The 139,755-nt window shown below is 47.2% G+C and overlaps 7 protein-coding genes, 1 long non-coding RNA gene, 21 other non-coding genes and 5 pseudogenes across 37 annotated transcripts; 6 read left to right on the top strand and 28 right to left on the bottom strand.

The window, feature by feature from the left end:
* Window positions 1-15,564: 15,564 nt before the first annotated feature.
* LOC136528514 (putative anthocyanidin reductase) lies at window positions 15,565-19,537 on the top strand. Of its 2 annotated transcripts, XM_066521485.1 has the most exons (5): window positions 15,573-16,263; window positions 16,355-16,531; window positions 18,458-18,675; window positions 18,791-18,950; window positions 19,069-19,537. In XM_066521485.1, exons 1-5 carry the CDS (start codon window positions 16,098-16,100, stop codon window positions 19,440-19,442), a joined length of 1,095 nt encoding a protein of 364 aa, XP_066377582.1. In that variant the 5' UTR covers window positions 15,573-16,097; the 3' UTR covers window positions 19,443-19,537. The 2 variants fall into 2 exon arrangements, with proteins under 2 accessions (XP_066377583.1, XP_066377582.1); XM_066521486.1 differs by lacking the exon at window positions 16,355-16,531 and having other exon boundaries at window positions 15,565-16,263.
* A 27,248-nt stretch (window positions 19,538-46,785) lies between these two features.
* LOC136528729 (protein HEAT-STRESS-ASSOCIATED 32-like) lies at window positions 46,786-49,208 on the top strand (annotated as a pseudogene).
* A 10,507-nt stretch (window positions 49,209-59,715) lies between these two features.
* Window positions 59,716-59,866, bottom strand: LOC136530218 (small nucleolar RNA snoR2/U65). The gene has a single exon (XR_010777703.1). It is a non-coding gene; the product is annotated as a small nucleolar RNA snoR2/U65 (small nucleolar RNA).
* A 47-nt stretch (window positions 59,867-59,913) lies between these two features.
* On the bottom strand, window positions 59,914-60,098 carry LOC136530174 (small nucleolar RNA Z112). The gene has a single exon (XR_010777665.1). It is a non-coding gene; the product is annotated as a small nucleolar RNA Z112 (small nucleolar RNA).
* Window positions 60,099-60,528: 430 nt separating this feature from the next.
* Window positions 60,529-60,641, bottom strand: LOC136530188 (small nucleolar RNA Z107/R87; annotated as a pseudogene).
* Window positions 60,642-60,898: 257 nt separating this feature from the next.
* On the bottom strand, window positions 60,899-60,982 carry LOC136530125 (small nucleolar RNA R38). Its single transcript, XR_010777620.1, has one exon. It is a non-coding gene; the product is annotated as a small nucleolar RNA R38 (small nucleolar RNA).
* A 95-nt stretch (window positions 60,983-61,077) lies between these two features.
* Window positions 61,078-61,213, bottom strand: LOC136530210 (small nucleolar RNA snoR80). The gene has a single exon (XR_010777695.1). It is a non-coding gene; the product is annotated as a small nucleolar RNA snoR80 (small nucleolar RNA).
* A 71-nt stretch (window positions 61,214-61,284) lies between these two features.
* Window positions 61,285-61,376, bottom strand: LOC136530164 (small nucleolar RNA Z157/R69/R10). The gene has a single exon (XR_010777657.1). It is a non-coding gene; the product is annotated as a small nucleolar RNA Z157/R69/R10 (small nucleolar RNA).
* Window positions 61,377-61,447: 71 nt separating this feature from the next.
* On the bottom strand, window positions 61,448-61,542 carry LOC136530170 (small nucleolar RNA Z157/R69/R10). Its single transcript, XR_010777661.1, has one exon. It is a non-coding gene; the product is annotated as a small nucleolar RNA Z157/R69/R10 (small nucleolar RNA).
* A 788-nt stretch (window positions 61,543-62,330) lies between these two features.
* Window positions 62,331-62,432, bottom strand: LOC136530201 (small nucleolar RNA snoR97). The gene has a single exon (XR_010777687.1). It is a non-coding gene; the product is annotated as a small nucleolar RNA snoR97 (small nucleolar RNA).
* Window positions 62,433-62,536: 104 nt separating this feature from the next.
* On the bottom strand, window positions 62,537-62,638 carry LOC136530115 (small nucleolar RNA Z278; annotated as a pseudogene).
* Window positions 62,639-62,712: 74 nt separating this feature from the next.
* LOC136530074 (small nucleolar RNA Z223) lies at window positions 62,713-62,805 on the bottom strand. The gene has a single exon (XR_010777581.1). It is a non-coding gene; the product is annotated as a small nucleolar RNA Z223 (small nucleolar RNA).
* A 63-nt stretch (window positions 62,806-62,868) lies between these two features.
* On the bottom strand, window positions 62,869-62,954 carry LOC136530221 (small nucleolar RNA U36a). Its single transcript, XR_010777705.1, has one exon. It is a non-coding gene; the product is annotated as a small nucleolar RNA U36a (small nucleolar RNA).
* Window positions 62,955-63,019: 65 nt separating this feature from the next.
* On the bottom strand, window positions 63,020-63,163 carry LOC136530228 (small nucleolar RNA snoR134). The gene has a single exon (XR_010777712.1). It is a non-coding gene; the product is annotated as a small nucleolar RNA snoR134 (small nucleolar RNA).
* An 81-nt stretch (window positions 63,164-63,244) lies between these two features.
* Window positions 63,245-63,372, bottom strand: LOC136530212 (small nucleolar RNA snoR111). Its single transcript, XR_010777697.1, has one exon. It is a non-coding gene; the product is annotated as a small nucleolar RNA snoR111 (small nucleolar RNA).
* Window positions 63,373-63,671: 299 nt separating this feature from the next.
* On the top strand, window positions 63,672-70,302 carry LOC136526715 (zinc finger CCCH domain-containing protein 13-like). 7 transcript variants are annotated; one of them, XM_066519300.1, is made up of 12 exons: window positions 63,919-64,028; window positions 64,096-64,562; window positions 64,673-65,400; window positions 65,512-65,640; window positions 65,734-65,767; window positions 66,194-66,329; window positions 66,433-66,489; window positions 66,876-66,973; window positions 67,086-67,157; window positions 67,288-67,496; window positions 67,719-67,912; window positions 68,709-69,966. In XM_066519300.1, exons 3-12 carry the CDS (start codon window positions 65,385-65,387, stop codon window positions 69,072-69,074), a joined length of 1,311 nt encoding a protein of 436 aa, XP_066375397.1. In that variant the 5' UTR covers window positions 63,919-64,028; window positions 64,096-64,562; window positions 64,673-65,384; the 3' UTR covers window positions 69,075-69,966. The 7 variants fall into 7 exon arrangements, with proteins under 7 accessions (XP_066375399.1, XP_066375400.1, XP_066375396.1 ...); XM_066519299.1 differs by having other exon boundaries at window positions 63,892-64,028; window positions 64,372-65,400; XM_066519298.1 differs by having other exon boundaries at window positions 63,899-64,028; window positions 64,178-65,400.
* Window positions 70,303-72,391: 2,089 nt separating this feature from the next.
* Window positions 72,392-77,760, top strand: LOC136528116 (uncharacterized; annotated as a pseudogene).
* Window positions 77,761-99,278: 21,518 nt separating this feature from the next.
* LOC136528391 (uncharacterized) lies at window positions 99,279-102,779 on the bottom strand. The gene is made up of 2 exons (XR_010777059.1): window positions 102,656-102,779; window positions 99,279-99,583 (listed from the first exon to the last, which is right to left on the bottom strand). It is a non-coding gene; the product is annotated as an uncharacterized lncRNA (long non-coding RNA).
* LOC136530017 (small nucleolar RNA SNORD14) lies at window positions 100,354-100,472 on the bottom strand. Its single transcript, XR_010777527.1, has one exon. It is a non-coding gene; the product is annotated as a small nucleolar RNA SNORD14 (small nucleolar RNA).
* On the bottom strand, window positions 100,550-100,635 carry LOC136530217 (small nucleolar RNA U31b). Its single transcript, XR_010777702.1, has one exon. It is a non-coding gene; the product is annotated as a small nucleolar RNA U31b (small nucleolar RNA).
* LOC136530172 (small nucleolar RNA Z112) lies at window positions 100,752-100,935 on the bottom strand. The gene has a single exon (XR_010777663.1). It is a non-coding gene; the product is annotated as a small nucleolar RNA Z112 (small nucleolar RNA).
* On the bottom strand, window positions 101,079-101,162 carry LOC136530196 (small nucleolar RNA snoR77Y). The gene has a single exon (XR_010777682.1). It is a non-coding gene; the product is annotated as a small nucleolar RNA snoR77Y (small nucleolar RNA).
* LOC136530087 (small nucleolar RNA R30/Z108) lies at window positions 101,266-101,364 on the bottom strand. The gene has a single exon (XR_010777590.1). It is a non-coding gene; the product is annotated as a small nucleolar RNA R30/Z108 (small nucleolar RNA).
* Window positions 101,436-101,543, bottom strand: LOC136530193 (small nucleolar RNA Z107/R87). The gene has a single exon (XR_010777680.1). It is a non-coding gene; the product is annotated as a small nucleolar RNA Z107/R87 (small nucleolar RNA).
* LOC136530198 (small nucleolar RNA snoR20a) lies at window positions 101,652-101,735 on the bottom strand. Its single transcript, XR_010777684.1, has one exon. It is a non-coding gene; the product is annotated as a small nucleolar RNA snoR20a (small nucleolar RNA).
* Window positions 101,829-101,917, bottom strand: LOC136530123 (small nucleolar RNA R38). The gene has a single exon (XR_010777618.1). It is a non-coding gene; the product is annotated as a small nucleolar RNA R38 (small nucleolar RNA).
* Window positions 102,113-102,247, bottom strand: LOC136530209 (small nucleolar RNA snoR80). Its single transcript, XR_010777694.1, has one exon. It is a non-coding gene; the product is annotated as a small nucleolar RNA snoR80 (small nucleolar RNA).
* LOC136530167 (small nucleolar RNA Z157/R69/R10) lies at window positions 102,322-102,424 on the bottom strand (annotated as a pseudogene).
* Window positions 102,509-102,604, bottom strand: LOC136530161 (small nucleolar RNA Z157/R69/R10). The gene has a single exon (XR_010777655.1). It is a non-coding gene; the product is annotated as a small nucleolar RNA Z157/R69/R10 (small nucleolar RNA).
* Window positions 102,780-106,697, top strand: LOC136528389 (pentatricopeptide repeat-containing protein At1g03540-like). Of its 2 annotated transcripts, none has more exons than XM_066521346.1 (2): window positions 102,780-105,396; window positions 105,475-106,697. In XM_066521346.1, exon 1 carries the CDS (start codon window positions 103,009-103,011, stop codon window positions 104,869-104,871), a length of 1,863 nt encoding a protein of 620 aa, XP_066377443.1. In that variant the 5' UTR covers window positions 102,780-103,008; the 3' UTR covers window positions 104,872-105,396; window positions 105,475-106,697. The 2 variants fall into 2 exon arrangements, with proteins under 2 accessions (XP_066377443.1, XP_066377444.1); XM_066521347.1 differs by having other exon boundaries at window positions 102,780-105,983; window positions 106,126-106,697.
* A 404-nt stretch (window positions 106,698-107,101) lies between these two features.
* Window positions 107,102-110,030, bottom strand: LOC136527351 (uncharacterized vacuolar membrane protein YML018C-like). Its single transcript, XM_066520055.1, has 4 exons — window positions 109,542-110,030; window positions 108,498-109,057; window positions 107,962-108,382; window positions 107,102-107,778 (listed from the first exon to the last, which is right to left on the bottom strand). Exons 1-4 carry the CDS (start codon window positions 109,579-109,581, stop codon window positions 107,465-107,467), a joined length of 1,335 nt encoding a protein of 444 aa, XP_066376152.1. The 5' UTR covers window positions 109,582-110,030; the 3' UTR covers window positions 107,102-107,464.
* Window positions 110,031-112,182: 2,152 nt separating this feature from the next.
* Window positions 112,183-115,748, bottom strand: LOC136527434 (peroxidase 3-like). Its single transcript, XM_066520166.1, has 4 exons — window positions 115,200-115,748; window positions 114,885-115,076; window positions 114,623-114,785; window positions 112,183-112,917 (listed from the first exon to the last, which is right to left on the bottom strand). The coding sequence occupies exons 1-4, from the start codon at window positions 115,416-115,418 to the stop codon at window positions 112,493-112,495; spliced, it is 999 nt and encodes a 332-aa protein (XP_066376263.1). The 5' UTR covers window positions 115,419-115,748; the 3' UTR covers window positions 112,183-112,492.
* A 10,721-nt stretch (window positions 115,749-126,469) lies between these two features.
* Window positions 126,470-127,839, top strand: LOC136525187 (polyubiquitin-like). Its single transcript, XM_066518179.1, has one exon. It carries the CDS (start codon window positions 126,758-126,760, stop codon window positions 127,580-127,582), a length of 825 nt encoding a protein of 274 aa, XP_066374276.1. The 5' UTR covers window positions 126,470-126,757; the 3' UTR covers window positions 127,583-127,839.
* A 3,342-nt stretch (window positions 127,840-131,181) lies between these two features.
* On the bottom strand, window positions 131,182-134,019 carry LOC136529133 (polyubiquitin). The gene is made up of 2 exons (XM_066522198.1): window positions 133,888-134,019; window positions 131,182-132,571 (listed from the first exon to the last, which is right to left on the bottom strand). Exon 2 carries the CDS (start codon window positions 132,569-132,571, stop codon window positions 131,426-131,428), a length of 1,146 nt encoding a protein of 381 aa, XP_066378295.1. The 5' UTR covers window positions 133,888-134,019; the 3' UTR covers window positions 131,182-131,425.
* Window positions 134,020-139,755: the final 5,736 nt, after the last annotated feature.

The following is a 139,755-nucleotide window of genomic DNA, read 5'->3' as shown; positions in this document are numbered from 1 at the left end:
ATATTATAAATAACCAAGAGTTCCAGCCGTTTCGTCCGCCCAAGATTCTTGGGAGACGTGCGCACGCGCCGAAGACGGTTGTTTTCACAACCTCGAGATCTATGCCAATAAACGCGCCCCTTCGCTACCAGTGTACGTGCCTCTTCGTTGCTAGTGTGAGAGGGCCCACACTGACGCACCTCCTTACAGGTGCCAAGCGACTGTTTGCTTGAAAGGACAGGAAGGCAGTATAGCGTGCTATACCCGTCTGCTTTTTCTGACCAGACGTGTCAGATTGGACTTGACAGAGTAAGAAGATAAATAAATACACCAAATAATAGTTCAAGCGGCATTCGTTTCTTCGCTGCATGTCTCGTGCTCAGGGATGGTCCAGACCACTACCGTGCTCGGGGACTGCTCCGACCACAAACGTGCTCGGGGACTGCTCCAACCACTACCGTGCTCGGGGACTGCTCTGACCACTACCGTGCTCGGGGACTGCCCAGACCACTACCGTGCTCGGGAACTGCCCCGACCATTACCGTGCTCGGGGACTGCTCTGACCACTACCGTGCTCGAGGGCTGCTGCGACCACTACCGTGCTCGGGGACTGCCCCGACCGCTACCGTGCTCGGGAACTGTTACGAAGAATGCTCGGCGATTGCTCTCCTCGGCTACATGTGATTTGTACTCACATACAGTTGAGAGGCATTTATTTAGACCTTGCTACAAGGCTCATACCTCGCTTTCCAGCAAGCTCGGAGACTACATCGGTACGATGCACCTACCGGTGCATCTCGTATCGCCTGTATGACGATTGGGTTCTCAACTTAACTGGGAATTCTTTTTTAGACCCCAGCACCACGTGCCTGCGTCACCTACTACCAGGCTCAGGGACTAAGTGGGCACACTTCACCTTGCGGTGAATGTATTTATTTCATTGACCCCTATGCTTTGACTGATTGACAGGATTACTATCGTGCTCGGGAACTGTTCCGACCACTGCTCGGAGACCACTCTCCTCGGCTACATGTGATTTATACTCACATACAGTTGAGAGGCATTTATTTAGACCTTGCTACAAGGCTCATACCTCGCCTTCCAGCAAGCTCGGGGACTACATCGGTACGATGCACCTGCCGGTGCATCTCGTATCGCCTGTACGACGATTGGGTTCTCAACTTAACTGGGAATTCTTTTTTAGACCCTGGCACCACGTGCCTACGTCACCTACTACCAGGCTCGGGGACTAAGTGGGCACACTTCACCTTGTGGTGAATGTGTTTGTTTTTCGACCCCTACGCCTCTGATGATCAAAGACGCTACGCTTCAAGACGCACTTACATTTCTTTTCAGAAATACAAGTGGGCACACTTCCCAAGATGGAAATCTTTTTCTTTTTTCTTAAGAGCACCATACATTCTTCGGACAAACTACTTCTCCGGTGACAACGGTGGTTAGAGATGTCAAGAACTCAAGCCTCACTGTTCGGAGAAGGTTAAAATGGCGTGTCGCAGCATAATACATGGTGCTCGAGGGACTAGCTGTGGAGGTATTAACCCCTATACCCTTACGGCTAGGCTTGGGCCGGCCCAGATCAGAGGGTCCGGTCCACCAAAAGACGACGCGCGGCCCGGCCAACCTGTTCGGAGTCCCGCGCAAGGAGTCAAGACGGATTTGGCGATCAAGCAAGATCCTGGTCGGTTAGAATAGGAATTCCTTATCCGGCCACCTATGGCAATTGTAACTGGCTAGGATTAGTTTCCAGATCTGTAACCCTGCCCCCCAGACTATATAAGGCGGGCAGGGGACCCCTCTAAAAAACATCTCTCATTGACATACAGCAATACAATCAGACGCAGGACGTAGGTATTACGCCTTCTTGGCGGCCGAACCTAGATAAAACCTCGTGTTTGTCTTACGTCAACGTCTTGTTTGTGGCTTGCGCATCTGTCTGCCGACAATCTACTACCTTGGGCATACCCCTGGGTAGACTGCCGACCATATTTCGTCGACACAGGGAGTAACATCATTCTACTTATAGTTGTTGTTGTACTTGTAAGGGACCATGACGCCTAAGAGGGGGGTGAATTAGGCAACTTAAAAATCTACTTCTAACTATGCCCTCTATTTCCACCTAGTCAAAACCTACGCAAAAAAGTAATCTATCTAAATGTGCAACTAAAGTTTTGCTAGATGTGTTGCTATCTCTACCATAAAATAGTTATGCACTCTAGGTTCTAATCCTATCAACTAGCCTCTTAAACTAAGGTAGGAAAATAAGCATACAACCAAGGTACATAATATAAATGCGGAAGCCAAAGATGAGGTAGAGATGTAAACTCCCGTCGACGACTCCGATATTTTGACCGAGGTATCGAGAAGCGCTCAAGCTACCCCTAGTCCTCATTGGAGCCCCTCGCAAGAAATCCCTCGCAAGGGCCAAGCTTCTGGTCGGGTAACTCCGTGGATAGCCCCAGGCCTTCCCCACGCGTAAGTGGGTCTCCGGTGTGCCTCTCTCGGACCGCTCCCCGCCGTCTTCACTATCAAGCTTCCGGCCGAACCGCCGCGGGCCTTGTTCTTTTCGGTGCACGGTGGCGGCCACACTACAAACACGGTTGGTGAGGTCTCGTAAGACTTACAAGCCACGCCGAGTACAACAATGGTGCACGCATGCACCGAGAGATAAGAGATGTGCAAACATCACTAAACACTAGGCCTAAACCTAGAGCAAGCGCATATGAGCGTGGTCTAACTAACTTAAGCACTTCACAAATCGCCTATGCTAATCACCTTGTGATCTATTAAGCCCTGTACAAATGGAGAACCCTAAAATGGTGTATCAACACTCTAGCATCTTCCCATAGCTTCTCTACACTTCGTTTGGCCGGCCAAGGGGGTATTTATAAGCCCCAAACCAAAAGAGTTGTTGGTTCCTTAATGGGAATTTCTACGTCCAACCGAACCGTCACTGTTCATTGGGTCCGGAGGTACTGTTCACAGGGTTCGGTTCCCTTCCAACGGTCACTTGAGCCGACCGTTGCATGCGCGTGAGTAGCTGCCATGTGGGCCACCCAACCGGACCGTCGCTTGATGGTCCTGTTCACCCAATCGGACTTGGTCCTGTTGAATTAGCGCTCTCTGGAGCCTCTCTGGATACAACCGGACCGTCACTGTTGATGGTCCTGTTCACACAACCGGACTCGGTCCTATTGAATCAGTGCATTCTGGATGCAACCGGACCATCACTATTCACTAGGTCTGGACTGTCACTATTCATAGGGTTTGGTGCTCATATTGTGGGCATAAGTTTTAGCTCCGAACACCGATTTTATTTATCTTGGACTTTTTGGAAAGCTAATGAAAAGCTCTACAGCCTTTGAACAGGTGGAAATCAAGTTGGAGCAGATCATAGCAACCGGACTGGGAAAGCATGGTCCGGTTGATCACTATTCATAGGGTCCGCTTCATTTCCAACCCTTCCTTTCCTTCGTTTCTTCGCAACTTTTGCATCCATCTTGGTTTCTATCTTTGTGCTTGGACTTTGCTTGATTTTTTGGGTCTTCCATTGTGCTTCTAAGGTCTTTGCTTGAGGTGTTGATCTTCGGATCACCTCGTTGCCTTCGTCCAAGTCACGTTTGCAACCTATTGGACTACAAAAGAAACACTCGCAAATTCATTAATCCAATTTGATTGTGTTGATCATCAGACACCAAAATCCAAACGAAATAGGCCAAGGTCCATTTTCCTTACAGTACTGCCCATGAAGTTGGAAATGAAGGCATTTTAAGTCAGTTATTAGCCTCGGTTAACGAGAAAAATATAGAAGAACAACAGAGTAAACTAAAAGGCCCAATAGTATATATGATCTATGTCTAACCATAAACTATACGTGTGTGTATATGAACTTATCCCTTCTCTCTTTCAATCGCCAAACCCTACCTACCCTATACTCTACGATGGCTCCTCACCTCCCTCCTCCAATCCTACCGGTGGTGGCTCATGCCCTCCTTACTCCAATTATATTGGTACAGCTCCACAATTATGTTTTTTTTCTTATTATGGCTGCTATAGTTTCAAACGCATGCCTACACAGAATGTGCCAATGCTGAAGAACAAATGGATGGATGATAGACCCAAGTTCTCCTTCGCGGAAGTTCAAATGTCTGATGGTGAAGGCTCCACTGTGATGATTTTTTTGCAAAGACACAATGATGTTATCTTTTGGCTTTGCAGGTGAATACAATGATGTTATCTTTTGGATTCACAGATGAATAAGAGGAGGTTTGATTTTATTTGTGATCTTTGAGCTTACGGTGGTATCTCATAAAGCTTTGGGTGCGTATCGGCTCACTAAGAAGCTTCATTATGCCCATGATTTAGTTATTGTATACTAACGCTGTGATTTAGCCTTTCAGATATAAACATTAAACCATAATCCCTCTGTTCTAAAGCTATACACATTTCTAGTTTTGTAAGTCAAACTATACTAAGTTTAATCAAATTTTAGAGAACAGTATTAATATGAATACTATATCAAAGAAATAAAACATGAGAAATATATTCATTAATGAATCCAACGATGCTCAATTGATATTGTAAATGTCATTGTTCATTTTCTATAAATTTAGTCTAACTTAGTATAGTTCAGCTTGGAAAAAGGAAAAAAATACTTATATTTTAGGAAGGAAGGAGTGATAGTATTGATAGATGCGAAAAGGTTCCGAAGGAGTAATAGTATTGATAGATGCGAAAAGGTTCTGAAGTCGTATAAACTATACTAGTATACAATTGTGCAAGATGATCGTAATTCATGGTATACTCTCTCTTTAACATTGTTCATCCGGATATTCCTCATACTTAGCGCTTATTTGGCTACACTTCGATACACCCCAGTCCATGTGTATTAGGGTGGATTGAGGTGCCCAAATACATGCAGAATAGAGTGGCTTAGAGTGCAGTCAAACGAGACCTTGGTAGGAGCAAAATTGATGCCGTTGTTCTTCCTACATCGTAGAATTCACGTTGCGTCATTCCAGCGGGTGCAGCTGCTAGGCCCTGCTGACTCCACTTATGGATGGTGTACCACTATGTCAGATTCTCACATCAGGAATGGAGCATTTTTATTGTAGGGGCGGCTGATGATTGAGCTGTCCCTACCGTGGGCGTCCTCGGGCCCCAGCAGCCCAGCCGCCCCTGCAGTGCCCACTTGTCTTTTTTTAAATTTTAAAATTTTAAAGGTTCAAATTTAGTTAAATGACAAGATAACCAAAATAAAAGTTGTAGATCTTGATGAGTTGAACAATTTTTGTATTCATCACTTTTACATATGAAATCATTTAGGGTTTGAAAATTTGGTTTGAACTTGTCAAATTTTAAATTTCAAATTTTAAAATGTGTAAAACATTGTCACATCCAAGTTTGATCAAACTTAAATGCTGAAGCATAATTTTAGAAATTTTTAGGAAAAAATCATCACATTTGGAGTTAGTACGAGGAAGAACAACTAGTTACAAAGTTTACCCACATATTAAAAAGAGAAATCACACTGTTCTAGATGATCCTTACATGATCATAGTCATCAGTGTGATTTTTTTTTAATCTGTGGGTCAACTTTGTAACTAGTTTTTCTTCCTCATACTGACTCTAAATCTGATGATTTTTTTCCTAAAGTTTTCTAAAATCATTCACTATCAATTTATTTTGTTGGTTTTGTCAATATATACATATGAAAAGTTTGAGCAATTTAAATTTTGAATTTCAAAAAAATGCAACTTCAGACAAGATTTTGGTTCCCCAAATGATTTCAGTTGAAAAAGTAATAAATACCAAAGTTGAATAACTCATCAAGATCTACAACTTTTGTATTGGTCATTTCTTCATATGACAAAGTGGTAACGATATTATTCACAAATGTGACACATCTCTCATAAGATTTTATAAACTATATGAGACATGTGTAAGATTAGTGAACAATGTGTGCTAAGAATTTGCCAAATGAAGAAATGACCAAAATAAAAGTTGTAGATATTCATGAGTTGAACAATTTTGGTATTCATCGCTTTTTATGTTGAAATCAATTTGGGTCTCAAATTTTGGTTCGAACTTGTCGTTTTTCAAAATTTCCAATTTGAAAGGTTTAAATTTTGTCAAATGACAAGATAACTAAAATAAAAGTTGTAGATATTAATGAGTTGAACAACTTTGGTATTCATCACTTTTTATGTTGAAATCATTTTGGGTCTCAAATTTTGGTTCGAACTTATCATTTTTTTAAATTTTAAATTTGAAATGTTCAAATTTTATCAAATGACAAGATGACCAAAATAAAAGTTGTAGATCTTGATGAGTTGAACAACTTTTGTATTCATCACTTTTACATATGAAATCATTTAGGGTTTGAAAATTTGGTTTGAACTTGTCAAATTTCAAATTTCAAATTTTAAAATGTGTAAAACATTGTCACATCCAAGTTTGATCAAACTTAAATGCTGAAGCATGATTTTAGAAATTTGTAGGAAAAAAACCATCACATTTGGAGTTAGTATGGGGAAGAACAACTAGTTACAAAGTTTACCCACAGATTAAAAAGAGAAATCACCCTGTTCTAGATGATCCTCGTAGTGAACAGTGTGATTTCCTTTTTTTAATCTATGGGTCAACTTTGTACATAGTTTTTCTTCCTCATACTAACTCCAAATCTGATGTTTTTTTCCTAAAATTTTCTAAAATTATTCTCTATCAATTTATTTTGTTGGTTTTGTCAATATATACATATGAAAAGTTTGAGCAATTTAAATTTTGAATTTCAAAAAAATGCAACTTCAGACAAGATTTTGGTACCCCAAATGATTTCAGCTGAAAAAGTGATAAATATCAAAGTTGAATAACTCATCAAGATCTACAACTTTTGTATTTGTCATTTCTGCATATGACAAAGTGGTAATGACATTGTTCACAAATGTGGCACATCTCTCATAAGGTTTTATAAACTATATGAGATATGTGTAAGATTAGTGAACAATATGTGCTAAGAATTTGTCAAATGAAGAAATGACCAAAATAAAAGTTGCAGATATTCATGAGTTGAACAACTTTGGTATTCATCGCTTTTTATGTTGAAATCAATTTGGGTCTCAAATTTTGGTTCGAACTTGTCGTTTTTCAAAATTTTAAATTTGAAAGGTTCAAATTTTGTCAAATGACAAGATGACTAAAATAAAAGTTGTAGATATTAATGAGTTGAACAACTTTGGTATTCATCACTTTTTATGTTGAAATCATTTTGGGTCTCAAATTTTGGTTCGAACTTGTCATTTTTTAAAATTTCAAATTTGAAAGGTTCAAATTTTGTCAAATGACAAGATGACCAAAATAAAAGTTGTAGATCTCGATGATTTTTGAAACTTTGTAGCAGACGTTTTTTCCATTTGAATTCATTTACAGTTTACAAAATTAATTGCAATAGTAACTATGAACTTTACTAGAAATTAAAAATAAAAATAACACAAGACAGTAATGGGCCTAAACCTCAAAATGAACACGTTACTATGCTCAGCCCATAATTGCTGACCATCGATTCAAGATCCAACGGCCTTCGTTACGCCCATGGAATATAAAATGGAGTGAAACCCTAGCCCTCTCCCCCACAGCCCCGCACACCGCGCCCTCCCCACAGCTCCGCGCCCCTCGCCGCATCCCGCAGCCCCGCACAACGCCGCACCCTCTCCCCAATCCCCCGCACCGCGTCCTCCCCATAGCCCTTCGCCGCACCCCTCGTCGCAACCCGCAGCCCCGCACCGAGCCCTCTCCCCACATCCCCGCGATGCTCAGGCGTGGATCCGACGAGGGAGGCATGGATCCGGCTATCTGTTCCTCAAGGCATGTCAGCGCAGTCGTGAGGAGGCAGCTGCAGCGGCGGCGAGCGCGAGCCAGGGAGTCGGCGGCGGCGGAGGGCTCTTGACCGCTCCTCCTCTGCAGGCGGTACTTCGTTCTGTGGCCGCTGCTGCACCCATCCGGCAAAACTCGAGCTCACAGGTACATGTACTCGCACGCCCCTGCCTACTTCCTTTACCATTCCGTGTCTGCATTGCGTATACTATGGAAGATTTTCCAGTGTGTACTAGAATGCAGCATTGACTATTGTAGTACTAGAATGGGTAATTACAAAGCAGATATCAAAGGTTCATATATATCTTCGTGAGTTGGCAGTATATGTTAAGAGCCTGAGATTGGCACCTGAAATGATAGTCTAAGAGTAGAGAGTTGAGAGCTAAGTATTGTGCTGAGGTGTTGAATTTCCAGCAGGAAAACATTTGAGAAACAAATCTGAGCAGTAGTACTTGAGGAGGTTCCAAAACAAGATGATTTATCAATCATATCATATATATAGAAGACATTAATTTTGTATAAATTATATGATGAAAATATGGTTCTTTTGTTTTCTTCCCTTTTTAATTATGAATAGAGGCTCTGTTCATCTTTTTTTTCCTTGCAGCTTCCTGCGTTCTTATATCATTATCTCCGTAGACTATTGTAATAATTTGATTTACACCGAAAGGCATCAGTAGAGCGGCAAAGCAAACTTTCAGGAACTAAGTCAGAAGTTAATCTTATTTCTTAGGTTCAATCTAATATTTGGTAAACCAGTTCACTTGTTGCTTCAGTTCTAGCCACTATCTTATTAATATGGAATCAGGACATCATAGCTGTACTAAAATAAGATATGCTAGTGTATAATAAAATTTCAGATTTTGGAAAGCAAAGATTATGCTACCATAAATTTTTAGGAATAGAAATATAAAGATTCTGCAGACACGGAATAGACATAATATGGAATCAGGACATCATAGCCTTTGCACCATACTACGTTTTAGGTTTCGAAAAGTAAAGATTCTGCTACTATAGATTTTTAGGAATATGATTTTAAAATGCAAGATAACATATCTAGAAATTAGATCAGGCATTGCTCCATATTATGTTGGGCTTCAGATTTTGAAGGGCCTGAATGCCTGAGAGGTGATGACTGCTCAGTGATGATTTGTTCCTCTGGACTTCATGCAGAACAATTCTATAACTTGTTGACTACTCAGTGATTATTTATCTATACTTCATGCAGCCAGCATTATAATTTCTTTCTTTACAGATTTTTTTTCTATGCCTATTAGTACCTTCATATCAGTATGTTCTTTATCTCGCATTAGCATGATAATTTGAACCTATTTGGTTTCAAGTTAACTTTGACCATTGTGAAATTTAAATTACCTTAGCCGTGTTCTCAGCCTATTCTGTAACTAAATTAATTTTGTGGTCACGTAGAGATATAAGTTTGTCTCCGAGAAGGCTTGGCGGCACGGGGCTTGGAGCCCGGATTGATACAGGGCGCGGCGACCTCAGCGGCCAGGGAGCTCCTCCTCCTCCGGCAGCTACATCCACAGCGAGCCCCATCCCCGGCGTACATACTTTCGTGGGTACCCATGCTTTTAGGATCTCTCTGTGCACTCTGCAAGCAGAGACATCAGCTAGGCCCTTTTTATTCTACAGTGAACACTCTTTATATTAACTTGTGCTTTGTTTGTTCCTCTAGCCAGATATGTCATTTCGGTTAATGCATATGCTAGCACTTAAGAATTACTTAATTCATTCATGTTGTTTAGTGCCTGGATTCTGTTCATAAATGTTTTGCATAGCAGCATCTGCAACTGGCTTGTATGATGAATAGGAATTTTTGGCTATTAGTCTCTCTTGCACTAAGCTTTATAGAATGCTTGCATGTGTGTTGACAGTAGCACTAGATCAATAGCAGCATGTGTGTTGACACTAACAGATTTACCGTTGTTCTATTAGCTATTAATATAGTTTAAAACCTTAAATATAGATTAAAATCTTTAACCAGTAGCAGCAGTGCAGTTCTGCAGCACAACAGTTAAGCGCCTTTCATCTTGATGCAGTCAAATTAATGTCATCATTATTTCCAGAAAGCAGTTCATTTATGAACATAGGCTACTTATTTCCATTGATGCAGAAAGCAGTTCAGTTTGAGTAATTTATTTAGTCATAAATCTTGCTCTGTTCGGCAGCTATTATTGCTTGAAATATAATGTAATTTAGCAAAATCAGATTCTTAGCCTATTCTGCAACTTATTATGTTGAATGGCTAGGACTATGAACCAATATTGTCTTTTAATGTAATGGTTGAACACTTCCATGAAGTTGGAATATATTGGGATTGGAATAAGATACATATATCCATGTATTGGTATTTATTGTATTTGTGTTCTGGATTGACATTTGGACCATATGTGTGCATTTGGAATTTGAATTATTTATTTTTTTACTGAAAAATCCACTGCGGGGCGGTTCTTGATTGAACCGCCCTTACAAATACACACAGCAGGGACGGTTGGTGATACAACCGCCCTTTCAGGGACGACTGATATTACCAGCCACCCCTACAGAAGGCACTGTAGGGGCGGCTGAAAACAACAGCCGCCCCTACAGAGACACCCTCTGCAGGAACACCCTGGGAAGGGCGGCTGGCGCAGCCGCCCCTACAGTAACATTATGTAGTAGTGTACATCTCTCACAGTAAGCACATACTGCCATGGAGCCTAACTTCACTTATGGCTGGTCTTGTGCTGCCCTAATGCTGTCTTCACGGTGCGCTTGCTTAGACTAATGTCACGACCATTCGTTGGCTATCCATTACCCAAAGAAACAAGACAAGCTTTGGCTCATTGCCCTGACCACAACAAAATGGAAACATCAGATCACCTGTTCAGTTCACCTCATTCCAGACAAGGTGATCTGATGTTTAGCCAAGAAACTCAGCTGAAGTGAGGTAAACCGAACAGGAACCTTGGCATCTTGGCGCGGTCCAATGAATTCATTCAGGCGGTAGCAAGCCGAGAGATGCAAGGAAACCTTTTGTCGAGTATCTATATGTGCTTCTTTGTTGGTCGGATCCGAACAATAAACCTGTCCATTGCTATCTATATCTTCATTATTGTTCCTCTGTCCATTTACATTTCGTGAAAGAAATTACCAAAATCAATAGCAGTCTCTCTCGTCTGCTTTTGGCTGCCTACGTTGCATGAACCTGTCATAGCCATTGTTGTGGTTCAAAGCTCCATTCCTCCCGTGCCCTTTAGAGGAGACGGCTGTACCGGTTCAGTAGAGTAGCTGGCTTTCTTTGGACAACTGGTTAGTTCGTCATCATTCAAGACTTGGGATATTTATTCTCCATTAATTTAATTATAGATGTTATGATTCACGCAATCCTTAGCTTTGATTTGGAGTAATAAGGGTGGATTGTATTAAAGATAGCTGTGTACTATTTGGTTATGGTTTGTAGATATAACAAGCAGATTATTATTTGAGTTTATGTTTTCGGATTGATTGACGACTAAGTAGTACTTGCTCGTATTCAAGTTAGGCACAGGAGGCCCTGTTTGGTTCTATAGTCTATGGACTAAAAGTTCTAGTCCACTTAAGTCCATGAACTAAAAGTGGACTAAAGTGGTGTTTGGTTACTTAACTAAAATAGACTAAAGTGGAGAGAGAGAGGGCAATAAATGAGAGGCATGGGTGTCCCCAACACCTTTTAGTCTATTTTAGTCCAGTTTTGTGGACTAAATGACTAAAGGATTTTAGTCTACTTTTAGTCCAAGTGTTTGACTGTTTAGTCCAACTAAAGTGCAGATTTTAGTCCAAAATGCTTTAGTCCATGGGAATCAAACACCCCCCTTAACGAGGTTTACTTGGAAATCGTATAATTTATGTTAGGTATTGAATCATGTATGAAAAATAACTAAATCAAGGTTGAAATTAAAAAGGAAGTAGAAGTGCAGGGCCCGGCATTGATGGCACAAGGTGTTGAACGGCAGGCGCCATGACTACTTTCCTCCAACAAAATGACTGTATTACTCCTCCAGTCAGGGCTATAAATGGCCCAAGAAATTGCTACTCTCAAGGGTAAGTATGTCTTGAGAACCTTCTCAAGTGTATAAATAAAAACACCGGAAAGGGTGAACTCATTCTACTTACGTAGTAGTATATTTCTTCTCTTCAATCTCCACCACCAATGTAGTAGGATCTGGTAGTCACCGCCATCTATGTAACAATGTGTTGTTGGTTAGTTTGCCAATTTGAGAATGAGAGGTGTTGGGACAAGAAGAGCTACGGAGCATGGATGTGGTGCTTCCACCAAGGGGACTGGCTCTACTTAGGCCTAACGTAGAGCCACCGTTTGGTAGCATACTACTCTAATGGAGTTGTGTAGCCCCACTTAGTGTCTATTTGAATGGACTAGGACTAATAACTAGTCCTATTAGCTCCTATAAGTGAACTAGTGAACTAACAACTAGTTTATGACTAGTGGACTAACAATTAATCCACCAGTTTGATGCTTAAGAACTAAAAATTATTCAACTAGCTATTAGTTCTATGGATCCAAGCAGGGCCTTACAGAGTTACAACTCATATATGATGTCCTTCTCGTCTATATCTTCTGTGTACGCTAGCGAAGACTAATTAGCGATGTCGTTGGAGACACCACAAATGATCAATCACTGTACCCGCAAATGACCCATCACCAACGGGTAATGTCCAACAAGGCTTGGATAATCCATGGGTAACATACTAACATGGTAAGAGAGGGAGAGGGACTATGTAGACATCCGTGGACTCGTTGCCGCCTCTGCCTCTGTAGCCTGTGATACTGTTATCATACTGAGAGTCTAGAGGAACAAGGAACGCAAATGTGCCGTGTCGGGAGGCAAAACTCAAAACTATTTGGGTCGGAGTGGATCATTGTGCTGGCAATGAAGTAACTAGTGAGGCCCCAATCCCCAAGACAATAACGTGTGCGTGTGTTGCTCTATGAGCCGTATGTGTGCTCATTTTTGGGTGTCAGGAACTGTAGAAACTTTACTCTGAACTCATACACATTCCAGTTTGGAACCCCAAATTCAATGATCCAATCCTCTGTTCTACAATATTCTCCAATTCCTATGCCCTGATCGCTTGGCTGATAAGCTATGGCGAAAAGTATTATTGGCTGATTTATTATGAGAGAAAAATATTGTTCATTGGCTGAAAAAATACGGCTTATAAGCCAAGCGAACCGGGCGAGTCCCTGCTGTCCCAATTTTTTATAATTTGGCCATTTTTTATAGAAAATTTACGTTTGGCCCCCTGGGAGACGTAAACTCATCTTTGGACCTTGGGGGTCGGCGCCAAGACTCATGGCTTCAAGGTAACACGTCTTAGCGCCACAGATCTTGGCTCCGAGGTGCCTGGCCGTGCACAGCAGATCATCCTAGGTGGCGTTGACGTGGCCGGTACCTCGGCGCCAGAATGCGTGGCTCCGAGGTCGGTGACACAGATCTTGATGCTTGGAGTCCTCATACACCGATGGGTTACGGCTAATGAAATTCTACTCCCTCGACCCCGACATAAAAAATTGTGTTTAGAGATCTCTAGTTAGAATTTGCAGAATTTATCTTTTTTCCTTACATGTATATAGATGAAACCTCAGCTTAAATTATGTAAACTCTTGTTGCATCTATTAGGTTTCAACTCTTGATCTTATTAGTTATTGCAATATTTTTATCCAAGTGTTAAATTAAAAGGTTGGTCCTTATTATATCATTTATTCAAAATTTTATTTTTTTCAATTAAAAAATATTCTAAATCCTATGTTATCCTCTTAGTTACTTGAATAGTATAAAGAACATTTCAATCTGCATATTAAATTTGTTATTGGAAGAATTATATATGTAGTAGTATTGTTTTATAAAAACATGGAATGCTTAAATAAAAATTTCTAGTTTTGGGTATAACATAATATTTTAGTTAAAACATACACAAATATTTATAATAAAGCTTATAAAAAATATTTTGATAGATTACTAATATAATTTAAAGTGACTAGTTAATGCCATTGATATATGATTTGTTAAGAAAACATTCTTTCTTGATAAACTTTTAAAATAAATAATTATTCTATTGTATGCATGTTTACTTTTGGTTTACATGGTGGCACGTAGCATCATGCTTACTTTTTAATTTAACAATGGTACATGTGTATATTTAGAAATGTAAATAAATAGCGTAGTTTATAGTTATTGAGTTGAATTACTTTGTATAACCATTTAATACATAGATTTGAAGAATATTTTACTGTACTTTTTATAATTAACTAATGAATTTGCTTGTGTGTTGCTGCGGTCAAATATCTGTTTAGATGTCACCTGCAGTGCCGGGTGCCGCCACATGCTTTGTCTATCGTTTGTATATCGATCCAACCTCTCCATCTTTGCGCCATCTCCCTCACCATGTTGCCTCATTTGGCTCCACTCGTCGGATCTTATGTCCACGAAAAGGCAAGGAGAAGGAGAAAGCAAGTGAATTGACGCAAAAAAAAAAACACTTAAAGCACAAGGCACATGTATGCACTTAAATGCATTTTTAAATCAAACATAAGAATTTCGTGTTGTTCAAAATTGACTCAGCTGTGAAAAGTGATGGAACTTCTTACCCAAAACCTACACAAGCTGGTCAAATACTGGAAGCTCTAAAATCTAGTTTAATTATAAGAGACATTTTGATTTTTTTAATATATACCTTTTGCTATGCACTTTCTAAATGCATACAAAAAACTATGTATCTAGAAAATACGAAACGTCTTATAGTTTGAAAAGAATGAAGTACTCCCTCTTGGTCCCAAAATAAGTGTCTCTATAGCATTTGAAAAATTTGTCCCATCATAAGAGCACTTTTAGCTTATTATGGACCACCTAAATGCTACCACTATTTCTATTTACAAAATACAATCATTATATGTTGGTATATTTTTGATAGGCGTATATATTTAATTTTACACTAGCATTGATTCTCTCTCTAATTTTCTAGAAGTGCACTTGTTTTAGAACGGAGGATGTACTAATTTTGTACCGGAGGATGAGATCGCCAAGTAGATGTGTATAGGCGTCACTCTCCCGCCTAGCCAGTAGTAGCAGATAGCCTCCACCGTGTTCGTAGAATGCGTGCAGGCGGACCTGGAAGTGATCCGCCAGCTAAGCCAATGCAAGCCGCCGCCGGCTGCCGTAGGTAGAATCATATCGCTCGCGTGCACGTGCCGAGAAACAACAAAATTAAGTTTGTCCCGGGGACACGCCGGCCACGACCGTACGTGGAATCCAACCACGTACACGTAAGCACGTCTGAGAGAGAGAAAAGAAGTGGACGATCGAGTACGATACATACGTGTCTATGTGGAAGCGTGCTGGACGTCCACGTAGTACGAGCACACGAGGAGTGCTTGCTTTCTCACCGTCGGCGTCAGCCCGTACGTACGTACCTGCCGGGCGGCACTGTGTCGTGGCGTAGGCACCATGCCGATCGATAAAAGGGTCGGGAGACCACGAGGAAGCGGCCACGCCCATCCATCCTCTCTGGTGGTGCGGCGGTCGGCTTCGCTCGGCGCCCGCCTGGTGATTGCCTGCCGGTGCCGGCGAGGTTGGTGCGGCGCCGTGCTCGCTCGTGAGTGGGAAAGGCAATATCGTAAGAGGCGGATCCGGCCGCCTGCACGTGGATTGCACCCATACCCAGGTGAGCTCACGATAGAAAAAAGAGAGGGTGGCTATGGCGTATGGATACGTCGTCGTCTTCGATGTGTGCCAAGATAAACTCTGGCATCGTGTGTGCTTGGACTCAGCTTTGGTGCTCTGCGACAGACGTACCGGGCCGGGGACGATGAATGAATGGACTGATCATGTCTGATCTCATGACTTGTCGTCTCGTCTGCTTACTGCATACTCACTGCATATACTTTTTATATATATATGGGGATAGACACGTACGTAGGTACATGGTCCCTGTGACCACCACGTATAGTGCTGCTATTCGCGTCAATCGAAAATGGCAGCCTGCCTATCAGCTGTGTGCCCCAACATACACGTAAACTTTTGCACAGAGGACGACCAGCGCCTCCACTTCCTACTTGCTCCAGGCATCAGCTAGCAGCGCCATTATTGTTCACCGCGCGCGCGCAGATCAGCGCAGCGAACGTACGTACAGCCGTGTGCGTGACTCCGTGACAGGGGAGGACCGTACCGATGGGCAGCGTCGGCGGCTCGCCGGAGGAGGAGCAGCAGAAGGCAGAAAGTGGCCCTCCGCCGGCGGCGGTCTGCGTCACGGGGTCCACCGGCTACGTCGGCTCCTGGCTCGTCCGCACGCTGCTCCGGCGAGGCTACCGCGTCCACGCCACCGCCAGGGACACAGGTACGTACGAGGGCCAGGGATCTAGCTACCTGATGTAGTAGTGAGGGGTGTTGAGCTGCTAGCTGACCCACGGTGGTGTTGGTGGTGGCAGGCAAGGCCTGGCAGGTGCTCGGCGCCGTGGAGGAAGGGAGGGACCGGCTCAGGGTGTTCCGGGCGGACATGGGCGAGGAAGGGAGCTTCGACGCCGCCGTCACGGGATGCGTGGCGCTCTTCCACGTCGCGGCCTCCATGGAGCTCCACGTATCACCCGCCCATCACGACAACCTTGGTGAGCTAGTTGTTGTGAACTTGCCGTGATATATGATATAGATATATACATGTAAAGTTGTCGACAGCTAGCTCACTCTCCCTCCGTTCTGCGTGATCCACACAAATGCTTCGAGTCCTCATACACCGACGGGTTACGGCTAATGAAATTGTACTCCCTCGATCCGGACATAAAAAGTTGTGTTTAGACTTTAGAAAGATTTGATGGATAAAAATAAATCTTAAAAACTACAAACGTCAACAGATTTTTAAGTTGTGTAGTTTCAAAACATATAGCTATGTTTGTATATTAGTTTTTTTTATAAAATGCTTATGAAAACTCATAACTTTGAATGAAAGGTACTCTCTCAGTTCTAAATTGTAAGTTGTTTTGTCTTTCTTTGATACGCAGCTTTTATTACACGTCTATGTTTACATACTTAGTAAAAGCTACACTTCTAGAAAAAACAAAATAATTTATAATTTAAAACGGATGGAGTATATACTATTGAAAAATTAGTGTTCATGGGTACACATCGAAGACCATGCAGGTTAAATGTGTGATAACCATTTTTGAGTCTCCGAAGTAGTAAAGTAACAGGAGAGCACCACCGGTTGGTTGGAAAAGAGATCGCCAATAGCTATGTAGACTAGATGTAGTCCACCAATCCATGCCTTGTATGTGCTAGTGGTTTTAATAAAAGATACAAGTGTTAAAAGTGCAATCAATGAATTTTGCCTTATAATTTACAAGTAATCAAAATGGTTTATCAGTGTTATTTCTCGTTTATTCATATTTTGACACAATACTCCATACTTTATAATATTTATTTATCCATTTTGTGATATGAAATTAAGTTATCAACCAGCATGCATGTGAAGCATAGATGCCAAAAAACAAAGTGAACATGTATAAAATTTTTCATCTTGTGTGTTTCCTTCGTTTTCATTGAGTTCTGCTGGATGGATTCCAAAAGTTGACCGTGGGACTCCCTATTTTTACCCTGAATACGCTTTGGTATAAAACTGTAAAAGGGCAGAGAATTTGGGCAATGGAAAGCCCTGGGTCAATTGGGCCAACATTAATAATTCCTATGTGTGGATAGACCTACTAAGACGTGTTTTCTTTGCTGAAGCATTCCATCTTTGGTCAAGTATGCTACGCGAGATAAGGCCAAGTGATCCTGCCACTCCTCGTACGTCTTGTTCTCATGATAGACTTGCCAAATAACTTCCCTGCTTCATGCCAAAGTGCAGTAAGCATGGCTCGACGTACATTGAGTTTGGACAAGCGGCGGCCGTGGGTTGGATGGACCAACATCCTGTCTCTAGGCCGATCGATCCAGGTAGTCTGTGATCTCTGGGCCGGTCTTTAGATATCTTTGCACATTCCCACATTACAAAAAAAAAAGATCTCATCTTGTTTTAGCTTGCAATTGAATTGCCACCAAGAACCTCTTGGGAAAACTACAAAGGTTGGTGATGTTAAGCCATGTCACGATGTCCTTCCACATTCGTCTAGTGAAACGACAGTCTTAGAAAAAAACAGTTTAGTGAACCGACAATCGTAGAAATGGTGGATGTCCGTTGGCAAAAGACGACAATGGGGGCAATTCCCCGAGTTTGTCCAACCATGAGTCACCGAATGATGAGATATCCAGACTCTGTTTTGTAAAGCAAGTAAGTTGAAGAACTTGCACTTTGGCTGTGTCCACGTCTTCTAAACTGAGGGAGCATAAATTTGTTTTTGTGGAGTCTAGGTATATTATGAATTTCTTGCTAAATGAGTTGAACTGTCCAACTGATTTAGCAAGAAAATATATCACAAATTAACAGATTAATAGTCACTAGCTAATTCGAATGTCAATTAAAACAGGAAATGTACCACGTATAACGTTACTTTTTCTTAACACTTGTCGGATTGAATTAACCTGCCGTGATATTGCAGAGGAGCACGTGAGGTCAAGCGTGCTGGAGCCGGCGACGAGGGGAACCATCAACGTGCTGCGGTCCTGCGTCCGCGCGGGGACCGTGCGCCGGGTCGTCTTCACGTCCTCCGTCAGCACGTTGACGGCGGCGGACGCGGAGGGGCGGCGGAAGGCCGTCCTCGACGAGTCCTGCCTCAGATCCCTCGACGACGTCTGGCGCACCAAGCCCGTCGGCTGGGTGCGTGCACTAGCTTCTCGCTTCACGCAGTGATCTGCTTCGTCGACCTCTCAGCTCTCTCTGAGCTGATGAACCTTGAACTGATGAACCCTATGTTGCTTCTGACCTGTGGCAGATCTACATCCTGTCCAAGCGGCTGACAGAGGAGGCGGCGTTCAGGTTCGCGCAGGAGAACGGCGTCCACCTCGTGTCCCTCGTCCTGCCCACCATCGCCGGGCCGTTCCTGACGCCAAGCGTCCCTACGAGCATCCAGCTCCTGCTGTCACCCATCACAGGTACGGTAAGCCGACACAGGTCGTTCGATCCATCACAGTCACAGAATCACAGGTTGCGCTGTTCTTGACGCTCTGTCTGATCTTACCTGACGCCACGCCGGCGCGGCGCCGCCCGCAGGTGACCCGAAGCTCTACGCGGTGCTGGCCTCGGTGCACGCCAGGTTCGGGTGCGTGCCGCTGGCGCACGTCCAGGACGCGTGCGACGCGCACGTCTTCCTCATGGAGGCGCCGCACGCCGAGGGGCGGTACCTGTGCGCCGCGGGCGGGTACGCGGCGGCGCACCTCGCTCGGCTCCTCGCCTCGCGCTACCCTCCGTTCAGGCCTGGCGACAGGCTGAGCAGAGACTTCGACGACGCCTCGTGCTCGCCGGTGGTTTCGTCCAGGAGGCTGCAGGATCTCGGGTTCAGGTTCCGGCACGGCGTCGAGGACGTGGTGAAGGACAGTGTCGCGCAGTGCCTTGCCCATTGGTTTCTGGAGCATCCTGAGACCTGAATGGGACAGAGGCACAGAGCTCCTAGTTGGTTTCAGGCTTTCAACCGCGATATTGATGTAGACCGGACGTGGACGCACCGTTCCACACCTCGCTCTTCCACACTCGCTTTCCCCTGCACCCCCGCACACGCTCTCCCCCGCTCGCTCTCCGTGCCGTCCCCGGGACAGGGACTCTGCGCCCACACACGCGAGCTCGTAGCGCGCCCCGGCCGCCTGTGCTCCCACCCTCCCTTCTGTGCAACCTCCATGCCCACCCGTGCTCCCAGCGACCTCGCTCCTACCGGAGACGAGGACAACCGCGGCGGCTCACACAAGGTAAGGTCGGCCCTTCTCTGGATCTAAGCCCTCCCCCTCCTCCTTCTCTGGATCTGAGCGCTCCCCCTCGGATCTGAGCTCTCCTTCTACTCCTCCCCCTCCTCCTCCTCCACGGGATCTGAGGGACGCGGTGGCGGCTAGTGTTTCGGCAAGCTCTGTTGCAGTAGCATTGTTTTGTTGTTGCAACAAGTAATATTTCTTTGTTGCATTAGTCTTTTTTCTGATGTTGTATCTCACATTGTAGTAGGCTTGTTCTGATGTTGCAACAAGTAATGTTTCTTTGTTGCATTAGTCTTTTTTTCTGATGTTGCTTTTCTCGCATTGCGCTTTGTTCTGTTTGTTGCAGTAGCCTTTTTCTGATGTTGCAACCAGTAATATTTCTTTGTTGCATTAGTCTCTTTTTTCTGATCTTGCATCTTGAACCAGCAGCTTTGTTCTGTTTGTTGCAGTCACCTTGTTTTAATGTTGCATTAACTTGTTTTGATGTTGCAAACAAGTAATACTTTTAATGGGAGCGTGGTGAGGATGCGACGCACCTAGTGGGGCGTGGCTGGGGGATGGGTGGCGCGACGGGATGGCGGGGGGACAGGCGGCGCGGTGGGATGGCAGGATGGCGGCGCGCGCGAGCGTGGGACAGGCCGCTGTGACTGGCGAGTGACGCCCGGTTTGGATTGGTTCGCATTATTGTATCTGAATACGTGGATTGGTTGGGATCGAAACGAGTCGGACGGACCCGAGGCGCTAGGTGCTCCGTTGTTTGGTCGGGGATCGAAACGAGTCGATGTGCGTCCGGACACGCGCAGCTAGCCGGACGTCCAGACGCTAGGAGCGCCGTTTCAACAGTGATAGGATAGCACTGGAGAAGGCAGCCAGGCAGAGCCGGGATGGATGGTTGGGCTTGGGCTTAAGTATGGCATGTTACCTGGGCCTAACGGCCCTTATGATTTTGTGGGCTTGAGTTCATTGCGCTTTTCGATTTGTAGTAACTTCCCACACTTTTAAGCCGCTATTGAAATAGCTAAACTAATAGGAATATGTTTGTGCAATTGTGCGTAATAGATAACAAATTCTTAAGAACTCGTCTAGTTTGTCTCAAGTGCTCAATTTTGTAGTGAAATGTTCATCTGGGTTTATTCATTGAAAATTCCCCTGCATTTCAAGCTGGCAATAAAATAACGGGCGACATAAAAATATTTAAGGAGAACATGCTGCCTATAGGTCTAGTTCGTTTGTCTTATGATCCGTACTTTTTAGCTTGTTTTTTTAGTCGGAACAGTATTTTTCTCTCACAACAAATCAGTCGGAATAGTGTTTCGGTTTATTTTTCCAGCGAAGCGAACGGGGCCATAGTGTTCTTCAAGACTCCAACTTCTGGAATTTGTGTTACTAACTGGAAAGTACATACCATAATGTCACGAGACTAATATAATCTCCAGCAACTATTGTACTAAACAGTAACTTTAATTGACAATCAAAATAAAATATACTAGGATGGATCAAATCTTATAATGTCTCTATGATCATTATATATGACTATGGAGCACGGGAGAAGAGCACATACGTGGAGTATTTTTAAAAATTGGAAAATCCACATAAAACCGTTCGTATAACGTTAGGCTTTTGCCGTGTTTTTTTTACTTATTATCAGAACTTCCTATGTTTTAGACCATTAAAGAGAGAGTCAAAAATAAATATAACACATCTTTATTGTGTGCATCTAAAGCACGTGAATTTCATAGGGAACTATTCATTTAATGTCAAGGTTTTATCGTATTTTTTCAAACCATGGGAACTTCCCACATTTTAAACCGTTAGAAAAATATCTACAAAATAAAGAAAGTATGTATTTGTATTTGTTTGTGTAAATTGGTGGGAAACCATTCATTTAACGTTAGATTAGAGTTTTATCCGACTTTTTCAATGTATGGGAAACTCTCACATTTTAAACTATTGAAGAAACATCTGAGAAAATAAATAAAACATAATTTTTTGTTTGGGTGTATCGTAGAGCAACTCCAGTAGCCCTCAAAACAGGGCCCCTACTTTTTATTTGGGTGCTCTCCCTACTTTTGGGGGGCCCTATTTTCTAGACTGTACTCCAGCAGTGGCCCTCAAAATGGAGCCCACAAATTCATTTTTACTGACAATGACACGTGGGACCTGGTTGTCATAGACTAACTCGGCCAAAACAACTAGATTCGAGGGGAGCGCAGCGGGCAACAGGGAAGTGGCATGCGAGTCTATGCGCCGTCGCAGTTCGGTCACAGGGAGTAGAGGCCGCTCGCCGCGCCGCAACCCGGAGTGGAGGTTCAACGTCCTCACGACTAGATCCGGCACGGGGAAGTGGAGGCCGGTGAGAAGGGAAGGAAGCAGGGAGCAGCGGCGCCGGCCGATGAGAAGGGGAGGAGGCAGCGGTGCCGACTGGTGACAAGGGGAGGGAGGAGGGTAGCGCGCCGCTGAGAAGGGGAGGGGGCGCGCTCGTCGGAGCAGGGGAGGAGCCGTCGCTCGGTTGCCGAGAGAGGGCGACTGTGTGTTCCGTACAGGCGCGGGGAGAAAGAAAGGATGGGGGCCGGCGTGTTGGGCCAACCAGAATGGGGTCTGGAGGGAGGATTTTGGTGCCCCAACAAATTTGGGATCCTAGTAGGGGCCCTGCTGGAGTTGAATTTTTGACCTGAGCCCCCATATTTAGCTATTGAGGCTCAAGTAGGGGCCCTGCTGGAGTTGCTCTTAAAGCACAAGAATTTTGCGGGAAACAATTCATTTAATATTAACAGCGTGTTCGGCTGACCTGGTTTTGGATTGTTTCAGCTTATTCTCTCTCACAGAACACTATTGAATTAATCGAAATCGGCCGAACTACAGTGAAAATCTGTACCAGCCGAACACCCCCTAGTCTTTTGTGTTTTTCGATTTGTAGGAACTTCTCACGCTTTTAAGTTGATATTAAAATTGCTAAAAAAAGAGGAAAGAGAACATGTCTTTTTTGTTTGTATGTTAGGGTTCTTTTGTCGTTTTCGATTTGTAGGAGCTTCCCGTGCTTTTAAGCCGATCTTGAAATTGCTAAAAAGAGTAAAGAGAACTTGCCTTTTTTGTTTGTATGTTAGGGTTCTTTTGTGGGTTTCGATTTGTAGGAACTTCCCGCGCTTTTAAGCTGATATTGAAATTGCTAAAAAGAGCAAAGAGAACATGTCCTTTTTGTTTGTATGTTAGGGTTCTTTCCTGATTTTTTATTTGTCGAAGCTTCCCGCGCTTTTATGCCGATATTGAAATTGCAAGAAGAGCAAAGAGAACATGTCCTTTTTATTTGTATGTTACGGTTCTTTTGTGGTTTTCAATTTGTAGGAACTTCCTGTGCTTTTAAGCCAATATTGAAATTGCTAAAAAAGGGCAAGGACAATATGTTTTTTTGTTTGTATGTTAGGATTTTTTTTGTGGTTTTCTGTTTGTAGGAACTCCGCGCGCTTTTAAACCGCTATTGCAATAGCTTACAAAGAACAAAGAGAGCATGTCTCTTGTTTGTGCAAACCACGGACAAACATGATCTCCAACATCTAATGAACTAAACTGTAACTACTTTAATCCACAATCCTATCAAAATAAAATATACTAGGATGGTTCTAAAACTTTTGCTATGTCTCTATGATATGATCGCTATACCAAGCCGCAAGATCTAAGCTTTACATATGACCACGAAGCACGGGAGAAGAGCACTCGGGTTGAGCAGGTACAGCTCCTCGATGCTCGAATCGTCGCCGACCTGGCCGGCCACCGAGTCGAACCCCGGCTGCACGGCGACGTCCTGCCTCAGCTTCTCCAGCGGACGGTGGATCCTCCCCGCTCTTGGAACCGGTGGTGACCACCGAGTTCACGACCTTGGAGGAAGGCCCAAGGCCTTATATATTGTAGCTCCGGTGGACCTAGGACCTGATTGTTGGGGTTTAGTCCCACATCGTGTAGCGATGGTGGGGGAGCACAACATATAAGACGGGAGAACCCTCACTTATCAGGCTAGTCTTTTGGGTTGAGTAAGGCCCCAAGGTCTTATATGTTGTCAGCTCCGGTGGACCTGGGACCTGTGGGAGCGCAGGCTCGTTGTAATGAGCCGGGCCGGCTGTAAGCCAGCTCCAAGATCGTGAACTCGGTGGTCACCACCGGTTCCAACAATTGGTATCAGAGCCGGTACCCATGGTTAGAAAAGCTAAACCCGATAAAAAAATCTCGAGCGTCACATATGGCGGGGGCACCCCGATGTGTGACTAAGGGGGAGATTGTTGGGGTTTAGTTCCACATCGTGTAGCGATGGTGGGGGAGCACAACATATAAGGCGGGAGAACCCCCACCTATCAGGCTAGTCTTTTGGGTTGAGTAAGGCCCAAAGGCCTTATATGTTGTCAGCTCCGGTGGACCTGGGACCTGTGGGAGCGCAGGCTCGTGGTAACGAGTCAGGCCGGCTGCAAGCCAGCTCCAAGATCGAGAACTCGGTGGTCACCACCGGTTCCAACAATTGGTATCGGAGCCGGTACCCATGGTCAGGAAAGCTAAACCCGATAAAAAAATCTCGAACGTCACATATGGCGGGGGCACCCCGATGTGTGACTAAGGGGGAGATTGTTGGGATTTAGTCCCACATCGTGTAGCGATGGTGGGGGAGCACAACATATAAGGCGGAAGAAGCCCCCACCTATCAGGCTAGTCTTTTGGGTTGGGAAGGTCCAAGACCTTATATGTTGTAGCTTCGGTGGACCTGTGACCTGTGGGAGCTTAGGCTTGTGGTAACGAGCCGGGCCGGCTACAAGCCAGCTCTAAGGTCGTGAACTCGGTGGCCACCACCGGTTCCAACAATTGGTATCATGAGCCCATGGTCAGAAAAGCTAAACCCGATAAAAAATCTCGAGCGTCATATATGGCGGGGGCACCCCGATGTGTGACTAAGAGGAAGATTGTTGGGGTTTAGTCCCACATCGTGTAGCGATGGTGGGGGAGCACAACATATAAGGCGGGAGAACCCCCACCTATCAGGCTAGTCTTTTGGGTTGAGTAAGGCCCAAAGGCCTTATATGTTGTCAGCTCCGGTAGACCTGGGACCTGTGGGAGCGCAGGCTCGTGGTAACGAGCCGGGCCGGCTGTAAGCCAGCTCCAAGATCGTGAACTCGGTGGTCACCACCGGTTCCAACAATTGGTATCAAAGCCGGTACCCATGGTTAGAAAAGCTAAACCCGATAAAAAAATCTCGAGCGTCACATATGGCGGGGGCACCCCGATGTGTGACTAAGGGGGAGATTGTTGGGGTTTAGTCCCACATCGTGTAGCGATGGTAGAGGAGCACAACATATAAGGCGGGAGAACCCCCACCTATCAGACTAGTCTTTTGGGTTGAGAAGGCCCAAATGCCTTATATGTTGTCAGCTTCGGTAGACCTAGGACCTGTGGGAGCGCAGGCTCGTGGAACGAGCCGGGCCGGCTGAAGCCAGCTCCAAAGTCGTGAACTCGGTGGTCACCACCGGTTCCAACACCCGCGACCACCCTGCACACGAACAACGCGTGCTTCACGCCGCCGTCCGGCCCGCCCTCGCCAGTGCCAGCGCCGGCGGCGCCGGTCTCCTGCAGGCAATCCAGCGCGTGCTTGCTCGTGGACGTGGTGAACATGCCGACGCCGCCGTTCCTGGAGAAGCCGTGGCGGATGATGCGGCAGACGTTGCACAGGCTCGACGTGCACACGCTGTGGGAGCAGGAGACGGTGGTGCCGTGGAACTGGAGCAGCTCGTTGCCGTCGGCGACGCAGCGGGGGTGCTTGTTGTTGTTGGGAAGCCTCGCCGCCCTGCCCTTCACCTCCTCCATGTACTCCTTGAACCGGTCACCCGCCTCTCCATGCTGTGGACCTTGACGACTCGCTCGATGCGGTCCAGCGCGGCCTCGGGATTCGGCCACCCGACACTGTATATGAGCTCTACCACCTTGCTCGCCGTCTCGCCGTCCGCCACCTCGGTGACTGCACGCGAGAGAACCGGAGCCATCATCAGACATGAAATGCAGCACGATGACTCTGAATTTCTTCCTGATCAGAGAAGTATGGATGATGGTGGCGGTTACCGGCGTGGTAGACGAGGTGATGCGATTCCAGGGTGCTGTCGTTGGGGAAGAGGCCGCCGCAGCGGTTGCACCGGACGGCAACCTCGCCGCAGGATGCCCAGGCGGGAAGGAGCGACCCGGCGTCGCCGAAGGCGCCGGCGCCGAGGCGGAGCGGTGACTTCCTCTGGGAGAGACGTGCGCCGCCGGTGGCAGACCGCATCAGGAGCGGGCTGTGCGCGAACGGCGGCACCGCGCCGATATCCCAGGCGGCGAGCCCCGGGGCGGCGCCGACCTGGAGGTCGCGCCCGGACCCGGTGGCGAGCAGCACGTCGTGCGTCACCGCATTGAGCACGTCGCCGCTCTCCACCGACATCGGGCTGTCGCACTTGCTGCGCACGGCCGCCGGTGGCGCCTGGAACCTGGCGCTGTGGATCACGTCCCGCAGGTTGGAGATGGAGCGCGAGCACCCCGACCTCGGCAGCGACGACGACGGCTGCAGCAGGAACGACGGCTTCTTGTGGTTGAATTCCCTGGCGCTGCCGCCGCGCGAGTCGTCGTCGCGCCTGATCACGTCGCAGGAGCCCTGGGACTTGCAGCTCAGGGACCTCTTGAGCGCCGTCCACCACAGAATGGCCATCTCCTTCGATCGATCTCCTCCGCCTACAAGATCCGGGAACACCGTACCTTCACCTCGGTGGATGGCCGGATTGCTCCTGCTGCTGAGAGGCATCGCTATTTATCAGCCAAAACACATAGGATGCATTCAATGCGAGATTGCAATCAAATCTGAGCACAATAAATGGTCTCAAATGAATTTGCCAAAGATTCACCAAAGTTCATGAGACGAGATCGAACAGCCTGAGGAGGCCAACCATGGAAGGGAGTGGGCGTCGCAGTCGCTGCACCACCACCACCGGCACATGCAGCTGACATGAGTAAACAAGTGAGGAGGAGGGGAGCGCCGCCGCCGCTGGAATTTTCCCTCCGTGACGATCATGGAGCGTGCGCCCCTGCCACAGGGCCGCAGGCTGCAGCCAGCGTGCTCTCCCCAGGGACCAGAAGGCACAGAACTACAGAAGCGGCCGAACAGGTCGCCGCCAAACGGGCTGCGGAGTCCATACAATGCACAGAGCCACAGAGGTTAGTCGTCTTTGAACAGAAATTGAAGAAAAAAAACACTGGTCAGTCCAGCAACGGTTGCTCTATCTAGAAGTAAAAATAATAATAATAAAAAAGAGTGGACTGCGGCCTAAGAATTCAGAAATGTGAGTTACTGTATTAGCAAGAAGATGGACCTGGATCCAGTGCAGTTGCTATAGCGACCATAACTTTAGCAGTCCCACCATCCTGATCGTCCATAGCGAATCGTAGGGCAAAGCATGGATGGTTTCATCCTATCCATTTTACTAGTCTCGATGCCTACCTTCTCTGCTATTTTGGAGGGAAAATCAGAAGTTTGGCGTCATTTTTTTTGTTTGCTCGGAACGGAGCCGAGGCGATCGCGAGGGAGGCCAGAGAGGGGCCTCGCCATGGAACCTCCGGGGCCGCCTCCGCCATGGGTGCGCCCTGTCGGACCTGCCTTGCCTTCTCCTCCGTCTCTTGTCCCAGCGCCTGCCCCCGCGAAGCAGCCTTGTTCGCTTGGCTGATGGCTGAACGTTGGCTGATTTGCTGTGAGAGAAAAATACTGTACGTTGACTGAAAAAGTAGGGAAGCTAACAGAGCGCATGAAGGCGTCGTCGCGGCTGTTGGAGCTGTTGTCCTCCCGCGCTCTCATTCCGTCGGTCGTGGAGGCACCAAGGTGTCCGCGCCGGCGCCAAAGAAGACAGGCGCGATGAAGAAAGCCAGTGATGTTCAGCCTCCCCAAGCTCCTCTACGATCTGCAGCAGCACCGAGGACGCTGACGAGTGCTGAAGAAGCCATAGATGTCGTTGCAATGGATGACGTCCAGCAGCTGCTCAAGGAATCGCCTACAAGGTTTGTGCTCGTCTTGTAGTTAGCCTTGTTAGTTATTAGCTTCTGCATAGTTGAAGTTCTACTGCAAATGAGCAAATGTTGTTGGTCATGTTGTGAATGCATTATTTATAACTGCAGAGTTGCTGCAATTCCTTTTTAGATCCCACAAATTGGTATCACATTTAGCAGTTTCGATGAAGCTTGGGACTTTTGGGTTACATATGGTGGCCGGATTGGTTTTGATGTTCGAAAGTGTTACACAAACACAAGTACTCTTGATGGATTGGTAACATCGAGTAGGTTCGTTTGTTCAAACGAGGGTTCTCGGCTGAAAATAAAAAGTTTTGTGCCAGCAAGCGTAATCGAGCTCATACTAGAATAGGCTGTAGAGTTTGCATGGGCATTACTTTTGAAAGAGAAAATAGGACTTATAAGGTACATGACTTGTTTATTGAGCACAACCACATTCTCCAAACTGCTCATACTAGTCATTTGATGCCGTCACATAGAAACATTGGCTTCTATTGGGTGATACAAGTTTTTGTATATGAAATGGGAAAGAGAACCTTCTTATGTGCAAAAGGTTCGCCATTAATCATACTCTTTTTTGTGGATGCAAGGCTGCTGATGGTTGATGCAAGCTTTTGTATATGAAATTAGAAATAGAGAACCTTGGTGTATAGAAAAGGATCTCAGTTTAGCATGTCTTTTGTATATGCAAGCTTTGGTATTAAGCTCTCAAATTACAGCAAACACATGCAGCTTTGTTCTATTTAATTGGATTATAAGATGTATGTGTTCTCTTCTCTGCTCTTTATAATTTCTTCTAAAAGAAACAGAGTCTAACAGCATGACAGCCATGGGGAGGGAAGGAGAAGAAACTATGGCTTTGATCATAGCCATCCATGGCTTTTTGAATGGGTCAGATGCAGCTACTGCATATCTTGCAATAGCAGTTGTAACTGCACTGGATTCAGGTCCCAAGAAGTATTCTAAAAAAAAGATATCCTACGCTGTCGCTTTGTCAGTCAACGACCTAAGTGTATCCTACGATGGCCCCGTTCGCTTCGCTGAAAAAACAAGCAGAAATACTGTTCCGGCTGATTCGTGAGAGAAAACACTGTTCCAGCTGAAAAAACAAACTGAAAAAACGAATTATAAAATAAGCGAACAAGGCCGATACCGTTGAAGGACAGGAATGAGTGACGTGATGCTTCCGCTGTGCTCTCCAGTCTCCACCAAACCTGGTTTTTCTTTTTTCTTTTTTGATAAAAAACTATTGTGGCTCATGCTTCCTTATTGGCACTTGACTATAAAGATAACTTGTAATCTTTTATTGTTATTTAGATATTATATGTATAATTTTGTAATTGTTTGACTATAGAGAAAATCTAAATTATTTCTGGTTATATAAGATTGTTGCCTAAAAATTCATATACGTGAGATATGGCAACTCTTGTTATTATAGCTATATACACTTCTTGGTCATGTTCTGCCGCACTACTTCAGCAGTACTTGTCAGTAAGCGAACAGTGTTTTCCTCTCACAACAAATTCAGCATAAGCCAAATTTCAGCAAAACGAACAGGGCCAAGGCAAATTTGGGGTGAAAAAAAATGCAGTGACAACCAATAGCATGTTAGGTTTGCAATGAACACGAACCATACCAAAATTGGTAACCCTAACAAAAGTTAGTCCCTATCGTTTGTTCAGTAATGTCACAATGGAAGTCGGTTCATATGTTGTTCATTTTCAACATACGACATAATGGAAGGCGGTTTCTATTTTTTATCTACTTCTGATATATATTTCGCGACAAAAAGTTCGCTTTGGTTGTCGGTTCAATATGTCATAACAACAGTAACATCGTAACGGAAGTTGGTTCATATGTTGTTCATTTTCAACATATGTCGTAATGGACTGTTTCTATTTTTGTCTACTTCTGATATGTATTTCACGACAAAAGTTCGCTTTGGTTGTCAGTTTCAATATATGTCATGACAAAAGCAATTTTCTATGTTGTTTCTTTTCAACATTTGCAATGGAAGTCGGTTCCCGTTATTGTTTTCTGATATTTTTTCATAATGAAAACCGATTCCTATTTTACATATTTATAATATCTATCATAACGGGATTTGATGTAAGTTCTAACAGTTGCCTATTTTGATGTGTAACAGAAGCTGGTTCCTATTTTTGTCAATTAGTCGCTTTGAATATCCGCTTCCTTTATTTTTCTCCTGTGTTATCTCTTCTCTGGTAAGCCTTGGGTTGCTTTTTTGTACTTGTGTTTGCTACCCTCTTAATGAAAACATGTTTACGCATGGCTGCGAAAATAGAATATATGACACAAGCCATGTTAGACGAATCTAATGGCGCAAGCAAACAACTAGAGTATTATTAGACTCCTCATGTCTCCTCTAGGGTTTTGTAGCTTCCTCACCATGTGCCACTCTGTTTCTATACAAGTTGATGTCGAGGGACTAGTATCCATTGCTTAATGATGTGCTAGCACCCGAGGACACCTTTATTACCAATAATCAAGATAAAAGCAGTCACATTAACTCTTGCATCCGATAGGATTTTTTTTTGATAAAAAAGCCCTTTGATACAACCTACTATGATCGAGGTCATGAGGCGATAAGGTATTTCTGAAATCTGAATCTTTTGATGCCAAACACTCAAGATGTTGCAATAGCAACAAACAAATAAGAAATATAATTGAGTATTTTCTAGATGACAAAGAAAGTCCAGTTAAATAACGTGCATGTCGGATACCGTGAGAAGGGATACCCTAAGCAAGAACCAAAAAATGACTGCTTAGACTTCGTAAAGATCGAAACCAGCTAAACACCGCTGGCCTCGGCCGATTCTCCGACTCGCCCGAGGCCCCCTCACCGCTGACCTCGGGCGATCCCCCACCGAAGGCCTCGGCCGACCCCCTCTCGTCGCAGGCCTAGGCCGGGCCGCCGACCCTCCGTCTCGCGCGAGGCGGGCTCGGCAGCACTCTGCTGCCTCTTCCTTCACCCGTCCCTCTGACAAAACGTCGTGTCGCATTAACTCAGCCAACTGCTGCCCCTGACAGTCGGCCGCATGCTCGGCACAGTACAGCGGAATGGCCGACGGGACAGGAGGCAGGACTGGGCAGGGGTTACCCGCCACTGTGCCAACCACTATGCACATGGTTGACGCCCATGCCTCACTGTGCTGCCAACTCCTGCTCCGAGAACAACGCAGCGTGGGGAGCCACGTCTGGGATACTGTGGCCTCGGAATCAGTACCCAGGACCAATAATTCCCTCCAAGGCCTCGGCAGTTTGCTTCAGGGGCTCGGCAGCCTGAGGATCCATGTCCGCCGAGCCCCCCACGATGGCTCGGCCTCGGCATCTGCAGAGCCACGGCTCCCTACGACGTCATCGCACGATGACCAGCACGTCGCCCGCCATGTCCTGCCTCAAGCTGTACTGGAGCCCCACGACGCACAAGACCAAGTATGACCGGCGCGTCACTTCTGCACGACAAGGACGGGGCCACTCCATCGACCATACCACGACAGTGGCCGGCTACAGGGCTCGGACACGCCACCCCCATTTATAGAGCGCTATGTAGCAACATATGTACGTTCCTGGTTCTCCCTTAGAGTATAAAAGGGAGGGACCGGGGCCATTTCTAGAGAGAGCAACGAGCAGAAAGACGAACACACCGATAGAACTACACACTTCTACGCTGCTTGAGAACAACGCCTCAAGCAGCCCGCACCACCCCCGCCGAGACCTGGGGCTAGCTCCCTCTCTCACCTAGCTTGTAACCCCCTACTACGAGCACTCCGGTGCAAGGAATACAAGATCGATCTCTCAGACTGGACGTAGGGCCTCGATTGCCTGAACCAGTATAAACCTTGTGTCTCTTTGCATCACCATCCGGATCGGGAGCACGCAGCACAAATTCACTCGTTGGTTGAGGACCCCCCGGTCCGAAACACCGACAGTTGGCGCGCCAGGTAGGGGCAGCTGCGTGTCAGTTTTCGTCATCCCAGCAGGATCCGGATGGCAGACCCCATACGACCATTGCGTCTCGGCACCGTAGTTTGGTTCGGGAGCCTAGAGTTCATGTCTCTAGGGCATGAGTACGACATGGTGCTCCTCACTCCTCGAGCCCCACCGTCCGACGATGAAGTCACGCCCCGGCAGCCCAGGCGCAGGCGGCGCCCGGGCGGCCGCTCTCGCCGCGCTCGCCAGGCACGACGCGAGCAAGGCCACCCCGACGCTACGCGAACCCGGGGCGGCACGCCACTCCCCGCCGATATCCTACGACCAGCTGTTGGTACGGGGTCCCTGGCTGGGGACCTGTCTGGCCTGAGCATGGACAAAGGAAAATCGCCGGTGGCTCGCGGCGATGCCCAGTCGTCTAGCTCCGCTCCACCACTCCCTGAAGAGCCGACCCCGGCGGGGCAGAATCTGGAGACGGCACCGTCCCCATACCCCTTTGGGTTGAGAAATGCCGCCGCCTCTTATGCCTACGCTTACACTGCCGCTCACGAGCACCCCTCGGAACGCCGCCAGCGCTTCGCTCTCGACCTGAGCACCCACTCCGACTCCTCGGACGAGGACGAGGCATGGCCCGGGGTGGATTTCTCCGAACTCCACAACCCTGGGGCTTTGCGCCAATTCTTGGCCGCAAGCGACTACTGCCTCGGCTATTCCGACTCCGACGACGAAGGGACTTACGATCCATCTCGTGAGTGCTTCCACGTCGGGCTCGGGATGCCAAGGGCGGGCGAAGAGGACGAGAGGATAGGCAACCATTCCCCGCCCCGGGCAGGGGCGGGCGATGCCACACCTCCGCGTCTCGAAGCCCCGACAGCACGGAACGAGAATCCCGTCCGCGTGGAGCATCGACGCCCAGACCTGGAGCAGCTCCGCGAGCTTCAAGCCAAGGTCGAACAAGACCGACTCCTTCTGCAACAGCTATGGGACACTCTCGAGCAGGAGCAGCAAGGGCGCGGTGAGGGCGGAGGAGCCCGACGGAGGGCCCGCGACGTCCATCACCGCATCAACGACAACGAGGGGGATGAGCCACCCCCAATCTTAATCGCGCTAGCCAGAATGTCGCAGCGGCTGCGATGCTGGTCCGAGCAATGCCCGAGCCCTCCACCACCGAGGGGCGACGGGTCCGCGGAGAGCTCCGTGACCTCCTCGAGACCGCAGCGGTGCAGCAGGCCGAAAGTTCCGCCTCCCGCCGGCGCGGAGGCACTTCGGAGCAACCCATCGGCGCGACCTCGCCAGGGCTAGGATGCCTCGGTCCGTCCCGAGCCTGCTCGCGCGCCGACGGTCAACAGGGCCCTCTCGGTGCGCGACCGACCTGGACACCAACGCGAGGCACAAGGCGACCACGAAGTAGTTGGCAGGCACTGGCGCCACGACGACGGAGCCGCCCGGGGCTACCACCCACACCGAGGCGGTCGCTACGACAGCGAAGAGGACCGCAGTCCTTCTCCCGAGCCACCTGGCCCTCGGGTCTTTAGTAGAGCCATCCGCAACGCTCACTTCCTAGCCCAGGTTCCGGACAACCTGCCAACCTCACGAAGTATAGCGGCGAGACTGAACCCCGAGCTATGGCTAGCCGATTATCGCCTGGCTTGTCAGCTAGGTGGTGCGGACGATGACCTGCTCATCATCCGCAACCTCCCTTTGTTCTTGTCAGACTCAGCGCGAGCCTGGCTCGAACACCTTCCCCCCGCACAGATCCACGACTGGCGCGACTTGGTGAGGGTCTTCGTCGGGAATTTCCAGGGCACCTACGTGCGCCCCGGGAACTCCTGGGACCTCAAAGGTTGCCGCCAGAAGCCGGACGAATCTCTTCGAGATTTCATCCGGCGCTTCTCCAAGAAATGCACCGAGTTGCCCCGCGTCGGTGACTCGGAAATCGTCCAAGCATTCCTCTCTGGCACCTCCTGCCGAGACCTGGTCCGAGAATTGGGCCGGAACGTACCAACCACGGCGGCCGCACTCCTTGACATCGCCACCAACTTCGCCTCGGGCGAAGAGGCGGTTGGGGCCATCTTCCCCAACAACGACGCCAAGGGGAAGCAGAAGGACGAGGCCCCCGAGGCCTCGCCCACCCGCGTCCCCAAGAGAAAGAAGAAGGGTCGCCCAGGGAAGCAGGAGGTCCTCGAGGCCGGCCATGTCGCCACAGCAGATCGCAGGAATCCCCGAGGCCCCCGAGGCCCCGGGCTATTTGACGACATGCTGAAGAAGCCCTGTCCTTACCATCAAGGTCCGGTGAAGCATGCCCTCGAGGAGTGCACCATGCTCCGGCGTTACTACGCCAGGCTTGGGCTCCCCGACGACGATGACGCCAGGAAAAGGGGCGCCGGCGAGAGGGACGGCGATAAAGATGATGGGTTCCCCGAGGTACGCAACGCCTTCATGATCTTTGGCGGACCCTCGGCATGCCTCACGGCGCGCCAGCGAAAGAGGGAACTGCCGGGAGGTCTTCTCGGTCAAGGTGGCCACCCCCCGGTACCTCGACTGGTCTCGAGAGGCAATCACCTTTGATCGGGATGACCACCCCGATTATGTTCCAAACCCCGGGCAGTACCCGCTTGTCGTCGACCCGATCGTCGGCAACACCCGGCTTACCAAAGTGCTCATGGACGGAGGCAGCGGCCTCAACATCCTCTACGTCAACACTCTGGAGCTCCTGGAGCTCGACCAGTCACGGCTCCGAGGCGGTTCCGCGCCCTTCCACGGCGTCGTGCCAGGAAAGCGCACAGCGACCCCTCGGGCGCATCGACTTACCCGTCTGCTTTGGCACTCCCTCCAACTACCGCAAGGAGGTCCTCACCTTCGAGGTGGTTGGATTCAAGGGGGCTTACCACGCCATCTTGGGGCGCCCGTGCTACGCCAAGTTCATGGCGGTCCCCAACTACACCTACCTCAAGCTCAAGATGCCAGGCCCCAACGGCATCATCACCGTCAAGTCCACGTACGAACATGCATACGACTGCGACGTCGAGTGCATCGAGTACGCCGAGGCCATCGTGGAGGCCGAGACCCTCATCGCCGATCTCGACCAGCTTGGTAGCGAGGTTCCCGACGCCAAGCGGCGCGTCGGGACCTTCGAGCCCGCGGAGGCCGTCAAGCTCGTCCCCGTCGATCCCACCGTCCCCAGCGGCCGAGGACTGAAGATCAGCGCCACCCTCGACAGCAAATAGGAGGCCGTGCTCGTCGACTTTCTCCGTGCGAACGTCGATATGTTCGCGTGGAGTCCCTCGGACATGCCGGGCATACCAAGGGAGGTCGCCGAGCACGCCTTAGATATCCGGGCGGGCTCCAGGCCGGCAAAGCAGCGCCTGCGCCGGTTTGACGAGGAGAAGCGCAGGGCCATCGGCGAAGAAGTGCAGAAGCTCATGGCAGCCGGGTTCATCAAGGAAGTATTCCATCCAGAGTGGTTGGCTAACCCTAGTATTAGTCAGGAAGAAAAGTGGCAAGTGGAGGATGTGCGTGGACTACACTGGTCTAAATAAAGCGTGCCCGAAGGTCCCATTCCCACTACCACGAATTGACCAAATCAGTCGACTCCACTGCAGGATGCGAAACCCTCTCCTTCCTTGATGCGTATTCCGGTTACCACCAAATCAAGATGAAAGAGTCCGACCAGCTCGCGACTTCTTTCATCACTCCATTCGGCATGTACTGCTACGTAACCATGCCGTTCGGCCTCAGAAACGCAGGGGCTACTTACCAGCGGTGCATGATCCAAGTCTTTGGCGAACACATCGGGCGAACCGTCGAGGCCTACGTGGATGACATCGTAGTCAAGTCCAGGAAGGCCGGTGATCTCGTCGGCGACTTGGAGGTTGCCTTCACATGTCTCAGAGAGAAGGGCATCAAGCTCAACCCCGAGAAGTGTGTCTTCGGGGTTCCCCGAGGCATGCTCTTGGGATTCATAGTCTCGGAACGTGGAATCGAGGCCAACCCGGAGAAGGTCTCGGCCGTGACCAACATGGGCCCGATCCGAGACCTCAAAGGGGTGCAGAGGGTCATGGGATGCCTTGCGGCCCTAAGCCGCTTCATCTCGCGCCTCGGCGAAAAAGGCCTGCCCCTGTACCGCCTCTTGAGAAAGTCCGAGCGCTTTTCTTGGACCACCGAGGCCGAGGAAGCCCTCGCCAGGCTCAAAGCACTGCTCACCAACCCCCCCGTCCTGGTTCCGCCCACCGAGGGCGAGCACCTCTTACTCTACGTCACCGCGACGACCCAAGTGGTCAGCGCGGCCGTAGTAGTCGAGAGGCAGGAGAAGGGACATGCTCTACCCGTCCAACGACCTGTCTACTTCATCAGCGAAGTGCTCTCCGAGACTAAGACGCGTTACCCCCACATCCAGAAGCTGGTTTACACCATAGTCTTGGCTCGACGCAAGCTGCGTCACTACTTCGAGTCCCACCCGGTGACTGTGGTGTCGTCTTTTCCTCTGGGAGAGATAATCCAAAACCGGGAGGCCTCGGGTAGAATAGCCAAGTGGGCTGTCGAACTCATGGGGGAAACCTTGTCTTTCGCGCCTCGGAAAGCGATCAAATCACAGGTCCTGGCCGACTTTGTAGCCGAGTGGACCGACACACAGCTGCCACCCGTTCAGATCCAATCAGAATGCTGGACCATGTACTTCGACGGGTCTCTGATGAAGACTAGGGGCTGGCGCTGGGCCTGCTCCTGGTCTCGCCCCTCGGAGTACACATGCGCTACATGATCCGGCTTCACTTCGCCGCCTCCAACAATGTGGCCGAATACGAGGCCCTCGTCAATGGCCTGCAAATCGCCATCGAACTTGGAGTGCGACGTCTCGACGTACGGGGTGATTCGCAGCTCGTCGTCGATCAGGTGATGAAAGAGTCAAGCTGCCATGACCCCAAAATGAAGGCGTACTGCACGATAGTACGTCGCCTAGAGAACAAGTTCGACGGTCTCGAACTCAACCACGTTGCGCGAAAGTTCAACGAGGCCGTAGACGAGCTGGCAAAGATGGCGTCGGCGCGGACCCCGGTCCCCCCGAACGTCTTCGCCTAGAGACCTCCACAAGCCATCCGTCGACTACGCCTCGGCGATGGAAGAGGGGCCCATCGGCCGAGCCCACCGCAGGGCCCGAGGCCCCCTCTGCCACCGAGACCCCGCCAGCCAAGCCCGAGGCCATGGCGATTGACGCAGAGCCTCCCAAGGCCGACCAAGGAACGGACTGGCGAGTCCCTTTCCTTGATCGCCTCGTTCGAGGAGAGCTTCCTACGGACAGAGCTGAGGCCCGACGGCTTGCGCGACGAGCCAAGACTTACGTCCTCTGCAACGGCGAGTTGTATAGGCAGTAGCCCATCTGGTATTCTCCAACGATGCATCACCACCGAGGCTGGCCAATCCCTACTTTGGGACTTGCACGCGGGAGTCTGCGGGCACCACGTGGCGCCTCGGGCGCTCATGGGTAACGCCTTCCGCCAAGGTTTCTATTGGCCAACAGCAGGTGGCCGACGCCACGAAGCTAGTACGCTCCTGCGAGGGATGCCAGTACTACGCTCGACAGACGCACCTCCCGGCCCAAGCCCTCCAAACCATCCCCATCACATGGCCATTCGCTGTGTGGGGGCTGGACATGGTTGGGCCTCTGCAGAAGGCACCCGGGGGCTATACCCATCTGCTGGTAGCCATCGACAAATTCTCCAAATGGATCGAGGCTCGTCCGATCACTCAGATCAAATCCGAGCAAGCGGTGCTGTTCTTTACGGATATCATCCACAAGTTCGGAATCCCAAATACCATCATCACCGACAATGGGACGCAATTCACCGGCCACAAGTTCCTGACATTCTATGACGACCGCCACATCCATGTGGCCTGGTCGGCCGTAGGACATCCCAGGACAAACGGCCAAGTAGAACGTGCGAACGGCATGATCCTACAAGGTCTCAAACCTAGGATACACAACTGGTTGAAGAAATTCGGCAAGAAATGGCTTGCCGAACTCCCATCGGTCATTTGGAGCCTGAGGAATACACCGAGCCGAGCCACGGGATTTACACCGTTCTTCCTGGTCTATGGGGCTGAGGCCATCCTCCCCACTGACCTAGAATACGGTTCCCCGAGACTACAGGCCTACAACGAGCAAAGCAACCGCACTGCCCGCGAAGACGCCCTCGACCAACTGGAGGAAGCCCGAGACGTCGCGCTGCTACACTCAGGCTAGGTACCAGCAAGCCCTACGACGCTACCAAGCCCGACGCGTCCAAAGCCGAGACCTGAAGGTGGGCGACCTGGTGCTGAGACTGAGGCAGAGCAACAAGGTCCGCTACAAGCTGACCCCACCCTAGGAAGGGCCGTACATCGTCGCTCAAGTGCTGAAGCCCGGGACCTACAAGTTAGCCAACGAGAAGGGCGAAATCTTCACCAACGCTTGGAACATAGAACAGCTACGTCGTTTCTACCCTTAAATTTCCAAACGTTGTTTACATTGTTTCTCGAAATACAATAAAGAAGCGTTCTTAGTTGTTATAATCTTTCGAGGAACCCCCTTATAGACAAGTCGATTGTATAGAACCTAAGGATCGTACTGATCGTCTCAAAGGTGAAAAGGCCGGCCGAGCCGTGAGAACGGCCTACGCCTCCGGGCTATGGCAGCTCCCTCACCACCTTTTCACCCAAAGGACAGCATAGGCTCCGAGGAAGTTCTGTACAGAGAGCTTGTCTATCAATAGGGGCTCGACGCCACAATAGCGCTATAAGGGAGACTCGGCTCTGCCTCTGCAAAGCCGAGCCTCCCTCGGGGGCTAAAAAGGGGGAACCCCCTAAGTCCCGAACACCGTTTGTTAATGGTCTTTCAAAAAATTTCTACGCCAAACTCTCTCGCGCTCCGACGGGACCTTCACAAGAAACCCAAAGACCAAAAGCTTGTCTCGAGGCCAAAGGGCCGGTCGAGTCGTGAGAACGGCCTACGCCTCTGGGCTACGGCAGCTCCCTCACCACCCTTCGCCAAAGGACGGCTTAAGGTTCCGAGGAATTTCTTTACGGGTTCCCAAGATTGAGACAGAGGGCACAGGCTCGAAGTAAAACAAGAAACGGTTAAAAGACGCACGTACGCAAATACTTTAAAGGCCTCGACGGCCACAAAAACGTCACGGTATGGCAACTAACTCAATCCGGTTACATGGCCCCTTTTGGCCCAGGTCAAAGCTCAAGGGTCGGCGGCCGGCGCGGGAGGGACCACCTCTTCTTCAAATAGACCGGCCAGCGCTGTGCCAGGTGCCTCGGCCACCTCCAACAGCTTCACGACCTCTGCATCAGCCTCCTCGTCATCTTCTGGCAACACGTAGCCATCGCTGATAGCCTCGAGGTTGATGGCGTAGTGCGAGGAGACGACGGCCAGGGCGCGCTTGACGCCCGTGTGCAACACCTCCCGGAGCCTCTCGTGGACGTGGCCGCTCAACGCAATCAGGCGGCTCCCAAGGGAGCTGGCTGATTGGACTCCCTCGACGTCCAGGGCCTCACAGGCGGTACGGACAGCGCTGCGCAGCGCCTCGTGCTCCCGGACCTCAACATCCAGCGCCGCTTGCGCTGCGACAGAGGCCTCAGCCGCCTGGGAGGCCTCTTTCTCCAGATCTATGTCGCAACAAGGGGTCAGGAGTCAAACGCGAACCAGAACAAAAAGAACAAGGAGCACGGTTCAGCGGAACTTACCCTCGGCCTTGCTCTTCCAGTCTAAGGCCTCGACCCGAGAGGCCTCGGCCGCCTTGGTAGCCTCTGCCAAGGCGACTTTCGTCAGCTGATGCTCGCTCTGCTCCGCACCCAGCTGCCCGGCTATGGCCTTAGCAGAGGCCATCGCTTCTTGGGCCCGAGACCTGGAGGCGTCTCGCTCCTCCTCCAGTTCCTTGATCTTCGCTACTAGAGGGGCAGACTGCTCTTTAGCCGTGGCCAACTTGGCCTGAATGTCAGCACAACGAAGGCAGAGGTCCTCCACTTCTGCACTCCGCGCCGACAAAAGCCCCTGGGCATCGGCGAGCAGGCCCTTCTGCCACCGGAGCTGGTCCCAGATATCCCTCTCCCTTCGTAGGAACACCGATTTCCTAAGGGATCGGGTCTCGAGCTCCTAAAGAGGCAAAACAAAAAACGCACGTCAAACACAGCGAGGGGGCTCGGAGAGAAAATAACGTGGCACGAGAGAGGAAAGTACTTACCTGGGTGACACCGGGCAAGTCCCCTCCCATAATAGTCATCGCTGTCTGCAGCGACCGCACTACCAGTTGGCGGTACTGCTTGAGGGTATCCCATCGCCCCCCCTCTGTGGTATCTTCAAGGGCGAACACGGGCTCCCCCTCAGGGTCAGCCCAGTTCCGCCAGAAAACACGCGGGAAGTTCCACCCACGGGGCTCGGGCCATAGCCGGACAAGGGCCGAACTCCCCTCGGCGGGATCTGGGACTGGCTGCTCCACGGTACTGGCCGCTTCGACGTCCGCCGCCTCCTTCCCATGGGAGGAATCATCAGACGAGATTGTCTGAACTAGGGGCGGCGCCAAAACTTGCTCCGCCTCCATCTCCATCGCCTCGGCCTCGATGGACCCAGGGGCTCTGGCCTCCGCCATCTCCACCTCGGTGGCCCCGACGTCCACCGCCCTAACTTTGGAGGTCTTGGGGGCTCCGGCCTCACCCTCAATGGCCTCGGCGATGGTGGACGCCCTAGCCTCCTTTGCCCTAAGACCCACGACATCGCGGGGCGCGGGCTCCTCCTCTTCCACTCGCTCCGCGGCTGCCTCGGCACCCTTTTCCTGGGCAGCCGCCTCCTCTAAAACGGCCCTGCCTGACGCCGCGCCACGCTGCACGCCAGCCTGCGCCTCCGCTGCCTGATGGGTGGAGGAGCTAACGTTCACCTTGAGCGCCTTACGGGGCGCCAAGGCAGGATCTTCCACCAGATGCTTCTGGCTAGAAGCAAAGAAACTCCCAAGGTCAGCATGCGACCAAGGGGCAAACAAGAAGTACTACGAACTCCACCAGAAAAAGACGCTTACCGCGAACGGGGATGCAGCCGCTTCGGCACCACCAGCCTCCTCTGCAACGGCGGCGGTGGCAGCAGCAGCACGACCTCTGTGTCCACCGGTGCCAGCTGGCCTCCACCGGACCCCGGCACCTCCTCGACCCTTCGCGAAGACAATGGGGTCGCCCCCACCGTCGCTCGCTCCACCTCCACCATCGGGCCCATCGGGCCGACGGCATGCTCCTCCGACACCCGCGCCTCGGGCGGTTCGGCCTCGGTCCCGGGACGGGCCGCCACCGGCCCTGGGACACCTCCTCCTCCTAGGAGCGTCAGGCTCCTTGCCGGCGCCCCGGGCACCATCTCCCTAATGTCGGGGAGGTGTTCCAGGCAGGCCGTCCCCACCTCGCGCCCGCCGCCGTCGCCCGAAGAATCCAACACCGACGACGAGGGAGACGGCTCCAACGGGAGACCATCGAGCTTCTGACGCCGGCGACGGGCATCCAGCTTTTCGCGCGCGAGGAGCTTCTTCGTGCGCTTCGCCTCCTTGGCATCTTTCTTCTTCTCCTCCTCCTCGGCGCGCGCCCTGTTCACGGCTCGCCGCCGGTCGTCCTCGGGAACGGGCGGCGGGGAGTCTCGCATGTCTCTTATCCCCTGCGGGAACGACGAAGTAAGACAACAGACAAAAAAGGCGGAAAACAAGAAGGCCACGAAAGCCTCGGCAACATCCAACTTACCAGTGAAATGTGCCCCCGCGATGGGCGCATAGGGAACGGCATCAAATCGTCGATCTTCGGCTTCCCGTCTACCGCCTCTCTCACCCGATGCAGGGTCTCGTTGTCGGTAAGGGCGAAGGCGGACATCTTGATACCGGCAATCGGGTCGCTCGGGGTCATCTCGAACAGCCGCCGCCGCCGGGCCATCAGCAGCAACACCCTCCGACGGTGAAAAGCCGCCACGACCACGGCCGCCGAAAGGCCGCGGTCACGCAGCTTCTCCAAGGCCCTCAAGAGCGGCTCTAGCCTAGGCTGATCAACCTTGATAACGCCGTATCCCCATTTCTCTGGCTGACTCTCTACAACCCGCCCGGTATAAGGGGGAAGTCCTCCGTCATCGTTGCGGAGGTAGAACCAGCTGTCATACCAACGACGGTTGGACGATGACAGCTGGGCCGGGATGTAGAGGGACTACCGGTCTTGGCGCACGTGAAGAGTGCAGCCGCCGGCCCTCAGCACCTTCCGAGCCCCCCTCGTTCCCCCCGGCTTGGTGGTGAACGTCGCTCGGAACAAGTGGAGCCACAACTCCCAGTGGGGAGCGATCCCTAAGTACCCCTCGCAGACGGCGACGAAGATGGCCGCCTGCGCGATGGAGTTGGGGCTGAAATTGTGAAGCTCCACGCCATAGTAATGCGGGAGCGCCTGCATGAACTGATCCACCGGTGACCCGAGGCCTCGCTCGTGGAAGACAACGAAGCTCACCACGTAGCCATCGTGCGCCCTCGGCTCCGACTCGTTCCCCGGAGCGATCCACTCCGGCTCGTCAGGGTCGGTGATCGGGCGAAGAAGACCGGCCTCCACGAGCGACTGTAGCTTCTCCTCGGTGACGTCAGACCGCTCCCAGGGATCCATCGGGAGGATGACGGGACCACCAGCCATTGCGCGGCGGAGGACGCTGCTACGGTGGTAATCTCTCTCCCTCTTTCTTTCAGTCTCTCTCTCTCGCCCTTCTCCCCGCTCTATGCTCTCAACAACGGCACGGAGGCAGCAAAAGCGAACGCGGAAAAGGTAAGGAGGGGGAGGGCGAGGCTCTTTGCGTATTTATGTAGGGACGAGACGAAACCACCGGGCGACGAAATCGGGGAAGTTTCCCCTAGAAAATCCGCTGCGGTTATCCAGATCCGGTCTTACCGCCCACGCGCCCACTCCCTCCTCATTAATCACACGTACGGTTACGTCCCGTCGGCTGACACCACGTCGCGTCCAACCGCAGCAGCAGCAGGCGCCGTTTCGCCTCCCCGAAAAAGCAGCCTCAAAAGACGCGCCTACCGTTGTTAGCCGTAGGGAGAGAAATAACCCCCACCCGATTCCTTTCAGGCAAAGGAACTGGGCACCGAGCCCACTACGGTTCAGGGGTTCGAAGGCTGGGCCCTTAGGGGTTTCGACAGCCGCCCCAGGGCAACAGAGTCAGGGACGACTACGGGCGAGCCTATACGAGGCCGAGGCCCAAGCAAGCGAAACGCTTGGGACGCCCTGTGTCGTGTCCGAGACTGGTAGGGAGGTCTCCAAATGGGATCCCACCGTAGGGAGGCACCGAGCCACCGAGGCCCAGCGAACGGCCTCAGCACCCACTAGAGAAACCCTCCGGTACTCTTGGAGCGCGTCTCCGGACCGCTAGCCGACCCCCAGCGAACGGGGTACGGGCCTCCACTCGGACTTACCTGATAACAGCTCACCGGAAATGCCATCGCTCGCGCCCACCGAGGGTAGCGTGGCACATTCCACCCCTCCTTCCGAGCGAAAAGGAAGCACGAGGGTCGAATAAAAAGTCAGGAGAATCCCTGACGGCCCTCCTGCTCCGCGCAGAGGCTAAGGGACTCTTCCTGCAAAACATTGCCGAGGCCCAGCGACTTGGGCTCGCACACGAGGGGGCTCGGCAAAACAAACCCTCCTTCCGAGCGAAAAGGAAGCGCGAGGGTCGTTCAAAAAGCCAGAAGAACTCCTGACGGCCCTCTTGCTCCGTGCAGAGGCTAGGGAGCTCCTTCTGCAAAAGACGCCGAGACCCCACGACCTAGGCTCGCACCCGAGGGGGGCTCGGCAGACAGACCCTCACGCGCGAGGGGCGAACCAAAAGCCAGGGGGACCTCTGACCGCTCTCTCGCTCCGTGCGAGAGACTTGGGGGCTCCTCCTGCAACTTTGCCGAGACCCAGCGGCTCAGGCTTGCACACGAGTGGGCTCGGCAAACAGCCCCCCGTCCGAGCGAAAAGGACGTGCGGGGGACGGACAAAAAAGTCGGGAGGACCCCTGACCGCCCTCTCGCTCCGTGCGGAGGCTCGGGGGCTCTTCCTGCACCCAAGATAAAGACAAGCGACCCAAGCCCATTACGGTCCAGGGGTTTGAAGGCTGGGCCCCCAGGGGTTTCGACAGCTGCCCCAGGGCAAAAGAGTCAGGGACGACTACGGGCGAGCCTGTACGAGCGTGCCCGGTGTCGTGTCCGAGACCGGCAGGGAGGTCTCCGAATGGGATCCCACCGTAGGGAGGCACCGAGCCACCGAGGCCCAGCGAACGGCCTCGGCACCCACTAGAGAAACCCGCTGGTACTCTTGGAGCACGTCTCCGAACCGCTAGCCGACCCCCAGCGAACAGGGTACGGGCCTCCACTCGGACTTACCCGATAACAGCTCACCGGAAATGCCGTCGCTCGCGCCCACCGAGGGTAGCATGGCATCTTCCACCCCTCCTTCCGAGCGAAAAGGAAGCACGAGGGTCGTACAAAAAGCCAGGGGAACCCCTGACGGCCCTCTCGCTCTAGGCGGAGGCCAAGGGGCTCTTTCCGCAGCATCGTCGAGACCCTACGATCCGAACTCGCACCCACGGGCCCGGCAAACACAATGAAAACCCCTCACTCGAAAGAGAAAAAAGCCCCTGAAGAAGTGAAATCACTCCTCCAGGGCCTCGGGGGCTACACCCGGCGGGTGCGCTCGCGCGCACCCACCGAAACCTCGAGTACAAAACACCATCCCGACAGGAACTATCAAGAGCCAATTCTCGTCAGAACCTCAGGGGGAGTACCTCCACTCCCCCCAAGGCTCGGGGGCTACTGTCGAATACCATGAGAAGGGGTACCCTAAGCAAGAACCAAAAAACGATTGCTTAGACTTCGTAAAGATCAAAACCAGCTAAACACCGCTGGCCTCGGCCGATTCTCCGACTCACCCGAGGCCCCCTCACCGCTGACCTCGGGCGATCCCCCACCGAAGGCCTCGGCCGACCCCCTCTCGCCGCAGGCCTCGGCCGGGCCGCCGACCCTCCGTCTCGCGCGAGGCGGGCTCGGCAGCACTCTGCTGCCTCTTCCTTCACCCGTCCCTCTGACAAAACGTCGTGTCGCATTAACTCAGCCAACTGCTGCCCCTGACGTCGGCCGCATGCTCGGCACAGTACAGCGGAATGGCCGACGGGACAGGAGGCAGGACTGGGCAGGGGTTACCCGCCACTGTGCCAACCACTTTGCACATGGTTGACGCCCATGCCTCACTGTGCTGCCAACTCCTGCTCCGAGAACAACGCAGCGTGGGGAGCCACGTCTGGGATACTGTGGCCTCGGAATCAGTACCCAGGACCAATAATTCCCTCCAAGGCCTCGGCAGTTTGCTTCAGGGGCTCGGCAGCCTGAGGATCCATGTCCGCCGAGCCCCCCACGATGGCTCGGCCTCGGCATCTGCAGAGCCACGGCTCCCTACGACGTCATCGCACGATGACCAGCACATCGCCCGCCATGTCCTGCCTCAAGCTGTACTGGAGCCCCACGACGCACAAGACCAAGTATGACCGGCGCGTCACTTCTGCACGACAAGGACGGGGCCACTCCATCGACCATACCGCGACAGTGGCCGGCTACAGGGCTCGGACACGCCACCCCCATTTATAGAGCGCTATGTAGCAACATATGTACGTTTCTGGTTCTCCCTTAGAGTATAAAAGGGAGGGACCGGGGCCATTTCTAGAGAGAGCAACGAGCAGAAAGACGAACACACCGATAGAACTACACACTTCTACGCTGCTTGAGAACAACGCCTCAAGCAGCCCGCACCACCCCCGCCGAGACCTGGGGCTAGCTCCCTCTCTCACCTAGCTTGTAACCCCCTACTACGAGCACCTCGGTGCAAGGAATACAAGATCGATCTCTCAGACTGGACGTAGGGCCTCGATTGCCTGAACCAGTATAAACCTTGTGTCTCTTTGCATCACCATCCGGAATCGGGAGCACGCAGAACAAATTCACTGGTTGGTTGAGGACCCCCGGTCCGAAACACCGACAGTGCCCAAACCTACCCATGGGCAAATGTTCGACCTATTTTTTGGGCTAGGGCAACCACTCATTTTTGTATTAAAAAATAATCGGGATAATAGTTTTAGGACCGACTGATTTCTTTTGGGCTTCGTTATCTTTATCCAAGCTAGGTCTATTGAAACCAGGGGCTTGAGGTGGGCCAAACTTGTTTAGGGGTTTGTTTGGTTGCACTCTAATCTATATGTACGTATTAGGGTGGATTAGAGTAAAACTAATGCTTGGCTACACTTTAATATACTCCAATCCCACATGTATTGGATTGAATTAGGATGAAAAAAATAATTAGTTTTTCACTTAATCTACCATAAAACATATATATTAAGGTTGATTAGAATGTTGCCAATCGAAAAAGATGAATTCCTTTTCCATTTCAACAAAGAAAGAATCATCTTAAAAATTCTTTTGAGTCCTAACTCCTTTGTAGGTAATTAGTAAGTGAACCCACCCAAAGAGAGCCCCCTTAGAGTCAAGACCTAAGGGATTGTCTAGGACCGCTCCATAAATACTGCTCCACAAGCTCTTCCATAGATCAACTCCATAAACAAAACTAGAGAAAAAAATCCCTTTAGGTACTCACAACTACACATTTTTTTCTAGAGCTGTGTTTGCGAGGCTACACCTATTTTTGACTTAAAAAATATTGAGCGGTCCCAGACAGACACTGGCTCTGTTACAGGACCCGAGAGTGAAATTTCAATCATCCATCGTTGGAAAAACAAATGGAGCAAAGGACAAGGACAACACTAACCCTATATACTGGGCCGGGATTTCACACCAAAAAAAATATGCCGGGTTGTAGGTCCTTTTCTAGCAGGGAAGCACGTAGTAGAAACCAAACCAGAGCCCACGAAACAGGACTTGTGATAACAGTCTAGGCCCAAGAAAGCCCGGTTCAGACTGGATAAAAGGAGTCGAGACGCAGACACCTGTTCGGTTTCGGCGGTCCCCACGACACGTCATCGCCGTGGCCCAGCGCTCGTTTCCAGAAGCAGCCGCGAGCTTCCACCGTCTTCCTCCCGTGCTTTTTCTCGAGCGATCCGTTTGGTCCGACCACCACAGCGCGAGAGGAGGAGAGAGAGCGCGCAACTGAGCAAGAGAGTGGACGGCGACGGCGACGATGAGGGGGTGGCGAGACGGGGTGGAGGTGGTGGCTCTGTCGCTGCGGGGCTACGGCTACGGCAACGAGGACGAGGAGGACGACCGGCCGGAGAAGCCGCGGCGGTACGGGGTGACGGAGATGCGGAGCCCCATCTACTCCTTCCGCCCCGCAAACCAGGCGCTCCAGGTTCGCCGCCGGCTCACAGCTGCCAGCCTGCCACCCCTGTTTTGGGCGCTTCGTGTGCTCTGCTCTGATTCGTTTGGTGTTTTGTTGTGCCGAGCTCGATGCCTGGATTGGGCGTATTCTAATTGGGAGTGCGATTCAGTTTCCCTGGAATGCGAATACGGGTTGAAGCCGCGTTTGATGATTAATTAGTCTCGATAATAGATTCGTACATCGTACTAGTGCTTGGATTGAGACCATATGAGTAGTTTCAGAATGTCATCGTCGTGGGCGTTGCCAAATTTTTCGAACCGAATTAGCCGATTCATGCTAATTGTACTGGTGTTTTTATATTATTATATCCAGCATCTAGGTTTCTGTTATGTGATGGAGGCACAATAAAGTGTAGATGACTCCCGTGGATTTTGATTTTAGCAAGGAATAACTAGTCCCCAGCTGTTCTTTTAAGTCCCCTGGGGCGATTTGACATAGACAGTAATAGTACAGTTCACCATAGGAACGAATATCAATAGCTATTTACTGGTTTTTGCAGGCACTGGGTGGTTATGCTTAAATGACTGCTGTATATTTTCCTCTCTTTTTCACCATCCTAACCATTACTACTGACACTCAAGCCAAACATTTTCTTTTTATTATTTCAGGAAATATTGGATTCTGTTAGTCCATTTGTTGATGGTTTGAAGTTTTCTGGAGGATGCCATAGTTTGATGGGAAAGGAGTTGGTTAGAGAGATCACTGATCTAGCACACAAGCATGACATTTATGTGAGCACAGGTGATTGGGCAGAGCATTTGCTGCGTCAAGGACCCTCTTCTTTCAAGCAATATGTAGAGGTATGCGCGTCTGTTATGGTTATGTAATTTTGTGACAGTTTGAAAACAATGTGTGAAATCACTTCCGAGTAGCACATGACATGAGTATTCCACTTCAGGAATGCAAGGCCTTAGGGTTTGACACAATTGAGCTGAACTGCTGGATCTCTCAATCCTCCCTGAAGAAGCTCTGTTGAGGCTAGTCCGCCTCATCAAGAGTAGTGGTTTGAGGGCAAAGCCAATGTTTTCAGTGAAGTTTGACAGTTCTGATATTCCAGCATCTCGTGATAGGTCCTTTGGGGCGTACATAGCTCCGGTCAAGGAGAAGACCTCAGGTAAACCAAACAGGGGTGTCTTTTCAACATTTATTATACACACTGTGATTGGTATGACCCTAGTTACCTCCTATCATACTGAGTACTGAATAATGTTTGCACAAAGCAGCAGCTCTTATACTGAACAATGGTCAGTTAGACGGTTCGTTTAACTAACTGCTTGAATGTCTTGCGTTTTTTCATTCAACATTCATAATTTAGCCGTTTTTGCCACCATTGTCTTTAGTTATCACAGTTCACAGCCTTGCACACTATGCTACGCCATTTTTTCTAAGCTATAGTATGGCAAAATCAAATTCCTTTTTTTTTACTTAGAACATGTGTGTTTGGTGTCCACTCTTGCAGAAAAAGTTGAAGATGTTGACCTGCTGATTAGGAGGGCAGAGAGATGCTTGGAAGCAGGCGCAGATATGATCATGATCGACGCCGATGATGTTTGCCAGCGTGCTGAATCTCTGAGGACAGACATCATCGCCAAGATTGTAGGCCGGCTCGGGCTTGATAAAACCATGTTTGAAGCTTCCAACCCCAAAACCTCAGAGTGGTTTGTCAGACGATATGGCCCAAGGGTACTGACTCCTCTACCCCCTGAATAAACTCAAGCTGAGCAATGGTGATACCATTGTTTCTTGTGGTTCATTTGATCCCAAAGTTTTGACATGTATCGGCCTGCAAATGTAGGTAAATCTCTTCGTTGACCACTCCGACGTGATGAATCTGGAGCGCCTCCGGGGCTTCAACATGCTCAGAAGCAACTCCAACATGCTCAGAAGCAACTCGGCCTCCCGTTTTGCCCCGCCGTTCTTCCTGATGTAAAATGCGCCAATGACCATTCTCGTATCCTGAGCTGCGACAGTTACGTTTCTACTTGGAGTTGTAAGCCTCGCACAGCTTGTTATGCCCTCGATGTAACCACCAGCGAGCAGCGGCATAGCATCTGCTATGTTATCAGCAACGCTACTGTAATAATCAGTTCTGTGGCGTAAGTAGTGTATGGGTGTTTGTGTTTCATCGCATCGATAAGCCAGATCCCTTGGATTCATGTTTGCGCGGTTGCATGCGTGTGAATATCGGCATTTTCTGTTTTTCAGAGCATGAGAGCACGTCTCCGCATGAAATTCGGGAATTTTCTGGTTTCAAAAGCAGGACAGAGGTGTACAATGGTGAAAATAGTTTTCCAGCTTGGACTTCACGTTTAACACCATCTTGCAGATCATTGGATCAAACCAACATGGATCATGAGCTGGCAATTTGTTATTGGTGTCTTCGGCAACAATGACCTCAAACCAAACAAAGTTGTTACTTGAAATCGCATCAAAACTAGAATGATAACTACTAGAATCGTAAAATCTTACAATCATATAACTGTTTGTAAAATCTTATATTCTACTTAAAGTTGTAGAATCAACTATCATCAATTAGTTAACAGAGTTGTAGAATCAATTTGATAACCTAAGTGGTGATATACTCATAAGTCATATGACACAGAGACTAGAGCTGGCAAGAACCATAATCTATGCACTCCCTTTCCACTATGGTAATACAAATTTTCCATGGTAAAAGAAAAATATAAAAATCAACAATTCAGTATTGTATTGATTCAGTAAATAAGTTTAGCAGTAATACAGTCATTTTCAGCCACAGAACTTAACCAAACTATCGGAGTATATCAGCCGTAAAACGACATATATGAAAATTACAGTAATTCAATATGCTCATTTTCTTGAGCACCAGTAATTTCAGACAAGGGCAAGCATAGTCACTCCAAGATTTGATTTCAGTTCTGAAGACCGTGTGCCCACAACTTGAGTCTTCTGTCTTCGATGCATTTGCAGAACCAGCCCTAGGTTTCTCACCCCTGGAGGCACATCCTAGTGCTGCACAAACATAGACATTTTTTTTAAAAAAAAGAGAGAGAATCAACTAATTGAGAAATTAATGTTTGCTTGAACATTTGTTACTCAGCAGTTAACTAAACAACCCAAGATAACTCACTACACGTAGATACTTAAAAGCGAAACTACAAACATACGACAGATTCAGACGTCCATATAAACTAGAAACATCTCTGTTTAGCACAGATATCTTCATTCCTGTTTCTATGCTGCTATTAGGTGGCATTGTCAGGTATATGAGATCATCAGCTATGCATAAGCATGAAGAGATTAACGGCCCGTTCGGCTGGTACACAAAAGTACTGTGTACCGGCTGGTTCTGTCTGGTTGCAGCTAATTCAATAGTGTTCTGTGAAAGAGAATAAGCTGAAATAAGCGAGATAAGTGAGAGAAAAATATTGTAGATTCTCTGGAGTGTAGAAGCTAGTGTAGGTTATTAATTCTTTTGGTTCCATGGCATCACCTTCCTAACTGATCAGCCTAGGTTTTAGATAAGTTGTCAGGAACACGTCTTTACAATTTCAACAATGGTTCATACAGAATACTAGGTAGGAGCACATATACACATACTAACTTCCTTATGCGGTATGGATTCCCTGCTATCCGGATGCTCTTGCGTGATTTGGTGTTATCAAACAAAACTTAACTATCCGTAAAAATATACTTTCCCCACGTACTCCTCCCTAGACGCGTGCCTTCTCCGCAGGCCTCCGTGTCCCTGCATGGATTGCCTGCCTCCGCACCCATTGGGCTTTAATTTTTTTTCTTCTCCTGTTCCAATTGGCCCACCGTGCCTTCAGCTCGGCTTCGCCCTCGGTGCCGTCGTTTCCGGACGGTGCGGCGGCCTCTAGCCTCGCACGCGACGCCGGCGCTGCGGTGGTTGCCTCCGTCGGCTGCGAGGAGTGCCTTCTCCTGTTCCTTTGGGTGTGCTTGACAGCATATTTCAGTCTTATATATGTTGCCTACTATTCTCGATCGGTGATGTAGGGACACCATTGCATTTCTTCATGGCGCCTACAAGGCCGGAAGGCCCCATCATAGTGCTGCAAATTCTGTTGCTTCCTCATCCAGCTCTGCCCGTACGGCTCTATCCGTGCGTCGCGGTCGAACCGGTCAGCGCACATCTCACACAGCCCTGCAGGCAGTAGTCAATTCCGGGTCGGTCTTGGAGCTTGACATCCATAGTGTGCTATTTTTTCCGAGTCTGTCTATCCAACAGCCATATGTTTTATGCAGTTTTAATATATAAATTTTTTTTACATCATAAAATTAAAATCCAACAACCTTCATCCTCCTTCTACCTCCAGCCTTCTTCTACCTTCATTCTTCTTCTACCTTCAAACAATCACAAGATCACAGATCCACATATAAAAAAACAATTTTTTTTATGCAAGAACAAAAAGACATATTCGGTTGGTGCGGGGGATCAACCGGGGCCATTTGCGTCCGCCCGGCCGGTGCAAGTACATGTCCGTGCAGCTAGTGTCACTTGTTGGCTCACGATCTAACGCGACAGTAGGACCTGAGCACTCGTACACACAGCTCTCGTTCGTGCGCGGCTCAACCACCGAATTGTCTTCAGAAAATCCGTGTGTTTTTTTTGCGCTAAAACACATATGTATTATATAGCATTTCTGATTTTTTCCTCCTTATATACTAACTCAAACGCGCGCGCGGCGAAGGCGCATCCCGACCTAGTATCTCTCATGTTCTAAGTGTATGGAACATATTACATTTTTTGAATGTACGGAAAATCATAAGCAAGCAAAGTTGTACTGCTGTACCTGGACCCTGGAGGTTGGAGTGCAGAAGCTTATGTAAGGAACAACATCCTTGTCGCCGCAGCAGTAGTTGGCTACCTTCCTGACCTGGCTAGAATTTATCTCTATGCTGTATAGCCCATCAGACATCCTGATGAACAGGACTCGGCTGGCACCACCATCCGCGAAACCATTCACCTGAATTGAGTTCTTGATGAGTGCGCCTGAAGGAAGCACCTTCCGTAGATCAATGACTCTAGTTAGAACAAAGCCTGCATCTCCATCTGGACAAGCCACCCTCGACCATAGCTGCAGTTTGTCCTTCACGTTGGCAGCAAATCCTAGCCCACCATCATCATCAGTCATGAGCACAATGCTTCGTGTCAGACGACGGACTCTATGTGGTAGGCGAACCATAGATACTTCCCGTGTGGCCATGTCGTATTCCACGATCTCGTCGTTAAGATGAACCAAGAAGTAGACTCCCCACGAGGACGCCGGGCGCAGGCTTCAAGATGCTGAGGAAATTGGGGGTGGGGCGGGCGCTCACAAACGGCTACGTTGCTCCACGCAGCAGCCTCAGATGTGTAGACGGACAAGTACATGTTGTGGGGCTTGATGTCAATGACGACAACCAGGAAAGGTCCCTGGCGGCAGTCGAGGTGGTCGCAGTCGCCACCGGCGGCGGCGGCGCTGGCCACGGCGGCGTTCCACCTGCGATAGTACCCGTGCAGGTAGAACGGCGGCTCGGGCAGGTCTCGCTGCTCGTCCGTGACGGGGTCCCAGATGGAGAGATCAGCCCGCCCATAACTCGAAGGAGCGCTCCGCCAGAGCAGGACGCGGCCGTGGCGAGCATCGATGGCGCACCAGCCGAATTGGCCGCGGCCGGCGGCAGCGCGCGCCGGGAGGAAGGAGGCTGTGGGGACGAAGTATGCCGTCGGCATTCGCAGGAGGATTTGTACTTTGTCCCGGCCGTAACGGTATTACATCGATATTACATGAGTTTTCGTGAAGCACGGAGCATTAGAATACAATCTATGTTTTGATGTGAACAAAGGTAAACATCTGTGTATTGATTAGTACGGTAAAATTATAGTACATCCATTGGCGTTGCCAAGTAGTACCACCGTTCTGCGTAAATTGGTTGACGAAGCTGACAACTTGTTTCAAAAATATATTAGAGGTTATCTGCTAATATGTGAAGATCATGACACTCACCATGAGTTGGATTGAATTAAAAAACTATACATATAACATATGGGCTAATGTATCCCAACACCCTGTGCTAATATTAATTCAAAATAGTTACTCAGTACCAATGTGGTGCTTGTTCTATAATCACATAAAAACATAATCCGTGCATACTATTTTGTAAGAATATTTTTATGGCATGTTTTGTGGACATGAGTTCAGAATGAAGAAAAAAATCATAGCAGGAAGCAGAGTTGATTGGTATGATCAAAATCTAGTTAAAAGAGGCAGTAACTTAATTATACACAAGATTTGAAGTTCAGTTAGAACTGCACTTTACAAAGCTACTCCGTAGCATAATTGATTGTGAACATTAAGAGGTTGTTTGGCAGGACTTCTCGAGCGGTTCCGGCTCCGGCTCCTGCTGAAGCCTTGCCAAACACCTCTATACAGAAGAGCTCAGGCCAAGGAGCCGGCCCAGAAAATAAACTAGGAGCTCGAAATTGTGGCTTCTATGGCTCCTCTCCTTTTCTCTGGTCACGTGCACAACCATGGTTGGCTGGAGGAGTCTTATGTCTGAACAAATGAAAAGGTTGTGAGCCACGACTAAGAGCAACTCCAGTAGGGCCTCTACTCGAGCCCCCATAGCTAAATATGGGAGCTCAGGCAAAAAAAAAACTTGCTCCAGGGCCTCAACTAGGGCCCTGAAATTTGGTTGGACACCCAAATCCTACCCCCAGACCCCATTCCAGTGGGAGAATGGGGGCTGAGGTCTAGGCTCCCATCCTACAGCAGCGACACTTTCCTCTCCCGTGCACTCGCCGGAGCCCCTCCCCGCCCGGCCATGGCGCGAGCGCGAGCCATCTGCCTCTGCCACGATCGCCCAAAGCTCCTCCCGCGACCTGCTGGCACCGCCACCTGCCTCCGCCACGCCCGGAGCCGCTCCCCCGAGGCCCGACGCGAGCACGCCGCCCGCCATGGATCTCACGGCAGGGAGCCCCCGCAGCTCCCTCCGCCGCTAGCGCAACGTCCCAGTGACTCCTCCGTTCGACTAAAAGGTCCTAATTGGCTAGAGGGGGTCAATAGCCTAATTTAAAAACTATAAACCACTAGACAAACTTGTTAGACAACTCAAAGGCTATAAAGCTTTTTGCAATAGCTCTAACAAGTGTTGCAAGCCTCCTATCCTAACAATTCTAGTTGATATAATCTCTAAGACAATCAATAGCTAAGTCACTAAGAGCTCTCAAAAGCTAGCTACACTAAAGAGCTCAACTAGCAAAGGTAATACAAGCTCTTAAAACTAATTTCACTAAAGAGTTTGTTACAACGTTAGCACAAAGTAAAGAGATGATGGAGAAGTTTATACTGCCGTGTAGAGGTGATGAACCAATCAACCAATCAACACAATATGAATACAGGGTGAAATCCAAAGGCAAGAGACAATTAATTTTTCTCCAGAGGTTCACGTGCTTGTCGGCACGCTAGTCCCCGTCGTGTCGACCAACACTTGGTGGTTTGACGGCTAAGAGGTGTTGTACGAACCCGTCTACACAATTGGACACCGCAAGAACCTACCCACAAGTGAGGTAACTCAATAACATGAGCAATGTACTAGAGTTGCCTTTGTCGCTCCACTGGGGAAGGCACAAGACCCCTCACAAGCAACCGATCGAGGCCGGAGACAATCACCAACTCCGCTCAACGATCCTCCAATCACTGGGCCGTCGAGGTGTCGGCAAACATCAAGAGTAACAAGCTCACCACCAGCCCAAATCACCCAACTAGTGCCACAAGATGATGCAATGCACTAGAGGCTCTTCAATCTCACTCAAGATGATGAAATCAAGTGAACAAATGAGTGGAGTGTGTTGCTCAGCTTTCAAAGGGTGTGCACAAGTGTATGAGGTGCCAAGAGGGTGGCCAAGGCTGGCCACACCCTCTATTTATAGCCACACAAGCAAATAAAGTCGTTACCCTTTTGGAGCTGTTTCTGCAAGGGCACCGGACAGGGCGGTCCCCTTTACTAAGTTGTCATCCCTAGCATGATGCTAGAAATGTGTTGTTGGTAATTATAAATGACACTTGAAAACTCAGAGAAAAATTACACACATACATACATACATACATACATACATACATACATACATATATATATATATATATATATATATATATATATATATATATATATATATATATATATATATATATATATATATATATATATATATATATATCCGCAAACGCACAGACAATATACCATTGTAGCATTTCATCCAGGAGTATACCAGGTATCGTTATTTATATTTTTCCACAAGGAGGAGCTATGGAGTTGTGTTGGAATAGAGATATTGACAAATATATATATACTTATGATAAAATCACTCTCATGCTATGGTAGGGGTAAGTCAAGAGATAAATAAATGATAAGTGTAAGATAATAATGATATTCTAGAGATAGAAATAGAGACTCATAAAATATAGTACGGCTAAACAAGAGATTCGTTAAGAGCAAAAGATTTCTAAGTCATTCGTTATTTACTAAGTCTTTAGTATATACAAGTATATACACTCTCATCTATAGTATAACTAACTTTGAATCTATGCATAAGTAATATTACTAAGAAAGATCAAGAACAGTGCTGATCTCCCTTCGCAACCGCGTAGAAGCAATCCTTAAGACGGTGGAGAACCGACGTACGAAGGAGGGACTGCCAGGTGGGCCTAGGGGGCCGGGCGGCTTTAGGTGGGGCGAGGCAGCCCCACCTGGTAGCCTCCTGCCCTCTACTTCGGTGACGTGGCTTCTGGAGTTCTCTGGAACCTTCTTGATTAGTTTTTGCCGCGAATAAGCGCGATTTAATTTAACGTTTTGATCCCCCTTGACGGTTTTCTGACATAACCCTGCTAAAAACTCGTGGAAATTGTCACTTTCAACCCCTAAGTTTATGTTTGTGATCATTTTCATGCATTATTTCAAGTTATATTGAAATTTATAATGAATAATAACTATCGTCAATAGCGGTCACCGGACAAGGAGTGACGGTGCCCCAACGGTCGACCAACGGCTAGTTGGTCACCGGACAGGGTGACGGTGGCACCGAACAAGGTGTGGCGGTGCCACCCTAGCCGAGCCCCCAAAAACCCTGCTCTCTGGATAATTAAGGCAATGCACCGCCACCCCATGGCGGTGCCCTTTCGGCCCTAACTTCAGCATGTCCCAGCCTTGATTTAAAAGCGGCGGTGCACACCGCCGTGTCGGGTGACCACCTCAAAGCTGCTACTCTCAGCCATGTCTAGGAGAGCACCGGACAGGCGTGGGCGGTGCACCGCCTCACCCATGGCGGTGACCACCCGAGGCAAAAATCTCCGTTAGCTGCGTTTTCGATTCTCAATTTGATCCACAAGCATTCTAACACAACTTTGCAAGCGATGCTAACTCTCAAAGTGTTTTATCAAAACATGTTAGAGCCAAGTTAGCATTACTCAAAATATTTTTTTATAAATATTTTTGCTTGCTCTTCGATATACACTAGGCCTAAATACAATGAATGAAATCTAAACCTAGTGGCACTTGATGATCGAATTGTCAGTTAAGAACCCCTCTTAAAAGTAAGAGCAATCTGTTCTAAATGTGATCACTCTCTATGATGTCTTGATCACCGAAATAAAACCCCCTATTTATACCCTTGCCTTGATCTCCATAGGGTTTTGTTTTTCTTTCTTCTTTTCCAAGTTGAGCACTTATCATCATCACATGTGGCCATCTCATCATTTCATGTGATCAGCATCACCATTTGAGTGCCACCATGCTCCTCACTTGATTGCACCAACCTAGCTCATATCATAACTCATGACATAGTGATAGGTTTCATCAATTATCTAAAACCAAACCAGTGCTTTCACCGGTGCTCCTCCTAGCGCTCGCCTCGGTGTAGCGGCCCCAGCGACCTCTCCTCCCTGGACTTGTCTCAACGTCCGGATCCAGTAGTGCCTGCAGCAACCACGGTGGCCGCGACAGAGCAGGGCCAACGTGGGCGTGGCCACTAGACGCACGGATCCAGCTTTCCCGACTGCCGATGGCACCTTCGGTCCCGTGGGCCGTGGCGTCAAGACGGTTTCCTCTGCTCGGTCCTCCGTTTGCCCCTCTATGTCTATCGGTTCTGCACAGCGGAAGGTGGAGGAAGAAGAAAGACAATGACACATGAGTCCCGTCTGTCATCCTCTACTTAATAGATTTAGGGACCTAAATTTGAATGCTGCTGTTGGAGTGAAAACAAAAAATAGAGCACCAAAAAATAGGGGAGAACACCAAGTCCAAAGTAGGAACCCTGATTTGGGTGCCCCTACTAGAGTTGCTCTAAACAAATAGTGTGCTTTCAAAATTTGAAAAGCAATTTTCTTCTAAACCATATATCCATTTCTAAATTTGTTTTGACCATGATGTTATTTACAATTAATGAAATAAAATAAGATCAAACATGATTATATTTTGGTTTTTTATTAAAAAGTTAATATTTTTATTTATAAATACAACTATGGAAATTCTCTTTTGCTTGAAACATTTTTCTTTATTCACACGACATATTTTGTGCTAACTCTTCCACATAAATGTGGTGCAAAATAGCCTTTTTAATATCGACCATCAGAGGAGCCAAAACATGAGAAGCCAGAGCCAGAGCCGTTTTGAGAGAGCAAAACCCAGCCAAACAAGCCGAGAGGGCACCCTCAACAATATGAGCTGTCTTAACAGTATTCACTGTTAAAAGTAAAATATAAAATATAGTTATTTTGAATAGACAAATTTTCAAAAGACTCATCCCTTATGAATGGTGGCATGTTCCTTTGATGACATAACTGTTCCTGCTTCTGAAAGTTATTGTTAACTAAATACCCAAAGAATTCCTTTGACGACATAACAAACTGTTCTTGATCCTAATATAGAAGATGTTCCTTTGATAAACTGTTCCTACTTCTGAATTAGTGGCAACTTTGGCTTGGCAACTACTGATTCTTAGGCGGGCTTCTCCACCGGCTTTAGGAGCCGTTTAGAGCCGTTTTCTACCAAACGGGGTAAAGTAAAATAGCTTCACTTATAAAGCCCCTAAAAACATGCTTTCACAATGATTTGGGGTTGAATGGAACCAAAAAAAAGTGGTTTCTTCCGATTCCTCCTCCAGGTCCCTAAAAATATGCTCTCATAGGGAAGCCATTTTACCAAACGGTTTACCAAAACCGCTTCAGCTCCACCGGTGGAACTGTTCATGGAGCTGAAGCCAAAAAAAAAAAAAAGCTTCACTAGTGAAGTGAAGCCCTGCCAAACGGGGCCTTAATGTCCAAAGAACATGTTACTTTAATGACTTAACCAACTGTTCCTGATCCTAATATCAGATGAGATCTACGGGAAAAGGTATCAAAATAAAAAAAAAAAAAGAGATAATCTACGAGAAAAAGCATGCACACATCAACAAATGAGATCTTTGGGAAAATGCATCGGTTGCGGCAATGAACACAGTGAACACATACTTTAAACCGGTGATGTAGATGCATGTGTTTGTCTTATGTCTCCCGTCCTCTCTAATGTCATCTTAGGAGTGACAACGTATTGAAACTGATTGTAATTGGAAAGAGTTGAAGAATAAATGATATATTGATGGATAACAAGTGATGCCGACTATTTGGGAAGGATATGACTAAAGAAACTAACGTGAAAAAAGCTCTGGACTCTGTAGAACATCAGCAACAATTGGATTTGACCTCAAATAACATTCAGCGATCCAACATCCAGTCCTCAGGAATCATTCATACTCAAGAACTCTGTATAGCACAAACAAAACAACACGAAAAAAAGGAGAAAATTGTCAGGAGACAAGAAAGCAAACATGTAGCCCTGAAAAAACACTCATTCAAGAACTCCATATAGCGCAAACAAAACAGCACAAAAAAAAGGGCAAAAAGAGCAGGACCATGTAAGACCATCTCCATAGGGGAATGCAGAGAAGACAATATTGGGCAAGGGCACTTAAGGATAGAGAGCTGACTCGTTTTACAGAGCCGACTGAGGAGATTGAGGGAGCACAGAGCAACATTCTGCAGGCTGATGATATTTCGCAGCCTTCTGAGCCACAGCCGGATAGGTAACTGCAGGACCAATTTATGCAGGACCCATATTTCCAGAACCGGGATTCCATAGTATGGGGGTGAGCTTTCAGATCGGGGATTCCACACACATGGACCCTAACTTCCAGCAGTTTGGTCAGCACATACATAACTACATAACTACATAACTATCAGCCAATCATGGTGTTATGAAGATGTAGCCCAAACTGCTGAAAGCTAGTACTACCCCATAGTCTGAAATCTCTTCATCTACTGCTAGCTCTCAACAAACGGTGTGAAGGTGCTATTCCAAGAAATTCTGAATATTGTTCGAATTTACCAAGCCACCAGGCAGCTCAAAAATTGAAATTGCATGGAAGGATCTAACAGCACTAACTCTCAAGCTTAGCAGGGCAAAAGCACTTAGCCTTAACATTATCATCATGGCCATATATGAATTTACCAAACCACCAAATAAAATGTGTAAATTGAACAGTAACTGTAATCACAGATAACGGCTCTGAGAACAGATTGCGATGCAGTCCCCAGGTTCCTATAAACATGTGAAACGTGGAGACCACTCTGTATAGGCCTAATCATAGCATCACCAGTCAATGCCCATGGCTACTGGAGACGTGGCATCAGGACCATAAAAACATCAGGACAGTACACATCAACAAGATGTTTTATGTAGAATCCCTCAATGAACCTATTTAAATCACCCCCCACAGGTGAATCAAACAGCTGCACTTGTGAGCTCCATCCCAGAAAAAAACCACAAAGGCTATGGTAGAAGGATGGACATCTACAGTTGAGGCCGCTGCTATTTAGAGTCAAACCGCACTACCTATCTATGGGTGTTGAGATCTTCAGTGGGTATAAATAGCAGAACTTGTCACAACAAACTAGAGAAATTATTGGTAAAGGCAAGATTAAAGCAGTCATCCTACAATACCTTGTGATCAACCAACAATGGAAAAACCAAAGGCCGTACACATATCTGCAGAAGAAAGTTTGCAAAGGATTCAAGCAAAGTGAGGAATGTTGGACATCAGGATGCACACACTGTTTGAGAGGACAGTGAATGCATGATAACTTATTCCAAGCTCGCTATTGGCAACGTACAGCGCTGAATGCGCTACAGAAGAGAAGCACATCAGAGACTCTAATTTGTTGCCTCTCAAGACACAATATTACCACAGTGATGATTTTTGAATAGAAACCTCAAAACAAGCAAGATTAACATGATACATATATACATACGATACAAACAGCTCGGAAAATAAAGCAGAGGCCAACAAGATAATTCAGATGGCTCAGTTCAGCAGGATATTCGGCATACAGGTTGATCTCATTAAAATAAAGAGATTGACATGTGATTTGGTCTGTTGAGCTTGAATATTACAAAGTCGTCACTGCCATCACTCTTAAATTCATTTATCAAGATATCAAATCAACCAACTTTTAAAATTAGCTCAAGTGAACAAATGGTCTCACACCGCATTAGTTCATGAGAGAGATCAACAGATAATAGGCAAAAGTTTGCCTGTTCCACAACAATCATCTCATTGAACGCCAAGATCAAACAAAAACGAAATCAGACAATCAACTTTTGTTCAGATTTAAAATTTAAAATAAAATGCAGCTGAAAGGAAAAACTTCAAACTACTATAAATACATAGTTTTTTCAGATAAGTGTTCTCAGCACCCTTTGGAATAAGACAGGGATAACTGTATTTTACTTTGTTATCATCATCCACACATCTAACTAGACCACTTGAACAATAAAAAAAAGTTTCAGGGACAGATCAGGCGCTCCCCAAAAACACATGGATAATTTATCAGCTTGGCATGTGATGGAATATATGTGGCCTTTCCAGGATTGGATTGACACAAAGAACGCCACCAATCAGGATATAACCACAACTATCTAGAATAGCATGTCGCGTCCAAGCCATTATACAAAGAGGAACAGAGTCATCCTCCAGAATTGGTAATGGACGCATCTAATGGAAAAAAAGAAAAAAAATCTACATCTAAAATGACAAAGATATTGCTCACTTGTTAGATGAGTTCAGACAGCCAAGGGTTTGGTCTTCAAATACCACTAGTATCAGAAACTCTAGTCCAAAACACAATTGCTCATCACCACTCAAAATCTAACTTCTCAGAGCAGGAAGTAAAGAACAATGTATGTAAACTAACAATAAAAAGGTTGAGAACTGGTACTTCGGGGCTCAGACAGCCAAGGGTTTGATCGTCAAATACTACCATGATAATATCTGAAACTCTAATCTACAAAAGTTGCTCTTCACCACTCTCATTTCAAATGAACCATTGTTACCACACAGAAAAGAAGACACGAATCCTGTCTATGATGCTGTCTAGAACAAAGAGAAAATAGACCAGAACCAGGACAAGACACTGAGCTACAGCTTCATGCCACAGCTGCACAGCTTATGCTTAGAATCCTAGGCAAGGACAAGTGATTGATGGGATGTGCCTGAAGCTATTTAATACCTCTGCCCTCAGGGTTTCTAGGCATCATTATGCTGCATAGAATGCATTTTGGACTTTAGATTTAGTTATAAACTACCAATCCAGTTTATAAGTCACACATGTATATCAAGAATCAAACTTTACAATCTTTGACAAATAATTTGGCCAACAATTTTTAACTATTATAATACAGATTTGAATATTTGATAATACAGATTTGAATATTTGATACAGTTAAATTTGTGATCAATGTACTCTTCAGCATAAGTTTATAACAATTATAATAATATAATGTAAAATAAATGAATAGTGAAAGCGTGAAAATGGAGTGGGGGGACCAAATGTAACTGAGACTTAAAAACTGTACAAAAGGTAGTAGCCACTAGCCAGGCCAACCTAGCAAATAATACCAGTGGTTTCTATACAAGCTCAAATCAATTTGGTCAGTCCTGTTGTAGATACAACTAGTCAATGGAGGACGTTAGCTACATGCAAAGGCAGCCAAAACTACAGGCTGTACATATAAGTAGCAAACTTCCTTGTTCTGAAGGCTGAAAAAATAATTATGTTGCAACGAAAAGCAAAATATGTGGCTTAAACCCACAGAAGTAAACAATCTTGTGCTGTTATTTAACTCCCAACTCACAATACAGAGCCGAAGCTGATGACAACACACACTCTCCGAGTTTTTCAGCCTCAACACAAATCAGAAAGCACTAGTGCAAGGATCGTTAAACTCGGTTCCGATTTACCCAGTATAATTATTTGAGAGAAAAACTAAACTACAATACTATTACTAAACTGCAAATGCATTTGGACACTGCCCAGTCTTGTCATGCGGGTGCAGCAGCTCCAAGTAGGAGCTACTACGCAGGAACTTGAGCCGATTGCAGCCTCCAAACATTGGACGACTTCATGAGTGGCCAATGGGATGCAAGGTTTGCACCAAGAAAAATGCATGATCCTAAGTATAGATTTGCCAAAACATGACACTGATAAGGCTCAGATATGAATCAGCTTTATCTGTCATGAGTTATCAGAAGCAGAACTGGCGTTGTAAGCTGAAGGTTGTATCATCACTGCTAAATCAATCACTTGAACGAAATGACCTAATGCAGAAAATAACAACAGACAAGTGAATGATTACTAGATGGCTCATATTAAGAAATTCAACCATTAGTTTTCCCTTTGCTTCACGGGTTAGATCAGAAGCGCGGGTAATGTCAAATCACTGCCATCAATCATCAATTCAATCAAACGAAAGAGCAAACCAAACATAATAAGAAATTGTGTACTACGAATATCTGTATCCATTGCTTTGACACAGACCGATCACAAGATTCGTCAGGGCCTGCAACACTGAATGGCATAGTGGATCTAGCACAGGCATTGGGGCTTCCTTCTTCAAAGTAATAATCCGACAAGCCCGGGGTTAGCACCGTGCGGAAACCGAGTTAGATCTTCAAATCGCGAGCGTGATTTTTAAATGAAACAAACAGAATAAAGGCGAAGCAGTGGGAGACAAAACTGTAGTCAAGCAACAATCATTTTGCCTACTGGAGTCATGGCAACTGAAACGATTTCTTGACGCGTCGATCTATCCCCTCCTTGCGTGGGCGGCGCAGCACGGAAGAATTCGTGCCCCCGCCGGTATGAACAGGAGAGGAAAACAGTACGGTACAAATCAAAACGATGCAAAACAACTCCGCCTGTAAAGATATTATTACGAGTGAAAAGGGAGAAGCAGACTGCAGCGCGGAGGACAAACGATGAGGCGGGGGCAACCAGGACGAAGCGAAAGCTTTAGGTTAGGCGAGGCGGCGGCGGCGGGCTGGTTCTTGAAACCCTAGGTAGAAAAGAGGAGCACGGGTTGGCTCTTTTATAGCCTCCGTGGCGGCGAACGGGTATAGGGCAAACGGCATACCGGCGAAGGCTTGAGCTTGCTGGGCTCGAAAACTCCCATGGGCCGCCTATAGGCCCTTCCGGCCTTCCCTGTTCTCCTCCCATTTCCCCTCGTGGCATTCGTCGTCTTCGGTTCACCCTCTCGGCCGCCGTCTCGACTGTAGCAAGCGGGGTCGCCGTCGGCCGCGTTCAGGAGCCATGCGGGAGGGGATGAGGGAGAGGGACAGAGGCGGGAGCCCGGATGCGTCGGGCCCTCCTCCCTTCCGCGGGCCGGCGTACAAGACGAAGCTGTGCGCGCTGTGGAGGGGCAGGGGCGGCTGCCCCCGCCCCAACTGCGGTTTCGCCCACGGCGAGGCTGAGCTCCGGAGGCCGCCCCCCCGCGCCTCCTTCCAGCCTCGCCCTCGACCTGGTATGCACCACGCGCACCTCCATCCCCCCGCTCTCATTCTCGAACCGCGCTTAGTTTGTCGTTTTAGGGCTTTGCATCGCCTTACCGTCTGCTTCTGGGTTTTGCCGTACCCAAAATGTTGTCGATTCCGTGCCAATTTGGCGGATTAGGCTATTTGGATGGTTTCAATCCGAGCAAGAGACACTAGCGCGCTCTTCTTCAAAGAGACGCATCTTCTGCCTGTTTATTCATCGAGCTATTGGGATGATTTGTTGAATGACTGGAGGCACAGCCCAATGTTTGAATGCTAGTGGCGCAGCAAACACTGACAGATAGCATTGTGATCTGAATCGTATGGTCTCAGGAGCAGATCTAGCAAACAGGGAAGATAGTTGCAACTGCAAGAATTATATAATGGTAACAACTTGCAAGTGCATCCTTGGAGGATGTACAAATTGGGGGTGCAAATGTTAACAGCTGACCATTCTGGGAGGCTTTATAGTTTCTACTCGTGGCTGAGAAGACTCTACACTTCAATTGCATAACAGTATGATGGTCTGGCACCTGAATCTTTTCTCAGTTTGTGTTATATCTTCTCGTCTTATGGTGCATATACACTATGATTCCTGTGTAGTGGTACTTGAATTGAGTGCTTGCTGTTGCAGAACACAAAAATCATCAACAAGCCTGATTTCACTGCAGATAATCTTGGCATTGCTGGTTATTATTTTGATTTTACAATAGATGTCTCATGGGCAGATTTGTTGAGATTGACTGCTTCCAGAGGATGACACATCCTATTTCCATCTTGGCCTTCTTTTCAGTTGGCACTCGGTCATTTATGATCACTTGAATGCTTAACCTGCATCAGAAGAACTTAATATGGAAGATATCAAACATTTTATCTTCTCGATGAGATTCATGCTATGGTCAGTGAGCTTTAACAATGCTGTTAGAAGCTTTTGCATCTAATTGAAACACGCCCTTTGAATATACTGCATCAAGCTATATCCGTGGCTTTATTGTTACCTGCCCTTCAAGTATCATCTTGGAACAAGATTTTTGGCAGTCATATGGGTAACATCTGATCAAGTGAAATTAAATTTATTTGGTGCTACTGGAGTTTTGGAAGATTTTACGTCATGATGATTGGAATATGATAGCTTTTTGTAACTAATTTTGGTGATTCCATCCAAATGTACATCAGGTGATTGGTATTACAAGTACTGGATCTATTCTAAGTGGTGAATCATGATGTATAATCATGTATTGGCATCTATTCTTTCATTAGTTGTATTGGCTCATCTGTGTTTATGGCCTATGGTGTATTGGTGTTATTGTGGACCCTCTAATTCTTGTAGCTAATTGAATAACCATATGGCTCAAGGTTGTGGTAAGCTTAATGGGTTTCTGTGTTGCCTTGTACATATGCAGCTCCATCTAACTTTTGTTTTTTGATGGCATAATGTTTTTTGGGTAAATCTTCCACCTTCCTGGTTTGTAGGGAGAAGGGATTACAGAGATCATGAGTTTAGACTTAAGCCTGAGAGAAGACACTCACCGAGGTATTCCCCCGAAAGAGATATCAGGCGTCGTTCGTTTCGTGATAAGAGACCAAGTTCTGAAGATAGGGGTAATCACTTTTTCTGTGCACACTTGTGCCAATAAAAATTATTTGCCATTGTCCATTCTATCCTCTAACTACTCCCTGAAATGTGACTTGCAGGATCTAGTCGTTCAAGATCACCTATTAGGAAGAGGTATGTAGGAACTATTATTAGGGATTCATTTCAGAATGTGGCCACTGTTCAGTTTGTCGTGCGTTCAGTTAACTCTGTGTATACTTAAACTTGTTTATTCCATCGGGCTAGTCTATCTTCATGTGACATCATGACTTAATCCCTGCTGATTTATTGGTTTCCTTTAATTTTTTATCTGTGCGAGCTGCAATGTTAAGTTTGTGGTTTATGAGACCCTTTATTCTATTGTTCAACCACAATCTACCATGGAGTGTAATCATTATCCATTTATAACTTTGGGTGGGTGTAGGGTCTTCAGTGTTGGTTTAACCAAGGAGAGTTTTGATCTTATGTTAGACATGTGACCTGTATACATGCTATTTTTTGCAACTTTTTACAGCTTCTGAAATTGCCTATCTTTATGTTTATGTTCTATGGACTGTTCAGTGAGAGAAAACATAGCAAAAGTCCTGATGGTGGAAAAACCGATTCATCCATAAGTTTTAGAAGTTCTGATAATGAAGACACAGGAAAAGATGAAAGGTACTTAAGCAGTGATGAGAAAAATGGTCGTGAAGAACAAGTAAGTTTGAACTATGCGATCCATCTCCTTGTCATGATAACATACAAGTCAATGTATCCCCATATTCCTAGACCTTTTTATATATTTTTCATGTTCCCTGCAGCTGAAACAAATGCATCTGGACATGGAAGCATTACGTGAAGATAAATCAAAGCTGGAGGTCAGTTATGATTTTTCAGGACATGTCTTACATATTGATTACTTATCACCTTGAGTTGTTAATATATCTGGAGGAATTGAAAGGATAATGCATGGATTCCATCAGTTCATTTTATTTGTCAGTTGATCACAATTGTGATTTTTTTAGTTACTCTATGATTTCAATTGTTCCCTCTTTTTTGTTATTTTTCTGCCTTAACTGTAATGATTGTGATGAAACTTTATTGTTGTGGAATTTCTCATCTATGTTACAAGACATTTAAATTAACCCATTAAGACCAAGTAGAACTTCTGTGGATGAGGACTAAGCAACAGTCCTGATCATCAAATTAGCATAATCAACCTTGGCTAGATATTACAATTTTTCACTGATTCACTATGTCACAGGCGATATTGGAGAAGAAGACTGATGAAGAGCGCAAACTTTGTAGCAGAGTAGAAGATCTTGAATTGCAACTGAACAAAGAGAAAGAAGATTGCCAAAGGTCTTATATTTCTAGAAAATACTTCTTTACATATCAGTTGGTGGGTTCTTCAGCATAAGAGAAGATCACCAAGTATTTGTTTCCCCTCCCTAATGCCTCCTTTTCAATTTAGGATGACCTCCAAAACCAAAAAGCTAATCAAATCACATGGGCGTTATATAAAAGCACAGGAGGATTTAAAGAGGCAGGTTTCTTTTCCCCATATATTAAATGTTCCTGAACTTGTGTATGGTCTGAAATAAAACATAATAGCACTCCTAGTTTTAGTCCTTGTATGATTACTGCATAGCTGTTCACCATTTTGAGGTCTGCAGGTCTCAGGCTCGCTTTGAGAGGCTAGCAGATTTGCTTGCTTCAGATATTTTGAAGCCTTGTACCAAGGAGCAGGGTTCCATCGGGATTACTGCCAATGAAGATCCATATGATGCTAATGGAATGAGCCCAAGTGACCAAAGACAAAACCATGTTTCAGCAGCAAGAAAAAGACCTATTTCCCTCCCAACAAGTGAAGAAGCAAAAACTGGTAAACCTACATGAGATCTTTGTAGACATAAATTTGATCCTGGGATGATATTGTTTATCCATATTGATCAAGTCTGTCAAGATAATGATTACCTATTCTCCACTTTTCCCTCTTACTGGTTGATGCTTGACATATCTCCTGTTCTCACACGTGGGCATCATTATCTTGAATATGTGCACATTTTACCACATTTTTTTTCATGTGCAAACTTTTCCTTTTCAGGAAAGAGACACAGAGAGAATGACGATGATATGATCCCAGCATCAGAGAACTATAGACCTGAAGATGCACTAGAACATGTCCAAGATAGCAAGGGAACTGGTCTACCAGAATCATTTACAGCGAAGAAGTTAAGGGAGGGTGACTACGATGATGTAGGAAACATTGTCTCTTCAAGCAATATTTTTGCGGATAGGGTGAGACGTCTTTCTTGCATTAACTCATTTAGCAAAATTGTTTATAATCATTTACTAAGTATGTCATGATCTGTTGCCTCATTATGTTATTAATAGACATTCTCTTTAATGCCCTTTGTTATCCTACAGCTATTGTAGTTCTGCAAATTCCATGGAAATTTCTGTAGTTTTCTGAGTTTGTTATCATAGAATTTAGGAGAGATTTCAGAATATGGTTCTCAATATGCATGCCTCACTAAGATATAACACTCAATTCTCGCGACTTCCGAAATTTGACACCGGAGACACCCAGTCTTTATTTCAGGTGTTTCTATCCCATTTTCTCTGTTTCCCTTCTTTTCCTTTTCCATTTTATTTCCCAACGCATGCTAGTGGACCATTATGCAGTTGCCTCTTATCCCTTCACACAGAATACATCTGGAGGCCAACTGCTGTCTACAGTCACTTGCTCTCTCTGGTGAATCATTCCCCGAGCAACTCACACTTTCTTCCTCCCTGTCACCTCCCACACATGGATCACAAGGTCCTCTCCAGACATTGCAAGGTATGATCCGACCAGGCTGGAGTTGATGCACCACACAGAGCCCATTTGGACAGCCAACTCCTGACTGAGTGAGCCCCTTGCACGTCTTCCCGTACAGCCGCACCTGAACCCTTCCAGCATTGCACGAGCCAATGCCATCAAGGCTGTCCAGGTGGCAGAATTGAGGCGCTAAAATTCTTTCTGCTTCTCCCCTTACTTGGTGCTGTGGTGTCCATATGTGACAGTGGTCGCTAAGTGTCTGATGCCATGCAGCCACCCTCCTATGGCTTCCTCTGGGGCTTGGATGTGGGGGTGGACGAGGACGTGGCAGTTGTCAACAGCTTCATTAGTTCGTGCACGATTGATGAGCAACCAATGCAGAGCTCAAACTCCTTGAAGGTGAGCTGCCGGCCAGTACGCATCTCACATACTACCTCCTCATGCACCTTCCCAACCTTGATTATGTGCTTTTGCTTCCTGTTCTGGCATTTTCCCCCACTCCCCATCGCTGGAGCTGGCTGCCGCAGTGCAACTACAGAGCAGCGGCTAGCGTCCTTTGGCGGCGCATCAGGACGAGCGATATTCAGCCTCGGGCTGGCAGTGGCACAATTCCGGAGCATGCTCAGGGGGCGGTCCTGAGGAGGGTGCGGTGCAAGAGAGGAGCATGGATGGTGGAGGTCCAACCAGCAGGAATGGCAGCACAAGAAGGGATGAGGCGAACAGGAGAGCCACACATTGATATGTTGCACTCACCCTCTAGAGGTGTTTGGTTGCCTGGGCGAGCCTCTAGGCTATGCTATCCTTTGGGCAATCTTACTGAATGATTCAATAACTGTGGAGGAACATATGTCTGTTTTTGTACCAAAAAACGTGGACATAGGACTAAATCTTCATGTAGCCAAATAGGTGGCACCAGTAATGGTTACGGTGATCCGACAAGTATGCTCCAGAATTGTTCAGCAATAATAACTTTAATTATCTATATGTAGCCCCATGTTACCAAGTAGTAACCAGCAACTGGGTTATGATTCCATTAATTTTCTTTGTTATTATCTATTATGTATATGTAGAACATGAAACAGCCTAATTTTAGCATGTCCTTCTTGGTCAAGCAACTCATTGCATATGCATCTTATTATTTACAATTTACAATAATTATGTCATGAGGCAAATCTTAGTCATGTACAAGTTGTAAAAATACTTTTCACCTTGACCATTTTCAAGAAGTTTGCAGAGTTTTTCTAGGGCCTGATGGATTCTTGTGGTATTTCGAGTCGTCTACATGTCTCTTTCTAACCTATATTTTTATCTTTTGAAACATTTTAGTGTATCATGGAATATTATGTTGTAGTTTGCCTGACTTAAAAATGTACTTTAGTTTTTCTCCATTGCTCTAAAGTTTCAGTAGTGCCACCTTCTGTTTCAGATATAACAGCTCATTTATCATTTTTGGAAGACATTTGAATATGTTTTAAAAATTAGCTTTTGTATGCATTTCTTGAAACAAACTCTTGACACTATGCCTTCTGTTTTTCAGTACAAGGGTGATGATGATGAGGAAGTTGATGTTGATTAGTGAGCAGATGCTGTCGGTGGTTGAATGATTTGAGCTGTAGGAGGCAATTTCAACAGACGACATCGATGCCAGCTTCTAAAACTACTTGTATGCCTTTTGCTTCGGGTCATAGGGGCTGGTATATTTGGTAGCTATTTATGTGCTTAGACTGAGTTGTGATGCTGTCAAACATGAGTACATTCTTTTTCTTTTTGTAGTGTTTCCTGAGTTTCGAAGAGGATACTAACCTGTACTTGCTTCATGTATTATTCTTAGCCAGTTTGAGTAGAGACTTTTGGATTGGTTGTGTTATTCCGCCTCAGCCTCAGGTTACAAACTATGCATCCATGATTCATCTACCTATCATGAAATGCATGCGTGATCCTTGAACTTACCAAATGCCTTCTAAGTCTATGAATTCTGATACTAGAGGTTCATAAAGTTGTGGACTTGTCTTCAAAGTGCACAAAAAAATGTTCACAAGTTTGACTTGTCAACATGGAATCTCCACATTGCCATGCCATGTACTCATGTTAGCAACATTAGGGCGTTCTGAACATTTCATACTTGAATGACATGCTAACTATGATATGATTATCTTAGGAAATCAACAGTATGTATAATCATGGTTTTTAAGGTGTCGCCTAGGTGTCCAGACACTAAAAAAAGCCTAAAAAAATCAGCAAAATGAGAGCAGGGTAGGGAGAAGAGAACTGGAGGACCACGCAAGGCTGAGCACCCATCTCCATCCGCTCTAGTTCCCATGGCCATTGCAACATTCTTCACCAGCAAATTTCTGCGAGATTGCAGATCTAGGAGGGGGCTCTAGAAGGGGCAGCAGTAGGCCAACAGTTCTCACACAAAGGATTTTTGGAAAGGGTGTAGCGCCAGCAGTGAGGAAGGGGATGGGGATATGGAAGGGGGCGGCAATAGTCGTGAGGAAGGGAAGGGGAAAAGGTCGTTGGAGATGCTGGACGATGGTTTGGGAGGACCACAAAAGGTCATGTAACATGCCAGGAAGGTTATATGGGCTGGCTCGTGGTCTAGGCCTTTTTTTTGTGTGCCTTGTCCTTCTTTTATTTTATTTTTTCATTTTCATTTCTCTCTTCTCCATGCCTTGTCTTGCTTTATGATCGCCTAGGTGTCGCCTAGCGACAGACCAAGATCCTAAGGGGTGGCTCGCCATGTCTCGTCTCACTGCCTTAAAAATTATGTGCATATAAAATTCATATGCTTGGTTGTTTTCATGCATGTAACATATGTACTCTTATAAAGATCGTAAATGAGGAATCCTTTTGAATTTTACAGAAACTCTAGAGAATCAATTTCCTTGTGATCCTAACCTTAGCAGCCATGCCCCCACAAGGGAATGGGAACGTGGAACGAGAACGAGAACTTTTGGTGTCATTTTATAACGTGGGAACATCGGGGATGTGGATGTTCCCGGAATGAGGAATGTGGCCATGTTCCACGTTTTCGGCTGCTAAGATCCTGACAGATCACAATCCAAATTTCTTTTAGTAGACGAATTACATTATCTTGTATCGAGAAAAAGTATTATATCTTCTTGAACTATCGTTTTCTCCTTAAACTTTAAAACTATATATCTTATTCACCAAACTCTCAAAATCATTCAAATTACTTGCCTATCTTGGTTTGGAGTAGTTTTGAAGGTGGGTTTGTATTTTTAGTTAAAATTATCAGTAAACACTTGACAAGGTTTTTAAACCACAGAAAATATCTAAACTTGTAAGAATTCCAAAAAAAGTCTTAGAGATATGGGATATGACAAATCCAAATAAAGTATATAAAGCTCATGAAAATATCCCTAGATGCTTAAAAATAGATTTATCTCCAGGAAAATAGAAAACATATCCATAAAAATCTAGAAAAAATTCAAAACATTATAATATAATTGATATGTAAACATAATTTGAAAACTTTTTGAAACAAAAACATAATACACAGCTAGCATGAATGCATTCAACATTAATGTATGTTGCATTCATGTTGGTTGTATCTTATATTTTTATCTTGCAAAGTTTTTAAAACATATTTACACATCAATCATAATGTTTTGTATTTTTTAGTTTTTTTCGGATATTTCTCACTTTCCTACATCTAAATCTAGTTTTTGAAGTTTTTAAAATACTTTCACGAGATCATAAAATTTTGTTGGATTTTTAATATCTCATCTATCTCTAGATTTTTTTAAAAAAATTAAAAGCTTAGAGATATTTTAAATCTTATCAATATCTAGTATTTATCTAACTCAAAAAGATAAAGCCGCCTTAAAACCACTCCAAACCAGATCTGCAATTGATTGGTGGGCCTAATCGATCACGAAAACGAATCTCCATCCTATTACATGATGGGCCGATTGGAGTCTCTGAACGGGACCGTCTTGTCCAGCGGTCTTTAGCACTTTGCGAGGCCAGCGTGACACCTCGCGGACTCTCTCGGCCCTCGTCTCCTCTCCTCTCCTGCTGTCCTGTCCCGTCTCCGCCGCCGCCGTCGCCGGCTCTCGGAGCCCTACCCTTCTTCTCGCCGGAGCCCATCATGGACCGGCAACCCCAGGATTATGCGGCCGCGGCCATTGCGTACGCGCAGGGGCAGCAGCCACCTCCGCCGCAGTACGGCGGGTACCACCCGCAGGCGCCGCCGCCTCAGTACCCGCCTCACCCTTACGGCGCGCCGCTCCCGCAGTACCCGCCCGGGCCCTACGCGCGCCCCATGCCGCCGGCCTACTCACACCTGCCGCCGCACCAGCAGCCGCCTCCCCCCTACGCGGCGCACCCGCCACCGCCGCACGTCTTGTCCACGCCCTCCCCGCCGCCGCACCACCCTTACATGCACCCGCCGCCGTTCGAATCCGCCCCGCCGCCTCCGGCCGCGCCCCCCGCCGATCCGGAGCTCCAGAAGCGCATCGACAAGCTCGTCGAGTACATCGCCAAGAACGGGCCGGATTTCGAGGCCATGATCCGCGACAAGCAGCACGACAACCCGGACTACGCCTTCGTCTTCGGCGGGGAAGGTCACGCCTACTACAGGTACATGCTCTGGCTCTTGCCGCGCCCGCCGGTGCCGGCACCCTACCCGCCGGGCTCGATGCATATGATGCCCCCTATGGCCCCTATGATGAGGGGGCCGCCGATGCACCAACCGGGGTACCCTCCATTCTATGACCAGCACCAGCAGTTTGCTGCTGCTCACGGCCATGGGGACTATGAAGCTGCGGCGCAACCGTTCAAGGGACTGTCCGGGCCGCTCCCAGCAGATGTTGCTGCTGAGCTGCAAGATGTGCTTAATAATCTTAATGGCACTAAGGAATCAATAAAGGGAGCAAAGTCATGGTTTATGCAAAGATTGCCATTTGCGCCGGCTCTGGCTGAAGCTCTTAAGGAGAGAGTATTTGTGTTGGAGGATTCGGAGCGGCAGCTGCACATAATTTTCCTGGTGAACGATATTCTTTTTGAAAGGTATGACTCGATTTGTTTCCTATCTTTATGTTTCAATTGTAGTTCTTCCGTTGAGAAATAGTCCTTATGTTCCTTTTGATGAATACTTCAGTTATCATGCTGACTGACATACCAGTGCATGAAGTGTTATCTTATCAGCATATATTGTTTTCATATCTCATTGCTGTAGTGCAGCAGCTTGTAGAGTGACTAATTCATATTTCAAGCATCCACACTATTTATCTCTTCATAAGCACTCACTGAATTGGGAGTACTTGATGCAATCTTAGTTCACCCTAATTCATTTCAAAAACTACTAAACTTTGCTAAGGCCAACATTTTAACATTGGAAGACAAGTACTTCTAGGCAAATAGAAGGCCTTCAAAAAAAAAAATCTACTTTTGTAATTTGTCTTTTGACAGATTATAAAATCGATAAACATAGAAACTGCAGTTTCTAATGGATATCATATATCTAGTAATTTAGGACCCTTTTCACATGCGGATGAAAGTGGTACTCCCCAGTTTGTTACCATTTTTTTGGTCCATTAGAAACTGCAGTGCTATAAACATAGCAAGTAGCACCCTGGTGAAGCTGTGATGTGCTTTTCTAAACGATATTCTGTTGTACCAAATGCATACATCCTTTTGTTCGGAGGGACCCTAACAAGCTTATCAATACCATTCTGGTTTACCCATTGGAACGGAATGTTTCGGTACCAGACAATATCTGTTTACGGTGTACCAGTCTAGAGTATAATAAACTGTAAATGCATTTATATTTATTAGTAATTATTTGCGTTGCAACGGGGAGAAAAAATTCCCCATAGTCATATGCTGGCAGGTCTGAACCAGCCCCTAGGAGGCATATAGCTCTAGCAGGTCACCCGGGCCCACATGCCACATCTGTTCTGAGTATTCCAAACACTGTGCTCCCACGATGAACGATGGTTCAATTGTGAGCATAGAAAATCAGTGTGAGACTTGAGCGGAGATGACGGACAACAGAAACACCATATTTAGATCCATATGCGGAACACGTGAGGGGCAGATACGGGGGACTAAAAATAGCTAGAACTATCGTTCCCAGCGGAATCACTAAAATGTATTGAGCCGAAGATATATCTTACACTTAATACATAATTATGTGTGTGAGAGCGATTTGTATGAAAAAACGTCGTGTCCGAGAGGGACCCCACCAAGATCACGGCGTTGCTATGGTGTGCCCTAGCCAGCTTGACCAGCCTACATATAAATGCATCATGCTTCCGTTGCCTTGCATGAACCGTTTCTTTAACAGGGCAAGTGTACTATAGTAGGAGGCTATTCCTTGATTTTCTTCAATTATGTACCATAGTAGCAGTCTGTTCCTTGTGTGTGTGACAGCTTTTCCATTTAGGCAAACATGCAAGACAGCCCTATCCAGGCACGGGAAAGACATAGGAGCGAAATAGAATGGGAAACTAATGAAGGAGGTTTCTAGAAACGGCGAAAATTAGCCTATTTAATATTATGGATAGATATAACAATGTATGCATATTTTCTGTGCTGCATAAAATAGGATTTACTTGCTTACAATCAGGTTTACACACACGTGTACCTATAGTACTGGCCCTACCGCTCTTCCAATAAAAATATTCACTACCTATTCGGAAGGTAGCTACTGCCACTGCATATTCAGAAGGCTTACACAGACGTGTACATTTGTCTCCTCTTACCTATTTCTTCCACTCAGTGAAAGCCAGAACAAAGTATATCTCATTCTCTCTCTGCCTTATCCTTTCTCTTATCCTTGCTGGCTCGCTGCCATGGCCGGATGGCCCTGAGCTGCTGGCCATAGATGGAGTTGAGGTTCCAGGGGCGCTCTGTGTCTAGGAAGCAGACATCTTCTCCATCCCAAACTTTTTTTTATCGCGTCACAGCTGCCGGGAGGGAGAAGCAACGGCGGTTGCTCCTGTAGTATCGCTATCACGCCCGCCCAAGCTGAACTCGAAGAATCTGTTCTTCGACAACTGGGACTCTCCTTTATTAACTAGTATTGGCATCCACGGAATGCTAGATTTTGCCTGGTACAGCCGAAATCAGCCAGAACCATGACCGGTACTGGATTTGACCGCTGTTGTTCCAGTCTACATGGCAGTCTGAGGTAATCCAGACGTTTCCGCCTGTACCAGAATGAGATTGACAAGTCTGTCTGTAATCAGATCTTAGTCTCCATGTACCATAAGGAAGTGCTAAAATATGGTACTATAAATTTAGACACTGCAATAGGAGGGGCCTATGTGGGAAAATAGAAATGCATGCATATATATGTTATCAAGTTGAAACGAAGTTTTGCTGTATGTTTTTAAATGGGCTGATCTTTCATGGTATTGAATAATACCCAACTAAGAATATTGGAATGGTTTAGATCACTAAGGATTCTGTTTGGTTAGGATATTTAACACCTGTTCTCAAGGAGCTGCCTAATGCATGACCCTTGACCTATCAAATCTAGCTTCTGAGAGTTTCGAAGTACACATGACTTGTAACTATGTGTATTTAATTTAATGCATCGCTGATTTCTGAATGTATTTGACTTGCTACAGCTTACAAAGACGAACTAATATTCGGGACCTTGACAATGAAGCTATTGCTTTTAAATCCGTACTGGGTTCCATGCTTGCAAGGGTTTACAATAATTCACAAAGTAAAGATGACAACCAGACTCGCGTTGAGAAAATCCTGCAGTTTTGGGGTTCCAAGGAAGTTTACGACCAGGAAACAATCTCTAATTTTGAAAGAGAGATGAAAGGTGGCTTGCCTTATCCTTTGGTGCCACGACATGTTTCACCAGGATCCCTCAACCTTTTCAGGTATCTCCTTTCTCTGCTCCTTTACTACCTCTATTTCCCATTCTGTCTAGGTACAGGTACTTCAACCCTTTTTTTTTTTGTTATCTGATGATGATTCTAGCTCTGAAATAAGGATGCTATTTTGTATTTTTGAGTACTTAACCTGTAAGTTTCCCATCTGATTACCATTTTTCTTCATTTGATTCATCAACTCACATAGCTGTGATCATGATATGTTGATCCCTGAAATTTCTGCACTAGTAGCTCTGGACTGCACTAGCTGCTATATGTTGTAGCCACTATTTAGAATGATTCATAACTTTCTAGAATTCATTCCTGGAAACCTATCTGGCCCATCATCCAATTAGAGAAACTTTATTCTCTAGCTGATTACTTGTGTTTCTCAGGTAAATCATTCTTTGGTTTGATTCTCTGGTGTTACAATGTCTATTTGGAATAGCTTTTTAAAATTGTAAGGCATGGATATTTGCTTTTTGGTAGTAAAAAAACTAAAAGCTGCTAGATGTTTTTTGCCAGGATCAGCGCCACTGCCGCCTCAAATGGTCCTCGGAGCCTCCAGAGAAGGATAAGGCAATTCATCCTGATTCTGGTGCAAACCCAATCTGTTCCCTCTGCACAGTTCCTGCAAACCAACTTCCAGCTGGTGGTTTATCCTCCTGTAGGACAAAACTACTTTTGCAGCATCTTTGCCCAGTGCATACCATCGTTAATTCCCTCTGTGGCTCCTCAAAGCACTGCTGCTACAAATGATTCGAATCCACCTCCTATCCACTCTTCCCCCCTGGCCTCATTCCTGGAATGGTTCGGAAGATGCAAATAGGTAGTGGAGTGCCGTACTCTTCCTTAAGCCCGCTTGACATCCCCACAACCATCCCTCCATCAACCGTCCCAGAGTCTGAGATCCTTGAGCGTGTATCAAAGTTCTTCAGTGATATTGGGGAGGTAAACCCATCAGAAGGTCCAATGAGACAAAGCGAGCCCGACGACTATGATGACTATGAGAGGGAACTTCCTGCGCGAAAGGGAGGCGCTTGCATCCCTCCCCCACCGAATCTGCTTGTAACAAACCCAGAGACAGGGATGCGTGCTGATGGTAGCATTGACAGTAAACCAGGGTCCAGCGGTCGGTTGGGTCTCGGAGCTTCTGCCGATCCGAATGAGGTGGGACAGTATGATGATGTATATTCTTCTTATCGTAAGCAAAGGAGCACAACGTATCATTATTCCATCACTGCTCGGTCATCGACGTCAAAGTGAGGGCGGCAGAGATGCCTCGAGCACCCCCTTTTTCCAACATTTCCAGGTGATGCTGTAAGGTTACATGAGATGACGAAATTGTAAGAACTATCCTGTCGTTATTGTACGATGTAACTTTGTATGGCAAATGTGATCTACAGCTTCTTAAATCCAAACGTAGTTGGCCCAATTGCAAATTATACATGTTGCAGGGATCTGCTGTTTACTCCCAAAAATTTAGGTACTCTAGAAATTTATTTCGTACTTATAATGTTTCTAACAACACGAATCAATTTTTGGAACAAAGTTTACATCTTGTAGGCTGATTGTCACCTTATAAAAGGAAAATTTGAGTATCACCTTGTAAAAGGAAATATAACTATATACTTGGGTGCTTGTGCTAGGGATATACGGCTGTAAAACGTAGGCACGCGTGGGTTGGCCAAGAAGGTCACGACGTGTGTAAGCGCGAGACAATAGGATGAAGAAGCATATGTCTCGTTCGCTTGTCTGATAAGCCATAACTGAAAGTACTATTAGCTGATTTGTTGTGAGAGAAAAATACTGTTCGTTGGCTAAAAAAATACGGCTTATAAGCCAAGCGAACAGGGTATCACAACACTATACAACTCAGCGCACACGTACAAAAAGTAACTATTTTGTGATGAAAACATAAACCGATGCACATACAGAATAATAGACACAGGCAAAGATAAACAAAAAATGGAAGTACAAGCTAGGATCTCGAACTGTACAAAGCGCAAATGATGTCAAAGCGTTGATTGCAATAAAAAAAACTGCCTCAATGAAGAGTATACCTTACACTTCAACCATCAAGGAAAAAGCAATTTTCTTGAGGGTTTAGCTTTAGCTCTCAAGTCTCAAGGTAAGGTGAATTAATCTTCTAGCAGTGAGAGTTTGATGTAGTAGGACCCAGGATACCGTGATTTGGAAAGTTGCTTGGTCCAACATCAAGAGGAAGGTTGACGAAAAATAACTATTTTCTGATGACTATAATAGAACCGACCAATTATACGAAATTAAGTAAGAAAATCATCCGTCAGAGCAAACGATTTAGCAAACTTAAGCCCGTATAACCCGGTAGTCCGTGAAATCACGAAGGATTTCAAACCAACTCACATCCCAGCCAAGATCGTAATAAGTTTAGCGGTCACCATAACATATTACATAAAAGTTCGCATCTCAGATACATCAGAGTTTAAACATAGTTATTACAAAACGAGTTCGAATAAAAGTAGCGGAAGCCATTTGTTCAAAACCACACACACTCACACGGAGTTCAAATACAGTGCCAGCTAATGATCATCTCCAACAAAAGCATCAGACGAGACATAAGGAATGACCATGCCCATGGTCCTAAGCATCACCCATCGCAGGATAAAGGCAGTTGATACAGTAGCCGTAATACATCTGCCCATCTGTAACAAGTGAGAATAAAACCCTAAGTACGAGAAGGTACTCAGCTAGACTTACCCGACATAACCAAAAATGATTATGAACGCTTTATAGTAGGGTAGCTGACTCATTTGCAAAAGAAGCATTTTTAGCAATTCAATAACCTTTCCAAAAGCATTATTGTCAAGTTAATTGTTATTAGCCTATCGACTAGATTTGCACCTACACTAGAGCAACCAGGTGATTAAGCCAATAATGATAACCAACGATCATTAAACAACTTCCATAATGTCATATTCATTATAACTGTCCAAGTGTTCCATCAACATTACTACGATGAAGTCATTCAAGTCAAGTGCTCACTATCCAGGAGCGATGGCGATTCGAATCGATTCCTAACCAGCTGGTGATTTATTCCTTACACAAACCTCACTCACCCGCTAAAGTGAGGTATTGATCACCGAGTCAACTATCCAGGAATCTCGAGTTTGCCAGGAACCACATGTACCCGGGGGCCGACCGACTGCACTTTGGTCTTATCATCTCGCCCCCGTGTCCTACCACACCTGCTCCGGCACAGTGCGCTGCGGGCAATCTACTCGGCCCGAATAATCTCCCAGCTTCGCTGTCGGAAGGTACTTTATCCGGCCAACTAAATGCAAGGCATGCGTTCAACATGACTCGAGGCCCAACAATGATCGGTCCTTAATCGACACAGACGGAAAGCACTACAGTTCAAAACTCTGTAAGTCTCCGTCCGGTCTCAACTTCATTTAACACTTAGTTATACCATGACTTCATAGTCGTCCAAGCAGATCTAGGTAACCACCTATAGCTCGCAGGTGACAGAAAATCACCCGACTTCTACCGGTCTAAGCCAGCTAAGCATTGACTCGACTGCGGATACCAGGGTAACAAGGATATAGTATAACAAAGGTAGACAAGGTATAATGCAGCAACGGTTGCAAACAACTCCTAAACGTAATGCATCAATTAAAGTAAAGCATTTAATTAATAATTGCAAACTGGGAGAAATGCTCCAGGGCTTGCCTCTCTCGAAGGAGCTCGGGCGGTGATCGGGGCACTCCGGAAGTTCCTCAACGTCCTCCTCATCGGCTTCGGGCACTTCCTGCGGCTGCACCTCGAGCTGCTCCTCGGGCTCCTCAGGTATGACGACTGAGTTCTTGGTTTACGATCCTGTATGATGCAATGTGCGTAAGTGCTTATGTAATCGGTGCAGCGGATGAGATGAATACAATGGATATGCTTGAATGCAAGGTAGTCAACATCATCCAAGAACATATAATACAAGCACATGTCATCTACTGCATCCTCTTCTACTACTAATATGCTAAGTCAACACATCTTATTAAATGCTTCAAAGATACACCAAAGCTTCACTAATTTCTTAATCACACATAAAGCAACACTTGATTAAATCCTAATTAATAATAATAGGTTTGAATAGCAACAACTATTTTTATTGCTTAGAAAAATCTTAGAAAATTACCATAGCATAGTACTACCCTAAGTAGTCTACCATCAGATTTTTATAGTATTTGAATGAGTGGATTAGCCTACACAAAAATAACAAGCTATTGCATGATTATGAACATGAAAATACTTTGTACTGTGAAAAATGTCAAACAACAGAGAAAATATTTTTCCTATGTTCTACACAGCAAATAATCACTGTACAAAAATCATCACATGCATGTTTTATACAAATTTTGCTCTCTAGCAAAATTAACAAAAATCAGCCATCAAAGGCACTTGAACTACACCTCATAATTTTTCTACAGTACATGCATGACACATATTTTTCCTAGGAAGTACATTACATAAGAAGATTAACAAACTTGGAAATCATATTTTTCTGAAGCCTATAGGTTTTTCTACACATTTTTCAAGTTATCAGCAATATCAAGGATTAAATAAAGCTCTACAGAAAAGTATATTAAAAATGACATGCAATATTTTTCTCATGTAGATCTGGTGACAAGGAACCTAGAAAATTTTGTTTCAACAGATTTGGAGCAAATTTGAGTATACAAACATTTTCCAAATCATTTCTCTTTCCAAATAATAAAAAAAAATTGAAAACGAAATCTTCCTACTCCTACTGGGCCGGCCCGTGGGAACCATCTGGCCCATGGCCACTTTCGGCCTGTGCAGTCCGAGCGAAGGGGAAGGGCGGCCTAGCTTGGGGCTTCGGCCCACGGCCACTTGGCCCAGCTTGGTCGAGGCGAAGGGGCCATGCCGGCGTCGAGACGCCACGGCGGCGCGGCTCTGCCAGCGGGCCGGCGGTCGTTGCCGGCCGGGTCAGGGCAAGCGGGCGAGCGCACAGGGTTCGCAAGGAGGTGGCGAATGTGAGTAGGCAACTAGGAAGGGTGGAGGAGGGGAAGAAGGATGCATTCCACGGTGGCCGAGCACGGCGGCGCCATGGCTGACGGCGGCGAAGCGCGAAGAAGGCTCTACATTGGCTCAAAGGCGTCACAACCGCGAGCACCAGGTGCCGGAGAGTGAGGCGGAGCTGGGTACGCTTGATTGCTGGCCGTGGTGGAGCACCGGCGGCGAATTCGACCGGCGGGCCTGTGGTGGCGCTCGCTGGCGAGAGAGCAGAGCGCGTGTGGGCGGAGCAGCGAGGCGGCATGGGAGAATGGAGTGGCGAGCGCAGCGGCTTTGGTAGATGAAGGCGGGCGCGTGGGAGTGGACGCAGGCCGTGGCTGCTGCGCGGCGAGCGTCGACGGCGCATGGCCGCCACGCGGCGGTCGCGCCCTAGCGTGGTCGGGACGCGACGCGCGGGAACGGGCGCGGCGCAGCGCTGGGCAGGCCGGACGCGGCGCTGGGCTGGGCCGAACGCGGGGCGCGTGGGAGGCGGGCGCTGCTGCAGGCCGGGCCGGCTTCGGCCGTGGGCCGAGAAGGGAGGCGGCGGCCCGCGAAAGGAGAAAACATTTTTCTCAATTTCCATTTTTAAGAAATTTTTAAATACCAATTTTCAAATATCATTTTGAGCAAGAAAATGACATCTTTTGAAAATGTCCCAAAAATGAAAGTTGCTTAGAATTTAATTCTCTACAACTTTTCTTTTATGACCAAAGTCCAATTCTTGATAGATTTTTAATTATAAAATTAAAGTCGATTTTAACTCAAAACCCTAATTTTTGGAGAATTATTTTTAAAGCAAAATTTGGCAATAATTTGAATACAAACTTTGCTCCAAAAATTGTGCTAAATAATTCTAGATGATTTATAATGTTAGCCAAACATGTTTTACTAACCTAGCAAGCATAATCAGGGCAAAAACAACTCTAAACAAGTGTATGCAACATTCATGTTTTACGAGCATGTTTCGTATGTTTCGAAGCAGGGTTTCAGTTATTATTTACATGATTAGGCATGTATGATTAGGATGTTTGATGATGCATGATATGCATGATTTGCAGTGCCTAAATGCTGGCATAACACCGGGGTGTTACAGCCCTCCCCCCTTATAAAAATCTCGTCTCGAGATTTGGGTTACGAACTATTTGTTATAAAAATCTTCATAAGCTTTTTGTAGATATTCTCCCGTTTCCCAAGTTGCATCTCCCTCATCATGATGATCCACTGTATCTTGTATGTTTTCACCACACTATTCCGAGTAGCACGTTCTTTAGTGTCTAACACACGGACCGGTTCTTCACGGTACACCAAATCTGATTTGAGTTGGATGCCTCGAGATTCTATTCTTTCCTCCGGAACACGCAAACATTTCTTGAGATGTGATACATGGAAAACTGGGAAGACGGTACTCATTGTCTCAGGTAACTCTAACTTATAAGCTACTAGACCTCTTTTTTCCAAGATCTTATATGGTCCTACGAATCTAGCGCAAGTTTTCTCCGGACTCCAAACCGTTTCTTCTTCATTGGCGTGACCTTCAGATAAACATAGTCACCAACTTCAAACATAAGAGGTCTCCTTCTTCTGTCTGCATAACTTTTCTGATGTGATTGGGCCGCCTTCATATTTTGTTGAATAATATGAACTTTCTTCTCGGCTTCTTCAACAAAGTCAATGCCATAATACCTTCTGTCTCCAGGCTCGATCCAATTCAATGGTGTTCTACATTTTCTGCCATACAAAGCTTCGAATGGAGCCATCTTGATGCTTTCTTGATAACTATTATTATAAGAAAACTCAGCTAATGGTAACCATGACTCCCATGATCCCTTAGAAGACAATACACAGGCTCTTAACATATCCTCCAAAACAGCATTCACTCGTTCAGTCAGACCATTTGTCTGAGGATGATAAGCGGTACTACGAATCAAACTAGTTCCTAAGCCTTTGTGTAAATATTCCCAAAAGTGAGCCGTGAACTGTGACCCTCTATCAGATACTATAGTCCTTGGTATACCATGCAACCTCACAATTTCTGCGATATACTTCTCGGCATATTGAGGTGGTCGATAAGTTGTCTTGACAGGTAGGAAATGAGCGGTCTTAGTAAGACGATCCACAATCACCCAAATCGAATCATGTCCCTTTTGAGTAGTGGGCAAACCCGAGATAAAATCCATACTTATATCATCCCACTTCCAACTAGGGACTGACAAGGGTTGCAACATACCGGCAGGTTTCATATGACTTCACTCTACAACATGTGCCACATCTGGCAACATATGCTGTAATTTCTTTCTTCATTTTGGTCCACCAATAACGAGGTCTTAGTTCTTGATACATCTTACTACTTCCCAGATGGATAGCTAGCTTAGAAAGGTGAGCTTCATCCATGAGTTTATTCCTAAGCTCTCGATCCTTGGGAACTACAAGGCGGTCGTCAAACCACAACACGCCCTGTTCATCCACTTTAAAATGCTGAGAAGGCTTTTCTTCGATTTTCTCTTTGATGTGGAATATTCCCTTATCGGTTTTCTGTCCTTCTATTATCTTACTCTCCAAAGAGCAACTAATCTGAATACTATGTAACACAGCAGGATGCATTAGATCGAACCCATCTTCAAGTAATGGTTGCACATTCAAGTAATGTGACTTTCTGCTCAAAGCATCTGCCACTACATTGGCCTTTCCAGGATGATATTGCACATTCAAGTTGTAATCCTTGAACAATTCCAACCATCTGCGTTGTCTCATATTCAGCTCTAGTTGGGTAAAGATGTACTTGAGACTCTTGTGATCTGTGAAAATATTGCACACATTACCAAGTAGATAATGTCTCCAAATTTTTAGGGCATGCACAACTGCAGCAAGTTCAAGATCATGTGTTGGATAGTTGACCTCGTGCTTTCTCAATTGACGTGAGGCATAAGCAATGGCTCTCCTTTCTTGCATAAGAACACAGCCCAATCTAGTTTTCGATGCATCGCAAAACATATCAAATGGTTTCTCGATATCTGGTTGTGCTAGAACAGGAGCAGTGGTCAACAGTTTCCGCAAAGTGTGGAAAGCTGCTTCACACTCCTCTGTCCACACAAACTTGTGATCCTTCTGTAGTAGACTTGTCATCGGTTTGGCAATCTTCGAGAAGTCTGGTATAAAGCGACGGTAATAACCGGCTAGTCCTAAGAAACTTCTAATCTCAGGAACTGTGGTCAGTGCTTTCCAATCCATAACCTCTTGCACCTTACTTGGATCGACTAAAACTCCATTTTCTGACAGAATGTGACCAAGGAAAGGAACTTTCTTCAACCAGAATTCACATTTGCTAAACTTAGCATACAGTTGATGATCTCTAAGTCTGGTCAAGACAATTCTCAGATGCTCTTCATGATCCTTCTCGTTCTTGAAGTACACCAGAATGTCATCGATGAACACGACCACGAACTTATCCAATTCTGGCATGAAAACTGTATTCATCAAAAACATAAAGTATGTAGGAGCATTTGTCAAGACAAAGGACATGACAAGATACTCATACAACCCGTATCTGGTGGAAAATGTAGTTTTCGGTATATCTTGTGGCCTAATCTTGATCTGATGATAACTGTAACACCCTGGTGTTATGCCTGCATTTAGGCATTGCTAATCATACATATCGTGCATCATCAAGCATCCTATTCATACATGCGTAATCTTGCATATAACAACTGAAACATTACTTCGAAACATACGAAACATGTTCGTGAAAAGTAAATGATGCATACACTTATTAGAGTTGTTTTGCTCTGATTCTTGCTTGCTAGTTGAGTAGAAACTGTTGGTTATGCTTGTAAATCATCTAGAATTGTTTAGCAAAATTTTTGGAGCAAGGTTTGTATTCAAATTAATTCAAAACTTTGCTTCCAAAGTAAATTCCCAAAATTAGGGTTTTTGAGTTAAAATTTAACTTTGAGTCTATAATTTAAAAAAATCTAGATAGAATTGGACTTTGGTCATAAAAGCAAAGTTGTAGGGAATTAAATTCTAAGCAACTTTCATTTTTGGTACATTTTCAAAAGAGGTCATTTTCTTGCTCAAAATAATATTTGAAAACTGTTATTTGAAAATTTATTGAAAATGGAAATTGAAAAGAATGTTTTCTGTTTTAGCGGGCCGCCGCCTCGCTTCTGGCCCGCCAGCCGAAGCCGGCCCAGCGAGCTCCCACACGCCGCGCACCTCGCCTCGGCCCAGCCCAGCCCCGCGCCGTGCCAGCCCGGCCTGCCTCCGCGCGCCGCGCCTTCTTCTCCCGCGCGCCATGCCCGTCGCCGCGCCACGTCCCGACCGCGTCAGGCGACGCCCGCCGCGTGTCCGCCACGCGCCCGGCTAGCTCTGACCATGCAGCGCGCTGGCTGGCTTGAAGAGGAGCGCGCCCTGCTGCCAGCCGCACGCGCTCTGCCCTCCTTCACTCCTCCCGCGCTGCCTTTCCTTCCGCCAGAGCCGCGAGCCCCGAGCTCCGCCCTCGCCGCGCTCGAGCTCCACCGGCGTCAAACTCCCGCACCACCGCGCCATTCTCCAATTCCTCGCGCCCGCAACTCCGCCTCGCCTTCCTTCAAGTCGCGCTCGAGCTTGCTCCGCCTTCCGAGCACAGGTTGGGCCTCCCCGCGTCTCGCCGCCGACGGCTATGGCGCCGCCGTGCTCGGCCGCCATGGAATCCGTCTTCCTTCTCCCCTCCAGCCTCGCCTAGCTACCCTACCGAGCTCGCCTTCTCCTCGCACGTCTCCTGCGCTCGCTCGCTTGCGCTGCCATGGCCGGAGATGGCCGCCGGCCGCTGGCCGAGCTGCGCCGCCGCGCCAGCGCGCGCCCCGGCGAGGCACCTTGCCTCGGCTGGCCAGGCCGAGCCAGGGCGGGGGCTGACGCCCTGTTGGGCCGTCCCCCCCTCCCTCGCGCTCGGGCCGCGCAGGCCGGTGATGGCCGTGGGCCAGCTATTCCCTTCAGGCCGGCCCAGTATTGTTTAAAGTGAATTGATTCCTTTATTATTTGTTATTTGAAATCAAAAATGGTTTGAAAAATGTTTGGATGATCAAACTTGCTCCAAATTTGTTGAAACAAATTTTGCTAGGTTCCTTATCATCAGATCTACTTGGGAAAATTATTGCATGTCATTTTTGGGATATTTTTCTGTAGGATTTTATTTAATCATGGATATTGCTGATAACTTGAAAAATATGTAGAAAAATCTATAGGCTTCAGAAAAATATGATTTCAAGTTTGTTAATCTTATTATGTAATGTACTTCCTAGGAAAAATATGTTTCATGCATGTGCTGTGGGAAAATTTTGAGGTGTAGTTCAAGTACCTTTAATGGCTGAATTTTGTTATTTTTGCTAGAGAGCAAAATTTGTATAAAACATGCATGTGGTAATTTTTGTACAGTTATTATTGACTGTTTAGAACTTAGGAAAAATACTAAATCTGTTGGTTGACACTTTTCATAGTGCAAAGTAATTTCATGCTCATTTTTATGCTATAGCTTGTCATTTTTGTGTAGGATAGTTTACTTATCCAAATGTCATGAAATTTTTATGGTAGTCTGTTTAGGGTAGTATTATGCTACTGTAATTTTCTTAGATTTTTAGGAGCACCAGAAATATATGTTGCTATTCAAACCTATTATTAATTAGGGTTTAAGCAAGTGTTGCTTTAAGTGTGATTAAGAAATTAGTAAAGCTTTGGTGTATCTTTGAAGCATTTCATAAGATATGTTAACTCAACATATTAGTAGTAGAAGAGGATGCAGTAGATGACATGTGCTTGTAGTATAGTTCTTAGATGATGTTGACTACCTTGCATTTCAACATATCCATTGCATGCATCTCCTCCAATGCACCGTTTGCATAATCCCTTATGCGCATTGCATCATACAGGATCGCAAACCGAGAACCCAGTCGTCATAACCGAGGAGCCCGAGGAGCAGCTCGAGGTGCAGCAGCAGGAAGTGCTAGAAGCCGACGAGGAGGACGTTGAGGAACTTCCGGAGTGCCCCGATCACCGCCCGAGCTCCTTCGAGAGAGGCAAGCCCCGGAGCATTTTTCTCCCGGTTTGCAATGATTTAATTAAATGCTTTACTTTAATTGATGCATTACGTTCAGGAGTTGTTTGCAACCGTTGCTGCATTATACCTTGCTTACCTTTGTTATACTATATCCTTGTTACCCTAGTATCCGCAGTCAAGTCAATGCTTAGCTGGCTTAGACCGGTAGAAGTCGGGTGATTTCCTGTCACCTGCGAGCTATAGGTGGTTACCTGGATCTGCTTGGATGACTATAAAGTCATGGTATAACTAAGTGTTAAATGAAGTTGAGACCGGACGGAGACTTGCAGAGTTTTGGACTGTAGTGTTTCCGTCTGTGTCGATTAAGGACCGACCGTTGTTGGGCCTCGAGTCATGTTGAACGCATGCCTTACATTTAGCTGGCCGGATAAAGTACCTTCCGACCGCGAAGCTAGGAGATTTTTCAGGGCCGAGTGGATTGCCCGCAGCGCACTGTGCCGAAGCAGGTGTGGTAGGACACTGGGGGCGGGATGATAAGGCCAAAGTGCAGTCGGTCGGCCCCCGGGTACATGTGGTTCCTGGCAAACTCGAGATTCCTAGGAAAGTTGACTCAGTGATCAATATCTCACTTTAGCGGGTGAGTGAGATTTGTGTAAGGAATAAATCACCAGCTGGTTAGGAATCGATTCGAATCGCCATCGCTCCTGGATAGTGAGCACTTGACTTGAGTTACTTCATCATAGTAAATGCTATGGAACACTTGGATAGTTATAGTGAATATGACAGTATGGAAGTTGTTTAATGATCATTGGTTATCATTATCTGCTTAATCACATGTTTACTCTAGTATAGGTGCAATTCTAGTTGACAGGTTAATAATAATTAACTTGGAAATAATGCTTTTAGAAAGGTTCTTGAAATGCTAAAAAATGCTTCTTTTTGCAAATGAGTCAGCTACCCTACTATAAAGCCCTTCATAATCCTTGGTGTCAATTATTTTCGGTTATGTCGGGTAAGTCTAGCTGAGTACCTTCTCGTACTCAGGGTTTTATTCTCACTTGTTGCAGATGGGCAGATGTATTATGGCTACTGTATCAACTGCCTGTATCCTGCGATGGGTGATGCTTAGGACCATGGGCATGGTCATTCCTTACGTCTCATCTGATGCTTTTGTTGGAGATGATCATTCGCTGGCACTATATTTAAACTCCGCGTGAGTGTGTGTGTGGTTTGAACAAATGACTTCCGCTATTTTCATTCGAACTGGTTTTGTAATAACTATGTTGAAACTCTGATGTATTTGAGATTGCGAACTTTTATGTAATATGTGATGGTGACCGCTAAACTTATTACGATCATGGCTGGGACACGAGTTGGTTTGAAATCCTTCGTGATTTCACGGACTACCGGATTATATGAGCTTAAGTTTGCTCAATCGTCTGCTCTGGCGGATGATTTTCTTACTTAATTTCGTATAATTGGTCGGTTCTGTTACAATAACCGGATCTCAAATCTATTTTTTAGAACACCTTAGCCTTGGCTAACTGGTCAAACAGAACATCAATATGAGGCAAGGGATACTTATTCTTAATGGTTACAGCATTAAGTGGCCTATAATCTATGCACATTCTCAACGTGCCCTCTTTCTTCTTCTTCACAAACAAGGCGGGACATCCCTATTTAGACTTGCTTGGCCAAATAAACCCCTTTTTCGATAACTCTTCTAGTTGCTTCTTCAGCTCAACTAATTCATCTGGAGGCATCCGATAGGGTCGTCTTGAAATCGGAGCTGTTCCGGGGATTAACTCAATTCCAAACTCAATATCCCTATCTGGCAGAAGACCAGGTAGCTCATTGGGGAATACATCCGGAAACTCACACACTACCAGAATCTGCTGAATAGGAATAACTTCAGTAGCACATGTAACACTTACAAGGTCTGTTCTCCGAGGCAATGGTACTTGGAAAGTACCCTCACCTAGGGGATCCTTAAGGGTAAGTACTCGACTTCCAGTATCTATGACTGCTCCCCAATCCTTCATCCAATTCATCCCTATAATGACATCCAAAACTAGTCCAGGCATAACTATCAAGTTCACTTGGAACTTCCTGCTACCTAATTCAAGGGTTGCCCCTCAAACCATCCGATTGGTCAAAACATCAGCCCCTGCTGAACTTATATGGTAACCATAACCCAATTTTGTGCATAGTTGTTCATGTTTCTGTGCAAATGCTTGACTCATAAAAGAATGCGATGATCCAGAATCAAATAGAACAACTGTAGGGTTTTCGTTGACAGGAAACTTACCAGCGGTTACGGGCTCTCCCTCAGGAATTTCATCCACAGTCATACTATGCACCCTAGCATTATAAGTCTGCTGCTTCTTCTTGGGTGGATAAGGACAAAACCTCGAGAAGTGGCCGGGTTGATCACAATTATAGCAGGGTCCCCTCACTGTCCCAGCAGATCCCATAGCTCCCTTGGAACTGCCTTGTACCGCAATTGCGGCTGCCTTGTTAGACTGTACTGCCATCTTGTAAGGCTTCTGGGGTCCACGGAAATTCTGACTTCTCTGTTGTGGTGGCCTGAACCTAGCGCCAGGTGCAGATGGATGATAGGGAGGACGACCTCCCGCAGGTGCTCGTGCTTGGGAAGGACCACCTTCTAGGGCTCTCTTGCGAGTCTTAGCTGTGGTGCTAGCGTTGTTATTCTTTTTTTGCTTTAGACAATCGCTGATGAAGTCATTGAACCTGGCACGGTTGTTGGTACCCACATGCTTCATCATCTTTGGATTGAGTCCCCTCATGAAACTGGTGATTCTCTTCGCATCAGTGTCAACCATGTCGGGAGCATAACGACACAAGTTGTTGAAGGCATGCAAATATTGCGTCACGGTCTTGGTGCCCTGATTCAACGCTAAGAACTCTCCCAACTTCATCTCGGTCAGCCCAGGTGGAATATAAACTCCACGGAAGGCCTCAGCGAACTCTCTCCATGAAATCTAAGCATTTGGAGGGAAGGTGGTGCGATGGTGCTTCCACCACATTCCCGCTGGTCCTTGCAACTGATGTGCAGCATACTCCATTTTCAATACCTCAGTCATCCTCAACACACGGAATTTATCTTCCATAGTGTTGATCTATTCCTCAGCATTGAGTGGCTCTGTTGCTTCCTTGAATATTGGCGGCCTGGTGTCCATAAAATCTTTGAAGCTGCTATATTGGTTCACCCCAATGCCACCACCCTGATTGTTACCGCGCTAAACGTTGTTGGCAATGGTACGCAGAAAATCCTCCATGTTCTTCTGGGATTGTTCCGCGTTGCGCTGACTTTCGAGCAACTGTGCGAGGAACATCTCGGGGGTAAACGGGGGAGGAGGTGGCAAATGCGGTTCATGGGGAGGCTCATTGTTGTTGCCGTGGTTTCCACCACCACCACCGGTCCTCGCACCGTTAGCACCGGTCTCAGCGGCCTCATACGTGGTACGATGAGTGTTTGTCATCTGCATATTTCAGCAACAAGTAATGATTGAGTGAAGCTGTAATAATTGCGAGTGAAGGAAAAATTATGCCGTACTGAATTTACTGGAGAGAATAAATTCATACAATAAACAGAGGCACAACAATCGCATCCCAATTAAAACAACATCACTTAATCAAATTACTTCGACAGTAAACATCACGTCCATACAACCAAATTGCCAGCATACATACACTGGACTTTTATGCGTTCAGATATCGCATTCTTAATCAAGTTCCAACCACATGCCAAGTCTCATAAGTTCGAAGCAAAACACATTAGGTTACATGCCAACAAAAGAAAGGTCATCGCGATAGGACCTAGATACTAGCGCAAGGCAACTAGCCTACTCCTCAGGGCCATCGTCGGGATCGGAGACGTCACCATCGCCCCCAGGTAAAACTACAGGCTCGTCCTCGTTGTCGTCGTCGATGTCCATGCCAGCGGCGTCTGGTGGAGCATATGGGCCAACCCTATTGTAGAGCGCGTGAAACTCCTCGTGCAGGTTGTCGTTGTACTCCTCTAGCTCATCGACCCTCTGTAGCAGAAGGTCCCTCTCGTCCCAGGCTTCATTCCTTTCCTGAACCAACTGTCCAATCATGCGGTCTGCATTGTTGTTGGCTTGAGTCAACGTATGCACCCGCTGCATAGCTCTATCACCTCTCTCAACCGCCTGGTCTCGCTGTAAGTTCATATCAGCCAACTGCTCCTGCAAACTAGCTATAGCACGTGTCTGTCTCTTCTTCTGCTTTCTCCCCTTGAGCTTATCCTAACCACGCAAGCCAGTCAAAGTCCAGTAGGTACTCTCAAGACCCTCATACGCTTTGATGGCGGCGAACATAGCACTCATAGCCTGATTGTCGCTAGCCTATCCCTCAGCTAGACCTCTGACCAAGGCACTTCCCTAAGGCTGAACCCAAATAGCATCACAAGGATCATCCCTAGGAAAAGTGCCAGCTAGAGCTGCTGCAAGCTCACTGAGAAATCTGCTCATGATATCCCTGATGACACGAAAAGCTGCTCCCTCTGCACCCTCAGCAGGAGTGCGACCCTCAAACTCCAAGTGCCAACCATCCTAATCTGGAGCATCACTGAGAGCAGGAACCATGATCTCTACCACTGCAAGTCCATCCTCTACTAACTGGCTCTCATTCCAAGAGTACACCAGCTCTTGACCCTCTGGGTACCCCACATCATGGAGCACTCTGCAAAGCAAGGTCGGCATGCCAAACTCGCTCAAGAAGGTGTCCGTGGTGCGGTGCTCCCTCAGGGCCAATGGACGTCGAGGTGCTCTTCCTCCGGTGGACTTACGGGCGGTTTGCTTCGTGCGGGCCATCTATAGCAAAAGTTCTTTTATTACCCCGTGGAAACATATTTTAGGTGATACAACTTTTATCCAAATGAGATAATCAATTTATAAGGGGAGGAATGCATGACATGAATGAAAGGCACAAGTAATATGATGTATGTACGTGTCGTACGTTCTCACAAACTTATGAAATAAATAATTTCTAGCGACGAATTCGGTGGCATACAAACGATCTCTCAAATACGTAACTAATACGTTCTACACGATAGCGTTGTTATGTACCTGCAGAAGATTCATTTCAGCCCAATTCCCAATGAATGCATAAAAGTAGTAAATTTTATCTACACGCTCTACACGAATCCCTAGATACGTGTACAATGGTAGTAACTACCCGAACCATCATCCTATTGACGGCATCGCCTCAACTGATGGAAGACCCACACATGAGATACCTTTGTAAAACATGCATAGAACATGTAATTACTCTAGCATCATATAAGCATTCACCCTAGATCGGCGGTGTATCCGATCATGCTCTCACAACTCACACTTACCGAGGCGTAGAGGTGATTGATCCATACACTACCACTCAAACAAGTGGCACTCATACAATAGCACGCCGTATGAGCGACGAAAGAGAAATATGATGCAAGAACCCCAAGTCAGTACTTAATTAAGCCACCTAGAGTCCTTAACTGGGCATAAAGGATATGACCACTGGCACACTTTATAGTTTGGAAATCACATTTTTCAAATACCTTTTTGTTTTAAATACACTTGTGAACATTAACACGCTAAACCATGCTCTGATGCCAGCTGTAACAGAACCGACCAATTATACGAAATTAAGTAAGAAAATCATCTGCCAGAGCAGATGATTTAGCAAACTTAAGCCCATATAACCCAGTAGTCTATGAAATCACGAAGGATTTCAAACCAACTCACATCCCAGCCAAGATCATAATAAGTTTAGCGGTCACCATCACATATTACATAAAAGTTCGCATCTCAGATACATCAGAGTTTAAAAATAGTTATTACAAAACGAGTTCGAATAAAAGTAGCGAAAGCCATTTGTTCAAAACCACACACACACTCACACGGAGTTCAAATACAGTGCCAGCTAATGATCATCTCCAACAAAAGCATTAGACGAGACATAAGGAATGACCATGCCCATGGTCCTAAGCATCACCCATCGCAGGATAAAGGCAGTTGATACAGTAGCCGTAATACATCTATCCATCTGCAACAAGTAGGAATAAAACCCTGAGTACGAGAAGGTACTCAGCTAGACTTACCCAACATAACCGAAAATAAGTGACACCAAGGATTATGAAGGCTTTATAGTAGGGTAGCTGACTCATTTGCAAAAGAAGCATTTTTAGCAATTCAATAACCTTTCCAAAAGCATTATTGTCAAGTTAATTGTTATTAGCCTGTCGACTAGATTTGTACCTACACTAGAGCAACCAGGTGATTAAGCCAATAATGATAACCAATGATCATTAAACAACTTTCATAATGTCATATTCATTATAAATGTCCAAGTGTTCCATCAATATTACTACGATGAAGTCACTCAAGTCAAGTGCTCACTATCCAGGAGCGATGACGATTCGAATCGATTCCTAACCAGCTGGTGATTTATTCCTTACACAAACCTCACTCACGTACTAAAGTGAGGTATTGATCACCAAGTTAACTATCCAGGAATCTCGAGTTTGCTAGGAACCACATGTACCCGGGGGCCGACCGACTGCACTTTGGTCTTATCATCTCGCCCCCGTGTCCTACCACACCTGCTCCGGCACAGTGCGCTGCGGGCAATCTACTCGGCCCGAATAATCTCCCAGCTTCGCGGTCGGAAGGTACTTTATCCAGCCAGCTAAATGTAAGGCATGCGTTCAACATGACTCGAGGCCCAACAACGGTCGGTCCTTAATCGACACAGACGGAAAGCACTACAGTTCAAAACTCTGTAAGTCTCCGTCCGGTCTCAACTTCATTTAACACTTAGTTATACCATGACTTCATAGTCGTCCAAGCAGATCTAGGTAACCACCTATAGCTCGCAGGTGACAGAAAATCATCCGACTTCTACCGGTCTAAGCCAGCTAAGCATTGACTCGACTGCGGATACCAGGGTAACAAGGATATAGTATAACAAAGGTAGACAAGGTATAATGCAGCAACGGTTGCAAACAACTCCTGAACGTAATGCATCAATTAAAGTAAAGCATTTAATTAATAATTGCAAACCGGGAGAAATGCTCCGGGGCTTGCCTCTCTCGAAGGAGCTCGGGCGGTGATCGGGGCACTCCAGAAGTTCCTCAACGTCCTCCTCGTCGGCTTCAGGCACTTCCTGTGGCTGCACCTCGAGCTGCTCCTTAGGCTCCTTGGGTATGACGACTGAGTTCTCGGTTTGCGATCCTGTATGATGCAATGTGCGTAAGTGCTTATGTAATCGGTGCAGCGGATGAGATGAATACAATGGATATGCTTGAATGCAAGGTAGTCAACATCATCCAAGAACATATACTACAAGCACATGTCATCTACTGCATCCTCTTCTACTACTAATATGCTAAGTCAACACATCTTATTAAATGCTTCAAAGATACACCAAAGCTTCACTAATTTCTTAATCACACACAAAGCAACACTTGATTAAATCCTAATTAATAATAATAGGTTTGAATAGCAACAACTATTTTTATTGCTTAGAAACATCTTAGAAAATTACCATAGCACAGTACTACCCTAAGTAGTCTACCATCAGATTTTCATGGTATTTGAATGAGTGGATTAGCCTACACAAAAATAACAAGCTATGGCATGATTATGAACATGAAAATACTTTGTACTGTGAAAAATATCAAACAACAGAGGAAATATTTTTCCTATGTTCTACATAGCAAATAATCACTGTACAAAAATCATCACATGCATGTTTTATACAAATTTTGCTCTCTAGCAAAATTAACAAAAATCAGCCATCAAAGGCACTTGAACTACACCTCATAATTTTTCTACAGTACATGCATGACACATATTTTTCCTAGGAAGTACATTACATAAGAAGATTAACAAACTTGGAAATCATATTTTTTTGAAGCCTATAGGTTTTTCTACATATTTTTCAAGTTATCAGCAATATCAAGGATTAAATAAAGCTCTACAGAAAAGTATCTTAAAAATGACATGCAATATTTTTCTCATGTAGAGCTGGTGACAAGGAACCTAGAAAAATTTGTTTCAACAGATTTGGAGCAAATTTGAGTATACAAACATTTTTCAAATCATTTCTCTTTCCAAATAATAAAAAAAATTGAAAACGAAATCTTCCTACTCCTACTGGGCCGGCCCGTGGGAACCATCTGGCCCATGGCCACTTTTGGCCTATGCAGTCCGAGCGAAGGGGAAGGGTGGCCTGGCTTGGGGCTTCGGCCCATGGCCACTTGGCCCAGCTCGACCGAGGCGAAGGGGCCATGCCGGCATCGAGACGCCACGGCGGCGCGGCTCTGCCAGCGGGCCGGCGGTCGTTGCCGGCTGGGTCAGGGCAAGCGAGCGAGCGCACGGGGTTCGCAAGGAGGTGGCGAATGCGAGCAGGCAACTAGGAAGGGTGGAGGAGGGGAAGAAGGATGCATTCCACGGCAGCCGAGCACGGCGGCGCCATGGCTGACGGCGGCGAAGCGCGAAGAAGGCTCTACCTTGGCTCAAAGGTGTCACAACCGCGAGCACCAGGTGCCAGAGAGCGAGGCGGGGCTGGGTACGCTTGATTGCTGGCCGTGGTGGAGCACCGGCGGCGAATTCGACCGGCGGGGCTGCGGTGGCGCTCGCTGGCGAGAGAGCAGAGCACGTGCGGGCGGAGCAGCGAGGCAGCTCGGGAGAATGGAGTGGCGAGCGCAGCGGCTTCGACAGATGAAGGCGGGCGCGTGGGAGCGGACGCAGGCCGTGGCTGTCGCGCGGCGAGCGTCGACGGCGCATGGCCGCCACACGGCGGTCGCGCCCTGGCGTGGTCGGGACGGACGCGCGGGAACGGGCGCGGCGCAGCGCTGGGCAGGCCGGACGCGGCGCTGGGCTGGGCCGAGCACGGGGCGCGCGGGAGGCGGGCGCTGCTGCAGGCCGGGCCGGCTTCGGCCGTGGGCCGAGAAGGGAGGCGGCAGCCCGCGAAAGGAGAAAACATTTTTCTCAATTTCCATTTTAAAGAAAATTTTAAATATCAGTTTTCAAATATCATTTTGAGCAAGAAAATGACATCTTTTGAAAATGTCCCAAAAATGAAAGTTGCTTAGAATTTAATTCTCTACAACTTTGCTTTTATGACCAAAGTCCAATTCTTGATAGATTTTTAATTATAAAATTAAAGTCGATTTTAACTCAAAACCCTAATTTTTGGAGAATTATTTTTAAAGCAAAATTTGGCAATAATTTGAATACAAACTTTGCTCCAAAAATTATGCTAAATAATTCTAGATGATTTACAATGATAGCCAAACATGTTTTACTAACCTAGCAAGCATAATCAGGGCAAAAACAACTCTAAACAAGTGTATGCAACATTCATGTTTCACGAGCATGTTTCGTATGTTTCGAAGCAGGGTTTCAATTATTATTTATATGATTAGGCATGTATGATTAGGATGTTTGATGATGCATGATATGCATGATTTGCAGTGCCTAAATGCTGGCATAACACCGGGGTGTTACAATGACTAATACCTTTGTTTCAAAAAAAATGATGACTAATACCTAAACCATCGTAAGTGTATGTAGTGCCTTGTTTAGTTATGCGCAGGCAAACCGTCTTTTAATAAATCGTGTTTGGTTATTTACATTTTGTGGCATTTAGTTACCTCCGTATTCTAGTTGAGATTATATAGTTGGCCAAAAGGTCCATGGCCCAGCCTGATGGCGTTGGGACCGTGCTAGCCCCGACAGACTGAAGGGCCATGCCTAGTATATTGTCCCACCATATATAATCCTTCGGCTAGCCTCTCTGACTCCTTAAATTCTACGAAACTGCTAGCCCATGGGCGATCCGGACGCTAGCATCCAGATGCCTCTCAGTGCTCTACCTCCCTTGTCCGCTTCCCAGTCCGTACTCCCCCAGGGCGCGTCCCTTTCCAGTTCCGCACACCCCTTCCCAGTCCAAAAGCCCCCAGCACGCCCCCCGGCCCAGTCCGCATGCCCCGAGATCGCCCCGCAGCTCGTCGCATCCGCCCCACGCCCGCGACGAGCATGGTGCATGCCCAGCACCCCCCCATGGCCACATCACCCGCGTCTGCCGGCCCAGCACCTCCGCCCGCTAGGCCCCGACGAACCACGCAACCCCCTTCGCCCGGCTCGCCCCTCCCCGGCTGAACAACATAGAAAGCTGGAATAAAACACGTGCAATAACGCGGAACAACTGCAACAACATTACGCTGAAGCAGCTGAAACACCATAAACATATTATTACAACAACACGGAATAACTGCTGCAACATGAGGCTGAAGCAGCTGAAACACCATGAACATATTATTGCAACATCACAGAACAACTGCTGCAACATTAGGCTGAAAGCATATGAAACAACGCTCGAATAAAAACACTTGCAGCAACATGGGACAACTACTGCAACATGATACTGAAGCAACTGAAACATTTCGAAAGTATTGTTGCGACATTTGTTCGAAGCATATGAAACATCCAGATCAGAACGATTGCAACATCGTCTAGAAACAAGTGAAATATTTTTGAAACAGTGCTTGCAACAAAATCTTTGAAAACCGGTTGAAACATGGGCAAAACATCCCCTAGATCTACTTGTGCAACATCCTTACGATTCAAGTGCAACATACCTCTGAAGCGTCTGAAGCAACTGAAAGATACAATTGCAACATATAGGGGGGAGAGAGCCCTGCACGGGGAGCGCCATGGCCGCTAGATCTGAGGGCGTCAGGAGCTCCCTGTGGGGGAGGACACCGGTGTCGGGGAGGGGCGCCGCCGGGGTGGGGAAGACGGAGCCGGGGTGGGGGAGGATGACGTCAGGGACGGGGAAGGAGACGTCGGTGTGGGAGAATGAGCCGCCGTGGTGGGGGAGGACGCCGATGTCGGGGATGGGCGCCACCGGGGTGGGGGAGGAGGACGCCGGAGTGGGAGAGGACGCCGCCGCCGCCGGCCAGGGAGGGAGCAAGGTGTGTGGACTGTGGAGGATGGGCGGAGGGCGGGGAGGAGCGCGGTCGCCGGCTCGCGGCGCTGCGGGGCGTAGTCGGGGGCGTGTGGCGCTCCTGGATCCATGGGGGAGGAGAGGGAGAGGAGAGGAGCAGCGGCAGCGAATGTGTGGACGGACTGTGAAATAAACTGCAGTGCTGAGCGGATAAGGCCATGAGAGACGAGTGGAGGAGGACGTGCAGCCGCCGTATCCAATAGTTATCTGACGCGCGTTTGGAACCGTCGGACGTCAGAGTCATAGCATTACCGTAAATCCTAACGCGGTCATGTGAACTCAGAAGAATGGATTCAATTTTTTTTAAAGCAACCGGATTCGTGTGCATTTTTAAGCACGCCGGGTTCACATACTAAATAATGGACACAGGCGATAAACGAAAAATGTAAGGCCAAGTAGACCATTTGGCCATCTATAGCTGAGATCTCATATTTCTAGATTTAGTACGGGAATGAGAATATTTCATTTTTGTGTTACATCGGCTTGTACAAACCTATGTTGTCTAATACTATAAAAATCTAGTGAACAGGCCTGCTTTGGGCACTAAGCCTGCATAAGAGCTCAAGCAAACCGTACCGAAAAATACATTTGTACAGTCGAGATCCTAGCTTGTACATCATTTTTTTATTGCGTGAGGTAGGCAACGGGGTTTTCGATGGTAATGGCAGGCGTGGACATTTGACGCCGTATGGATGGGATGCGAGCAAAGGGCTGCCATCAGGAGAAATCAAGGTACAGACAGGGGGCTAGACAAAAATAGTAATTGTCCCTAGAGATCATTTGGCTATCAGAAATAATTTGGCTGCAATGTTTTTTTTAAAAAGAAATCATTTGGCTGGTAGAAATTTCTGTTCCAGATTCTCCTTGGCAGAAACACTTACGAAATTGAATATAAAACTTGATCTCATAACAAATATAATAGTACTTATTTCATATTTACAACAAGTTCTGCTAAAAAGAGACCGGAGAGCCTCCACCTCCACACGTTCTCAACAGCTCAACTTAGCGGAACCTGCCGCATCATCTAGTTGAACTCACGATTTCGCCATGGCATTCACATTCACAATCCTTGTAAGCCTGGCCGATAATGCGGTGGCAGTCGTGCTTGAACCGAGTCGAGTAGTTGAGTCCACTACCAGTCTCGAACCAACACCCAGCTATGTTGTTTCCTGTTTAGTTCATCTTGAGTATGACAAGGTTATAGTAATAAAAAATAACAATAACGACCAAATAAACAACCATAGGACGATATACATCCATCAAAATACTTTTCGGATACATCCCTCTCAAACGAAACAACCAAAGGACAAACGATTCTTTGAACAGAAGAGAAGGCATGTACCAGACGAAAGGGCCCAGAAAATCAGGGTGTCAGATTACATCCCTCTCAAACGAAACAACCAAAGGACAAACGATTCTTTGGCCTGGTTTAGATTAGGGTTATGAATCAGTATTTGATACTGTAGTACTTTTGTTTGTATTTGACAATTATTGTCCAATTATGGCCTAACTAGCCTCAAAAGATTCGTCTCGTAATTTACAATCAAACTGTGTAATTAGTTATTTTTTTTATCTACATTTAATACTCCATGCATGTGTCTAAAGATTTGATGTGATGGAGAGAGAGTGAAAAAACTTGCAATCTAAACAAGGCCTTTGAACAGAAGAGAAGGCGAAAGGGCCCAGAAAATCAGGTGTCAGATCCAGGTGAGTATGATTGCCGATTGCCTGGACCGGATTAAAGTTTCAAAGTCCAAACAAGAAGCTGATCTTGCACAGCACACAAATTAGTCAAATTGAACAAGAAACCATAAACACATAAAACTATTGGCAAGCTCTAAATAAAGCAACGAAACCAACAGGAAAACTACACAAACCAAGATTACATAAAGCAGAAAAACACATATATGCAGAAAAATAAGAAAGAATTGCATAGCATTGCATCAGACATCCAAGGAAGGATTTAGCAGCACTTGCTCTCAAGCCTGGCAAGGCGAAAGCTCTTAGGCGGCAACTGCGAATGTAGAGAAACAAGCCTTGATTTTGTCATCATTTGCAATGCACCTGAAAACATGTCTAGGATCAATCGCATCATACCTAATAAATGCTCAAATACAAATCATAGTTTGACAATGGAGTCAGAATCGATAACATGTCAATCAGCACAGGTCCAGAAGTCCGGATCCTAAGACTGGGGCGACAAAACCATATCATCATCCTCCAACACAGCCAACAATGAACAAATCAAAATCTGATAGCAAAACAACACTGTTCTGACTAACAATCCACAAGAACCAAAGAATCAACAACAATTCAACACATCAAAGATTATGTAGAATCCCTCAGAGACCCGATTTAAATCACACCACAGATGAATCAAACAACTGCAGGTGTGAGCCCCATCACAGACCAAACCACAAAGGTTATGATTGGATGGACACCAGCAGCGGAGAGAGCCAGCTGCTGGTTACAGTGTCAAACGGCACTTCCTATCGGTAGGTCTTGAGATCTTCACAGGGACTAGATACACAATTTGATATGCACATTTGATAGTAAAAATTGACATGTAATAATTATAACGCAAATCCTATTAAACTTCATAGTAACTTATAGACAAACAAGCAGCCTAATCTGGGTCAAACATATAGGATACACGAGTGATAGATAAATCCTCAGAAAGCCAGACAACTGTCGTCACAAGTAAATCTGACGGTAATTCCAGATGTATAAGCTAATCATCACAGGACTAGCTGGACAGTGATTTATAGTAATTTATAATTCTCTAGTCATTTAAAGAGTTCATGGACAAGAAAAGCAAAACAGCAAACAAAAAAATTTGAAGGGAGAATAGTTACTCAGTGGTGCAATAGGGTTAATTGGTTCGATTCTGCCAGCAAGTGTCCTCAATTCCTTCAGAAGAGGGAGCTTGTTTCACACCATCACAACATCAAAACCCAATTGTAAATTAAAATACAGAAAAAGAATTCAAGTGTAATTAAACAAGGACAAAAAAAGAAATCATATGGCTCGGTTCAGCGGGATAATCGGCATACAGATCAATCTCACTATAGAGATAGACATGTGATTTGGTCTGTTGAGCTTGAATATTTCCAAGTCGTCACGGCCACTCTTTCGTTGGTCAAAATATCAAAATAATCTAACATTTAAAACCCACGAATGATTGTTCAAGGAAACAACTGGGCACAAATTGTCAAAAAGATTCATGGTCATCAAATGGCCTCAGACCGTCCTAGTTCATGAAAAATATCAACAGATTAGACAAAAATTTGCCTCTTCTGAAACCATCATGTCATCAAAGGCCAAGATCAATGACAACAGTGAAGCAGTTAAGTGTTTACTCCAGTTATTGAAAATAAAATGCGCATGAACAAGACATCAAACTTTTAAATACAGAAATGTGTCAGATAAATATTCTCAGCACCCTTTTGGAGGAATCAGACAGGGATAACTGTATTTTACTTGTGTTATCATCATCCACATCTCTAAACAGAGAGGAGCAAAGAAACAAAAACAAATTTCAGGGATCTATCAGATCTTCCTATTCAATATGAAAGAACTGTCATGGTACGTCACAATCACAAAGATTGAACGCTTTCCCTTTCAAAGTTGCACATCATTTAGATCCCGAAACAAATGCGCAAAAAAATCTAACAATATTAGAAATTTTACATGTGAATGAATATATGTGGCCTTTCCAGGATCGGATTGGCATAAAAACGCCACCAATCAGGATATAACCACACATCAAGAGAATAGCTTGTTGCGCCCGAGCCATTATACCGTGAGGAACGAGTTCATCCTCCGGAATTGGTAATGGACGCATGCAACAAAAAGACATTTCTATTAACGACAACGCAACAAACAAAGAAATATGCTGGTTTGTGAGATTTGAGTTCAGACAGCCAAGGGTTTGGTCTTCAACTACCACCAACAAAGTAGCAGCATCAGAAACTCTAGTCCAAAACACAGTTGTTCATCATTACTCGTAATCTCATTATACCATGGCATAGCAGCAGGAAACAAAGACCACCAATCTAGTAGATATAAACAGCGAAAAGGTTGAAGATTGTGAATTGGGAGCTCAGACAGCCAAGGGTTTGGTCGTCAAATACTACCGTGTTAGTATCAGAAACTCTAGTCCACAAAAGATTGCTCATCACCGCTCCTATCACCAAATCAAACATTGCATAAATACAACAAAAGAAACAATACCGATATACCCAAGCTAAAGAAGAGGGCGACGAGAGTACGTAGAGCAAGAGCTGCGATGGATACAACGACGATGACGAAGCATCAGCATCTTCGTCGACGGCCGCGGCGGCGGATGGTGGCGGAAGTCGGAACCCTAGGTAAGAAGAAGCAGGGTCAGGTGATTATTTATAGCCTCTTGCTCTACAACAGAAGAAAACCTAGATTTTTATGGGCCTGTTTGCACTGCTTGGGCTTTTGTGGGCCTATTTCACTGCTTGGGCTTCGCCAGGTAGAATAGAAAAAAGTGTCTGGCCTTGACTCCTCGCCGCTCCGAACGCCGCCGGCGCGCCGTGCTCCCGTCATCTCATGACCCGAAAACAAGATGCCGCCGTCCCCAGCCGCGCCGCACGACGTGGCCGCTGTCCTCCGGCTCCTGGACTCCCGCGACCTACCCGCCGCCGCGCGCCTCGCCGCCGCCTCTGCTTCCTCCTCGCCGCTCCCGCTGGCCGCGGTGCTCCTGCACCGCCCGCTGCCCCCGCGCCTCGGCTACAGCCTCCACGCCCGCGCGGCGCGGGCGGGCCTCCTCGCGGACCGCTACCTCGCTAACGCGCTGCTCGCGTTCTACGTCCGCCTCCCGGACCACCTGCCCCACGCGCTCAGGGCGTTCGATGACCTGCCCCGCCGCGACGTCGTCGCGCACTCCTCCGTCCTCGCCGCCTTCCTCCGTGCGGGCCTCCCGCGCCGCGCGCTCCTCCAGCTCAGGACCATGGCCGCCGGCGGATATGGCGCCGACGACGACGTCGCCCCCAGCGCGCACGCGCTTTCCGCCTCCGCCAAGGCGTGCGCCGTGCTGCGCGACCTCCGCGCGGGAGCCTGCGTGCACGGGACCACCGTCGTACGAGGGTACGGCGACGACGGCGTCGTGCTGAGCGCGGTCGTGGACATGTACGGCCACTCGGGCGCGCCGGGCGACGCGCGGAGGGCGTTTGAGGAAATGCGCTCCCCGGACGGGATATGCTACACGTCGCTGATATCAGCATTCGTGAGGAACGACTGGTTCGACGAGGCCCTGCGGTGGTTCCGGGCTATGCTCGCGACAGATGGGGTTTATCCGGACGGCTGCACATTTGGCTCCATGATGACGGCGCTGGGGAACTTGAAGAGGGCAAGGCAGGGTAGGGAGGCGCACGCGCAGGTTGTGACTCGTGGCCTGTGTGGGAATGTCATCGTGGAGAGCAGCACACTTGACATGTACGCCAAATGTGGGATGATGGTGGATGCACACAAGGTGTTCGACGGGATGAAAGTCCGGAATGCAGTTTCATGGTGTGCCCTGCTTGGGGGGTATTGTCAAAGCGGGAAGCATGAGATGGTTCTCTCATTGTTTCGTCAGATGTATGTGGAGGACAATGACTGGTATAGCTTCGGAACTCTTGTGAGGTCTTGTGCTGGTCTGTCTGCGGTGAAGCTAGGAAAAGAAATCCACTGCCGTTTTATGAGGATGAGAGGCTGCGGAGACGTCATTGTTGAATCCGCACTCGTGGACCTGTACGCGAAATGTGGTGTGGTAGAATACGCCTACAGAGTTTTTAAAAGGAGCAGTGTCCGCAACATGATTACTTGGAATGCCATGATTTGTGGTTGTGCTCAGAATGGCCATGGTGAGCGAGCCATCAGCCTGTTCAATGAGATGGTTAGAGAAGGGGTCAAGCCAGACTACATCAGTTTCATTGGTGTTCTTTTTGCTTGTAGTCATACTGGGATGGTTGAGGAGGGAAGGAACTACTTCAACTCAATGAGCAAGGACTATGGTATCCCCCCTGGTATTGAACATTACAATTGCATTGTTGACCTCCTCAGTAGAGTAGAGCTTCTAGAAGAGGCCGAAGATCTTGTAAACAAGTCACCATTTAGAGATGATTCATCACTGTGGGCAGCAATCCTTGGTGCCTGCGCCACACATACTAACCCAGATGTAGCAGTAAGGGTTGCAAAGAAGATGATGGAATTAGAACCTCAATACCACCTGAGCTATGTTCTTCTTGAAAATGTGTACAGGACGATTGGGCGATGGGAAGACGCTGTAGAGGTAAGGAGGCTGATGAAATCAAGAAAGGTAAAGAAAGAAGCCGGAACAAGCTGGATTGATGTAAACAGAAGCAAACTATACATGTGTAATGCTAAGGAGGCAGCCTCACAACCTGTAGCCTCTGAGGACATCAGGAAGTGCAGTCCATATGACTGATTTAGCTTTGGCTGTGATTTTGGTATCTGAAATAATGTTTCAAGTCATTTCTCAACAGTACGGATGAATTTGAGCAGGTCTTGTTCCAAATCTGTTACACAAGCCCTCCCTACATATGTGATGAGTGTGTTCTAACTTCCACTGACTTTATGTGATGATCTGATGAAGCACATACAGGCCTTTCTGGTGAGGATCTGAAAATGGTAAGCGAAAGATTCAGTGGATTCTGGAGTTATGGGTTTCAAGGATTTAAGACGTTTCAATCAGGCTTTACTTGCTAGACAGGCATGGACGCTGGGGCCTTCCTAGATAGCCTCTGTGTGTATCTTTTGGAAGCTAAATATTTCCCTCAGGGTAATTTACTTGATACTGTTCCAGCAGCTGATGGATCTCAAACATGTAGAGGAATTGAATATGGGTTGGAGCTTTTAAAACTTGGTGTGGTGTACAGGATTGGTGATGGGAGAAGTACAAGGATATGGAGGGATAACTGGATTCCTCGGGAACACAACCTGAGGCCAATAGGTAGTACCCGCGTTTGCCGTCTTCGGTGGGTGCATCAGTTAATTGATTCTCAATCTAACTCTTGGGATGAAACTGCAGTGAGGAGGTTTTTCTATCCATATGATGTTGCTGAAAATTCGAAGATCAAGCTTCCTGGTGAAAAAGACGAGGACTGCTTTGTGTGGCATTATGGGGGGAAAAAACTGTACTGTTTACAATCAGGAGTACATATAGAGTTGCCATGTGCTTGGCCACTTGCACCATGGTGTGGGTGAAACTTGTGGAAACTCAACATCTGAGGAGGGGAGATGGATTTGGGAGGAGCTATGAGAGCTCAATATACTGGCAAAAATCAGAATCTTTGCATGGAAAGTCATAAACAATGGATTGCCAACTCGAGCTAACAAATGCTTTCGACACTTATCTACACAGGCTAATTGTGAGTCGTGTGATCATGACATGGAGGACCGCTTCCATGCATGTGATTCCTGTCCATGCAGCTGCTCTCAGATTTGAAATGCACAAGTACTTGACCTTGCCTGCAGAGGATGACATCAATGGACAGGGCCAGACTGACTACTCGTCTCTTGTCTAACTATACAGAGGAGGTAAAAGCAAATTTCTTAATGCTCACTGGAGGATCGGTTTGTTTGGAATAATGTTTTAAAAGCTAATGGCAAGACATCCATGCATGGTTCGGTTGTTTTCCTAACCCGGTATATGGACTCTCTGTAACTTGTCTGACAACAGAGGCAGCTGGTTGATTACAGCAGGAAAGGGAAGTTTCTGCCATGGAGCGCAAAGTCCTCAGCTAATACCAAGGAAGTCTTGTGCAAGAGCTGGATCCCGCCATGTCAGGGTACTCTGAAAATTAATGTTGATGGGGCTTTTAACCCTGACAGTCTGACACTGGCGTGATTATCAGGGACTGGGAGGGCCAGCCAAAACTTACTTCCTGGCGATTGCATTTCTAATGCAGGGATGCTAAGGAGCTGAGTCTGCAGCCTGTCTCGAAGGTGTCAGTCTTTGCAGCTCGCTGGGCTCATTGCTCATTTATCCTGGAGACTAATTGTGCTGCTGTGGCTGGAAAGCTCAAGGCGCGATGTCATGATAGATCATTGTTACAACCACTGATCCAATAAGTTCTTGAGAAAGTGTTCTCTCTTCATCGCCTAGAGGAGGACTTAAGATTAGGCGTGATCAGAATGAAGTGGTGCACGAGTTATGCCAGATAGCTATTAGACGCCATGAGGGTCTAGTGTTTTTTTTATTCTGTTTCTAGGGACGTTGTTGCCCTCCTTTGTAATGACATTAAACTTTAATCTTTAATAAAAGCTCTGGTTCAAAAAAAACTGATGGAAACCAGGATCTATTTTGTCTGCAAAGATAATCATATCTGCTTTACAGTTTGCAACCACAGCCTCTTTTGTCAAGCAAGCTGTTCACAATTGTAGGCTTCTTTCTGTAAGGACAAACACATTTAGCTGTGTCTGGTTTCTTTGATAATCTATGACAGGTTTTTCATGTTTTTCACCTGAAGCATAACTAGCTGCAGTCAATTATTCCTTCAGGGTTCAAGAGGACTCGATCCTGTCCAATCGAGAAGAACTTTTAGGATAGAGTGGCAAAAAAAGTGTCTTAAAGCTAATGTTGTGGTGTTACCATGTTAGTAGAACAACTTATTCTGATGGTTGGGAGTCAAAGTCAGAGAAATAAACAGCATTTCCATGGCATAGGGCTTAAAACACCTCGTTACATATAAGCTCAAGTTACCATTGCCTGCGTTTCACCATATACATAATACAATTTTCAGCTACTTATACCCTTCTAGAAACGCAACACCTTCCATGAATCACAAACAGAATTTACTCTTCCGTATGAAACTGGTTGTACAGATGTAAATAATTACAAGATAAAATAAAATACAGATCCCAAAACACTTGTTACCCAAAGTTCTGAACAAACTACTCTAACTTCAGTCCATGTTCATCTCTTGTCCTGATGGCACGGCTTAAGGAAAAACAAAGAAACTACTCATCTGGCCAACCCCCCTTTATACAGTATTGATAAATCACACGGTCCCAGGCAACTATGAGACGACATCAGTAGCATTGGTACTGCTGGGCAAATGAACCGGGTCATCAACCATGCTAACAATTGGAGTTTCCTGCTCTTGCTGAACAACCTGTGGAGACTCTCCAACTGGTATGTTGATCCCAGCAAAACCGACTAGGACGGCAGCAGCTCCAATATAGTCCAGTAGATGAGGAGCATGACCGGTGAGCGTGTCCACAATGGCAGCAATTGGAACTTGGATTGTGAGGCCAGCTGTAGCGACCGTAGTTGTTGTGAGAAGGATCGCTTTCGCCCACAAGTAGTCACTCAAAACATTGTCTATCAAACCTGCAAAGAATGTCGAAATCATAAATTAGCGGCAGTTGATTTCTCACCGTGTAATTTTATTAATGGATCCTCAATATTTCTACAAGTTATTCCTACATACCATTGAGATATGGCATTGCAGTACTATCGTTTATGTTATGAATCAGACAGTAGGGAACTTTCATGAATAGAGAGCAAACCTACCTTTTCCGACAACAAGACCAACTTGTTCCCATGTGAGCTTGTGGAATGGCTCCAGCTTGGCGAAATTCAACACCAATGCAACAGGAAGGAAAAACAACATATTAAACAGTCCCAGGAATCCCAGAAACTGAGCCATGCTCACTTGTCCTTGACCTTCTTTCTCATCGGGCAACTTTTTTCGAATCAAGGTGATATACACAGCATATAAACCAGCAGAAACAATGGACAGGAAATCTCCAAGGAGAGGATTTGTAGCAATGGCATTAACTGAACTACTTGAATCAGCCAGGCTGACAATTATTGTACCTCCCATGCAGAGAAGCACACTAATTAGCTTCAACCATGTGAATGTCTCTCCAAGGAAAACTAATGCAACCAAGAAAGTGAAGAGGCTAGACGTGCTACTCAAGATCGTGTTTGACTGCAAGTTCACAGAAATAGAAGCATATTTTAGACCAAATAGTGATAGGACAAAACAAAACTAGATCTCAATAAAATATGGAAGTAGCATTCGGTTCTTCTTTAGTAACACTTACCGTAACAGTGGTGTATCTTAGAGACAGATTGAATGTAAGCTGTGCAAGGAACCAAAAGGGGCTGATTAGCATGCTCACTTTGGCCACACGAGCACGCGTCCAGCGCCCTTTTGCATCCAACCCTTTGCTGGCAGGGAAGCTTGTATCTGGAACTGAAGTGTCTTCAGACGGCCTTGTTTGTGATTGATCCGAGGCAACATTGATCTCATGGCCCCCACTTTGGAGAAGATTCACACTCTCCAGGTCAGATGCCTGCTGCAGGCTTTCAGCATCCTTGAATTTCAACTTTGTCCAAAAGTTGCCGATAGAATCCTCAAAGTACCGGGCAGCCTCAACTATGGGAATGTAGACGACAAACAGAGAATTGCATATGTAGGTGATCAAGAACGGAGAGACGCCGGCATCCACAACAGACTGCACGATGTAGCTAGCGGCAATCCATATACCGGCAACAGCAACGATGTAAATCAACCCTAGGCACCATCTCCACGAGTTTGTGCTCGTAATTTTGGTCCACTTGTTGATGCTGCTTCTGCTGCCATCAGCACACTCCAAACTTCCTGTTAAGGTTAGGAACCATAAGTTCAATATTTGGTGTAGAAAAAACAATTTGCTAACAGCGGGAGACATCTGTCATCTAGAGTATACACCTATGCGGAACAAAACTTAGGCAGAAGAGCATGTATTTTCTTTTCGGAAGATTAAGGGCATCAACTATAGTTGGTGCGCGACCAGCATGTTCCTGCTTATGTACCAGTAACAAATTGCTTCTTTTGTTCAAATGCTGTGCCCAATTCACTCATTGCAACCCAAGGAACGGCCCCTAACTGAAAAACCAACCCATGTCTGCACAACACCCACGTGATTGGCGCCCATTGATATGCCAATCATTGTATAGTCATAAAGGAAGAGAAGATGAGAGAAGCACGCAACCCCATACTATCAGCAAATTTGATGGGTTAGTAATCCACATCCAAGTAGGAGTATGACGAAACTGCTGAACAGGAAATTTGCTAGGAAGGGTATTGACGAGAGCCGAGTTACCTGGCGCGGAGATGGAATCGTGCTGGGAGGACGAGCCCATGGATCCAATCTCTATGGATACCGCCACGTCGCCGACCAACCCGGATCCAAGATTTCCCCGCCCGGCCCCCTCAGCAGCCTCACCACTGCGTCAGCGAGCCACGCACCGGGGCATCCGCGCGCGGCGCGCAGCAACGACGGGGCTGGTTGCACGGGCCTACCAACGACCCTGCGGCCAAGCGCACGAGGCACGGCGCCGGCGTGGCGACGGGGCCTTAGCAAGCAGCTAGCCGACTGGGGGGCGAGTGTGGAGGAGACGACCCCGCTCGCGCTTCCGCAGGGACGGCGCAGTGCGCCGGGAGGTCGGCGGCGGACGGCCGTTGACGGGCCCGGGGAGCGGCGGTGCCCGGCGAGTTCGGACGACAGGGGCTCGTAGCCGCACGCGGATTCGGAGACGAGGCGTGCGGCCGTGCGGGTGGCCGTGGGCGCGTTCCCCACGGTCGTCGGTTGGTGCCGGCTCGGTCGCTTCTTCCTGTTGCCGTGGGTCCCAGCGTCAGCCTCAGCCAAGCGGCCTAACTATTTTTATTTTTTATTTGTTTTGTAATTTGCCGACGAATACTTGGACTATCGTGGAACACGTGACAGTGAACCTCCCCTCTTGTTGCATGACCGCGATGGTTCTTCAGGAATTAGGTGCGTGCCATTGACGATATATTAGGGATGTAAAGTTAAGTTGGGTAACCCAATGAAATAACGCCTAATTTGAAAAAAAAATGTATAGAGATACTATAGAGTTGGTTCATTATTTTCTGGTGTCTTGTCTTACACCACGGGCCACTGGGTTACCCAAATAACGTCAGAGGATGTGTGCTACTAGTCGGCGGACGATTGATGAGCACGAATCTGCACGGGAAGAGCATATGGTGGTAAGGTGGATGATGCCCCAGGAGGAGACGAATATGATGCCAGAGGTGCAACTGCTGAATGGGCTACTCGTCGTAGTGTTATTGGCAGCTACGCAATGGCATCACCGAGTAGGCTGAGCCTTCTTCCATCTCACCTCCTAAGGCAGACGACAACGTGTTGCTTCAGCTGAATTCGACCTCACGTCACGTGCAAGAGTGCTTGTGGAACTCCAAACTTGGGCCCAACGTATGGCATGAGAACAGCCCATCCACGCTGGCATCGTCGTAGGAGGAGACGACATGGCGGTCGTGGCCATGGTGGAAGGAGAGAAAGAGCTCGTCAAACGCCTTCCTCACAATCTTTCCACGGTGGTGGAGCTCCATGGCGAGCTTGCCACCCAACAGCGGGCCTTGGCACAACACAACAACTACAGGAATACAAGATGGCGTGCACCACCCTTCACAACCGCCACACCACATTCGGCTCCGCTGCAGCCACCATGCGCTGTTGTTGCTTCCCGACCACCATTGCTTATCGCTCTTCTCCGTGATCGCGGAGTTGGAGAAGATCCTAGTTGTTCAAGATGCTTTGGTTTTCGCCACCGTCCATCTCTTTCTTCGCATGCTTATGTCATACCTCCTAGTCGTGGCGGCATTATTTAGTCATGGCCCCCACAAGGAAATCATGCGCTCCCAATATGATCATCCAAGCATCTCGGGGATATTAGAGTATGTCGTGCCCCACCAAGTATGCCCATTAGATCTACCTCTTTATCCTCATAATGAACGATAAGATTAGCTACTGCATACCATCATAGTTCTATATAAGGCCAATCGTTGTTATAATAAGCTGGTAGAACCACGTACATTGGTCTACCGTAGTTGACTCAAATTTGTGTAGCTATAGTGGCTCCTCTACCTCAATGTTAGGGATGGCAGCGTGTAGGGGAACCCGGTGGGAGAAAAGCCCACATACCCACACCCGTTGATGTATAACTCCCCAATCACCCGCACCCATTATCCATGCCGGGTACAAAAAAAACCATACTCGTCACTCGATGGATAACGAGTACCCATCGGGTAACCCACACCCGCCACTTGATAAGTAGAGCAACATGAGGATTAGAGAAGGGGGCTAGGGTTTTCAGTATATATGTGCTAAATAGTATCCTCTTGCGTTCTAGATCCACCTATTATCTGCTAACAGGTCCCCTATCGAGTAGCGAGTATGGGATAGAAGGGAATGTACCCATACCGATGTACCTGATGGGGGAAGAAATGTCCCCAATAGCACAGCCTGTTCGCTTGCTCGTATACGATCGTGGATTATAATCTGAAATAGTATTTTTCTCTCACACCAAACCAGCCAACGGTAAATAATCCACGATCGTTTACGACGAAACGAACAGGCTGCTCATGGGGTTAAAAAGGCCCCATACCTGCACCCTAATATGTTTTTTAGCCATTGGGTTTTGGGTACCTGTTACCATTCCTACGCAATGGGGAGACATTTGACATGTTTGGACCATTGACCTCTCTTTTTTTTTCACCCCTTGGTTGCACACAATGGCACATTGGGAAAGAAGAGCACACTTCCATAGAAATCAAGTGGGACTAATATGAACCCTGCTCTCTACTACATGCACCACGAACAAGGTTTTGGGCTTTTAGCTACTTTCATTTCACTCGTAAAAATTTTGATTTATTTCGGAAAAATACAACATGATCGAAATGACAGTGGTGCAAGGACATGATTGGAATCTCACCTTATTATTATCACATTATCACATATCTCCATGTATACCATTCACTAAAATAAAATTACAGTTGCAAAGATCACAAAAACAAAACAATAACAAGAGAAAAGGAACGAAAAGAATACAAGAAAAAAAAAATCAACTGAACGTACAAAGTAAACAACAAAATCCATGCACTGATGTACAATTTAACGTTCACCACACCACCGAGAACGCCTGCAAATGCAGAGCATGTATCTGACAAGGATTTCCCGGCGAGCAATCGAGCCATTTCCCGCATCAATTCCGGCGTCCCAGATGGGCCGCCGCGCTAGTGCTTGTTGACGAAGGCGCAGTGCTTCCTGATCTCGCCCTCGGAGCCGGTCTTGACGTCGATGGCGCCCAACCTGACCATGGAGCGCGCGAAGACCTGGAAGAACACCTCGGGCGGCGCGTTCACCACGCTGAGGATGTCGGCCTTGGACGTGGCGTCGGTGATGAGCGCGGCGTCGGACTGGAACAGGCCCCGCCGCTTGAGTACGCCCCGGTAGTAGCTCAGGTCGAAGGTGAGGAAGCTCCCCGGGTCCATCTCCACGATCGTCGTGTTGTCCGTCAGCGTCTTGCACTTCCGCCGCAGCTTCGCCGCGTACAGCGGGTCCAGCGACGGGTCCGCGTCCCCGGGAACGGCGCGCCCCGTGAAGTTGTACAGCCGCTTGCTGAAGGAGTTGCAGTGGGAGATGCCGATCGTGTGAGCCCCTGCATGGTTCAGCACTTCAGCATCAGCAATTAGCAGTGTTCTCTGAATTGCTTTGCAATTACTGTATATCCTTGTATTTGTCGGCAGGTTATAAATATGAGGTACGTATTTGTCGGTAGTTGGCAGCAGCGTGCATGTCTACATCAGAAGAGGTTGCCGATTAATGTCATGCAGACATGCACATACGAAAAATGGACGCCCATCAGTGGCTCAAACCAGTCTGGTCACTGGGCAGTGACCCGGGATGTCCTCCTCAAATGATGAGGAGTATACACATATTCTGATATATTCAGATTCCAAGTTCTCCTTCTCCACATGCCATCAAATCTCTTCTTTTACTTTAGGCAAGATGACCTGCTCTGAAGAATGCTGTAAGTTAAGCCTGCCTCTGCCTGGGATGCAATGTAGGGGGGTCACCTACAGTCTCTTTCAGTTATCCTCATAACTAGTTTTTTTAGGAAAATTTATCTTCTCTCTGTCGTACTGAATCATTTTCCGGCTACATACATAGGCAGGACAAAACCATCCTTTAGATGCTAACTACTAACATGCTGTGTCTCTTCTCAAGGACGACGTGCAGCTGTCAGCTACTCTACTCAGCTGTGCTTGACACTACTGAAGGTGAACAGAGTTGCAGCTGCCCAGTTTAAAAAGCCTCCTTTTCTCAGCCTGTTCGGCTGGGGCTGAAACGATCGTATACGATCGTGGATTATTACTGCTGACTGGCTTGGTGTGAGAGAAAAAATACTTTTCTGACTGGAAATTTACGATCGTTTACGACCAAGCGAACATGGCCTCTGTTGGCTATCGATTTCATTCTAGAAAGACAAAACTATGCTTCCTAACATTGATTTGTGCATGCATGGACCATCACTAAATACTGTTAGGTGCTGAACTTTTGCCTTTCAGATGTAGATTTTAACCCACAGAACGAACTTCGTCTTTTATGGGTGCATAGTTCTGTGACCGACAAATGGATGCCATTATTCACTGAATAATGAACTACTAATACTACTACTACCAGTAGCAGGGCCGGTGTGTGCATGTTCAGGTTGCCCGTCCAATCCGGCCATGGCATCGAACTAACTACTCCTGAAACGTTCTAGGCTCCTAGTGTCATAAACAATTTGCCAAAGGCTACCAGTCATCTAGTACAATCAGAGCACTATTACTCCTATCCTACTACTTCGTCCTGTTCGCTTAGCTTATAAGCCGTATTTTTTCAGCCAACGAACATTATTTTTCTCTCACAATAAATCAGTCAACAATACTTTCAGCCATGGCTTATCAGCCAAGCGAACGGGACAAATGCCGACCAAACGTACTATTCAGATAGGAGGAGTACTCTCCAAACAAATGATTCACCCAGCGAAAGGGAATGCAACATCACTCGGTGTCGGTGGCCCGGTGCTGTTGGTTGGAATCAGCACGTTTAATGTATAAACAGATAAACTTGCAAAGTGCGCCTTGTAATCTGAGGACTAGTCAGACCTGTCACTGCTAATCTCTGCCTAGTTCCTTGGCATGTCAGTTGTGTGCCTGTGTAAATTAAGTTGATTGATTGACAGGTGAAAAGATAATCTTCTTGTTTGTTTCTCCTTTTTTTTAGCAAATTGTTGAATGATGGTGAAGTCGTCGTCAGGTGAAATAACAAATAAGCAGTGTAGCTGAGCTCAGAATGGTGGCGACAATGGAGTACCGTACCTGAGAGCCAGACGAGGTCGGCGAGGTCGAGGCTCTTGTTGCGGAAGGACTGGAGGAGTGTGGTGAAGTTCATGGTGGGCGCGGGGATCTGGTCCAGCGCCTCCTGCTTGATGGACACGGTGCCGTCGCGCCTCCCCGTCGGCACGCTCCAGAACGGCCCGCCCTGCATGCATACGCGCGCGGAGAGAGAGGAGTCACGGTCACCGGCCGGCGGCTGATGCAGCCATCACGCATTCAGATGGGGACGCTCAGGAAGGCTTACGATGACGCCGACGGAGTCGCGGGCCGCGAGCGCGAGGATGTCGGCGCAGGACACGACGCCGCGGCACTCCTTCTCGAGCAGCGCCTTGATGCGGTCGATGAAGCCGAAGCCGCGCAGCGTCAGGTTGGGCGTCGCATCCTTCTCCGCCTTCTTGCCGCCCGTCGCGTTGAGCAGCACCGACGCGTCGCAGCCCTGCAGCAGGGGAGCAAGCATGCATAGCGCAGTCGGTCATTGGCATCGATCGGCATTCGTCGCCGCGCACGCAGGCAGCTGAGGCAGGACGATGGCATGCTAGCTAGCTGCAGTGCTACGTACCCTGACGAAGCAGTCGTGGAAGTGGGTGCGGATCAGGGTGGCGGCGACGTCAGGCGCGTGGGGGACGTGCGCCTTGACGAACTCCTTGACGATCTTCTCCGCCTGCGGGCAGGTGGAGTCGTAGAACCCTTCCTTGAGGTGCGCCCTCGCGCCGCCGGCGAGGACGGCGGCGGCGGTGGCCACCACCAGCGCCGCCGCCAGCACCATTCTTCTCACCATCGCCGCTCCGAGATGGACTGCTGCTAGTGGCTGCTGCACCTACAACTACAAGCAGGCTACAATACAAGCTTCGCTCTCCTCCGCCGTGTCAGCTGAGTCCCGTCTCGTGGCTCTCGTCGGTCTCGAGCTCTCTTGCTCGTACAAGCAAGGTGCCGAGCCGGGTGCTGCGCTATAAGAACACAGTAGTGTGCCGGACAGCAAAGGCACGGTGACGTCTGACGTGTGTCTACTACTGTCTACTGGCTGGCTAGTGCGCTAGTGGGGTTCGGTTGCCGCCGCGCGCTGCCCTGGCCTGCGATGCCGCTGCGCATTGGATATTCTGGGGACTGAGAAGCGGACGACGCGGTCTCCGTCTCGGACAGCGCCGGGTCCGTCAGTCTAAGTACCTGCCGCCGACCTGCGTATGTACGGTCGGTAGAGCGGCTTGCCCAGTTCGATCGTACGTATGGTCGATGTATGTACGCTTATACTGGGCCGGCCGGTACGCACGATTCTGGCTTCTGCTACCTGCTTCGCAAGCGCAAATGGAGGACGAGGACGACGCCGGGGCGGCCGGCCGGCGGCGGCGGCAGCGCCAGTGCCAGCGGCGGTCTCCGCTCCAAGTGTCACCCATCAAGGCGTAGGTGGGATATACGCGTGGACTTCCGCTCGCCTGCCCGCCCGCCCGATACTTCTTCTTTTGCTTCCTGCAACGAACTGCCGTCCCTTGCAAATGATCGATGCCTAGTACGTAGTACCTGTGCGCCAACTTGGTACTCTGGCCCTCGCCAGTCGTCGTCGTCTGAAGATTTCAGGCGCGCCATTGTTACGAGTACGACGTGCTCTACAGTGGTAGGCTACTTCAGTTGAACCGGGGACGACGACGGGAGAAGAGAACAGGACGGCGTGCGGCGGAATGGAGCGAAAAGGCGTCGGCTTTCCATGTCCGTCTGGCTCGCAACGGACCCACGGATTGAGATTGGACAGGAGAATCTGGCGGTGCGCGGTAGCCTAGCCGCTGCGCCGGTAGGGTGCACTAGCACTACAGCCATCACGAGGTGGGTTCCTTCACTTCCACATCCACATGCGCACGCACACGAACAAATTAAAAGCCCTACCACCAGCCATTCACAGCCGTGGCGGCAAATCTGTGACTGAGCAGCTATCTGCAGTGCTGGGGGCTGGAACACGTCTCTGCGTCTTCTGGTACCACCCTTTTTTGGAGTAGTACTGCCGCATCATGCTGCACACTCTGTTGTTCTACTGCTGCACAGGTCGCATCAATGTATGATCTGGTAAGTACAAGCACAGCGCATTCAGGAACAGCAGTTTAATGGATCACCAGCAACTGCGATTGCTGGTTCGGCTGTGATCATTCAGGGATAAGGTCTGCAACTGCAAGCAGGGCGAGTAAAGCAGTAGCTAGACCGTAGACGCATCGTGCCATGGCTCGCGCCCTCGCGGCTGTGTACATGCATGTATCACCTATCACGGAGTCCACGACGGGAGTAGGTATACGTAGGGCATGGGCGCATGGCTACGTACTCCTGAAAGCAGAGGCTACCAAGAATCCCAGCGACGGCAAGCGACGTACGCAACTCCAGCAACGACGCTCCTGCCCTGCTGCTAGCCCTGCTAGAGTGCTAGCTGCCTGCTGTTCCTGGCTTCCTGCTCCTGCTCATGAAGCTTCCTTTCCTTTATCTTTTTTTTCTGTTACACAGACGGCAGACGCTGCTCGTGGTCACGGCCATACCGGCGAACTACTGAACCATCCGGAGATGAGATGAGATGACCTCCAAATAAAAAGGTGCAGGGTGGTTAGGGCGCGTCACTGCTCACCAAATACCCATGTTTCTGTCTTGCTCTTGTTGGGTCCTGGTCCTCGTCGGCCCTAGCTCTCCCGTCGTCGTCTCGTCATGCTCACCGACAGCCTCACCACACTGATGGATGGCCACCAGTCGCCTTGACAAGCCGGCCGGCCAGTTGTTTGCATTGTCACCAAGACACACTGTTTCCATTGGTTCATAATTTTAACGATAAACGGATACATACAAGATAGACGAAGTAGACTACCCAACCGTACTTAACCCCAGATTCGGCATCACATTACTGTTGCGACTGCGAGATAATTAAGGTAAACACTGAAACTGAGGCTTTATTTACAGTCTTACTGATGAGAAACGAGAAACAGGAGAGTCAAGTGAAGCCCATGAAAAGCATGCACTAATACAGAGACGGGTTTTACTCCCGGTGGGAAACCCCCTCTAGTCCCGGTTCCCCACCCGGGAGTAAGCATCCGGGACTAAAGGGGGTCCTTTAGTCCCGGGTCAGAAACCGGGACTATTAGTCCCGGTGGGTAACACCAACCGGGACTAAAGGTCCTCCCAGCTTTAAAAAAAATAATACCTCCCACCGCTGCGTCCCGTGAGATTCGAACCCAAGACCTCATGTATTGCCTCGCGCGTAGCTTACCACCCCACCTACACAAACACATCTGACAATGAATGGGATGCTTCCCTTTTGAACTAACCCATCGGGGGACCTTTAGTCCCGGTTGGTGGCTCCAACCGGGACTAAAGGGTCCTTTAGTCCGGGTTGGTGTTACCAACCGGGACTAAAGGTTGAGGACTTTTAGTCCTGGTTGGTGGCTCCAACCGGGAGTAAAGGTCCACTTTAGTCCCGGTTGGTGTCTCCAACCGGGACTAAAGGTCCCCTGCCACTGTGCCGAGCGCAGTAGCCGTTGGGCAGGGACCTTTAGTCCCGGTTGGAGACACCAACCGGGACTAAAGGTCTCTCTAGTCCCGGGCGCAAAAAATGCCGGGATTAGAGCCCATTTTAACCTCGGATGAAAGGTCTGTTCTCTACTAGTGATGCATGCATGCAATAGGACTCTTTCCCCTGCAAGCAAGCAGGCAGGCAGGCATTCCTCGCCTCTTCCACATCTTTTGCTTCCTCCCTGATCCATAGCTACTAGGCTAGCGCAGCATAAACATGCTGGTTCTTTTAGCTTTGCTCAAGTGAAGAAGATCTTTTGGAATAACGTGTGACCAGGATCAAATGGTCTCTCTCATGCATTGCTAGCTGTGGGTTACAAGCAATGCCAACCTAGGAAGTGTACTACTTTAATTTTGTGTTTCCCCTGACGAGCAGCCTACAGATTAAACAAGAAGCAGCAAATTTCTTTTGCAATGCTTCTCAGCAGCTTAGTTTGATCATGTATCTAGTTCAGGACCAGTCTAGACATTATTCCTGAATGCTCTCAAGAACAGAATCAGCTCAACATCTGATCTGGTTTATGGTATGCACCATCATGACGGGAATAACGTGCATGCATGCTCATCACTCGTACTGCCTAGCTAGCTAGCTAGTGCAACACTACTTTTTTCTAGGCAGTGGCGGCTGATCATGCATACGCATACAGCCTCGAGTCCATGACACACTACTCTGTCATGGAATGCAAGCCATAATAGCAGATTTTTAAGCAGAATGTTTAATTTTCTGAAGGAAGTCTTCATGCTACCACATTCCAACTCAAGTAGTTGGCACTTGGCAGACAATGGTCTTGAAGGGGACAATTATTGAGGCCACACGCATAATAAACTAAATCATGCCTAACAATGTGCGCTAATTGACCCACACTATATCATCAGCAAGCAGATACCATTTTAATCGCCAAGCCTCTTTTTAAGAACATTGTTGTAGTTGAGTTGACTTACATATATATGCGTCAATGCTTTTATATATGCGTGTGTACTTTGTGGCGAATGAAATGGCATTGTACTTTTCCAAAGAAAAAAGCATCATCTTAAACAACTCTTCAAATAATTGGAACTTGGTATAGTACAAAACGAGTTGGATCTTGAATATGCATAAGAAGAAAATAAATACTGTCACGCCCTAATCTTTTTTTTTCTCGAATACGCAAAAGCTTTGCGTATCATTGTATTAAGTAGAAGAGGTTAGACAAACATACAACGCGCTTGTACCGAGCGGGACCATCCTAGCAAGAGACCTCTAGAATCGATATTACATTAAAAGAAACAACCAATACCGACACAACGGTACGACCTAGAAGGTGGCCTTACGTCTTCGCGGCTGCCTGGACCGAACAACCAGGAAAAGCTCGTACAACGCTTCGGCTTCAGACGTAGTCGGGTCGCCGCCGAAGAGATTGTCACAGGCCTCCAGCTCAATTGCCGTGAAAGCTAAGCACCAAACGCTCCATTCAGTACATCCGCCCTGTACAGTTCATAGTTCACGCATTTGGTATCGGATCTCCGTTCATATATATGTACCGTAAATTCGTTGCGCCGTCCAATCAGAGTGGTTAGGGCACAAGTTTGTTTTAATTTGGCTCTGCCAACAGCATCATTATATTTCGATTTTAAATGTACAAAGACAAAGGACTGACGATTTTGATATGAGCACATGACTAGAGCTAGCTACCTACTAACTGATGAGCTCAGCACAATGTACATCTAGTTAGTGACAGCTAATGGACAAGCTGAAGATAGCTGGCGTCCCTAGCTGGACTGATAAGCTATGACTAAAAGTACTGTTCGCTGATTTGTTGTGAGAAAAAATACTGTTTATTAACTGAAAAAGTACGGCTTATAAGTCAAACGAACATGATGACGTAGATGCACGCTGTGGACCGGTTAAACTTGTTTCTGGGCGCAATCCATCACCGTCCCTTTCTTTCTTGACTACTACAACATGGTTCCAGCAGGGATCACTTGCAGGGGCAAGCAAACAAGCTCGGGCCTTGTTTAGTTCCAAAAAGTTTTTCCAAAAAGTGTTACAGTAGTCATCACATCGAATTTTGCGATACGTGCATGGAGTATTAAATGTAGATAAAAAAAAACTAATTGCACAGTTTGGTTGGAAATCGCGAGACGAACGTTTTGAGCCTAATTAGTCCATGATTAAACACTAATTGCCAAACAAAAATAAAAGTACTACAGTAGCCAAATTCCTAAATTTCACCCAACTAAACAAGGCCTCGGTCAGACAAAGTCACAAAGAAGGTTCATGGAAGAATCATCAGGGACAGCAGGCTGCAGGTGGCTTCAGGGTAACTGTTGCTTGCTGCAAAGTTGAGCGCCAAGCTTCCTTCGGGGTTAGCATTAGCATAGCATATAAGACACGCGCTTTTTATGGGCAAATCATGTGACTGGAAATCGCCTTGCATCTCTGTTTGTCTGTCTATCTGTCTGTCAGAGGTAGGCGGTCAAGACTCACTTTCAGCCTGTGTGTCTGTGTGGGTCCCAAGTCAGTAGTCCCAACCGTAATGATAGGCTGTAATAGCACAGAGGAATATTAAAACACATTTAGATCAGAGGTTTTTGGTAATCATGCATGCACTAGCTGTGCCTGCTGCTTCATCTTTTCAAATTTAAGTATCTAATAAGCTTTCCAATTGGGGATTTTTAACCTTTTGCCATCCTTATGGATGGCACTCCTTCGTCTGTCAATTTTGTGTGCGCCCCTACACATTTGTTATCACAAATAGTAAACCACATACGTTTTTGCTATTTTCGCTGATGTGGCACGCCAGCGTGACAGGGAGTTTGGGAGCCCTAACTTCTCACTCGAAATGACCACGCTGCCCTCGCCTCATTCTTTTCACGGCAGCCGGTCCAGCCCGGGTAAAACCCAGTCCACTCCCCACTCCCGCAGCCGCATCCCTTCTCCCCACTCCTGGCGACGGCGGCTCTGGCGGACGCGGCGGCGGCGGCGACATCGCCTCCCCTTTCCTTGGACGCACGACGACCATACTAAGTACTGCCCGCACTCCCCTGGACCCTATTTCCCCGGATCCCCAATCTCGAAACCCTAGGGTTTCCAATGGATACAAAGATCATCTCCGTTTTCCTTCGTCGTTTTCCTTCGCCTGGTCTAGGAGTGTTCAGAAGATCCTTTGTCAAGTTAAAGTTGATTGCTGAGTGACCGGTGAAGAGACCCATCATCATCCGTCAGTACTCGGTAGCTACCTGTCTTCGCTGGGAAAGTAAAAAGGCGCTTTCAGAGATGGGAACAGACAAAAACAAAAAACAAAATGGAGAGAAACCAAAGGATAATTCCGATCAAATTAAAGTTGTTTAATTGTTTGTCTATGCTTGATGACGGATCACCAGCGTTGCCAATTGTAAGGCACGATCGATGATGGCGGTCTCGAACTCTAGCCCTTGTCCTCCTTCTTTGGTCGATTATTATTAGCTACCCCCCCCCCCCCCCCCCCCCCCCCCCCACCACCACCACCCCCACCCCCACCCCAATCGAGCCCGCTATTCCTTCTCTTCGAGGTGCTAGCGTAGCCACAGTGGCTGCCATCATATTCATACGCATGCATTGACATCTATCGCGTCGTAAGTGGATTGGTTGCACGCATGGGATCGGATCGATATTGGCGATGCTTGCTGGCTTGCTGCACGGCGCGTATGCACGGTCAGGCCACTTACTAGAATTGTTCGTGTGTTGTTTCAGCCAGGCCAGTCAATAGTGTTTTTCTCCCACAACAAATCAGTATTAGTCGGACTTATAAGCCCAGAAATCAATCAGCGAACATGCTCAATGACTGCGCATATGGATGGATGTGTCTTGAGACGCTTCACCACCAGTCGGTTACGACGTCGCCGTCCGCCGCGTCGCTGTCGTAGAGTACGTTGAGACGACGCGCCTTTGCTGAGAGGGTCGTCCAAGCACAACGACAACGAGCTTGCGACTGCGGGGTTGTTGCTGCAGCCTGCAGGCAGAGTCAGCAGCAGCTATCAGAGCGGGGCAGGCGTGTTGTTGGTGCGCATTGAAGAATGACCGGCCGGCCAGTCAGCCACCGCCCACCGGCGCGCGGCGGCCTCGGCTACGGACGGGCAACCGACGGAATTGTCGGGCCTCGTGCGCGGCACAATTGCAGAAACATTCGTAAGCACTCGCTCTGGTGTAACGACTAACGAGCAGACGACGCAGTCTGCTTGTGCTTGGAAGAGGCAAGGCAAGGCAACGCAACACACGAGTGGCGAGGTCATGTGCTGGCCCGGGGCGTCAACCACGGCGGCCGGCAGCGGTGAGCCGGTGAGCCCGCGCGCGGCGGGCCGGGGTGGCGTTGGGCGCGTGTCGCGTCATTATTATTATTTTTTTATGATGAGACCAAAGGTGCCACGCGGCCATGCTGCACGCAGCACTGCACCAGCGGACCACGACGGCCTGGCTCGCTCTTGCAGGGCCCGGCTTCAGCTAAGCCCAACAATAGACTCGCGGCTCATTCTCTCGTGTTGCGCGGCCCAACGAAAAGTTCTTGTCACTGGTTCGGCTGGGCCTCTAGTGCAAATGCAAAAATCCAGGAATCTTGTCCTCTAGTGCATATGCAAATGAAATTTGGTATTTTCATATGATTTTTTGCAAAACGAGTTTGATTCTCAAATTCTGTGACAATGCACATCTACAGATGCACTATTGGTGTGAATAGTTTCAAATTTTATGAAAACTCCTAAGTATGGTTTTGCAAAGGGTTTTCATGATTGCACCGAAGATGTAGTTTGCACCGAATATTTTGCTGTAAACTTATACTCCAGATTCAAGCGACAGAGTTGACATTAGGTAAGAGCAGAATCATATTTTAGATATAAAAGTCATATTCATTGTAAGAACTATAGGATAGGAAATCAAAGAACGAAGCCAATGCATAGGTATAGCCTAAAAATTTAAGAGAAAAAATGACCCTGACATTGCAGTTCACCAAGTAATAAATTACCTTGCTAGCAAGCCCAACTGCAAATACATCATTGGCAATGGGGTGTGCTCAGTAATATAACAACCGATAAATTGTATGAAACAAAGACATCATTGACAATGGATGTATGCTGACTAACAAATGGATAAAAATGTGCAACAAATATAACAACATTGTCACCACAAAGGCACCGAAAATAGCAAGATTCATGGAAGAATGAAATAATTATGTAATCATCACTGCACAATTCCATTGTCTCGGTCTAAAAAAGATCATCATTGCACAATCCCCAAGCCTCAGTACATAACATGAGTGAAACAATTAATTATCATTGTAGAACGAAGGATATCAGCTCTGCACAGGAGGAAGGGGAGGGAGAAGGGGAGAGAGGGCACGCCAGAGTCTAGGGTTTGGCCTGTTCGGCATGGTACCTAGGGTTTCGCCGACCAAAGGGGCGCACGCTTCCCCAACGGGAGGAGGCACTAAGGAGACCGCGCGGACGATGGGGGAGAGGGAGGGGGCCGTCGGCCGCCACCGCCTCGCGCCCGTTGCCGCCTCAAGAGGGACGGTGAGAAAGGGAGAGGAAGGGGAGGGGAGGGAGGGAGGAGGGTGGGCGCCGCCGCTGCGGACCACTCGCAGCAGCCGCCGTCACGCATGCCCGCGTCGGAGAGCGAGGGCGAGAGGGAGAGTGAGGAAGAGAGAGGAGGAGGGAGAAGCGGGAGCCGCAATATATATTTGTTTCACCGGATTCGGCCGTGAAGCTGGAGAAGCCTGAGAAGCGCACGAGAAGCAGGAGAAGCCGCTCTCGGAGGAATCCGCTCCAAGAGATCTGGGCCGCATGATCGAGGATCCGACGGCCGAAAATAATTAGGGTGACGTGGCGACTGCTTCCTTTTGAGGAGCTAACGCAAAATATAGGAGGAAACTTTTTGCAAATACACACTCATGTACGTAATATATAATACACAACACCGGAATGGTATGATCTGGAATGGATCGGTCGGTACCAACACATTTCAATTCAGGCCGTATTTGGATGTAGTCGTATTCACCTCAATCCACGTGCGTTGGGGTGGATTGGAGTGGAATTTAGTTTCAACTCCAATCCACACCAACACATGTGTATTAACACGAATCCGACTACATCCAAATAGGGCCAGGAGGAAAACTAGAATAGATACATGTGGTTTGTGCCAAACTGCCAATGTATCCCCTTCAATTTGTTCCTCGATTTCACCTTGAGGCTTGAGCCAGATCTCCATCCTCAATTCTGTTTCTTCTCCATCATTGGTATCCTCATGCAATTCACTACTATTGCCAACCCTCTTGAGCACCTGCACAAACAACATCAACTAGAAACCTGCTAATATTGCATGCTCTAAATATTCTAATTAATAAAGAGATTTCTTAACTTACAAAACCTAGTCCATGCTATCCTATGTACAATACACTACTCCCACTAAATATTTTCAATTTAATTTTAATAGAAAACCATACTACATAAATATAATATGATAAATACGACTTATTAGTTAAAATAATCTCTATAAACCTATTGACCACTAAACCTATGTGTAGATCCTAGGTCCAAATCTAATCCTAGGACTAATTCTTATCAAAATGGTAGGCCTAATTCGATCTGGTCTAGTACTCTAACTCATCTAAATCTAAGCACTAGATAACTAAAGTGTAATCCTTGGTACTCTTGCCAATAGATCAAATGTAAAATAAAGTTTGTGCAATGCATCTAAAGCCAATCCCAATTTCAATAGCGCCTCGCTATTCCAACTCCCTCATCCCTCTGTCTTTCCTCTCCTTCCCTCCTCTTTTTTTTTTAAAAAAATTATTCTAGCATTTATAACAATCTTCTCTCTTTTTATAGGCATGGCACACGAAGCGGCCGCTGCACCAATAAACGACCAAAGGCCTTCTACCGTTTCTCGTGGCATGGGAGCCCTTGAGATCGAGTGCCGACAACTTACCCCCATGCTACTCGTGGCTTTTCTCAAATAATGCCCGTTGGAACGATGGTGGGTCATACGGTACGAGTAGGAATAAAAGAGGACTTATCCACGAAGACACATATATAAACTTAATTTTATGAGTTATGCATAAAGTCGTAAAGATTAAATTTATTTTGTTAGAGCATCTCCAAGAGTTCCCTAAACATCCTCCTAATCCTTGTTTTTTTTAGAAAGATGAAGAAAAACCCTTCTCCAACAACTCCTAATAATTTAGGACTTGAGAAATTCCTTCCCATTCCGCGTAACTTTACGCGGACGAAGCCATGCGCGGAAAAGCCGTTCCCATGCGTCGTCCTCTTCCCGCTCCGTATTTTGCCGCAAGGACCACCTCGGCCTCGCCGTTCCTGCTATCTGGCTTCGCGCATTACGGGCCGCTACACCACGGCGCGACGAGCCTGGTACAGCTCCTGGAAGGCAGCGTCTACGGCGGGCTCCCGGACATGTCCAACAAGCAACAGCAGCAGCCCGTGCCGGCGCCGGCGCCGCCGTGCAAGAAGGGGGGCGGCGAGCGGGAGCGTCTGAGCGCGTCGCAGGACACGGGGCTGACCTCCGACGTGAACCCCGAGATCTCCTCCTCCTCCGGCGCCCAACGGTTCAACCACGACCACCTCTGCTGGGGCTACTAATCGAGCCACACATCATCACGTCATTACTAGCGATTAGTATAGCACTGCTGTAAATAAGCACATCTACTGCATCTGTGTGAGGTAGATCGATCGATCATCGATCGCGGCATGCATCGAGCTACGTACCTCCATCGCTCGCCACCAGGAACTCGCCGCTCCATCGCTCGCCACCAAGAAGAGGATCGACACAAAAAAAGCTAAGTGGAACCCAAATTTGATTATTGAGCATTGAAATATTAGAAACTATTGGAGATGGTCTTTTTTTTCTCCTAATATATTTGTAGGAGTTGAAAAAATAGAGTTTTTAGGAGAAAAATTTAGGGAACACTTGGAGATGCTCTTAGGTTTGCGAAATAAACCCGCTTGCATCCCGAGCTAGAGTGTGGTGTGAATTTCTTACTGCTGATTCCACTACCGAACAATAGCTGTTTGAAGTCGCGTTACTATTACACATCAAAATGCGTCCAATGTGGCCAAATAATACGAAATGCGTGCAACGGCCAACTTCAGAAAATATCACTCCAAACGGCTATACGTTTTGTACTGCCTGCGGGTACAAATCTACTGCCGCCGTTGTTTCAAGAGGCGGTATTTATAAATCGTATATTAGCCTAAATTTGGCAAATCTTTTCCGTCTGCAACTATTTATTATTATTTATTTATACAAAAAATAAAAAAAAAACAAATCCCGCAGTGGACGCCGGCCGCGCGAGGTGCAACGGTAACGGTTCCACACACGCCGCCCCGCTGGATCTTCGCCGCGGACGCTTCGCTTCGCCCGCAACTTCCGCATGCACGAGAAGTGAACGCGCGCCGGCACAGGCACAGCTCACCGCGCCACCACGTCAGGGACCTTCCTCTTCTGCGCCTCGCCGCGCCGCCCCGTGGGGACCACCGCGATATATATACAGACCGATCATCGATCGGCCGAGAGGGCGAGGGATCGTGAGAGGCGGCGAACGAAGGAGCGCGATCGACGGAATGGACGTGACGTTCGCGACGCCGGGGGGCCGGGAGTTCACCCTGGAGGTGTGGTACTTCGCGACGGTGCGGGAGATGAAGGAGGCGGTCCACGCGCGCGAGGGCATCCCCGTGGCGTCGCAGCGGCTCTTCCTCGCCGGGCGGGAGGAGGAGGAGGAGGATGGCCAGGAGCTCGACGACGCGCGCGACACCGCGCACTACGGCATCGTCCAGGGCTCCCGCGTCGTCCTCGTCCTCCCCGACGACGCACCACCCTCGCCCTCCCCGTCCCCCGCCACCGGCGTCCGCGTCGCCGTCTCGGCCCCCGAGATCATCGGGCCGCGCAGCGTCGCGCTCGACGACGTCCCGGCCTCCGACACCGTGGCCCGCCTCAAGGAGCTCGTCCAGGACCGCACCGACGGCGCGCTGCCGGCCGCGAGGACGGCGCTCTTCCTCGGCAAGGCGGAGATGGAGGATGGCAAGACGCTGGCGGACTACGGCCCGCCGGCCGACGGCATGGACGTGAGCGCCGTCGTGCACCCGCAGGCCCCCGTGGCGTCGGGCGGCGGCGGCGACGGAAACGGCGCCGGGGCCAGGAACCAGCAGAGGATCGAGGTGAGCGTCATGTTTGGCGAGACGGCGGTGGCGCTGGAGGTGGGCGCCATGGATGTGGTCCGGGAACTGCGCAAGGAGGTGGAGAGGCTGCGCCTCCCCGTGCGCGACGGCGGATACTTCTTCGTGTACAAGCAGAATGTTATGGATGAGGACCGTACCCTTCGGTGGCACGAGATTAAGAACGGCGACACCATCGAGATCTTCAACGGCACCGTCACCGGCGGCGCCTGATCGCCCCCATCAGATCAGGGGTTTAACAGAGGGTTTATGCCTTTAGGGTTTGTCTCATCTCCAATCCTGCATTGCCATATTTCAGAGCTTCATCGTTTTAGGGTGGCATGTCCAACAGCGATCGAACAATGCTATGCTATAGTAGGAATTTTTCTTCTATATAAATTCAATTGGTACGGAATGGAAATGTAGGAATGTCCACAGTACCAGGATTTAGTCAGATCCATTTCAAGAGATTTTGTAGATTCATTAATCAAGGCTTGCCAGAAGAACTTGAGAAGTTTCCAACAATTAAAGATCCAGATCACGAAATTGCATTTCAATTATTTGTGAAAGGATATCAATTGCTGGAACTCTTGATAAAAGAAAGGAATGATGTGCATGAATCACTCACCTATTCTTGTGAATTATATGTATCCGCGAGATTAATTTTCCTAACCTCAAAAGTATCATCTAGTTTCCATAACCATTGTATCAGCAAGAAACTATCTTTAGAAACTCCTTATCACAATGCATGATTTCAATACCTAAGCCCTAATAATTGCATCTATCATTTCTCTCTCACCATCATCCTCTTCATGTGAATATCGAGCAGCTGGCGATCTCAACCTTTGTATGACAGTTGGGCCCAACGGATCTCTAGAGTGCTAGGGCATAGTCTGGTCCCCATCTTTGGCCCCCACAAACGTGTGGGACGAAGAAACACCCTCTCGTCCACCCCTCATGACATCACTAATTTCTACGTGTGTTGGAAGTTGTGGATTCCGTTTCTTGCATGATAAATGATTTCTTTCTCTTTTCTCTTTTTCCTTGTTAATTAACTCTCTTGTCACATAGAATATTTGCCAACAAGGAAGGTTGTTTAATGCTGTGAAAATCATATGACCTGACTAGTTGGGTCTGCCCTAAGCATATGGTCATATCTTGTTCTGAATCATAAGGTTTAACAAGGGGTTTGTGGTGTTCGATCTGCAATCCTGCATTGGGATTTCACTATTTCAGAAGTTGTTTTGTCTTTTAATAGATTTCCTCTGCTTTTTAGAAAGCCATAGAGTTTAAAGAGTAATGTTGGGGTTACTAGCTAACACAGTTGCAAAAGTCAAGAACTGAACTCAACTGCAATTACACACAGATTAGATTTCCCCAACATCAGAAAGCCAACCTTTCTTTCTCTTGGTAGTAACTCATTTTTGTGGAAATTGGTCTTCAGAGTAATTTCCACAAAAGTGAGGTCCTTGTGTATTTTCTTGCAAGGACTACTCTGCTAGTTGTACATGTATTTCGAGAGGATATAATTCTGTATGCACACATTGTCTTTTTGTTTTGAAGAGTTAGCTTAGATTATTAGTCTAGTCTCTCCGCTTAATTAAATTGCCCAATGCATTGTAGATCCATGCTTAATTTTCCTTGTCCTGTTGATCGAGATGTCGCATTGTTTGATACAAAAACAGTTCTCTGATGGATTGAATTTGTGTGTTTGGTCCTTCCAGAAGTAGATGTTGACTATTCTATCTCAAGGAAAGGCATTAGGGAGAGTTTCAGACAGCCCTCTCTGTCTCTTGTCAAGGAGCAGGCAGAGAGACGAGTGGACTGTGGAGTACAGCTTTCTTGGTGCTTTTCGGTTAAAACATGTTCATTTTCTTGGTGCTTTTCGGTTAAGAAATGTTGATATTGCTGTCGGCGTAAACAAGTTAACCATGAGACATGCTCCAAAAAGATAATTGACAAGTCTATGTGATTTTGAGATATGTCCTGCATAAGTATCATGTCCAGAGTTTTTTTTTTGGGTCTTATATATGATATGACTAGCCGCATTACAATGTACACTAAAATTACTATAATTCCTGTATTAGTAGATTGGATAAAGGCTCCAGTTTTTCATAACAGTTCTAGATCTGTAGAGTCTATCATATGTCATGTCTTTTTCAGCAAAAGAACAAGGAAATGTTTCCTTCTATATGTAATAGAGGATTGTAACTCAAAAGCTTTAAGAAATTGTCTTTTTTTTTTTGATAAATAGAAATTGTCTTCATTACTTCAGTTTGCGAAATTGTCTTCATAAAAGATTCCTAAAGTAAGAGGAGATAAACAATGGATGTCAGAAATAGATTGTTTGGTTACAAATATAAGAAAGCCTTTGCTACAACTATATTCTAATTCTAATGCACTTTCAATTTTCCATTGCATAAACATTATATCTATAGGATGTGCGCAGAAGTCATGTATGCTGCTATCAAAGCAAAATGGTAGTTTAGGTAAACACCCGGTCTTTTTCATAAGTAAACACTCGGTCTTTTCCAGTAAATGAGATATTATATTTACCTCAATAATAATACCCTTTGCTTCGTTGGTGCTGCTTCTTTGATTTGTCAAGGTGATATGGAGCAGAAGAGGTCTGATTTATCTGTTAAGTATAAGTTTTTTTTAAAAAAAAGAACTCTGTAGTAGATTATTTTGGAGAAAAATAGTGCACTCTTGTTCGAGCACTCATCTTGATCCCAAATGCTGAAAGTTTAAAGTTCATAGAAGGTTTTAAAAATGTTAGTTTTGAAAATAAACTATTTTTTTCTGACATACCAAGTTTGTTCGATATCCATGTATTGTATCCCACAGAATGCTAAACATGATCTAAATTTGTAGCCTTGCAAGGCCCCGTTCGCTTCGCTGAAAAAACAGGCTGATTTGTTGTGAGAGAAAAATACTGTTTCGACTGAAAAAAATAAGCTGAAAAAGACGGATTATAAAAGAAGCGAACAGAGCCTAGCAACACGTTTTCAAATTATGCAGTGCTGTGTCAGAATCGAATTGGTGGACCAATAGTGCTGTGTCAAAATTGAATTGGTGGCCCAATAGTACTACTACACATATACAGTGCTCAGCAAAAATTGCAGCCGATTAACAGGCATTCCACAGATTGATCAGGAAGCCACTGGAGCTGGCAAACATTTCTGCAGGACCATGACAGAGGTTTGTAAGGATGACATCCGGTGTTTAATATATCTGAATATTTTTTATCTAATAAAGTATGCTATTATCAGTTGAAACAAAGTGCAAGGTTCTAAGAATTTCTTCCCTAAAGTAAAGGTGTACCTTTCCTAGGGATTGATCAGTTGAAACAGAGTAGTCACCAAAGATTATTACTCTTGAAAGTTACTCTTTGCAGCATCAACCACCCAACTAAATGCAAGTACACAGAACTTTTTTTTTAAAATAAACGGGAGATCTAAACCTGGGGATCTAAACCTTTTAAGATGTGAACACCGGTGGTTTTCGACGATCACTCGAGCAGCACAAAACCTGAATAGATGTGAACACCGGTTGTTTCTTACTATCACTCAACCAGCACAAATGAAATCTAGAAAACCAGAGCAACCAGCATGACTAATTGAACAATGGCCCAAAGTTCAACTGCATCTTAGTCTGTGGAAGCAGAACTTCCTCTGAACCAACTAACAGAAACCAAGAACCATCAAAACACAAGCAGAATTGTAGTAGCAACGCAATAGAAGATTAGAGCTTCCACTTCAAAAACATTAGCTAACACACATATAACCAGAAGATTAGAGCTTCCACTTCAAAAACATTAGCTAACACACATATAACCAGAAACCAGGGTTCAATTATTTCATTGCACAGTTCCAACCAAACTGCTGCGCAGCAGCAGAAATGTTCACAAACACAACCAGACTGACATAGGACTCACATTTCTTGAAGATAAACATAGGGACTCAACGACGACTCGATCAGGACACGACCACGACATGCAGATAATCTCCATAGGAGGGACAGAAGAAGGCACCAGACTTGTGAACCCTGGAAGGACAGCTGCTCACGGCCCAGGACTTACTGGCCACCACGGAGACGGAGCACCAGGTGGAGAGTGGACTCCTTCTGGATGTTGTAGTCTGCCAGGGTGCGGCCATCCTCCAGCTGCTTGCCGGCAAAGATGAGACGCTGCTGGTCCGGGGGGATGCCCTCCTTGTCCTGGATCTTCGCTTTCACATTGTCGATGGTGTCAGAGGACTCCACCTCCAGGGTGATGGTCTTGCCGGTGAGGGTCTTGACGAAGATCTGCATACCACCGCGAAGGCGGAGCACCAGGTGAAGGGTGGACTCCTTCTGGATGTTGTAGTCTGCCAGGGTGCGGCCATCCTCAAGCTGCTTGCCAGCGAAGATGAGACGCTGCTGGTCCGGGGGGATGCCCTCCTTATCCTGGATCTTCGCCTTCACATTGTCGATGGTGTCAGAGGACTCCACCTCCAGGGTAATGGTCTTGCCGGTGAGGGTCTTGACGAAGATCTGCATACCACCACGAAGGCGGAGCACCAGGTGAAGGGTGGACTCCTTCTGGATGTTGTAGTCAGCAAGGGTGCGGCCATCCTCGAGCTGCTTGCCGGCGAAGATGAGACGCTGCTGGTCCGGGGGGATGCCCTCCTTGTCCTGGATCTTCGCCTTCACATTGTCAATGGTGTCTGAGGACTCCACCTCCAAGGTGATGGTCTTGCCGGTGAGTGTCTTGACGAAGATCTGCATGCCACCCCTGAGCCTGAGCACAAGGTGGAGAGTCGACTCCTTCTGGATGTTGTAGTCAGCGAGGGTTCGGCCATCCTCAAGCTGCTTGCCAGCGAAGATGAGACGCTGCTGGTCCGGGGGGATTCCCTCCTTGTCCTGGATCTTGGCCTTCACGTTGTCGATCGTGTCAGAAGACTCGACCTCAAGCGTGATAGTCTTGCCAGTGAGGGTCTTGACGAAGATCTGCATGCCTCCCCTGAGCCTGAGCACCAGGTGGAGGGTGGACTCCTTCTGGATGTTGTAGTCAGCTAGGGTACGGCCATCCTCGAGCTGCTTGCCAGCAAAGATCAGCCTCTGCTGATCCGGAGGAATGCCTTCCTTGTCCTGGATCTTAGCCTTGACATTGTCAATTGTGTCTGAGGACTCAACCTCAAGGGTGATGGTCTTGCCAGTGAGGGTCTTAACGAAGATCTGCATCTGCAAGCATTGAGGACCAGAAGAGTAAGCGACCATAAGTTAATATGAATCTAACAAAAACTGATCAACTGTTGAACAGAAAAGAATTGAAACATGAAGCAGAGTTATAGGATCAGCTGTTCAGCATCCTAATTTGAGGGATAGGCAACTAAACTATGAAGCAGATCTTTCTAACAAGTAACAGAACTATATAGCATTTAAAATAAGAGAATCATTACAAAAAAAAAACATGATATATGGTCTAATCAGAATAGAACAATTTAGCAAAACATGCAGGGACCAGTTCAATCTGCATGGGTTAAGGAAGTGACTAAAAATTGTGCCATGGTATGTACTTGATATATGATTAAACAATCAACTAATTAATTCCAGTGATATATGATTATCATCAGGCATGAGCAGAAGGCACATACAGCATTAAGCATACGAACCTGATTCTTACTAACAAGTAGCTATAGTATTTCACATTAGAGAACCACACAAATCATACATGGATCAGTAAAATTTGCATTTGTTAAGGAACTAAGCAATTGTGCCGTGGTATGTACATGAAACATGATTCAACAATCAACTAATTAATTCCACAGTGATCTATGATTATCATCAGGCATGAGCAGAAGTCACGTATGGCATGTAATAAGGGTAATAAGTTACCAATATAATATAATCTACTAAAAAGATTAAACAGCAATCTAAGCAGTGTCCCTTTTACAGCCTAGATGAGTGGAACAAACAATCTAAACTAAATCGCATAATTGCAACATGAGTACAGGACCAAACAATTAGACGCAAGTCCCTACACCTGTAGCTGATACATGACTCCGCAATCAACTAGTTAGTTCCACAGCCATCTGTGATTATCATCAGGCATATGAGCAGTAGGCGCATCTGGAGCAGAAGCAGAAGCTACAGATCTAAAAAGTCCAAACCAAATCACATAATCGTAACGAGATCTGGCAATCAAACGCAAGTCCTGCCGCTGGATCACGCGCAACGGCGCATGCAACATCATCCCAGCCCAACCCTAGCGCGGCAAACGAACCAACAGGTCCAACCATCATATCTACTCGAGCCAACCCGCAGAATCACGCGAGCACGATCACACCAAATAACTTCATCACAGCCCGCAGATCTACACCACGACCCGCAAATCGACTACAGATCGAAGGACGCGAGCAGGCCATCGCCTCACACGACCTAATCAAACACTACGACGAACACGAACAGGGAGAGCATACCTAATCAAACGCAACGACGAACACAAACAGGGAAAGCATAGGAGGGGGGTCGAGGGAGGAATCGGAAACTCGCAGTACCTTGAGAGGATCGGGAGGATTCGCTTCGCTTCGATGAATTTCTCCGACGATGGGATTGGGGACTGGGATTTGGATGGATGAGGCAGGGAGGGGATGAAGCCAATTTATACACGGGGGGAGGGAGAAAGAGTCCCGTGAGGCTACGGCACCGAGCGGTGTGGGGCCCAGCGACGAGAGGCCGTTGCGTCGCGGTCTCGTGGAATCCGTCCCCACCACGCAATTCCGCGTAAAAAGTCAGAGGCCGCCGCGGAGATATCGAGGAAGAGGACGCCGTTTGCTTCCCGCGGTTGGTGGCCGTTAAGGATTACAAAAGATCTCAAGATTAGGTTAACACCGTTACTAGACCGTTTGCTTCAATCATGCATTGGCTTGATTTTTTTTTCTTTTCGTAGAACATTTCAAGTTTTCTATATACCGTTTGCTTCAATCATGCTCATGCATTGGCTTGAATTTTTTCCCATAGAACATTTCCGGCCCCTTCGAAACGCATGAATTTCACAGGATTCAGTTTATTTTTCGCAGGGAAAACGCAGAAATGGAAAAAAATCCTACGATCCAAAGGGGCCTTCAAGTTTTTATATACTGTATATATATACATACCAAGAACGCGGAGCGAATCCCTAGATGGCCACCGCGTCCACGCGCACCACTGTTCACGAACACCGTCGACACTTTTAGCACTGTTCATGTTAATTTGAATATTATAAACGAATCATAACCATCCATACTTTTCACAGGAAAAGGACCACATATGTCTGTGTGGATTATTTCTAAAATTCCTGTGCTTCGTTTGGCATCTTTCTTAATTTTCTTGACATACTTTCCTTTGATACAATCAACACATTGTTCTAAATCTGAAAATTCTAAGTGCGGGAGAATTGATTCATTAACCAATCGTTCTATTCTCCCCCTCGAAATATGGCCCAAGCGACAATGCCATAATTTCAAAGAGACATTATCAATTCTCTTCCGCTTCTTAGTTATATTCGCAGATGGGGAATCATTCACATTCTCATCGCATACATTGTTCGCATTCTCATCAAGAGATAATAAATAAAGCTTATCTCGTCGAAAGGCAAGACCAACACATTTATTATCAACCAGTATTTTACACTTGCCACCACCAAAATGGCAATCAATTCCATCATCATCAAGTTTCGAAACGCTTATAAAATTTCTACTTAAAGAGGGAACATAAAGTATTTCTTTAAGTCTAAGTACAAAACCATTATTCAATTCTAAAGAAAAAACTCCAATGGCTTCAACATTGGCTTGCACTCCATTTGCAACTCTAATCGTTCTTTCTCCTCTTCGCAAGGTTCTCGTCCCACTTAACCCCTGTAAGGAATTTGCAACATGAGTAGTTGCTCCTGAATCAACCCACAAAGTGGATTTATCATAACATAAATACAAGGATTCATCTACAAATGTAATAAATTCATCACCTTTCTTTAGCAGAGATTTCAGAAAGTCTGGACAATCTCTCTTGTAGTGTCCCTTCTTGAAGCAGTGCTTGCACTGATCTTTTTTAGCTCCACCATACTGTTGATTCTCAGAATCCTGGGGTTTCTTTCCCTGTGAATTGGAGGAAGAGGCCTTATCCCACTTAGGTTTTCCTTGTGGTTTAGAATTCTTGCCATTAAAGTTCTTTCTTTTGTTATCCTTCACAAAATGAGCGGATTCACCCTGTGAGGACTTTATCCTCTCCTCTTCTTGAGCACACATTGAGATGAGTCTTTCTATGCCCCATCTTTCAGGCTGCATATTGTAGTTCACAATGAAGGTGTCATATTCTTTTGGCAAAGAAGCAAAAATCAAATGAATCAGGAAATCATCCTCCTTCAAATTTATTTCCTTTAGCTTAGATGCCGTAGTGTTCATCTTCAAAATGTGCTCTCTTATGCTACCACCAGTAAATTTCTCATTCACAAGCTTCTTAATCAGTGAACTTGCTGTGGCCTTGGTAGACCCAATAAACTGACTCTTGATTTTCTCAAGATATTCTGTGGCAGTAGCACATTCAGGGATTGAGCCATTTATCTGTTCTTCTATGGTGGCCTTGGCCACCAACAGGCACTTGCGGTTGGAGAGAGTCCATTGCCTATGTTTAAGGTCATATTTCATTCTTATTTCAGCATGATCGCGCTTTCGAGCAGCGAAATCAGTGTCAGATTCATTTTCACCTCTCATTGGGTCCTCTGACTCAGTAGGACACAGTGAGGTGATGGCAAAATTGACCTCTCCCAACGCAAGTTCTAATTCATACTTCTCCCGCCACACACGGTGATTGCTCCCATTGAGTGTCGGGATGTTGGCAATGTTCACAATGCATTTGCCTCCTGAAACCACACCAGAGTAAGTAAGAAATATTTATACATAAAATTTCATGCTTTAACTCAACGTTGGTCAAATTAAAACTTATAATTCATCCATGCAAACATTTTACATCACCGTTGGGCAGAAGTAAAATTAATGCATAATTTCTCATGGATCAAAATTATAATATTGTTATTAACAACGTTGGTCAGAAAATAACAACATCATAATCTCATCAAAATTATCAGAAATTCATCACTTCTCTTAAAATTAAATTATCCCATTGGTTCAAATTTAATCAAAGAGAACAATAATTATCATGCACAGCGGAAACTTTAATAATCTTTCATATTATTATTTTCCAGAAGCACTAAAAATTCACTGTTTTCTGGGCAAAATATCATTGGATAAAAATTATGTCAAAGACTGCTTTTGGATCTTCTTCAATTTTGGCCCAAAGGCCCATCTCGCGCACGCGGCCCACGCTCGCGCGCGCGCTGCGCAGGCTCTGCTTTCCTCCTGACGACCCATCAGCGAGAAGCGGCCCATCTCCAGCCGCGTGCGCGAGCTCCCCGTGCACCAGGCCCTAACCTAGGCCTGGGCCGGTATTTGGCGCGCCCGCCTGGGCCATATTGAGCCCAGCAGCCGCGAGCACATCTGGTCCGTTCATCCCCATCGGACGGTTGTCCATTTCCATCGTGGGATCAAAATCGCGTCTACTGACACATTTCCAAAACCCTAACTCATTTTCTTTTCTCCCCCCACCTCTCTCAGTGGCACAGTAGTGGCGGTGCCCATGGCGACCGACCACCACCGGCAAGGAGGAAGGGCACCCACCGGAGTAGATCCAGCCACCCCGCCACTTCTTCTCCTCCCTCCCCTTCTCTGTTAGCCACGCACAGAGCAGCAGCAGCTGGCGGCCACCCATGGCGGCCAGAGGAGAGGAAACGGTGGCGCCGCCGCAGAGCTTCTCGCCGACGTGCGCGTTTGCCTAAGGCTGAGCGCGCCGTCGTCGAGTTGCCCTACGTCGGTGCCCTGATCGGCGTCCGCGTTAGTCGGTCCGGGTTCCAGTCCCGCACGTCGGCGAGGGCCGACGGCTCGGTCTTTGTCCCATGCGGTGGCGATGCCGCCGGCGGGATGAGGGCCCAGGTAGGACCCCATTCATCCATTCATGTTAGGGTTAGGGTTAGGGTTCGTTCATGTTCTTTCCGATCTAAAATTGGTTCAATCGTTCGATCTTTCTTTTCAATAAACCAGGCTCCAGTACCAATGTTAGATTCATTTTATTCATATTCATCAGATCGGGATACATCATAATAGGAATACATGTTCATGATTCACAGTATATACGCAAATCCTAATGCACGAACCATAGAGACATAAAAGGGAGAAATAGGGATAGGTGGAGTATGAAGTCGCAGACCATCGAAGGCCGTAGTGGTCGAAGCAGTCGGAGTGGTGGAAAGCGTCGGCCGGGGTCTCGTTTGCGGATGCCATCTGCGCTCCGGCAGCGACGTTCGGTGGAGAGAGGAGTCGGTGCAGTGAAGTGGTGGCGCAGTGGAGACGATGGCGACTTCCTGTCACTGGCTGCGCCCCTCTCGGATCGGGATGGGGAATATCGGTGGGGAGTGGCGGCTCAGGTGAACCTCGTATCAAGAGCCTGCCGGCCTCCACCTTTATTTATAGCGCAGTGTGACGGGGCCCACCAACCATGTAGGGTTGGGCGCCCCCGATCAGGACACGAGAACAAGGCCCAAAAGGCCGTTGGGCCTAACTGGTGGGAGATGAAACCTAACAAATTTGACTGCCGCGCCCTCGTGAGCGGTGAGTTTCGTGTCTCAACGGCAGCCATGAGCCACGTGGCCCACGCCCATCACCCACCCCGCGTGCACTCGATCGATCGGCCACCTAAACGACGCCGATGCAAAGCAGCTCATCCCCGGCTTGCCGTAGCGCACCATGCATCTTCGAGCTCGACTCGCGCGGCGCACTACCGGCTGGCTGCTTGGCTCGCTCGCTCACTGTATCGTCAGCTAGAGCTTATCAGTTAGTCAATAGTATTTTCCTCTCACGGTAAACCAGCACCAACCGAGCTTATCAACTTAGAAACTAACCAGTGAACAGGCGGTAAGCAGCACCGTCCGGCTTCTTCCACAACACGTACGTAGCTAGTAGCTTGCTGACGAGCATCCCCAAACCACATAGTAGTGCTAGCAGGTCGACCGCTCCATAGTGGTGAATCTAGATTTTAACTTAGAGTATGCCGTCCAAAAATGTTTTATATCTAATTCAATAAATCTATTTTAGCAATTTGATAATAATTGTAAAATTAACAATGTGATTTGATATATATGTACTAAGTAACGTAATAAGGCTTAAATTCATGGATTAAGTTGAAGCCATAAAACAATGTTATTTTTCTGACTATTTTATTCGATGTTTTTGAAGAGACATAAATGTCTTGATTATATCATCTTCGTCAACTTCGAAAAAATGCAATATCCGAGCTTTTCTTCGTAACTGTATAAATATTAAAACACAATGTTAAATAATTAAATATTTTGTTAGTTGTGATGTTAGCAAATAGCTACGAAAGTAGACAATATTTTTCTATAAAAAGATGAAGAGCAGAAAATTAAATTTTACCCGACAGAAATAGCGAGGAGCCTCGGTGACTGTTGCGGCCATGCAACTGTAACTGTAGATGAGTGATTGATCGGAGGGCAGCGAGGCAGAGGCCACAGGCCACCAGGACCAGGGCGTGACTCTCACGCCTCAGTGCGTCCGCCAGTCCACCTTGGGCGGCAGCGGAGTGTTTTAAGAGACAATTCCTGCGAGCCATCGTAAAAGATGCATTTTCATTCTTAGTTACCGAAAAAAATCATCTTCCTTCTCAACAATCGGTTTGACTTGTCGACCCCTATATGCCACTGCCGTTAACTTGTGTGGTAAAGGCAGCTAACAGGAACTCAAAATGCCCATTTTACCCTTCTTACAAGTGGGCCCCACGTGTCGTCTTCTCCCTCCTTTCCTCTTGCTCTACGGGCTGCTCGGTTGCGCCGCCCGTCACCACCACGCCAGGCCGCGCGGCAGCGGCGGCCGGAGTCCCACCCGCGTTTTCCCGGACGGTCAAAGCAAACGGATGCGCGCACGCTGGCAGGGCCGGGAGGAAGCGAGCGAGCGAGGCGGCCATGCGCGCTACGGTATCGCCGGTCGCACCGTGTACCACCAAAGCGGGGACACCCGTAGCGCGGCGCGGATCGAGCTGCCGCGCAGGCCGCTACTTTCGCTGTTCGCGTTGCGCCTCCGCCAGGAGCACGCAGAAGGAGGCATTTGGCCCCGGCCGCAGCTACTTGCGCTCCGCTGCCGCGGGACTGTGCACTCGCTAGTAGGACGTGCGCGGGGATTTGGCCTAGCTAGCCTTCCTCCGATCCCCTATAATCCTACTCCCTCCGTTCCATTGACTTTGTCGTTTAAAAACCATGCTCCTCTCACAATCCCGGTTCCCGAGCGACAAATTTAATGGGACGGAGGGAGTAGTAGCTACCACAC

This window comes from Miscanthus floridulus, chromosome 19, assembly GCF_019320115.1.
Source record: "Miscanthus floridulus cultivar M001 chromosome 19, ASM1932011v1, whole genome shotgun sequence".
Classification (NCBI taxonomy): domain Eukaryota; kingdom Viridiplantae; phylum Streptophyta; class Magnoliopsida; order Poales; family Poaceae; genus Miscanthus; species Miscanthus floridulus.
The sequence above is the reverse complement of the archived record's forward strand: the minus strand, read 5'-3'. Positions and strand labels throughout refer to the sequence as shown.

Coding starts and splice junctions, on each gene's coding strand:
- LOC136526715 (XM_066519303.1), top strand. CDS start 63,818: ATGCGGGAGGGGATGAGGGAGAGGGACAGAGGCGGGAGCCCGGATGCG. Junction 65,641..65,733: donor ACCAAGTTCTGAAGATAGGG/GTAATCACTTTT, acceptor TGTGACTTGCAG/GATCTAGTCGTTCAAGATCA. Junction 65,768..66,193: donor AGATCACCTATTAGGAAGAG/GTATGTAGGAAC, acceptor TGGACTGTTCAG/TGAGAGAAAACATAGCAAAA.
- LOC136528514 (XM_066521485.1), top strand. CDS start 16,098: ATGGGCAGCGTCGGCGGCTCGCCGGAGGAGGAGCAGCAGAAGGCAGAA. Junction 16,532..18,457: donor CGCCCATCACGACAACCTTG/GTGAGCTAGTTG, acceptor GTGATATTGCAG/AGGAGCACGTGAGGTCAAGC. Junction 18,951..19,068: donor CCTGCTGTCACCCATCACAG/GTACGGTAAGCC, acceptor CGCCGCCCGCAG/GTGACCCGAAGCTCTACGCG.
- LOC136527434 (XM_066520166.1), bottom strand. CDS start 115,418: ATGGTGAGAAGAATGGTGCTGGCGGCGGCGCTGGTGGTGGCCACCGCC. Junction 114,786..114,884: donor GCGACTCCGTCGGCGTCATC/GTAAGCCTTCCT, acceptor GTATGCATGCAG/GGCGGGCCGTTCTGGAGCGT. Junction 112,918..114,622: donor CGACCTCGTCTGGCTCTCAG/GTACGGTACTCC, acceptor TGAACCATGCAG/GGGCTCACACGATCGGCATC.
- LOC136525187 (XM_066518179.1), top strand. CDS start 126,758: ATGGACGTGACGTTCGCGACGCCGGGGGGCCGGGAGTTCACCCTGGAG.
- LOC136528389 (XM_066521346.1), top strand. CDS start 103,009: ATGCCGCCGTCCCCAGCCGCGCCGCACGACGTGGCCGCTGTCCTCCGG.
- LOC136527351 (XM_066520055.1), bottom strand. CDS start 109,581: ATGGGCTCGTCCTCCCAGCACGATTCCATCTCCGCGCCAG. Junction 108,383..108,497: donor TAAGATACACCACTGTTACG/GTAAGTGTTACT, acceptor GTGAACTTGCAG/TCAAACACGATCTTGAGTAG. Junction 107,779..107,961: donor TGGTCTTGTTGTCGGAAAAG/GTAGGTTTGCTC, acceptor CATTCTTTGCAG/GTTTGATAGACAATGTTTTG.
- LOC136529133 (XM_066522198.1), bottom strand. CDS start 132,571: ATGCAGATCTTCGTTAAGACCCTCACTGGCAAGACCATCACCCTTGAG.